This window comes from Eptesicus fuscus, chromosome 6, assembly GCF_027574615.1.
Source record: "Eptesicus fuscus isolate TK198812 chromosome 6, DD_ASM_mEF_20220401, whole genome shotgun sequence".
NCBI classification, from domain to species: Eukaryota; Metazoa; Chordata; class Mammalia; order Chiroptera; family Vespertilionidae; genus Eptesicus; species Eptesicus fuscus.
Genome location: NC_072478.1, coordinates 23160685 through 23273081, shown reverse-complemented (window position 1 = coordinate 23273081; position 112397 = coordinate 23160685). Strand labels below are relative to the sequence as shown.

The following is a 112397-nucleotide window of genomic DNA, read 5'->3' as shown; positions in this document are numbered from 1 at the left end:
AGGTTCTTCCTCTAAATATCAGGGATCACTCCTTCACTTCATTCAGGCCTCTGCCCAAATGTCTCCTCCTCTCTGATCACCCTGTTTAAAACAGCAGCTATCATCCCACACTCCCCATCGCCCTTAAATGGCTTGTTATTATTATTACTAGATGGCTGGTGCACAAAATTCATGCATGGGGAGGGTCCCAAGGATCAGGCCCTTCTGGCTGTCCTGGGGCCTTCTTTCATTCTGCACTGCCCCTGGTGGTCAGCGCACATCATAGCGAGCGATTGAACTCCCGGTCTCCTGGTCAAACTCCTGAGGGAACACTTTGCATATTAGCCTTTTATATATATATACTAGTGGCCCAGTGCACGAAATTCGTGCATGGGGGGGGAGTCCCTCAGCCCAGCCTGCACCCTCTCCCATCTGGGACCCCGCAATTTGGGACCACTGGCTCCTAACCGCTCACCTGCCTGCCTGATTGGCCCTTACCACTCTGCCTGATGGCCTGCTCACCCCCAACTGCCCCCACCCCCACCCCCACCACCAGCCTGCTTGCCCTCAACTGCCCCCCCTCCAGCCTGCTCACCCCCAACTGCCCCCCTGCCAGCTTGCTCACCCCTAACCGCCTCTACCTCGGCCCCGCCACCATGGCTTTGTCTGGAAGGACATCTGGAAGGTCTCCTGGTCTAATTAGCATATTACCCTTTTATTAGTATAGACTAGTAGCCCTGCACACGAATCCATGCACCAGTAGCTCACTGCCGCCCTCTGGTAGCTCTCCGCCCGCTGCCCTGCCCTCCTGTAGCTCTCTCTACCCCTTCCCCCCTCATAGCTTGCTGCCCTGCCCCCTCCTATAGCTCTCCGCCACCCGCTTGTAGCCAGTAGCTCGCTGCCCCACCCTCCTGCTGATCCGTGATCCGGTCATTAGGTGGTCAGTCGTTACACTTCACGGCATAATGACCATTTGCATATCACATCTTTATTATATAGGATTTTTGCATCCTCTGTGGGTAATATCACCTAATGTGTATGATGTTTTATTATTGATTCAGTAGTTTTATTATTATAGCCCTCAGTAGTCTGTTTTGTTCATTTTTGTGTTCCCAGCCCATAGAATAGAGACTGGTACACAGTCGGAGCTCAAGAAATATTTGTTGGGGGAGGGGCGGAATATTTGTGAAGTAAGGATTAGAGAAAAGCCCACTAAGAGATGTGAAGATACAGATCTTGTTAGTTACTGGGTAGAGCTGTGCCTGAGTACCCTGCACGTTTATTTATTTTTTAATATTTTTATTGATTTTAGAGAGAAAGGGCCAGAGGGAGATAGGGAGGGAGGAACATCAATGTGGTGATCAGTTGGCTCTCCTACACACCTGGACTGTGGGACCAAGCCTGCAACCTGGGCATGTGCTCTGACCTGGAATCGAACCAGCACCCTTTTGGTGCAAGGGAAGACACTCAACCAACTGAGCCACACCGGCCAGGGCTACCGGTGCACTTTCAAGAAACAAAGTGATTCAGAGAATCTCTCTCTTCCTCAGGAAATTGGATTTGGACTGTGTGTGTGAGAGAGAAAGGCAGAAACTGTAACTGTGATTCTGAGAGGCTAGCCAGCCCAGTTAAGTGCACGTGTTCTAGCACATCGCACCCCAGCCTTGACACTTACCATGTCACCTTGGATAGTTGTTTAACCCTCCCTAGTCCCAGTTTTTTGTGTATACAATGGGTAAAATAATAGTGCCTACTCCATAGTGTTATTATGAGGATTCAATGAAATAGATTATTAGAACAGAGCCTGGTACATAATAAGCACTCCGTAAGAATAACAATTACTGCCCTAACCGGTTTGGCTCAGTGGATAGAGTATTGGCCTGCGGACTGAAGGGTCCCAGGTTCGATTCCGGTCAAGGGCATGTACCTTGGTTGCGGGCACATCCCCAGTAGAGAGTGTGTAGGAGGCAGCTGAATCGATGTTTCTCTCTCATTGATGTTTCTAACTCTCTATCCCTCTCCCTCTCCATTTCTCTCTGTAAAAAAAATCAATAAAATATATATATTTTTAAAAAGAATAACAATTACTTTATTTTTATTGAGGTAAAATTGACATATTATATTATATAGCAATTATGACTTGCTTAAGCTAGTTCAAGATATTGTTATTTACATCCAATTAGTACTAAGGTCTTAATACTCATAGTAACCCTTAACTTAGGCGACCCTGCTAGCGGTTTTCAACCTGTGGGTCACGACCCACAGGTTGAGAACCGCTGCTGTAGAGCCTAAGACCATCAGAAAACACAGATATTTACATTACGATTCATTAACAGTAGCAAAATTACAGTTATGAAGTAGCAACGAAAATAATTTTATGGTTGGGGGTCACCCCAACATGAGGAACTGTATTAAAGGGTCGCGGCATTAGAAAGGTTGAGAACCACTGCTCTAAACAGTTATTGGTTCAATTGGTCCAATGGGCATCTGCTGTGGGACTTTTGCTGGATCTGATGGGAAAAAGGGGTTTGTTCTCCTTGCACGGGGGGATGGAGACGGTGGGATGTAAGCCTGGCTATGCTCCCAGGAGGTGTGAGCCTGCCTTGGAGTGGGGCTATGTTACTTAAAATGTTCTTTTGATTACTGTAATAGAAACCCAAATAATAGTGGTTCAAGTAAAATAGACATTTATTTCTCTCTTATGCAACAATCCAAGTAGCAGCAATACAATATGGCAGTTCCATGCTCCTTTCATTTTGTTGCTCAGTTATTTAGAGGGTGTGGCCCACCCGACCCCACAGGATCCACTCCACACAGCGGGAGGCAGAAGAGGAGGAAGGGAAGGACTACCCCTTTAAGGACAGGACCTAGCATTTGCCCACATCCTTTCCTTTTACATCTCATTGGCCAGGACTTAGTCACATGATCACATTTTGCTGCAAAGGAGACTGGAAATGCAGTTTTTACTCTGGGTGACCAGGTAAAAACCACTGGTTCTGTCACCATAGAAGGTGATTGGATTTGAGGGGACAATAGACAGTCTCATTCTTAGAGCAAAATTGGAGCCAAGAGACAGCAACAAAATCCCGATGACATCTTTTCAGTCCCTGGATCCAACTGTACCTGAAGTGGACCCACTGAATTTTTAAATTACACAAGCCATTAATTTCCTTTATGCATGTGCCTATTTGAATTGGATTTTTGACCACTTAAAACATAAAGAATCCTGATTAATACAGTGAAATATAAAGCCCCTAGTTATTGTCCAGCACAGAGTAGAGTTCATAAGTGGGCATATCATTGTTCTTGCTATGACTGTTGTAGATGGCCCTATAGCTCACTCCATCTCTGCCTTCTCTACCTGTTTCTTCTTCTTTAAAAAAAATTATATATATATATATATATATATATATATATATATATATATATATTTCAAAGAGGAAGGGAGAGGGAGAAATAGAAACATCAATGATGAGAACCATTGATCGCTGCCTCCTACACATCCCCTACCTGCAACCCGGGCATTTGCCCTGACTGGAAATCCAACCATGACCTCCTGGTTCATAGGTCGATGCTCAACCACTGAGCCATGGCTGGATGGGCTCTACCTGTCTCTCCTTCCTACCCCAGTACTGACAGACAACTCAGCTTCACCTTTTGTCTTCACAGCCCTATTGACTCATGGGTGATGACGTTATTTGTCTCTGATTCCAATGGAATTTCACTTCTTCATCTCCCATACACACAGCAGAAAAGCAGCATAGTACCCCAAAAATGTTGGGGGAGGGAGTCCTGAAACCAGCTACCCTCCCCCAGTGTCTGGTCATGCTTCACCCAATCCTTTCCTTAGGGCTCTTAGTTCTTTGCTTTTACATTTTTATCTTAAAGAAGAATGAACAAGAGGCACAGGTGCCAAACAAAGAAGACCGACTCCTGTTTCATATCTTTGGTCACTGTTTTCATCTACTTCTGTCAGTTGTGATGCCTCTCCAAACAGTTACAAGATTTCTCTAGGGAAGGGTCTGACCTCCAGTATGCAATAGCGCTCTCCACCAGCCACCCTGTGAGCTGAGGACTTTGGAATAGGGATCCAGTGCCAAGAGGGTCAGTGGGATGGGGCCCAGTAAAGTTGGGGGGAGGGGGTCACAGGGTATGGAGCACAATGGGCTCTACTGGGGAATGGGAGCTTTCTGGGAGAGGAGTGCCCTTGCTGCCCCCATGGGGATAGAAGCTGCCCATGGGACCTGTGTCCTGGAGGCAGGAGAGAGCCAACTCAGGTCGGGGAGACTGAGGTTGTGTGCTGGGCCTCCTCCTTCTTCCGCCGCAGCAGGAAGTCTCCAGGGGCGGCTGGACTCATGGCATAGAAGACATTGGCGTTGTCAGGAATCAGGAGCTCTGGCCAGGTGTGGACATAATAATGAAAGGCCCGCACGACCTCATACTTCCCCCACAAGGGACCTAGGTAACCGTCTGCCGTTCAACCCGAGGCCTGAACAACCTTGGGTCCCTTCAGCCAGTGCTCAGCCAATCTCGTTCTCCTCTCATTGGGAACCTGGACAACTTCCCACTCAAAGCCTGCACAACTTCATGCCTCCTCCCCACCACAAACCTGGGCAACTTCCTGCCACTTCCCTTGGAGTCTAGATAACCTACACTACGAGCTCGGGCAAACTCAGGCCACCCATCCCAAACAACTTCCTTCCCACCCCACTCTCTCCTCATAGCCAGTTCCCAGCCAAGTTCATGCTGCTATTACCAAGAACTTGGATAACTTCTGACTTCCTACTTCCAGCCCGCACGATCTATGGCCCTTGACACCTGAGCCTCATATTATCCCTTCCTAGTGTCCAGCCTATTTCATGTCGTGCTCTTTAATATAGCAACCTCTTGTCTCTCCCTTGCAAAAATTGGACAACCTACTACACTGAACAACCTCATGGTCCCCTAGCCTGAATTTCAATACCTTTTGGCCTTCTCCTGTGCCAAGTTCAGACACCTTCAGATTTCCCAGGCTGAGCCTGGACAAACTCATTTCCCCTCAAATTAAAGCCCAGAGCCCCTTCAGTCCTGCACCCCACCAAGTTAAGCCTGAACAATCTCATGATCCTATACATTTAAGCCTAGACAATCTTCTACACACAGTCCCTCTTGTCTAACCCCGGGCAATCTCATTTCCCTATAATCCCAGGTGCCCTCTTGCCTCGCACTGAGCCAGGATAACCACATGACTCATATAATTGAGGAACAAATATTTTACTGCCTCTCACCCCCACTCTGTTTCATCTTATCCCTACCCTGTGCCTGTACCATCTCCTGGCCCTGTTAGGGCCATCTCCCAGCTGCCCCCCAGCCAAGGCTCCAAGCTGTCCCTGCTCACCCTTGTCCCCAGGAAGGACTTGGAAGAGCTGGTAGTCACGGGCCCAGGACTGGGCCACATTGTGCTTCTCTAAGGCTCTCTGCACCACACTGGGGGTCTTGTCCTGACTCGTGAGCTGGGAAAAGAAAGCAGGAGGTCAGATATGACAGTCTGAGCCCCAAGGGCAGGGCTGCCCCCAGCAGGTCCCTGGCCCCCTTCCTCACCAGAATGCTCCGATACAGGTTCCCGTGGTCATTGTCGATGCTGACGCGGATGACCCGGGCCTCTGAGCCCTGCTGCCCCACGTGGGGGATTCGAGGACAGCTCATGGTCAAGGCCAAGGGCAGCTGTGAGCAGTGGGGGAGCATTAGGCCCCTTCCTTATTAATGCATTCAACACATGCCCCTACACACTCAAAGCCAGGGGACACACAATTAGGGCACATACATACAAGTCCACATCTGTGCAATCCCATCACATACAAACCTTCATTTCCTGTTATACACATTTACATGATTAATAAACATAAACCCATGTTCACACACAAAAAATCCTATGTACACAGAACAGAGAGTACATACACATGCTCACAGTTGTTGCACACATATAAGTCCATATCCATGAACAGCCCGGCACATGGGCATGTGGATATGGTGGATATTCATGCCCACATTTCCCCTTCAGGAATGCAAATTCCTGGCAACACACCAATTCTTGCAAAATGTGGGATTGCACCATGGGCGAGCAGACACACAGGTCCAGATGTGAGCACAAGCCAGATGGAGGGACAATTTCTCAATCAAGGCCATGAAAATGTACATGGTCCCTTGGACAGACACCCCAAGTACTGAGCCAAGCATGAGTACAATCTCATATGTACATGCCTGGCCTTAAAATCTCTGTCTCTCTGTCTCTCTGTCTCTCTGTCTCTCTCTCTCTCTCTCTCACACACACACACACACACACACACATACACACCGAGCCCTGGGTGCCCACAGTCCCACATGTACACACAGGCAGTCCTGGTACCTTGGTGCTGGGGCCCTGGGGCCCTGGAGAGGCTGGGGGACTTCCAGGAGGAGGGTCCCTCATTCTAGGACTGGATGGGGGAGACCCTGGGGACAGACTGGGAGAGACACAGAGCCTGAGGTGGTGCTACCCCAACCTCTGACCCTGCCACCTCCAATTCCTTCACTAAACAGGATGCTCACCTGGAAGTGGGGGATGAGGGGTCTCCAGGACTCCCACCAGGAGACGAGCCTCTCTCTCTGGACAGCTTCCTGAGGGTGGGGACAGGGGATGAGGGTAAGGCCAAACTCAGAGCCAGAAGCAGCCCCCCCATCTCTGCCCATATCACCTCACCCACATTCCCAAGACTCACGCACTGAGACGCTTGGTGAGGCTGATTCGTCGCCGCACACGTGGGGAGCTGGGACAGGAGGCAGCTGGTGGTTCAATGACACGGGAGACACGGTAGCTGAGGGATCAAGGTGCAGATGGGGGCATTGGGAGATGAGAGTTAGAATCAGTTGGGAGCTGGGTTTGGATATTGTGGGGAACAGCCAAGTATTGGGCACCAAATACCAGGGTCAGAGTAGTAAATGGGGTCATAAAGAAACTGGGTCTTATTAGGAATGAGATGGGATGGCTTGGTTGGCAGGTCACACAGGGACTCACAGGTGGGACTGAGGCATCAAATTGGGTCAAGAATAGAATTCAAGGTCAGGTAATCATTGGAGTCATGGATTCCACAGAATGAAGGAAATAATTGGGATAGTTGAGTTGGACGGTCAAATATATGTCAAAGTCATAGTCAATTACTCAAAATTGGGGGTCAGTGATTGGGCTCGGAGAGTCAGATGGGAGTCAGGAATGGGATCGCGGGTCAGATAGGGTCAGAGGTAGGAAGAAGACAGAATGGATGGTTGCGTTGAAGTCAGAAAGTCAGATAGAGTCAAATTTAAGGTGGGAGGTCATTTGGGGCCCTCAATTGGTCTGGAGATGATGCAAGGTCACAGGTTGGGGGTCAAGGCTCAGGAAGGGGGTGGTCTTAGAAGGATTTGGAGAGGTGTACAGGGTAAGCAAATCCAGGGTCAGTCGAGGTGGGGCTGGGCCAGGCCACAGGGTGGTCACCTCTGCTCCTCACTGAGCTGGCGCTGGGCACGCAGGGCAGCCAGGATGGGCGGGCAGGGGCTCAGGCAGTAGCTCCGACAGCGCTTCTGCAACTGCTGGATTCGGGCCAGGATCTCCCACTCCTGAGGGTATGGTTTCTGAGACCTCATCCCTGCCCTGATCCCACCCTGGCCCCTCCCATACTCACCCCAGCGCCCACTCACCTTCCTCCTCTTCTCAAAGTTGATGAGATCCCCCTGGGGGAAAACTTTGTCTGAATTGGAGTCTCCAGGGTTAAGGATCGATTGAGGGTCAAGGTCAGAGGTTGGGATGTCAGGAGCCCTACTGCACTAAGGGAGCTGGGGTTCGGATTGCAGGCAGGGTCAAAGGTGGGATGTCAGGAGGCCACTGTGCTGAGGGCAAGTGGTACTGGGTCAAGGGTCAGGAGTCAGACCTCTAGCATGTCCGGCAGGGCTGTGTCCAGCATAACCAGGTCCGTGAGGAAGGTGCCAAGGTAGGGAACCGGGCCTGGGGGCAGTTTCTGTGGCCCCAGAGCTCCAGTCACTCTCCACCATCACAGACCCCATCACGCCCCATCCCCTTTCATGAGGGTCCCACTTGTCCCCCACCCCAAACTACCACCACTCACTGAAGGCAGGCTTCCTGGGGGAGTATTCTCCTCTTGGGGTCCCTCAGTGGCCTCCTCCTGTGGGCAGGAGAAGAACTGAGCAGATCCGGGGTCTCTTGGACCTCTCCTTCAGGGAAGAAGCCTCAATACACACCCATTTTGCTTTTATTTTCATTTATTTATTTTAAAATATATGTGTATTGATTTCAAAGAGGATGGGAGAGAGAGAGAGAGAGAGAGATCAAGAATCATTGATTGGCTGCCTCCTGCACGCCCCACACTGGGGATCGAGCCCGCAACCCCAGCATATGCCCTGACCTGGAATCGAACCGTGACCTCCTGGCTCATAGGTAGATGCTCAACCACTGAGCCATGCAGGCCGGGCCCATTTTGCCTTTTTTGCCTTTAGCAATTACAAACCATTTGCAAAGGTCACACTCCAAGGAAAGTGAAGAGGGGAGGGAGGAAGGGAGCAGAAAAGTGGCAGGGGGTAGGCCCCGCTGAGGATGACCCTAGGTGGGGCTTGTGAGTGCCATGGCCCCCAGGGACAGCCTCAACACAGGTGAGAATCTTTGTCCCAGGTCTGATGGACCAGGCCCTCAGGCAATCCGCTGGGAATGCCCTGAACTTGCCTTCATGGCATTGCTCTGCCTGGTTAATTACATCATTGCTGGGGCAGTTATCATTGCCCGGTGTGTCTCCCCTGTCTGGGGCCTGATTCCCCCCCAGGGCAGGAACTGTGTCTCTCTGGTTTGTGGCCAAGCCTCCTGGCATAGTGCCTAGTACACAGTAGGTGCTTAACGCAGAGCTCCTTGTTCCTTGAGATCATTCTTATGTGAGATATTAATTCACTCACAGATATTAATTGAGAGCCTGCTCTGGGCCAGGCTCTGGCTCCTGGAGAAGCAGTAGTGAGTAAAACATACAAAAACACGCCTCATGGAGCAGACATCAGGGAGGAAGAGAGAGCAACAACCAAACTTAACGTAGTAATTAAGGATACTCAGAGATAAGAAAAGAACAATAGAGTCCAGAGGCATGGCTCAATTGGTTGAGCAGCGACCTGTGAACCAGGAGGTCACAGTTCGATTTCTGGTCAGGGCACATGCCTGGGTTGGGGGCTCGATCCCCAGTGAGGGGCATGCAGGAGGCAGCCAACTGATGATTCTCTCTCATCATTGATGTTTCTATCTCTCTCTCCCTCTCCCTTCCTCTCGGAAATCAACAAAAATATATTCTTTTAAAAAAAAGAATGAGATGCTGGGGGGCACAGGGAGGGCATCTCGGAGGGGACATCTGGGTAGGGACCTGCAGGAGGTGAATGTGAGGACTGTCCCATCAATTCTGGACTCACCCTAACAACCTAATTGCATTTAGAACCTCGATCTTGCCTACAGTAAGTCTGATCTGTGGGCACGCGTTTGTGAGTTTTGCTTATTAAAGTCAATTTTTTTTTTCACTCTTTGCTGTGACTCTAGCCTTCAGTGACCTTTTCCTTGTAACTTCTGGTATTTGTTGAATGAATAAATAAGGCAGTTAGCAAGTGGAACTATCAGGAGGGCAGCAGAGGCAGTAAAAACGCGGGCTGCCCACATGCAAGGACAAGGTCATTTCTGAGGTGCAGGGGAAGGACAAGGACAGCCTGAGCCTTGCCCGCCCCAGCTCCCCGGCCGGCCGGGCCTCTGTACCTGGGAAAGAATCTCTCTGCTGCTGAGATGGTTGTTCTCGTCCGAGAAAATCTGCGAAAGTTTCCTGAAAGTGGATAACGGCTCCCTGTGGGGGGACAGGAGAGGGGTCAGGGCTGGGAGGGTCGGGGCTGGGGTTGGTAGGGAGGTCTCGCCCAGCTTCTCTCCCCATTCTTACTCACCTGCTCACAGCGCCCCAGCTGCTCTTGAGCCGATATATGGGGTTAGACTGCAGGGCGGACAGGATGGCGCGCAGGGAGGAGAAGTTCCGCAGTTCCCTGCAGCGCTGGGAGGGGGCGGGGGGCGCTCAGACCCCAAGCCTGGCCAGGTGTAATCCGCCTTCGATGATCTCCTGACTTCTCACCCCAGGTCCGACCTCTACGACTGGCCCCACATCTGACAAGCTACCAGGACCGTCTCGGCTCCAGGAGTCCCGCCCTCTCCCACCTGCGGCCCGGCCCCTCCCCCAGCTGCCTCTACTTCTGACCTTGGCTTCTGTCTCCCGACTCGACCTTCTCAGTGGGCACTAGAGGCGCCCGCGGCATCTCTCCGGAACCAGACCCCTCTTCCCGGAACCCAAGTCTCAGGCCAGGTTCAACCTTTCCACTCCCCATGCCGGCCACGCGCCCTCTCTCTCTCCAGGGGCTCATTTCTGTCTCTTCCTCTCTGACCAGAGGTTCCTGCCCCGCCCCCACCCAGTCTTTTTCGGGACCCCTGCCCCCTTGTCTGGGCTTTGGTCCCCCCTCCAATCCTGTACCCGCCCGATCACACCCATCCCATCCTCTAATCCTAAGGCCTACCCAGCTCCTCGGCGTCCCCGCCCCAGCCTGGCACAGCCTTGTCCTCGGCTTTTCCTTTGGCGCCTTCCGCCCATCCCCTGCCTCTCGGGGTACCTGGGCACCGCCCCCGAACATGCACCTGGGCAATGCGGATCCACTTTTCCAGCCGCTGCGCCCTCTGCGGGGCAGCCAGGCCCGGCGCCCCCAGCACAGAGCCCAGCACGCAGCCGGTCACCAGGTTGAACTGGGTCACAGTGGCGCGCACAGTAGGGGCGATGCCGGCGGCCCCTGGCCGGTCCCGTTGGGACCACACGGAACCCAGGCACTCGCAGGGCCGCACCCGGGAGAAGAGTTCCTGAAAGGAGGTGGGGGTAGGATCTGTGCTCAGCCGGACCTGCCCCCCCCCTCCCCACCCCCACTGCGCCCCTCCTGCATCCTCACCACGTCCATCAGAGTCAACTGCTCAGCCACTTGGTCTACACTGAAGTCCAGGAGCTCAGGGCCTTCCTGCACCAGCCCTTCCTCCTCTTCCAAGCAGCCCTCGGGGGAGTCTGGGCTGGGGGTCCGGGCAGTTGCAGGAGGTCCTAAGGGAACGTTAGAGGGGGTTAAAACTCTCAAGTGTGAATTCAGGACTGGCTGTGGGACCTAGGGCACTGAGCCTCACTTTCCTCACCTGTGAAATGGAGACCTCCCTGAATGTTTGCAAGGACATAAAGCAACAGTAACGTTCACTGAGCACGCGGTGCGGTTTAACTCGGTAATTTAGCACTTAACTAGTGAGCCAGGCACTACTCATTACCCACCTCCCAGGGGCGGGAGGAGCAATTTGCCTTAAGTCAGTTCAGTAAATGACAGGGCAGGGATTTGAAGCCAGGTGCTCAAAGACTAGTGTAGAAAACAGAGCTTTATGACTTTGAGACTTTATTAAGATAAAATCTTTTGCATATATATATATATATATATATTGATTTCAGAGAGGAAGGGAGGAATCATTGACCCACTGCCTTCTGCAGGCCCCACACTGGGGATGAGCCCTCAACCTGGGCATGTGCCCTGACCAGGAATCCAACCATGACCTCCTGGTTCATAGGCTGAAGCTCACACCAGCCGGGCTTGCCCTTTTCTTTTGGTGAAAGTTGGTATAACTTTGTGGTTGGGGAAGGTTATTGTCAGAAAATGCCAAGTTCAAATTCAAACTTGCCCACTGGGCTTGCTGTGGGAACTAAAACAAGCCTTTAAACTTCTCTGCACTTTCTTTACTTCATCTGAATTTCTTTTTATTTGATCCACCCTCCCACATTTCTTTAAAAAAAAAATAAATCAAATGAGATCATGCATACCAGGCTGCTATAAAGTACTCAAATATGAATGACTTTGTGGTAGTGGGTTTCAATGTGGCACCCCCAGGGGACACCTCAGAAGCTTCACTGTGAAGAACTGTGCCACCCAGCCTCCAAACGTCCCTCCGGGCCATTGTTGTCCTTGTTTCTTTTGCTTGTTTTTCTTTTCCGTCTATTCTACTTTTTCTTTCTTTCTTTTTGTTCATGTGTGTCCTTGAAAAACCTGTTTATAGCAATCTGCACCTTGCACCCAACTATCTTGCTCAGAAACACTAATTATTTTGGCTCCAGGAATGCAAAGACTGTGAAAGCCCTAACTTTGTTTTGTTTGGAAACTGCAAGTGTTGCTCAGCATTTTGGAAGGCGATGTCACTAACATCTATGCTACTGCGTCCTTGTGGCCAGTGCACTCTCCTGCATTAGCAGGTGTTTGTGCCTCACATTCCCCATGATCTTACGACAGACAAAATTCCACCATGTCTTCCAGGGAGGCATGCCCAAGCACCAACACAGCAATGAGCCTAGTTTATTGTGTAAATTGCTTTCATTTTCTTTTTTCTTGGTGTTACAGTTACAACATCATTTTATTATTTTAAAATTATCTGAGTAAGTCTGCTTGATTATTTGTCTTTCATTTCAAATGAGGACAGGTGGCATTGCAAAACATTAGTTTAAAAAGTGGCATTGGGCCTGACTGGCATGGCTCAGTGGTTGAGCGTCGACCTATGAACCAGGAGGTCACGTTTTGATTCCTGGTCAGGGCACATGCCTGGGTTTCTGGCTCACTCTGGCCGGGCTACATTTTTTTTTTTTTTAAGTGGCATTGGGCCCTAGCTGGTTTGGCTCAGTGGATAGAGCATTGGCCTGCGGACTGAAGGGTCCCAGGTTCGATTCCAGTTAAGAGCACATGCCCCAGTTTCAGGCTCGATTCCCAGTAGGGGGCATACAGGAGGCAGCTGATCAATGATTCTCTCTGATCATTGATGTCTCTATCTCTCTCTCCCTCTCTGAAATCAATATGTGTGTGTGTGTGTGTGTGTGTGTGTGTGTATTTTTTTTTAAGTGGCATTGGAAAAAACTGCACCTATATCTAATCAAACCTTCAAATCTTATAGCAAATATGGGGGATAGAGAACATACCACATGTCACCATGAGAAACCAAACAGACAAATGCAGAAGAATGTGCGACACTGCTCAGGACAAATGACCCATTTTTTTTCCTATTGTTATTACCTGAAAGGCAAAGGGGGCCTGTCATAGACTAAAAGAGACCCAAGAAACACAACTGAATGCCTTCAATGGATCTTTGGGTTTTAAAGAAACAGCTGTAAAAAAGACAATGTAGGGACAAATAGGGGGATTTGACTACAGACTGGCCATGTTTTGATACTAAGTAATTATTGCTGATTTTGTTGGAAATGATTGTGGGCATGAAGGTTATATATTTTTTTATTTTTCTTAGTCCTCACCTGAGGATATTTTTTCCAGTGAGAATGGAAGGGAGGGAGAGAAACATCAATGTGAGAGAGACACATCAGCCGGGCAACTCTCACAGGAACCTCAACTCCTGACCCCCAACTCCCGACCTGGTTGGGGATCTAGCCTGCAACTGAGGCAATTGCCCTTGACCAGAATCAAACCCAGGACCCCTCAGTCCGAGGGCTGATACTCTATCAATTGAGCCAAACCGGCTAAGGCAGCTGGTGAAATCTTGAGAGCAGAGGAAGAAAAACACTTAGTAACCAGAAGATGGAAGGATAAGATATACAGGGTGTGGCAAAAGTAGGCTTACAGCTGTTCATATGGAAAATAATACAATAATTAATAAATAACACAAGAATAAACTCCATGTTTCCTGAACTCACCACTGTAAACGTACTTTTGCCCGACCCTGTATATGCATAACTGAATGTTTGAGGAGGGAAAAGTGGCTGCTACTTTGTAAAGAGGAGAGAAATGTGGCCATTACCTGAGGATTACAGGATGGGGATTAGGGATGCAGATGCTTTCGTGATAGGGATCAGATGGAACACAGATGGGTGGAAGATGATACTTTATAAGCAGGATATATAATTATTCAGTCAACCAATCTGCATTGTTCCTGCCCCTGGGGACAGAGGTGGGGACAAAACCAATGAGTGCTATGCAGAAAAATAAGGCAGGTTAAAAGGGCACAGAGTGAGAGAATAAATTTGTTGGGAGGGGATCAGAGAAGGCATGTCTGAAAAAGGTGACAACTGAACAAAGACTTGAATGAAGTATATGGATCTTTTTCCCTCCTGCCCCCTAAAGCTCTCTACAACAGAAGTCGGTAGGTTTTTCTATAAAAGACCAGTTTACTGACCCCTACTATACAAGAAAATATCAGTATGGCTTCTTGTACATATTTCATTATAAGTGGTACATTCTAATAAGTAAGAATCATTGATAACAACAATAATGGAAGTATTACTATTTGCCAAGCCCTCGTTGTTTGTATATTTACTTGTCTACTGATTGTCTTCCCCAGGGAACTGAGAGCTCCGGTCCACTGTTATGTGCATAGAGGCCAGTGGCTAAATATCTGCTAAATGAATGAAGAGGCGATGAGGTAAGTGCTGTTATCGCCCCCATTTCACAGGTAGGGAAACTGAGGTTCATATAAGTAAAGTGACTTATCCAAGGTCACACAGTCAGCAAATGGCAGGACTGGGATTTGAATTCAGATTTCTGTGGCTCCTAAGGTAAGTAGTAATGGAATGATTTGTAGTTAAAATGCAGGGCATTCTGAACCAATGATGGAGCATCTTTGTAGTTAGGATAGAGTGGGGAGGGAGCTGCTAGATAAATGCCAATATGTTAGACAAAGGATATTTTCCCCATTTTATAGGTTAGGAAACTGAGGCTCAGACAAGATTAAGAACCTTGTTTAGCCCAGCCAGCGTGGCTCAGTGGTTGAGCATCAACCCATGAACCAAGAGTTCACAGTTGATTCCAGGCCAGTACACGTGCCCAGGTTGTGTCCAGGTTGTGGGCTTGATCTGCAGTAGGGGGTGTGCAGGAGGCAGCCAACCAATGATTCTATCTCTCTATCCCTCTCCTTCCTCTCTCTCTAAAAATCAATAAAAACATATATTTTTAAAATAAAAAAAACTTGGCTGGTGTTGCTCAGTGGTTGAGTGTGGACCTATGAACCAGGAGGTCATGGTTTGATTCCCAGTCAGGGCACATGCCCGGGTTATGGGCTGGATCCCCAGTGGGGGGCATGCAGGAGGCAACTGATCAGTGATTCTTTCTCTCCCTCTCTCTTCCTCTTTGAAATCAATCCTATATAATAAAAGAGTAATATGCAAATCGACCAAACAGGGAATGACCCAGCAGTATGACGTGCACTGACACCAGGGGGCAGATGCTCAATGTAGGAGCTGCCCCCTGGTGGTCAGTGCGCTCCCACAGGGGGAGCGCTGCTCAGCCAGAAGCCAGGCTGATGGCTGGCGAGTGCAGCAGCCTGCCTGTCCAGCACTGCTAAGGATGTCCAAGGATGTCCGACTGTGGCTTAGGCCTGCTTCTGGGCCTAAGCAGGCAGTAAGACATCCCCTGAGGGCTCCCAGACTGCGAAAGGGAGCAGGCTGAGCTAAGGGATACCCCCCCCCCAAGTGCACGAATGTTGTGCACCGGGCCTCTATTAAAATATATATATTTTTAATTTTATTTTTTTTAAAAGAAAAAGAATCTTGCCTAAGATCTGTAGCTCTCTGAGGGGAGGAGCCCCCTGGGGGAGGTATGAATCAGGAAAGGCCTGCTCAGGGCACTGTCATTGCCCCAAACCCCTCACCTGCCGAAGCCTGGGGCTGCTCCTCCTCTTCCTGCTCTTGCTCAGCCTCCTCCAGGAAATCTCTCAGCAGCTTCTCTGCTTCCAGGGCCTCAGCCCCCAGTGGGGCAGCCCAGGCCAGAAAGGTACGGACACTGCCCAGGTCCGAGTGGGCAGGGGGGTCCCAGAAGTCCTGAGGGTGGTCCCGCAGCCAGGAGCCCAGCACAGACACCACAGCCCTGGCCAGAGGGGCAGGACCTCAGAGGCCAGTTGGGAACTCTGCAGCCCCCACACCTCAGATCTGACCTTTGACCTCTAGGACCTTCCACAGCTGCCCAAGTGGGAAACCAACCTCAGGTTCTTGTTGAAGCTCAGATCCTGTCCCTCTGTCTTCTTGATCTCTACCCTGGAAGGAGCCCTCCAGTCAGGTGAAGAAGGGTGTTGGGAAGAGGGGGGATGCGTAGGAGAGGGTTCTGAGGTTGGGGGATTTCCTGATTCTAAACCTGAGGGAGGGCCCAGGTGAGGGTCCGGGGTGGGAACATGGAGGTTTCCCGGTTGGTACTGACCAGGGCGGCAGGGGCGGCGGAGGTGGTGGCAGGAGAAGGCCCAAAACGCGAGCAGTGGGCACAAAGGCCTGGTGGGTGGCCAGGAAGGCAGGAACGAAGCCGGGGTCCTGCTCACGGTCTACAGACACCAGCTCCCGCACCAGCCGCTCCAGATGCGCCGCCCTCAACATGCGCACCTTGCTGGTGCGGTAGTGGAGGAAGGTGCCCGCACTGGGGCTCGGCGCCTGCGAGGCAGAGGGGTGACGATGCCAGAGAGGAGTGGCCCCAGGAGCGCCCCTTTTCCAACCACACCCGTTGCTAGCAGGGTTCTTGCATCTGACCCCGTCCATTCCTCGGAATCTGGCCCCTAGATTTACCCTGCACCTGGCACCAATGACCTGGACAGCGCAGCCTCCCGGGCCCTGCCCGCTGCCCCGCCCCTAGGTTGCTCTCGGCTCTCCAGCTACGCTTCACTGGCGGTCCTGGTCCCTGCCCTCCGCCCCACCCGCGTTCACCCGGCTGCTTCGAAAGACCACCCCTCCCGCTCCAGCTCCGCCCCACCAACCGGGCTTACCTGGCCCCACCTCACTCACCCACCCCACTCCCCTGGCCGCCCACCCTCCCGGGCCGCCCTAAGCCCCGCCCTCCCGTCGGGCCCAGCTCGGGCTCCACTCCACGCCGCCCGCCCGGCTCACCTGCCCGCCCCGCCCTCCAGTCCCGTCTCACCTGGCCGTCGCCGGGCCCTTCCCTCGGGCTCAGGCGCTGACTGCGCTGCCGCCGGAGGGAGACGCTGTACACCGCGCCGTCCTCGGTCTCCTCGCCCCAGTCCTGCAGCGGCGCCTGGGCGCGGGAGGGGGCTCAGGGCGCCGCGGGGGGTCGGTCCCGGGCCGGGGCTAGGCCGGGCCTCCCCGGACTTTGTTTTACTCGGGCTGGGCAAGTCCGCGGCGCCGCGAGTACCCGGCTCCGGGTCCGGGGAGGATGGGGAGGCATGTGGGAACGCCCCAGGGCCCAGCCTCACGGAGTGTCTCCGGCCTCCTCCCCTCCATCCCTCGGAGGAGCCCCTTCACTGAGCCAGGGGCCCGGGGCCCGAGGCAGGGAATCTCGGGAGAGACCGCAGGGTCCGGCTGGCCGGGAGACAGGGTCCGGGGGACCGGCACCTGGAGTCGGAATCAGGGGTCGCCAGGGATGTGGGGTCCCGGGGCCCCCGGTCCCCTTACCAGGGCAAGCTCCTTCCCCGCCGTCCGCAGCATGGCCCGCGCCCGTCCGCTCCGCAGCCCGGCTGAGTGAGGCGGAAGGGCCGCCGGCGGCGGGCAGTGGCGGGGCACTTGGGGGCCGCGGGGCGGGGCGGACGGGCCGCGCGGGGGCGGGGCGGGAAGGGGCGGGGGGACCCACGGCTCTCGGATGCCCCCTGCGGGACCCCGGCACCCATCCAGACCCGCGGGGTGAGGCCCCGGTTCTTCCTACAGGTGTGTGAGTCTGTGCCCGGAGGAAAGGCCCCCCTCTCCCAGGGAGGCGCCTCGCCGTGCCCCCGGCGTGGGGGAGCTCTGCGGACAGCCCGGGGGCGACAGGGCTGTGCGCCAGGTGGAGTCCTCGGTCCTCCCAGGTGCGGGGCAGCTCTCTGGAGGCCCCCATCTGTGTTCCCAGCTGATGGGAGGGCGCAGCCTGTGGCCCCCAGTTTGAGAGGCAGCTGTCTTTGGGGAGGTGCAGGGTCAAGGAGAGGCGAATACCCAGGAGGCTGGTCGGTGACATTTATTTTGTGATTCCGAGGCCGGCGCGGCCGCCTGGGGATATTTTTTCCGGGCGCCGATGGCCGGCTCGCTCCGGTCCGGCCGCTCAGCCCGGGAAGGGCCCCGCGGGCCGGTGGCTGGGCGCAGGGGGCCTGGGAGCTCCCCAGAGGCCGGGAGAGGCCAAGCGGGTGCGAGGGCGAGTCTAGGACCTCCGAGGGCGGTTGCGCTTCTTGCTGCGAGAATCGATTAATTTCTGGGAGCGGATCTTGAGGTCCCCGCGAGTCACCACGTCGTTGGTGTCGTCCTCGGTCTCCTCTTCGTCTGTGGGGGGTGGGTGAGGGAAAAGGGGGTCCAGGTTCCCATCCCTGCTCAGATTTCCCTACGCAGCCTTTCATACCCCCCCTCGCCTTGGCCCTTATCGGGCCCCCAGGCCCCACACCCTCCCTTTCCCCGCACCCGTACTGACCAAAGAACTTGTCCTTGGAACTGGCGAGGGGGAAGGTGATGCGGGTGTTGTGCGCCGGCAGCTTTCCCTCCAGGTTGGAGTAGAACTGGGCAGGAGGGGAGCGGAGAGAAGACTGAGTGGGGGCTACAGGGAAGTCCTGTTACCCTCCTTCCCACCCCATCCCAAGATACACCCTGCGTCCTTACAGCCCCCTGCCAACTCCAGTTTAACGTTACTCGGGCCCAGCTGTGGCCTTCGTTCTCAGCTTGCACCCTGATGCCCAGTCCCACCTCCTTGTCCTCCCGCCAGGCCCGCCCCTGGTCCCTGGGGCCCCGCCCCTTGGCGTCTTGAGGCTCCACCCCTGATACCCCACCCCACCCAACCCTGCCCTCTGACCTCCCAGTCCCATTCCTGGCCAGCGGCCTTCTCCAGGTCTCCCAGGGGTGGCCGCAGCTCCCTGAAGTCCGTTCCCCCCAACCCCTGGGTACCTCGCGATTCGCGATGTGGCGCAGCATCTCCGGAACGTCCTGGTTGTCGAATTGCGCCTGCAGCGTCATCAGCTTCTCCTCCACCAGGCCCAGCAGCTTCGGCATATAGTCACTAGCCTTGCGATCCAGCTCTTTCTCAGCGGAGCCCCCGGCCTCCTGCGGCGGGGGGTGGAGCTGTGTCAGTCCGGAGGGGTAGGGCCTCGGGCAGATTCCACCAGGAAGGGGCTTTTGCTTCCAGGGGTCAAGCCTTCGAAGGTGAGGGACCACCCACAGGGTGGTGCTATCCTCTGAAGGGCGGGGCGCTGCTGTCTAGGGCCTTGGAACTTCAGACCCTGGACAAGGGGTGGGGGAGATCTTCTTCTGAGGGGAGAGGATAACCAGAGAGAAGCCATTGCAGGGATGACCTGAAGAAATGGTACTTTGCTGCAGACAAGGGTGGGGCTTCTGTCTCGGGGTGCTCCAGTGTTGCAGCCAGGTCGCTGAGGTTTTGGGTTGGGGGACAAAGTGGGACTTTCCTCTGGGGGTGGCTCTTGAGGCAGCACAGGGACTCTGAAGTCTTGGGCCACTTAAGGAGTAAGGGAGTTACCCCAGGAACGTGGGGTAAGGACTCCCTTCCAAGTGGGCTTCCGATGTCCTGGATGGGACATGGGGGGAGGGGGGGAGGCGGGAATCCTTCCAATGGGGCTATGGGGTGGATACCCACCTGAGGGTCTTTCTCAGGGACCTGGCTGCCCATTGTGAGGTGGTCCAGCTTGCCCGCCAGTTGCTCCAGGCCCTCCCTCAGGGTTTGCATCGCCCGTGTGGCCTGCTCCAGCTGGGCCTGGGCCTCAGCCTTCCGCTGCTGCTCTGCATTGAGGCTACTCTGCAACTCGGCCTGCAGCCTCTGTTCGCTGCAGGGAGTGGAGAGAGAGCCGTGGGAGTGCAGAGGACCCCCTGCCCCCACCCTCTCCCTCCGGCGCTGGGGCCTCACCTCACTAGCATGGCCTCCCCTGAGTACTTGTGGTCTTCGAGCTCCTGCTGCAGCTGCTGCTTCTCTTGCTTCAGTCCCTGCAGCAGCTCCATGTTCTCATTCTTGAGCATCTCCAACTGCGTGAAGGTGTCGCTCTGCGCCAGGAACCGCCGCACCACCGCCTAGGGCCCACCCAACCCCAGTCAGAGCGAGGGCCTGGACAGGTCCAGCTGCCACCCTCCTCCTTAACCCTGGGGCAAGAAGAACAGGTGGCTGAGCCGACAGCTTCTGCACAGTGAAGTGTAGTGACTCTGAATAGGACTCGGGGCTGCCTCACAGGTGGGCAGCCTGGGACAAATAATATTTGCTGAGCCCTTCCCTCTCTATATCAGGAATTTGAATCAGCCAAAAAATCAGTGTGTGAGGCAGGGTAGCAGTGACCATAGCTGCTTTCCAAAATCAAGGTGCCAGCAACATTCTGAGGTGGCGGGGGGTGGGGTGGGTGGGTGGTAGATCTCACCCAATCCCATGAGGAAATACTGGCCCGCTGTGGGAGCAATCCTGCCACCAGGCCAATTTCTGAAAAGACACCTGGCCACAGTGCCTCAGATGACACCATAGAGCCAAGTCCTGGACCGCTCGGGGGTCATCCCATGGGAAGAATAGAGGGTTGGGGAGTGCCCAAACGGGGGGAAACAGACTGGGGTCCAGCAGGATCACTGTTTGCCAGCAGGGAACATAGTTGTCTTAGAAAATTTCAAGGAAGACATTGCAAAGAGGGGGGCCCAGGGCAGGGGTTTGGCTTGCCCAGGGCCTAGGGTGGCACTGGGCGGTTTGCTAGGCCCTAAACCGTGTTACAGGTGATGGAGACAGAGGAGAGACAAAACTCCCAGCTTTCACAGGGCCTCCAGGACAAAGAAGTCAGTGTAAGACTGACAGGAGGAGAGGAAATGGTGAGTACAGACAGTTTGCATGGGTTCTGCTGTAAGGGGCAGCAGAGAGAGGGAGCGGTAGCTGGAGGAAGAAGGGTTGTCTTTTAAGAGAGCACGTTTGTGTGCTGAGGTGTCGATCCAGGGCACAGGGCTGCAGGCAGCACTCACGTGCGTTTCGGCCACGCCAGTGGCGTCCTTGACCTTGCCGAAGAGCATCTCCATCTGGTACATGCTCCAGCGCAGCTGCAGCTCCTCCTCCTTGGCCTTCCGGTTGTCCTGGATCGTATCTTCGGACTGCAGCAGCACGTGCTCTCGCTGGGTCTGCTCCAGGTTGAGGTCAGGTCCAGGGTCAGGTTGTGGACAAGGGCTTAGGACAGAGGCCAAGAAAGGGTATCTGGACACGGGTCAGGGAATAGCTGGGACCCCGTCTGGGGGTCCAGGGAAAAGGCTTAGGTCAGGTAAGGACAAGCAAGCAGGGATCAGGAGTGCGGGACAGGGCCTCGGTCCTGGCACCCCCGGGGGCACCCACCTTGCGCTCCATGCGTTCGTTCTGCAGTTTCCTCTCCTCCGCGAGTTTCTTGAACTCGGTTACATAGTGCTCGCGGTTCTTGCGCTCCCGGAACACAGTCTCCTCCAGATACTGCAGCTGATTCTGGAGGGCAGGCAGGGGAACAGCAGGACCAGCTGGCATCTACCGTGGCTCAGGGGCAGAGCCACAGGCCCAACTGGGCCAGGTTGCAAGGTCTGAGAGACAAATAGGAGGGGCTCTGGGGCAGCTGGGGCTCAGATGCTGGGGCCAGGAGACCATGGTGTCTGGGTAGGATTCCCAGGGACCAGTGAGCTGGCACCTTGGCAATGTTCTGGGTGTTGAGTGCCTCCTGGTTCACCACGCGCAGCTCCTCCAGTTCATGTTTTGCCTTCACCGTGTCAGCCTCCATGGAGTCCAGACGGTTCTCGAAGTGAAGGCTCTCTCCCTGGGGTGTGAGGAGGGGGGCAGCCTGTGACCGCTGTCCCCGGCCAGGCTGGCCCTCCTCCTGCCTCCCCCTCCCCAGCCAGTCTGGTCCCTACCTGTAGGTAGGCCTTGAGCTGCAGGTACACACTGGTGATGTGTTCCGCTTCCTCCGCCTTCATCCGAGCCTTCGCCAGACGGTTCTCCAGGTTCCGCAAGGTCTAGAGGGAAACAAGGCTGGGCTGGGTCCCCTGCACCCTTAGTTCCTCCTCCCCCCTAGATCAAGAGCCCCTCTTTAGCCGTCCCCCTCCCAGCCCGCCACACCTCACCGGCCGCACCTTAGCCATCTCGGTGTTGCTATCTTGCACCTCCTCCATCTCCAGCTCCCGTAGGCTGTGCTGCAGCTGGAGCTCCTCCAGCCACTTCTGCCGCAATCCCAGCTGGTGCCGGAGAGCGTTCCGTTGCTTCACCTTCTCACTCAGCCGGTGGTCCAGGTGCTCCAGGGCCTGCTGGAGGGAGGGGAGCGAGAGCAGGGGTCTGAACCCCGCCTAGTCCCTCCTCCAGCGCTTCCTTCCATATTTTGGTTCCCATCTATCTCTCTTGTCTCTGAGCAGCGTCTGACCCTCCTCCTGCAGGTTTTCTACTTTGATGGCTTCCAGAAGCCCATTCCCTGCTTTTCCACCCACCTCCCTGTTTGCCCCTTGCTTGTCTCCTTTGCCTTTGGAGAGACAGCCCCAGGCTCTTCTCTCCTATGTCTACACCCACCCCCATCATGATCTCTTCTCCAGACTCAGGGTTTTAAAGGCCACCTGTACACTGAAGACGCCCAAATTTAGCCTTCCCCCGAAATTCAGGCTCATGTATCCATAACTACACTGCATTCCAGATGTGTCCACAGGCACCTCAAAACCATTGTGACCCCTTTGAGCACTTGATCTTTCTCCAAACCTGCCCTTCTCAGTCTTCCCCATCTCAGCTCATGGATGCTCTATCCTTCCTTCCAAGTGCTCAAGTCCAAAACTCTGTCATCCCCACTTCTTTTTCTCTCCCATCTATGTTCAGTTTGTTAGCAGTTATCTGTTCTATTTCAAAGGTTGCCCCCGAGATTCTTTCTTCCTGTTTCCAGCTTTCACCCTTTCACCCTAGTGTATCCAACACCATCTTTCACCAAAATGACTTCCTCCTGGCTTCCACTCTTGCTCTCTCTCAGTCCTTTTCCACTTACCTGAGCCTTGGCATATAAAATCCGCTCTCTTCATCATGGCCTGCTGCAAGATTCGGCTCCTGCTGACCCCGCTCCTACCATGCTCCCCTCCCTCACTCCCATCTAGCCACACTGGCCTCCCACACTTTACACTTGTTCCTACCCCAGGGACTTTGCATTTGTTGTTCCCTCTGCCTGGGGCATCCCCGCTCCCCCCCCCCCCCCCCAGATCATTTCCTGCCTGGCCCATTCTCAGGTCAAGCATCACATCAGAAAGAGAGGGGTCTTTGCTGACTCCCACCCCCCAGTCAAAAGTGCAAATCCCTGTCCCATTGGGGACTTGGTCTGTTTTTTGTGGGTTTTTTTTACTGCACGATCAACAATACCTAATACCATGCCAGGCACATGGTTGACAGGTGATAAAAATTAACTGTGTGAATAAATGAGTGGCGGATGGTAGGGAGAAAGGACTAGAGAGGGAGGGGAGGAAGAGGGAGGGAGTTCAGTGGGGAGGGGACCCAGGCTGGAAAGGAAGGAGATTGTCAGTGGAGGAGGGGTGGGGCAAACCTGGCCTGTCCTGTTCTTCAGGTATGGCTTTTCTGACTTCCATTCCCGAATCACTGCCTGGACCACTTTCTCTTCTCCCTGCAAGGAGGGGAGCCCAGTCACCACTTACCCAGGCCACCTCCACCTGAGGCAGGGCCCTGTGCTGGGAGGGCTGGTGCTGCCCCTGGAACCGCTTCTCCCACTGCTGTGCCCTCACCTGGAGCAGGTCCCTCAGCTGTAGTTGCAGCACCCTGTTCTCCTCATGTAGCTGGTTGATGGTTTCCTGATTCTTCTTGATGTTCCACTGGGTGCCCTCATGAAAGGCCTTCCGATCACTCTCTGGGGTCAAGTGATGTGGGCAGGTACAAGCAGAGCATCATGGGGGTGGGAAAGACTTCCCAGAGGGATAGCCTTTTTGTAGTCATCAATTTAATATTATAATAATATTTTGCTTAGAGCATTTATTATGTGTTGGATGCTGAACTAAGAACTTTCCAGGTATAAAATACAGTATGCCAATAGGTGCATATCCACATCATACCCATTTTATAGATGAGAAGACTGAGGCTCAGGCTTATTAGATTGTTCAAGGTCACAAACAGTCTGACTCTTGACCTTCAATCACTCTGCAAGATTCCCCCTATCCTATATAATAATCCTATATAATAATAGGGTAACATGCAAATTGACCCTAACAGGGGACTGACCAGGAATGACTGGTCGCTATGGCGTGCACTGACCACCAGGGGGCAGATGCTCAACGCAGGAGCTGCCCTCTGGTGGTCAGCGTGCTTCCACAGGGGGAACACCACTCAGCCAGAAGCCGGCCCATGGCCAGCCAGCACAGCAGTGGTGGTGGGTGCCTCTCCCACCTCCATGGCAGTGCTAAGGGTGTCTGACTAACGGCTTAGGCCTGCCGTGGGGAGTGGGCCTAAGCCATTAGTTGGACATTCCCCAAGGGGGCTCCCAGACTTCCAGAGGGATGTCTGACCAACAGCTTAGGCCTGATCCCCCGGGAAGCAGGCCTAAGCTGGCAGGTGGACATCCCCCCAGGGGTCTCGGACTGTGAGAAGGCACAGGCTGGGCTGAGGGACCCCCCCCCCCCCGCCACGAAGTGCATGAATTTTCATGCACTGGGCCTCTAGTTAATAATAAAACAATAATGGTTTACACCAGGTTTTCCCAACCTCGGCATGACTGACACTTGGGATGTGCAGTTATTTACTGTGGTGAGTTGCTCTTTGCATTTTGGTATGTTGAACAGCATTCCTGACCTCCACCCTCTAGACACCAGCAGCACCATCCCACCCCTAATTATGTGACAACCAAAAATGTCTTTAGCGCTGGCCAGTTAGCTTAGTTGGTTAGAGCATTGTCCTGATACACCAAGGTTGTGGGTTCGATCCTCAGTCAGGGCACATTCAAGAATCAACCAACGAATGCATAAGTGGCACAACAAATTGATGTGATCTCTCTCTCTCTCTAAAAATAAATAATCTATTATAAAAGCCTCTAGACTTTGCCAAATGCCCCCTGGGGAGCAAAATGGACCTCTTCCATTGAGAACCACTGGTTTGCAACTTATAGTGTGTTACCATGTGCCACTGCTCTAAGCACTTAACACATTTCAACTACCTATGGTGTTGTACTGTTATCCCCATTTTACAGATGGAGAAACTGAGAGCAATTAGGTTACTCTTAGTGCCCAAGATCAAACCATTAGTATATGCAGAGCCAGGATTTGAGCCCAGAATGTCTGTCTCTAGAATCTATGTTTTTCACCACTCCATACATGATAGTTGAATTTACACAAAAGTATGAAATACAATCCAGTTGACTCCCGAGTCCAGGAAAAGCTTTTTCTTTCGTTAATCTTCACCCAAGGAAATTTTTTCCATTGATTTTTAGAGAGAGTGAAAAGGAAGGGGGAGAGGCAGAGAGAGAGAAACATGTGAGAGACACACATCAAGTGGTTGCCTCCCCCAAATGCCCCGACCCAGGCTGGGGATCCAGCCTGCAACTGAGGTACATGCAGTACATGCTCTTGACTGGAATCAAACCCCGGACTCATCAGTCGGAGGGCCCATGCTCTATCCACTGAGCCAAACCAGCCAGGGCCAGGAAGTTTTATGAGTTTTTATGAGTTTTTGCCACCAGAACTGATCACCTGGATGAATGCTGGTGAAGCACCCTTGCCTGGTCAGCGGGTTGAGTGGACACTGTTGACTAGGGACCATTTTATGCCATTTGGAGCCATCTTACCTAATACTTGTATCTTCCTTTGTAACTCAGCCATCTGAATTTGTATAACAGCCTTCCCGGGGCTGGCATGGGTGGGTCCCTTGGAATGAACTGGAGGCCAGGCCTGTCCAGCGACCTTGCCTCTTGGGCGGCTTTTGGCCTGATCTTGATTGCCCTTGGTCTTGGAAGAAGTCGGAATCTGGTCCTGAGAAGGCACCGTGGCACTGGTGGCGGCCAGCCAGCACAGGGGAGACGTCATGATTGGGTTGGGGACAAAGGCAGGCTCCGGGGGCTAGGGGGGCGACTAGGAATCGCCTCTGTCCGGGATCCGTCAGTTCGGGTTTCTCCGGCTCTGCGAAAGCACCTTCCTACCGTTTGGCTGGGCCTAGCAGCATCTCCCAATTGCTAGGCTACCTCCTCCCCTCCTTCCTTTTGCGCTCCCATGGAAACCGTCCGCGTTCTGCACCACTGCTCTCATTGGCTGGTGCTGCGGAGGGGCGGTCCCAACAGGGGGCGGAGCAGAGTCGCGCCGCCCTATGGTGGGGGAGGGTTCTTTAGAGTCACGTGTTCGTCCTTTTTTTTTTTTTTTCCTTTTCTCTCCTCCCACCCCAAACCCACAGGATGCTCGCGGCGTTTTTCAGGAACTTTCTTTTGCGATTGCAGAACCTGCCACTCCCAAGATGGAGGCACCTTGCGCCGCCATTAAGCGCAAACCTTCAGAACTATTCCCTCTAAGGCTTCGTAGTCCTATCCAAGATGGCCGTCTGGGTTCCGGCATCTCCTGTGCCACTCCCAACATGGCGTCCCTGAGCCGCCGTCCTGGCGCTCAGCATGCTACAGGAAGTGACGCATGCCACGCATTTCCGCTTTTTTATGCAGGAGGAACTGCTGGCTGCTGGGCTAGGGGGGCGCGGTGGATATTGACCTTTGCCCTTGCTTCAAGTAAGTGATGAATTAGCGGGCAGGTGGGAACCCCAGTTTCCTATTGAGGTAGCCTGAGGGTGTGCGTCGCAAGAGGGGGAGGCTGTTTACTCCTTCGGCCTATGGGCGGGAATTGGTTAGCCCACTCTCCCCCCGCACAGGGAGCGGAGGTTTTGAGATCCCACCATTGATTCGGGCAAGGTCGGAAAGGTATCTTCCGATATCTTTTCCCATGAGCCCCCATTGCCCGGAAGCGATGGAGGAATCCAATTGGCTGGAGGAAGAGGTGCTTTCCTTTGCCTGGAGGTAGCCCTCGGCCACTGACCAGCAGCTCCTCTCTTGCAGCGCATCTCCCCGCAGCCTCCCTCCCTCCCATTGAACCCGTTTCCGGCCTCCGAGCCTCTAGCGAGATGTTGCTGTTGGTGCTGCTGCTCCCCGCGTGCTGGGCCGTGGAGGTCCGGCGGCCGCGGGGCGTCTCCCTCACCAGTGAGTCTGCCGCTGGATGGGGGGTAGGGTGTGGAAGGGGCCACTGTGGCTCCTCCGGGAGGCATTTACAGCCTTTGGCCTCAGTTTCCCTGCCTCTGGGTAGGGAAGGTGGCAGTGCTCAGCCAATGGATGGAAGCAGAGGTCCCGTTAGATTGAGAGGCCTCTTCCTGCCCTGGGCTGAGTCTCTTGCTCACCTCCCCAGACCATCACTTCTACGAGGAATCCAAGCCTTTCACTTGCCTGGATGGCTCGGTCACCATCCCTTTTGATCAGGTCAACGATGACTACTGTGACTGCAAGGATGGCTCGGATGAGCCAGGTGAGTTTTTCTCCATCCACTCATTCATTCGCTGCACATGTATTGAGCACCGGGGCAATGCCAGGTCCTGTGTGGAGACTAAGACAGTACTGCTCCCTGTTGACTTAATGGGGAAAGCAGGCACAGAAGCAAGTGGTCCTTGATGAGAGCCACAGGCACTGTGGGAGCTCAGAGAGGCCCCCACCCAATCTGAGGTCTCCGCGGCATCCTGAAGGGTGCTGCACGTGGAGAGGCCAGCACCCGGAGGTGGGAGAGAAGGCGGGGCCTATGGGCAGACAGAGACAGGTGAAGGCGAGGGAGGGAGGAGTTGGTTGGGCCTGTTCTGAGGGTCTTGGTGGAGAGAGTCAGGAGGGGGCATGAGAGAATTTAGTTTCAGGCCTTGAGTGTGCAGCTGTCTCTCCGTCCCTTACGCAGCACTGGTCTGCCTTTCTTGTGCTCTGTCGGGTGGATGTGATGGGGTAAGGCCCTGAGCACTCTGAAAACTCCCTTCCTTCTTCCTCCTTCCCCAAGGCACGGCTGCCTGTCCTAACGGCAGCTTCCACTGCACCAACACTGGCTACAAGCCCCTGTACATCTCCTCCAGATGGGTCAACGATGGAGTTTGTGGTAAATGAGATCCCACTGGGGTTGGGGAAGGAGAGGTGGGTGGAGGAGGAGGAGACGCTGCTAGGTCTGATGGTGCCCCCTCCTCTGCCCCAAGACTGCTGCGACGGGACGGACGAGTACAATAGTGGGATCGTCTGTGAGAATACTTGCAGGTACGTGGGTGCCCCCCCCCACCCCCCCCCCAGCCCCCAGGACCTTGCCTTGCCCTGCCCGGTGAATCAGGCCCCCTCTCTTTTCTGTGTTTGAGCATCGAGTGCTCAGTCTGTGCCAGGTGCCTTGTGAGGGCTCCCTCTGCCCGGGAAGGAGGTGCAGTCATTTGCATGTTCAACAGGTCGAGAAGCTCAAGTTCAGAAGGAAAATGGCTTTTTCAGGGTCACGTAGCTAGGAGATAGCAGAGCTGCTACTCGAACCCAGGACAGTCTAACTTGAGACTCCATGCTTTTAATTGCTACACTGGAGCAGGACCTGAAAGCTGACATGACAGGCAGGTCATCTAAGTGCCAGAAGCAGGCTGAGCACGAGGCTGTAGGAGTGGTGGGGGTTGTGGCATCGAAAGGGACAGCTGCCCTCGACTCCTGTCAGTTGAGGGCAGGTGAGGAGGGCCTGATTGGTTTTTCAACGAAGCCGAACATTTATGTGTGTAAACTCTTCTGATTGAAGGTCTTTTATTGAAGCAGAGGGTTGATCACGCACAACATGCTTCCCGGCCAGATTGCCCGGGAGTCTGTGATTTCTGCGCTTTTCTCTCCTTGCTCTCTGGGGAGCCAACTTCAGCCTCCCATCCCAGCACTCCCTACTCCCTGTCCTGACCCTGAGGTGGGCGAACCCTGTCCACCGTCTCTCCTCCCAAGGACAAGGATTTGGGGCTCGGAGGCCAAGAGAGTCTGGGGAGATGGAGGAGGAGGGTTCGCTCTCTTGTCTTTCCCAACATGGTGGCGGCAGGTGGGGTTGAGCCCTGTTGGAAGAGCAGATCTGATGGGTCCTAAGTGGCCCCTGGTGGTGCCCGTGTGTCCCCTCACCCCAGAGAGAAGGGCCGCAAGGAGAGAGAGACGTTGCAGCAGATGGCAGAGGTTACCCGCGAGGGCTTCCGCCTGAAGAAGATCCTCATCGAGGACTGGAAGAAGGCTCGGGAAGAGAAGCAGGTGAGGGCCCGGGGGCTGACCAGAGGCCTGGGGGACGTGGGCTGGCAAGGCGGGGCTTGACATCTCCCTGCGAGTGGTGCCGTAGGGCCAGTTACCGTCTGCGCCTTGGCTCTCTCATTGTCCGCTTGGCGTTGAGTTGTTGGTTAGGTCGATCCCAGGTCCACAGTGGTCAGCACAGGCGTGGAGCGTCAGGTGGCAGGCTGAAGGGGGCTGGCGGAGCTCCGCTGCCCCCCGGAACAGGAGGGGTGCCTCTGCACGCCGGGTCTGTGGTTCTGTCATCTGTAAGATGGGGCTGATGACTGTGTGACTAGGGAGGACTCACGACCGTGTCAGTCAGCAGCAGCTGGGTTAGTTCAGTAGGGTGTGTGCTTTGGGGGCCGGAGGAGGATGTACCCCCAAGTGTGTGTCTCCCCCTCCTGCCTTCCATTCCCTTGGCTGTTTGATGGGTCAGAGTTCTCAGCCCGGCTTCTAGGCTCCTGTTCGGCCAACTGAGCAAGGGTTGCAGCCCTGTGTCTCTGCCCAGGTCTTTCTCTCCCATCCCCAGGGCCTGGCTATGGAGGGCCCTGGGGCCGGGAGCTCCATCCTAAGCTTAGGGGTAGTGGGGGAACTCTGTGGTGAGGGTGTCTCCAAGTGACCTTTGCCCTCGTGCGGAGTTGGGAGGATCATAGCAGCAGTCCACGCTGAGGGGTCAGCCGAGGTCTTGGGAGAATAGTGGTCCTGTGGGTGCTCCGGCTAAGACTCTACAGCTGGGGACCCGTCCCGCACACTCACTCCTCTGGAGACATCCATAGGGGCCCAGGATGTGCTGTGCACTGGGCATGAGGCGGGAGCTCACCAGGAACTGCCTCAGGGCGCATTGTCCGGTGGGAGGGACAGACAGAACATGCTGCCCAGGGTTGCTGGGCAAAGAGGAGACACTCCTGCCTGGTCCCTGGTATTCGGGGCCGGAAGCAGGGAAGACTTCCTGGAGGACGAGGCCTCTAAGCTGAAATCTGTAGGGAAATTCAGAGGTGGTCGGGGAGAGTGCTCCACATGGCAGGGAGGCACGTGTGAAGAACGAGGCAGAAGCATTTGGAGGTCTGAATGTTGGTTGATAAGACAGTTGGAACCTAGAGTTTAAAATTGCCCGGCTGGTGTGGCTCAGTGGTTGAGCGTTGACCTGTGAACCTGGAGGTCATGGTTCAATTCCCGGTCAGGGCACGTACCCGAGTTGCCAGCTCAATCCCAGTGTGGGGCGTGCAGGAGGCAGCCAGTTGATGATTCTCTCTCATCAATAACCTTTTGCACTCGGATGTCGAGTGTGACTCAACACAGTTAGCATCGGTAGCAGCTCGAGAAAAAAGCAAGCGAGTGCAAAGGGTTAATATTTCTCTCTCTCTTTCCCTCTCCCTTCCTCTCTGAAGTCAATAAAATATATATATTTAGAATAGCAGTAGGGCCCTGTCCAGTGTGCTCGGTGGTTAGAGCGTTGGCCCGTGTAGCGAAGTGTTATGGGTCCGATTCCTGAGTTGTGGGTTTGATTCCCAGCTGCAGTCAGGGTGCGTGCGGGAGGCAGCCAGTCGCAGTGTCTCTCTTACTTCATGTTTCTCTCTCTTTCCTCCTTCCCTCCTTTTCACTTGCTCTAAAAATCAATGGAAAAAAATATGCTTGGGTGAGGATTAACAAAAAAGTAAAATAAAAAAGATAGCCGGGGGGCAGGTGGAGCTGGAGAGGCAGCAGGGGCCTGGTCACACGGGGCCTCGAAACTACGTTAAGGTGTTTGGGCTTCTCTTCAGTGGGCTGCAGAGGAGGTGTGAGTTTTGGAAAGATCCTGTGGTTGCCCGTGGAGTAGAGGCGGGGAGGTAGCAGTCTGAGGAAGAACGTAGAACAGAAGGAAGAGCTGGCCCCTTGCCTTCTCCCCACCCAGCAAAAGCTCACTGAGCTACAGACGGGAAAGAAGGCCCTGGAGGACCAGGTGGAGGTGCTGCGGACGGTGAAGGAGGAGGCCGAGAAGCCAGAGAAGGAGGCCAAAGACCAGCACCAGAAGCTGTGGGAAGGTATGGCACAGGGTGGCCAGGACCTGCCCTTCGCTTCTGGCCAGGAAGAGCCCAGACCCAGGAGACTTCTCACCATTTGTCTGTTTCTCCTGCTGACTTTCTTGATCACGGTGCCTCAGTTCCCCACGTGCCTAGTTATCTTCGACTGTGTGTTGGCCATCGTATTTGACAGTCATTTATAGGAGTAATTTGTAGCTTAGGATGAGGAGTCCTCCAGATAGAAGGGTCTTTCCTTCCTGCCATGTCTGGGAGGCCCAAATCCAAATTCAGGCTGGAGCTGGAGCTGAGATCTGAGCGAAGGCTGGGTGATTTCCCGTCCAGCCTCTCTCCCCCGAGGGGGTAGCCCCATGGCGGTCACAGTGGAGTGTGTGCTATTGTGCTCCCCACCTTGGACTTTGATTTCCATCTCCTTGGCCCCACAAGTTCTCATCAAGACAGACACATCCAGAATGGGCAAGTCCTTTCGGGCAAAATCAGCCTCCGCATCTCTTACCCTTCCAAGGGCTCCGTTGCCCTGGCAATTCCTGCAGCCTTGGTTGGTTTTAAGATGTTTTATGCTGTGCTCAGCACTTTCTTGCTGTTGGCCGGTCATGTCACCATCCCGGAAATTGGAGGCCTTGGACCTTGTTCTCAGTCAGCTCCGTGGGGGGGACACCGTGGAAGCAGCATAGGAGGGGGCGGTGGGACAGAAACCCTCCAGGCTAGTCAAAGGACCAGGCATTGCTGGGGGATTTGGAGGTGCGGCTCCAGCTGTTCCTACGGCTGGTAGCCAGTTCCTGGCAGCCCCCCACGCTGCCGCTGTCCTCCATCTCTGGCATCTGCTGCGTTCTTCCTCGCCCCCCTCTCTCTGCCCTGATTTATCATAATCAATAATTCAGTAGTTTATCTGACAAGTATCTGCCGAGTGCCTGCTGTGTGCCAGGCACAGCCCAGGTGCCAGCAGTGCAGCATTGAACAAGAGGAGCCGCTGCCTGCAGGGGAGCAGGTGCACAGGCCTGAGTCTCCGTCGTGTCGGTTTTTAAGGAGCAGAAGGCAGCCATGTGGCTGGAGGGAGAGACAGGGCCTGAGGGACCATGGAGAGGACTTGGCTTTCACCCCAAATCAGGGGAGCGCGCCTACAGAGGCTCCTGCCCGAATCCCAGTGGCTTGTTGGGTGGAGACACCTGCAGGGACCCCCACTTCCTTCCCTCCTCAGTGGAGGCCGTGTCCACCCCCACGCTCTGGCTTCCAGGCATCTCCTCTCTCTCCTGGGTGGCCTTTGGCCGACACCTTCCCTCTACTTAGAGATACGCTCAGACCTCTGCTGCCCAGGCCGCCTTCCCCTCGAGTGCCGGGAAGCCAGTAAGCCTCTCTCTCCTGCCCCGATGGAACCTGGCGTCCTTGACTCTGTCCTGGCTTTCCTGTTTCCTGAGTCTGTGCACTCTTCCGCCGCCGCCTCCCGGAAGCCTCTGCTCCCGATGACGGGCTTCCTGCCCTTCCTGGCGGCCCACACTCTCCTGCTCAGGGGGCCCAGGACCTGGTGCCTCTTCGGGGCTCGGACCCTGACCTCTGGCTTCTTCTGTCTGGTTCCTCACCCGCAAACCCAGCTGTCCTGGATGTAACTGCCCCTAGAGACTCACCAGGTCACCCCCCTTGCCTGGTCACACTCCCACCCCAGCCTCAATTCCCCACCCTCCTTCATGTGGAGAGAGAGCCTGGTGGGGTGCTTGGGTCTCTATCGTGGGGGCCTCCCAGACATGGCAAACCTGTGGCCTGGTCCCCAGCCGCCCCTTGCGTGGTCTCTGCAGCCCCTGCTTGTTCAGATCCACGTCCCAGGGCTGTCCTGGGCTGCCCCCCTCAGTGGCCTGGCTCAGGGCCCCAGGGCCCAGCATAGGGCCAAGCACACAGTCAGCGCATGGGGTGTTGAGGGAGGGCAGGTTTTGGGGTGGGGGAGCCAGCGGGCAGAGTGGAGGGTGACAGCTGGCCCTTCCACAGAGCAGCAGGCCGCCCTCAAGGCCCAGCGGGAGCAGGAGCTGGCGGCCAGTGCCTTCCAGGAGCTGGACGACAACATGGACGGGGTGTGAGTGTCCCCGCCCTGCCCGGGCCTGGGGTCCCTTGCTCCCACCTGCCTTAGAGACCGCCAGCCCCCACCTTCCGGCCATGGGCCTGAGCTGGTCCCAAGCTCTCTCTGAGCCTTCACTTACTCATGTGTGAGCTGGGTCTAGAACAGGCAGGTGGTTATGGAGATGAGGGAAACTGACCCCCCAAGGAGCTGAGGGAGGTGACGAGGGGTCCCACTATTTCCAGGCCTACTCAGTGGTCAAAGGCAGACCCTTTGGACCCCGACTGTGCCCCTGACCCCAGACTAATGGCTCAGTGGAGGGTGGGCTGTCGGGATCCAAGAGGCTGGGCAGACACCCCGGTGAGGACCAGGGGAGCAGAATGGGCGGGTGAGCCATCCCCTGGTTGGGAGTGGTGACAGTGCCTGGGCCCTCGTGGGTGTGGGCCCCTCTGGGTGGAGGGCACCGGGCAGAGGGCAGTTTGGAGGTGCTGAGGGTGGAGGGGATGGATGCTGCTGGTGGTGAGGAGAAGAGGGTCTCGGGAGACACTGGACCAGGTGTCTCTCAATCCCACCTCTGTCTCTGTCCCTCCTCTGAGCCTCTTCAATGTTGTAGAGACTTAAGGAAGGGATGGGAAGCAGGGGAGATCCCAGGGGTCGGGGCTGGAGGGGGCCCCAACCCTAGAGCTCACCTCCAGCTTCCTGCTGCTCACCTGGCGGTCTCTGTCTGTGCCCCTGCAGGGTCTCAGTGGCCGAGCTACAGACTCACCCAGAGCTGGACACAGATGGGGACGGGGTGCTATCTGAAGGGGAAGCCCAGGTACCCCGCCCTGCCCCGTGGCCTGGGACTCTGAGAGGGGATTGCCTCACGTGACGTGAGGGCCAGGGGCTGGGGGCCAGGCTGGCTGGGGGCTGCTCCCACGGGAAGCTCCCCACTGGCCCAGGCCTGGCCTCGTGTGAGAGCCAGGATGGCAGCCACCAGCGTCACTTCTCCCTGCCCTTTGGAGCCTGGGTCACATGGGTGCCACAGGGTGTCTGGTTAGGACAGAGCCAGCTTCCCCCTCACGTGGCCCCACTGGCTCCAAGTGTGTGTAGCCAGTTTGCATTCCTCAATACGTGCTTTTGGCTCTGCAGTGTGGACCCTGCTCTTCCGTCCCTCTGTCCATCACTGTCCCTGCTGGATCCCTTCCTGTCCCTCTGAGGCCTCGGCCTCACCCTCTGAGGCCTGGCCATCTCTGGTGCTTGTGCTCTTGCCCTCTACTCCCTCCCCGGTCTCTCCAGTAGGTACCCCCGCCCCCTCCCCTGGTGATGGGTTCCTCTTCCCGCCGGCCTGTGCTGCCCCCTTCTGGTGGCTGCACCTCACTCATCCTGGCCCAGGCATGGCCTTGGCAGTCAGCTCGCCCACTCCTGGCACTGCAGCCTGAGGTTCCCCTTTGGAAGTGGCTGGGGCACAGGAGGGGCTCTGAAGGCCCCCCGTCTTGATACCATCTCAACACACGCACACAGACCCTGCTCGGGGGAGACACGCAGATGGACCCTACCTCCTTCCACGACCGTGTCTGGGCTGCCATCAGGGACAAGTACAGTTCCGAGGTCAGTGGGGGAGGGGATGCGGTCCTGTCCTCGCCCTCCCTCCCCAGCCCCCTGATGCCTCACAAAGGAACTGCCTCCAGTTCTGGCACTGGGCCACCTTAGCCAGCTGGCCACCCAACCCCCTCCCAGCTGTCTGTCCCTCCCTCCAGGCCCCTTAGGAGGGGGGGAGGCACTGAGGCCACTCTTGGGGCAATGGTGTGAGTGTGGACCCTGCCCCCTGGGGATGGAGGGAGAACCCCAAGTCCACAGCACCAAGCACCCCGCACACCCACAGGTTCTACCCACCAACCCGCCAGCACCTTCTGTGCCTGACCTCACGGAGCCCAAGGAGGAGCAGCCCCCAGTTCCCTCACAGCCCGTGGAGGAGGAGGAGGAGGAGGAGGAGGAAGGAGAGACGGAGGAGGAGGAAGAAGAGGAGGAGGAGGATTTCCAGGTGCAGGGGGAGCAGCCCAAGGTGTGTGTGTCGGGGAGAAGGGGTGTGGGGACTAGAGGCCGGGTCACTCGCTGACCTTGCCCCTTCCCCAGGAGGCCCCGCCCCCACTCACGCCCCCCCAGCCAGCCAGCCCCACGGAGGACAAAATGCCGCCCTATGATGAGCAGACGCAGGCCTTGATTGACGGTGAGTGCTCCCTGGGCCTGCGCGGGAGCGGGCGCTGCCCATACCTGCCCCCCATTGCCTTCACCTACAGGCACCGAAGAACCAGGCCTGGAGGGGGCATCTGGGGCTGGGGATGCCAGTACCACCCCTGCCAGCCCCAGGGCCCCTCTGCCTCCTCACCGGGTGCAGCTGACTTGTGCCATCCTCATGGGTGGGGAGCCAGGGGCGCCCCAGGAGCCCTGGCCCTGATCCCTTGGGAGCCAGGAGCCTGGGCAGCGGGGTGGGGTCTGCAGCTGGCGAGACCCGCAGGGCCTTCCTGGTGCGGTCCTACCCAGAGCAGGCCTGGGGGCGGGAAGCAGGCGTGTCCAGCTCCCCCTCCCCCTCCCCCTCTTCCTGGATGTGGGTGGGGCCCTGACCTTGCCCCACTCTGCCCCCACAGCTGCCCAGGAGGCCCGCAACAGGTTTGAGGAGGCCGAGCGGTCCTTGAGGGACAGGGAGGAGGCCATCAGGTATGAGCGCGGCCGGCTCCCCAGAGGTGGTGACGACGGGGTTGCCAAGGCAACCGCTGCTCCCAGGCTGGGTGGCTCCTGAGGGGGGTCCCCAGTGGCAGGGAGCGGAGCCCAGCCCACACGGCCTCCATTAACCATGGGGATCCCCGCCTTGTCCTGAGTCAGTGTGTGGGCACTGACTGCCCCTTCACCACTTGCCTTCCCTTGCAGGAACCTGGAGCAGGAGATTTCCTTTGATTTCGGCCCCGACGGGGAGTTTGCCTACCTGTACAAACAGTGCTACGAACTCACCACCAATGAGTGCGTCTCCCCTTCCACCGCCCCAAGGATGGGCGGGCAGGCAGGCGGGCGGACTTGGAGGGTCTGACCCTGAGCAAGGTCACAGGGGGTGAAGGGGCCCGGTGCACACCCTCCGCCCACCCCGTGTGTGGGATGTCAGGAGGCTGGGTCCTGTGTGCCCCACCCACCGGTCCCGTCCTGTGACAGGTATGTCTACCGGCTCTGTCCCTTCAAGCATGTCTCACAGCAGCCCAAGCTCGGCGGCGGCTCTCCCACCAACCTCGGGTGAGTGGGCTTAGGCTGAGCCCCCCTCCCCTTGGCACCCCCAAACCCCTGCCAGCCCACCCTCAGCACCCACTCTCCCGCAGCACCTGGGGCTCGTGGGCCGGCCCTGAACACGACAAGTTCAGCTCCATGAAGTACGAACAGGGCACTGGCTGCTGGCAGGGCCCCAACCGCTCCACCACTGTGAGTGGGCGGGGGGCTCGGTGGGAGACGGGGTGGGCGGTGTGGGGGACCCAGGCCCGGCCGAGCCCACCCGAGCCCCACCTGCCCGCCCCCAGGTGCGCCTGCTGTGTGGGAAGGAGACAGTGGTGACCAGCACCACGGAGCCCAGTCGCTGTGAGTACCTCATGGAGCTGATGACGCCTGCTGCCTGCCAGGAGCCACCCCCCGACCCACCTGCCGACAGCGACCACGACGAGCTCTAGCCCCGCCTGCCGAGGTGGGCCGGGGAGTGGGGCTGCCCGCCTGGGGGTGCGCAGTGGGGTCTGAGGAAGACAGATCTGGGTTGGCACCACCTCTCCCCACTTGTGTCCCATCGTCTCTTTCTCTGGCCCCAGAACCTCAAGGCATGGAACCAGCCTCAGTGGTGCCACCTACCTGCCCGTCTGGACGAAGGCCTGCCCCTCTGAGTCTCCTTGCCCTCCCCACAGGCAGGAACTGAGGGGCCCCCCTGCCCTGCTCTTGGGGGGTCAGGCTGGGCAGAGCCATTTGCCCAGGCCTCAGTGGGCCTCCAAAATGGACTAAAGGAGTGCACCCTCCCGGGCCATAGCCTGGTGATTCACTGCCCCCCCCCTCCCCCTCCCCCCCCCCCCCCGTACTCCCACCCCTGTCCATGGTGTCCGCCTCCCCTGCTGGTGGGGACAGTTTGTAGACTGTGACCTTGAAACAATAAATGATATCCCCAACCCATTCGCGTCTCCTTTGCTTTGGGCCAAGGGTGGGCACAGGGCAGAAGACAGGGGCCACAGCTGTCTGCAGACCCATCAGGCTGGCTCCACAGGTGAGGCCTTTTCAGAGCCTGAGTGAGATGACCAAACCTGAGATGCACACAGACAGCAAAATCGGGCACCGAGGGACAGACGGACCGTGGGCCGGGTCCATCGCATTTCTCCCTGAGCTTCTCCCACCCTCCGGAGTGTCCCTGTTGTGGGTAGGCCAAGGAGCTGAGATCAGACCCAGGCCCCCGAGCTGGACAGCGGCGGCTGCATAAGGCTGTGCAACCAGGGCCAACGGTACACACCCATCGCTCCGCCCACCGGCGCAGACACCCAACCAAGGCTGTAAGATTCTGAACTTTTATTTTCTGGCATGAAAAGTACAAATAATTAAACAATTCCATGTAAAAGTCTGTTACCGCGGCCAGGCCTGTAATCCGGTAATAAATAGTCTAAATGCAACGCAAAGTGTTGTTTTTTTGTCTTTTTTTTTTTTTTTTTTTTGCAGTTCTTTATCATCTCCAACATATGGACTCTGTCATGATGCGAACCTTCCGAATAAATAACAGGATGAAGGGAGGGCTTGAGGGGCTGAGCCCCCTCCCCAAGGGCCCTGCCCCTGCCCCTGCCCCCAGGGACGTGGAAGACCCCAGGCCCCTCCCCTGGGCCGGCCTCCTGGTAGGGGCCTGGCTGGCTGGGCTGAGTTCTGTGTTTTAGAAAAAGAAGTGCACTCCCAGTCTGGGGGTAGCAGGGGCCTAGGCCTCAGTGTGGGGGGTTTGTGTGGGGAGGTGCCCTCTCCAGAACCCAGCACCCCCAGGGTGGGGGACAAACCCAGCCCTTATTGCTCACGGATGCCCCCGGCACGCTGCCCACGTGTGCACACGTGTCCCTGCGTGCAGGGAGGGCAGAGGGGAGAAAGCCCCAAGAAACAGAGGGAGAGGGAGGGACCCGCTGGGGGGCCTGCCCTGCTGGAGGGGAGCCGGGAGATCAGGACTTAAAAACCACAAGAATAAATAGGTTCATGTATCAAGAACAAGCTAAGGTTTTCACCAGCTAAATAGGACTGAAAAAATTCTCAAGACGAGCAAAAAGAATCCCATTGAGACCGGACGGCGTTGGCCAAGTGGGGGGCCGCCCCGGAGAGTGCACGCGCCCCACCGCTGCCACCGGCTACCGTTACCATTATTAATAATTATTACTTTAATGACCACTTCCCCTTTATAAATAAATTAGGCATAACCACGTCTCAGCAAAACTTAAAGAAACAAAGAGAACATCGTGGTTCCTTTAAACTTGCAAACTGGATGAAGGAACAGAAATATACACAAATGTCCTTACAGGGCAACAAGAATAAATAGTTAACATAGCAATAAGTTAAAACTACAAGAAGCTAAATTCGGCAAAAAAGTACAAGAAAGTTAACTGGTGCCAGTTTATGTCTTTTTTTTTTTTTTTTTTTTCTTTTTTAAAATCTCTTCGGTGTGTTTTTTTTCTTCCTTTTTTTTGTTGTTTTTTTTTTCTCTTCTGTTTGTATTTTTTTGTTGCTTTTTAAATTTTTTCTTTTTGTTCCTTGCAGCAGAAGCTCCACAGACGTTTAATAACAAACACCAGGGAGGGTGGGGAGAGAGAGCTGGGCAGTCAGATGGGGCCATGGCCAGACACCAAAGCAGGACACCAGAGAAAGGTCAACTGAATCTAAAATCGGGGTTTGCAATTTTCAGTTCTGACGGGGCCCACTGCGAGGGGTGGGGCTGCAAGGGCTCCCAGAGGCTCCCACCTTGGGCTTCTGTTGGAATTTTTGTTACAAAGAAAGAAAACTAGGGGGATGGAAAGTCCAGACAGAAGCCAGGGCTGGGGCTTGGGATGGGAGCTGTGTCCACTGCCCTCACACATCGGCAAGATGGAAAAACCCAACAAACTAAAAGGGGTGACGAGTGGATGGGAAGGAAAAGCGGGGCTGGGCCCCTGGGCCTGTCCACACTGGGCCTGATGGGGAGGCCCTAGGTCGGGGGAGGCTCAGGGCCTGGCCTCGCCCTTGGCCTCATGGGCCAGGGCCTGGGCTGGGGGGAGGCTCAGCCCCAGAGACGGCTCAGCCCCAGAACAAGGGGTCCTTTGGCCTCAAGTATTGGGGGGTGCTGCCTCCAGCCCACCATGATGCCAAAAGTGAACGAGGTATCGTGTGTCTGGATGCAGGACGCTGTGTGCACGCCTGTGTTCATGGGCGGCACGGACCACTGATGAGCCAGAAGAGAGCTCTGCAGAGACCCCGGGGCAGGGGCGAGGGGGGCTGGGCACCAGGAGGGGCTGGGCGCCTGGGTCCGAGGGAACTGTGGGTGTGTCTGTGTTCCTGGGTGTTGTGTCTGTTGCTGGGTGTCTAGATTTGTGTCTCCAAATGTATGTCTCCACTTTCACGTATTCACGTGAGAGCATGGAAATATTTGCAAGTCCACGGTCCACATTCACCTCTGTCCACATCTGCCTGTGATCACGTTTGTCCCCGTCTGTGTTCGACCGCTGCCACGTTTACATGGCTCCGTCCTCCAGTCTTCCGTGTGTGTCTCCGTGTCTGTGTCTGGCCGGTTCCTGTGTGTCAGGGCTGTCTTGCGTCTGTCAGTGCTGTGTGTTCCTGTGGCGTGTGTCTCTGTGCGGCCCCTGGCCCCGGCCCCAAGCCCTGCTTCCCGTCTTTGCCCCAGTTGGTAAACATAACCTGTCAAAATATTATCTTTTTTTTTTTTTTGTCTTTTTTTGTGTGTGTTTTTTTTTTCAAGTTCAAGAATCCCCAGTAAAAATTCTCCACGAGGTCTTTTTCCCCTTTTTACAAAAATAGAGTTTTTCTCCCCCTCCCTCCCACCCCCCCTTTTTTTTTTCCATTTTGTTTGTCTCCAGCCCCTCACCCTGCTCCTCACAATGCACCGAGGGGGCCAGGATGCCCACAGTCCCCTCATGTTTCGCTTTGTTGGGGATTTTTAAACCTGTCTCCTCCCCCACTCAGGCTCACCTCCGCGTGGGGAGGCCTGGAGGCCCCAGCACCCGCCCAAAACCACCCTGAGCAGCTGGTTGACGGTTGGGTGGGGGCACATCTCTGCTTTCTTTTCAGCCGAAAAAAGAAACAAAAATCATCTCCATGAACAAAACCAAGACGAGAGAGTGAACAGCCCAGCCTGGGGTAGGGGCAGGAGGACGGGTGGGGGACCCCAGGCACCCCCATTCCCCGCAGACCCTCCCAGCCCGAGTGCTCACCCTGTGGCTTCGCAGGGGTGTGGGGCCTCGTGCTGTCCGTGGTCTGCCTGCGCTGTCTCTCTCGGGCCCCTTCTCCCTCCCACTCTCTCTCTCTCTCTCTCTCTCTCTCTCTCTCTCTCTCTCTCTGCTGCCCGGGGAGGGTGGGGAGGGCGGCGGTGGCTCAGGCCTTGTGCTGTTTGCTGGTCTTGAAGGACACCTGCAGCACGCGCTCGCCCAGGCGGTAGCCATTGAGGCTGGCGATGGCCATGGCCGCCTCGTCGTAGTTGGTCATGGTGACAAAGCCGAAGCCCTTACACTTGTTGGTGGTGAAGTCGCGGATGACCTTGACGTTGGTGACCGCCCCGAAGGGCCCAAACAGCTGCCACAGCACGCTCTCGTCCGCCTCCGGAGACAGGTTGTACACGAAGATGCACCAGCCAGCGCCCGTGGCACCCCCCGACAGGCCCACGCCCGCCAGGCCGCTCATGCCGTCGATGGCGATGGGCGAGAACCTGGCGATGAGCGACAGGGGACTACTTTGGGGGTCACGCGGGCTCTGCCCTGACCCCCGGCATGCCCCCGACCTGTGACCTCTGATACTGCCATGACGTCTGATGGTGCCTTGACCCTGGGACTCTGGTGAGCCTTGCATTGTCCTGACCCTGCTGTCACCTCCATCTGTAATCCCACCTTCAACCCCATCCCCCACTCTTCACCCTGACCTGTCCCTGCTCCTAACCTCTGATCCTGCCCTGAGCCCTGAACTAATCCTGACCCCATGACCTCTGGCCCTACTTGGTCCTTGGCTCTGTTGACCCTACTTCCCCACACCCCTAGCCACATCTTCCCACCCAACTCCTGCCCTGGCTCCCTCTCTGACCCCATCCTGACCCTGCCATGTTGTCCCCTCTGTCCTGCTGGCCACCCAGAAGGGCAGCGCCGGGAGCCCAGGGGTGATGTAGCCCCTTAAGCGCCTGCCTCCTGCTATTCGGGGCTAAGCACAACCATCACCCCCTTCGGAGCCTCCTGAGCCATAAGGAGGCCCCCTCCTCCCCGTCCCTCTCTGCCTGTTTCCTAGTTAAACTGTGTATTTGCTATCGGCTCCCTCTTCCCTAAAGGGTTTTGTTTTCTGTGGGGCCCCAGCCCAGAACAGGACCTAGTACACAGCGGGCAAGTGGCTCCACGCAACTGGGCGGGGCCGGAGCCTGAGCCATCCAATCGGAGCCTTTGGAACTAACTGCTCACTCCCTCGCCCAGGCCTCGCCCAGGCCATTCCTGCTGCCAGGAACTCGGCTTCCCCGCTATTGCCTCCGATGGCTCGGGCCCCTCTGGGTCCCCATCACCCGTCTGCCCACTCCACCTCCCTGATCACTGTGCATCTGTCTCCTTTCCCACTAGACTGAGATAATCAATAACAGTAACAATAATCTTCAGAGCAGCTACCTTTATTGAGCGCTCACTACGTGCCAAGCACTGTGCTCAATACCATTCCATCTCCGTGGGGACCAGCCGCCAGCCAGGGCCAGTCCTCAGCGTGCGCTCAGGACGCTCACAGGGTCAGGGATGTGGACAATGTCATGGGGCCCTGAGGACCCTCCCCGACCACAGGGCAGAGGGGCAGATGTGACCCTCAGCAAGGACCACCGGCAGTGGCAGGTGGAACTCGGGCTGGACGGGAGCCGGGGGCGTGGCAGCACTGCCCACCTTTCCCTGGGCTGCAGAGGCCCTGGGCCCAAATGCTATAGTAGCTCTTGAGGCATTTACCAGGCTCCACAGCCCCCAAGTCTAACGGGCGTGCTACTCCCCGACAGTGCAGACACGGCTAAGCTGGCAGTCCTGGGGGTGAGGTGGAGGTTCCATCGGGGCAAGGGTCCGAGGAGGGACAGCGAGGGGCTGGGGGCAGTGGGGTGGGGGCACTGTTACCTCTTGACTCCGTAGGCCATGTTGAGTAAGTTGTCCAGCCTGTGGAGCAGAAGGGGGGGGTCACGGTGGCCTCCAGGCGCGGCCCCGGCTGTGATGCAGGCCAGGCAGCCTGCCCTCCCCGCCCCCACCGCGCAGGCCAGCAGTGCCAGCCCTGCCCCCGCCGCCTGCCCGGCTGGACGCCGCCTGGCACGGACCGTGGTCGCTCTGGCACCGCCTCTCGCCTGCCCTGCCACATCCTCTCCCTCCCTCTCCCGCGGCTGCCACACCCTGTAGGGCTCAGGTCCCCAGACACGAAGGTTTGATCCCTTCACCACGAGGCGGGGCAGGGCCAGTGACCATGCCTCTCTGAGCCTCAGGGTCCCCATCCGTCGACTGGGACAAGACAGGCTGCATTCTCACGGGGCTGCAGTGCAGGATAAAGGCGTGTGCCTGGCACGCAGTACGCGCTCAGGAAATGTGCGTGAGGAAACGGAGGCAGACAGCGGGAGTCACATGCCAGGGGGCAGTTAGAGCTGGACCTGGCAGGTGGTTCTAACCTAACGCGGATAACGCCGCTCGGAGTGCCCCGTGCTCCCTGAGGCCCCGGCACCTGGGCCTGTGCTGGTGCCCCTCGCCCTGCAGGCCCGGGGTCTGGGGTGACGGGGCGCTCACCGGAAGCGCTGTGTCTGATGGTGCAGGGGGCCTGCGTAGCGCCGGGCCGATGACTGGTAAAGGTGCGTCAGCAGGGCCTGCCCCGTCTTCTGACTTGGGTTGTTGGCAAACTTGACCGTGATGGGCTCGGCTGCACCCAGTGGCTTCTGCCCATTCAGTCCTTTGATGGCCTCCTCGGCCTCAATCCTCTTGTCAAAGCGGATGAACCCCACACCCCGAGACACACCTGCCAGGGAGCCAGGGTGTCATGAGGACCCGGCCTCCTCCCACGCGATCCCCTCCTGCTCCCCTCATTCCCGCCCTGCCATTCCCCTTCCTCCGTTGTGGCCGCGCCTCGGTGCCTCCACCCAGCGCCCTCACCAGGTGCACCCTCCCTGGCGACCTGACCTGTGACCTGGTCCACCAGGATGCGGGAAGTGATGATTCGGCCGTATTGGGAGAAGAGCTGCTCCATTTCCTTTTGGCTCATGGTCTTGGGGAGCCCGCTGACGTACAGGTTGGCATCCCGAATGGATGCAGAGCTGGGCCTGGCATAGGACACCTGGGGAGGGTCAGGCGACAGGTGTGAGGGGAAGACCCGTTTCGCAGGAAGGGAGAGAGAGGCCACGTCAGAACCACCACGGAGTCGCAGAAATGCCTCATCTGTTCACTCAACAAATACCTCGTGAGGAGTCACGGTGGTTGTGGCCACCGGGGCTTGGGGGTGGGGGGAGGCCTGGCCATGGCCCTGTCTGCATGGTGATGGGGGGACTTGACACCTGAGGTCAAAGGAGCCACACACCTGGGGTCACGTCTCCCTAAAGACCTCAGGGACTCTCGCACCCCAGTTCACGCCCTGAGGCTGGACGTCAGTCAGCATCAACGCCTCCCACTCCTTTGGAAAGTGGGCTCTTGTGACCCCTTGTTTTCCCAACTGCCCAGGGCCCCTGAGTCGCTCAGGTCTTTAGCCACCAACTCAAACCTGACGACTCGCAAATGTCCGTCCTCAGCACAATTCTGGCCCCTCATCTCCACACCTGTGACACCTGCCTCCAGGCTCCCGACTTCCCCCAACTTGCCCCGACTCTAATGGCAGCTCTGTCCCGGGTGCTCAGGACCCCGCCTCAGCTGTCCTTGACGCCTCTCTGGCTTTTACACCCACATCTGATCCCCCATCCGTCCTGTTGGCTTTACTTCTCATGACCCAGAATCTGCATACTTCCTCCTACTTTATTTTTTTTTAATCCTCACCCGAGGACATGCTTTTTAAAAATTGATTTTAGAGTCTGGTTGACGTGACTTGGTGGTTGAGCGCTGACCTAGGAACCAAGAGGTCATGGCTCGATTCCGGTCAGGACTCATCCCCAGTAGGGGACGTGCGATCAATGATTCTCTCTCATCATCGATGTTTCTATTCTCTCTCTCCCTCTCCCTTCCTCTCTGAAATCAATAAAAATAGATTTTTTAAAAAACTGATTTGAGAGAGAGAGGAAGACACATCCATACGAGAGTGAAACATCGATTAGTTGCCTTTTGCATGCACCCCAACCGGGGATCAAACCCACCACTTTTTGGTGTATGGGACGACACTCCAATCAACTGAGCCACCCAGCAGGGCCTTCCTCCCACTTTCATCTCCCCACTTTGGACCGGAACCCACCATTGCTAACCCCAACCAGTACGTAGTTGTCTGCCCTGGTCCCCACTCCCAGCCTCACCTCTCACGGCTGTTCCCCACACAGCAGCCAGAGAGCACGGAGGACATCTGAGCCAGGTCACCTCACTCCTCTGCTCAGAACCACCCATGGTCCCCACGTTCTTCAGAGTTCAAGTCCCTCCCATGGTCCACAAGGCCATATACCACCTCACCGCCAGCCCTCATCTCCACCCACTTCCCCCTTGTGTTCCAGTCACACAGGCCTCATCCTGTTCCCCAAACACCAGGCATGGTCCTGCCTCGTGGCCTTTGCCTGGAACTCTCTTCCTTTTTCTTCTTCTCTAGGTCTCAGTTGAAGTATCTTCCTCATCCTCTTCCACCTGAATTGGGTTCTACCCACGTTACTTTCTCTCAGAGCACTTCTCTTAGCATTAGACACGTTCTAGTACAAACTCCTTGTGAGTCAGACACATTGGAGCACGGTCATTAGATTCGTGTCATCAATTGGTCCGGCCCAACAATGAAACTCTCTGCAGCTGTTTAAAAAATGGGGGACGTGGATATTGATTTCCCTGAAACAGTGGTGAGTATTGTGAAGTGGAGGAGAGAAAAAGTCCATTTATAGAGCAGCGAGGATTGTGTGACCCCATCTCATTGTGTGTTTATCAATGTCCTGGGAACGTGGACCGAAGGGCCCACCCCCCGTGCTAACAGGGTGACCCATAGCTGGCGGGGGCAGGGAGTGTCATGAGCTCCTCTCCCTTCATTTCTGCCGCTATCTATGTTTCTATTCCTTCTAAAATAACCTCTGGGAAGGTAGGAATCATTGTCAAGGGTCTGGTTTTTGTTTGGGGCTGTGAATTGTGAGGGCATGCTACTTCATTAGCTAATTTAAAAACTAACAAAATGAATGAACTGGGCTGGGGTGGGGCATTCTAATGAATTGTGCACACCTGGGGTTCTCCAGAAAAAACAAACAAACAATCATCCTGGCTAGTGTGGCTCAGTTGGTTGGGTGTCATCCCATCCACCTAAAGGTTGCAGGCTCGATCCCCAGTTGGGGGCGTGCAGGAGGCAGCTGATCAATGTTCCACTCTTGCATCACCGTTTCTCTCTCTCTCCCTTCTACTCTCTCTAAAAAAAGGCAGTCAATCAATCAAAAATCTTAAAAAAAAGGAAACACATCCGCTGCTATTATTTCTGTAATGATAATTAAAAATCACGCTATGAATTTTACAATGTTTACTCCCCCCACCACAGATCTGTGAACTTTGAGGGGTGAGGACAGGTTGAGGACTTGTTGATGGGTTGAAGTTGGGGGCGACCAGAAGAGGGGTCTGAGCTCCTGGTTAGGTGTCTGTGGTTTGGCGGCATCTGAGGAACAGAGTAGGTCCTTCCATCATGTGAGCTAACCTGCGCCCCCTCCCCTCCCCTCCCCTCCCCCACTCACTAGGATGGTGCCTGGCACACAGTGGGTGGCTAGAATTATTTTGGGCAGAATCTGCTGGAACACATAGGGCTGACCATACAACACAGCCATTCTGGCAGACAGACAGACAGAAACACACCACACACGGCCAGTGTGCTAGCCAGTGCACAGGCAGGAGGGTAACACAAGGCCTCGGCCACCTCGTGGCAACGCTGGGGATCTTGGATAAGGATAGTAAGAGTTGCACACGCTGTCATACACCGCGCACGCCTACAACATCACACATGTTCCACCCCGAGTGGGGCACAGGTAGACATAACCACACTTTACTGTGACATACAAACACTCCATCACAGCCAGACACACCCAGGAGGCCCCACCAGGTCACAGCCGGAGTCACAGTGCGTGACAAAGTGCCTGTCAAATAGAAAACGTCCCACAGACGCAGTAACACACCCGAAGTCTGTAATAGCTGGGCCTCTGTGACAACAGCCACTCACATGGCCACGGTGTCCAACAAACACCGTCTCACAGAGGGTCACACACACAGGGTCTTACAGCTCATTCCTAGAGCCCCCCCTCATGCTTGGGGGCTTCGGGGTTCAGATGGCCAAGAGAGAGCCATTAGGTCACGACCTTGCCCCACCCCAGGGAGAGGAAGATTCCCACACCTCTGTTCCTATGGCGAACTGGGGGCCAGATGGGTGCCCCACGGGCCCACCTTCCCCCAGGGTTCAGGAGCAGATTTGTGGGGTGGAGCCCAGACACTCCAGGCAACGTAGAGAGAGGGGTTTCCATGGCAACCCCGCCCCCCCCAGGGAACTTGGGCTCCCAGGGTCCCAGCTGCAGCTGCTGAGAGGGGAGGTCGTGGGGGGAGGGGCATTGCACAAAGGTGGGGGAGTGGCCCACCCCTAATCCCGCCCTCCCAGACCCTAATTAGGCTCCAGATGGCAGATGGATCCCCACCCTCCCCCCATTTCCCCCGAACAAAGGCAGGGAGGGGGCTGCCCACTGGACCCCTGTCACTCTCTCCTAGTACCAGTTGGAGGGTACCTCCGTGAACCTCCACAGAATGTGGGGGCTAATATTCTCCCCATTGACACGTGCGGAAACTGAGGTTCAGAGAGGCAAAGGCATTGGCCCCCGGGCTGGCTAACCAGAGGCCTTGGGGGGAGATTTAAACCCGTGCGGGGTGAGCGGGGGAGAAGGATGGATGGCAGTGCAGGGTGCTCCTGGTGATAAGGGGACATGGGGGCAGTCGGGATGGGCACTAACGGGACAGGGAGACAGGCGGCAAGGGGAACAAGGGCACCCACCTTGATGGTCTTTGTCTGTAGTTTGAGGCCGTTGAGGGTGTTGATGGCTTTGTCTGCGTCGTTGGGGTCAGAGTAGTTCACAAACCCGTAGCCGAGGCTCTGCCCTGTGTGCAGGACCAGGTCGATGACCTACCTCCCTGGACCTGCCAGGATCCTCCCTGGCCCAGGTGTGAGAGGCTGACCACCCGCTTCTCGTCCACCTGCCCTTCTCGTCCCCAAGACACCCCACCTGAGGCCGCACCTTGCTTCTAATCACACCTCAGAAACCTCCAGAGTACCACCTGGCCCCATCACACCTGTCCTCGCGGCTACCACCTCCCCTGTCCACCTCCCCACCTGCCAGAAGCCACACCTGTGATCTTGTCCCGAACCAACTTGCAGGACTCAATGTCACCAATGCTGCCGAAGAGACTCTTGAACTCATCCTGGGTCATGTTCTGGGGCAGGTAGTTGACGATGAGGTTGGTTTTGCTGTCGTCAGTGGCTCCGTTTGTACCAAGGAGTGGCCCATTGGGCAGGGCCGGGCCGGCCGGGCCCCCTGCCACCTGAGACTCCATGGCCCCGAGTATCTGCTGGAGACAACAGGCCACACCCACTCACGGCACAGTCCCCAGGAGACCAGGGGAGTGAGGAGGGGGTCGGTGGTGACGGATCACTCATGTCTGCCATGGGCTTGAACATGGGGAGAGGACGTCACATTATTCCAATAACCCCTTCCACTCCCTGAGCACTGAGCAAAGCACTTAACATATGATTTTACTGTGAAAAAATCTCATATATAAATGCCATATATGGCTTTGTATATGTTTCCCTGTTTGTCTAAAACCAACCTGTTTTTTCATAATAATATAATGAACACTTTTTTAAAAATCCTCACCCGAGGATATTTTTCCATTGATTTTTTTTCTTTATTGATTAAGGTATTACATATGTGTCCTTATCGCCCCATTACCACCACCCCCCATCCATTGATTTTTAGAGAGAGTGGAAGAGAGAGGGAAAGACAGAGCGAAATATCAATATGAGAGAAACACATTGATTGGTTGCCTCCTGCATGCGCCCTGAGCAGGGCCTGGGCTGGGGAGGAGCCTGCAACCGAGGTACATGGCCTTGACCAGAATCAAACCCTGGACCCTTCGGTCTGCAGGCCAATGCTCTATCCACTGAGCCAAACCAGCTAGGGCTATAATGACCACATTTGTCTTCAGAATAAGAAATATAACATTTTTGTTAGCTTTGCAGCCCTTTCTCATAAGTTCCTCCCGGCCCATGTACTTTCCTTCTCCCACCAAAGGTAATTCCTATCCCAAATGTGTTGACATTTTGTGCATGAATTTCCCACTAGGCATTTACACCCACAGTTTTTCCTATTTTTTAAAAAGCTTTAAAAATATTTGTTTTATTAATTTTAAAGAGAGGATGGAAGAGGGAGAGAGGGAGAGGAATGGAGAGAGAGCATCGACGTGAGAGACAAACATTAATCCAATGCCTCCTGCGTCATGCATCCTGACCAACAATGGAACCAGGGACCCTTCGGTGCACTGGATGACACTGAGCCACACCAGCCAGGGCACCCCCAGTTTTTCCACTAAGCTTTAGATTTCAGAGAGGAAGAGAGAGGGAGAGAGAAAGATAGGAACATTAATGAGGGAATCATTGATTGGCTGTCTCCTGCAGGTCCCCCTATTGGAGATGGAGCCTGCAACCCGGACATGTGCCCTGACTGGGAATCCGTGACCTCCTAGTTCTGTGGTCTGCAAACTGCGGCTCGAGAGCCACATGCGGCTCTTTGACCCCTTGAGTGTGACTCTTCCACAAAATACCACAGCCTGGGCGAGTCTATTTTGAAGTGGCATTAGAAGAAGTTTAAGTTTAAAAAATTCGGCTCTCAAAAGAAATGTCAGTCGTTGTACTGTTGATATTTGGCTCTGACTAATGAGTTTGCCGACCACTGTCCTAGTTCATAGGTCGATGCTCAAACACTGAGCCATGCCAGCTGGGATAAACTTTTTTAAAAAAAGTATAAACATAACACCTGCAAACAATGACAGTTTATCTCCAATCTCTATCTGTTATTTATTTTTCTTGTCTTAGTGCAGGGGTTACAATGTGATATCTTCTTTGTTTCTGATTTTAAAGGAAATGTTTTAAACATTGCACAGCTAAATATGACCTTTCTGTAGGTTTTTTTGTAAATGGCCTTTATCAGGTTAAGAATGTTTAATTTAAAAAAGAAATGTTTAATTTTTTTCCTACTATCCAAACAATATATGTTTTTAAATATAATGGATGTTAAATTTTATTGAATGTTCTTTTCCTACATCTATTTTTTAAATTGAGATATAACTGACATATAACATTATATTAGTTTCAGGCATACAACATAATGACTTAATATTTGTATATATTGAAAAATGATCACCACAATAAGTCCAGTTAACATCCATCACCATCCATAGCTACAAATTTTTTTTGTGTGATGAGAACTTTTAATACCTACTCTCTTAACAACTTTAAAATATATTCTACATCTATTTTATATCTAAGGCCCACATCGAGAACTTTAAAGCCACATCTGGGCACAGAAGGAAGAGTGCTGGGTTGACTGGTATTGTCTGTGACGGGCGTGGGGAGGTAAAGCAGCCAGCATTTCCGTACGTCTTCTCTTACAGCGTGCTGGGTAAATAGGATGTCCTCCCCGGAAAACTCAGGTAGGATAGTAGGGTCTTTCTAGATGGAATTTAAAAAGATTTGAAGCCACATCCAGTTTCAGCAAGGAAGACTATTGTGATTGATTAGCAATGTCTGCTGTGGCCATAGAATTAGAAACAGTCCATAGGTACATATCATCTCAGTCATCCCTGACTCAAAATACAATACTGTAATTGTTCCCAGATGGCATTCCCTCTATGCCAGGCAAAGAGCACAGCCCTCTACAGGCAGTTTTTCTTTTCTTATTCACAAGTGCCCTAAAAAAGAGGAGGATTTCATTCCCTCTGCTTAACATGCTATGGATTAAACGCTGTGCTTCCCCCTCCCCACCCCCCCATTCATATGTTGAAACGGTAACCCCCAAGGTGATATTTAGAGGTGGGGCCTTTGAGAGGTAATTAGGTCATGAAGATGGAGCCCTCGTGAACGGGATTTGTTTGTTACACAAAGGGACAGGAGAGAGATGACTTCTCTCTACACCGTGTGAGGACACAGCAAGACAGTTGTCTGCAAACCAGCAGGCACCTTGAAACTGGACTACCCAGCCTCCAGAACTAGGAGGAATAAATGTTTGTTGTTTAAGCCACACAGTTTATGACATGTTTCTATAGCGATCTGAGCTAAGACAACAGATAAAGAAAGTGAGCGTCACTCTAGCTGGTTTGGCTCAGTGGATAGAGCGTCGGTCTGCGGACTCAAGGGTCCCGGGTCGATTCCGGTCAAGGGCATATGCCCAGGTTGCGGGCTCGATCCCCAGTAGGGTGTGTGTGTGTGTGTGTGTGTGTGTGTGTGTGTGTGTGTGTGCAGGAAGCAGCCAATCAATGATTCCCTCTCATCATTGATGTTTCTATCTCTCTCTTCCTCTCTCTTCCTCTCTGAAATCAATAAAAATATATTTTTAAAGAAAGAAAGAAAGAAAGTGAGCATCAGTGATGTTTGGGAAATGACCAAAGACCACGCAGCCTGTACGTGATGGAGCAGGGGTTTTTGCACATGAGCTTTTCTGATCCAGAGTCTGTGTTTCCAAATTCCACTGCCAGCCCAGCACTGGCTCTAACGTTTCCCAGCTGCTTCCTCAGGTATGCCACTTACTGCTTCTGGGCCTCTGCTCCACTTGGCCCAAAACTTCAAATTACCGTCCCTGGGGCTGGGGAAAGGATCTAAAGCTACTTGTGAGTGTGGCTGGAAAGCATTCTGGGGTCAGTTAGCCATGTCTGCCATCCATGCCTCACGATCCTGCTATTAATAATCGTCCTGCTCCATTGAGCATCTACCATGTGTTAAGCACTGTGTGATGTGCTTCAAGGCATTACTTCACTTATTTCTCGCAACCATTCTTTCCCTTTATTGATTTTTAGAGAGAGAGGAAGGCAGAGGGATAGAGACAGAAACATCGATCCCATGATACCGACAATTAGAAGGTGAAAGCCTGGGACAGGGTGTGGGGATGAGCTGGAAGGTGTTAATGCGGGGGGAGGGGGAGATGTATGTAATATGTTCAACAATAAAGATTTTAAAAAAAGATAAAGAAACATCGATTGGCTGCCTCCTGCACACCCCCTACTGGGGATCCGGCCTGCAACCCCCGGCATGTGCCCCTGACCTGGAATCAAACCAGTGACCTCCTGGTTAATGGGTCGACGCTCAACCGCTGAGCCAGGCTCTCTCAACAATTTTAAAAGACAGCAACACATTCTCCTTTTTACAAGCGAGGAAGCTGAGCTCAGAGGTGTTGAGTGATATAAATGGGGGACTCCATTTCAAACTTCCTTGTGTCAGACTTCAGAGAGGAATGGAGAGCAAGAGAGATAGAAACATCAATGATGAGAGAGAGTCATAGATCAGCTGCCTCCTGCACGTCCCTCACTGGGGATTGAGCCGGCAACCCAGGCACATGCCCTGACCCGGAATCAAACCGTAACCTCCTGGTTCATAGGTCGACGCTCAACCACTGGGCCACGCCAGCCAGGCTTCAGAGCTGTTTTTAATGATTGTGGCCAATCCAGTGGGGCGGCTCTGCCACCTGGGAGCTGTGTGTCCTCAGGGATCATCTTAGCTCTTCTTTGGGCCCCTCCTTCCTTTCCATGGATTCTTATGATTACTGGTAAGAGGGTGGCACAGCCAAAACCGGTTTGGCTCAGTGGATAGAGCGTCGATCTGCGGACTGAAAGGTCCCAGGTTCTATTCCGGTCAAGGGCATGTATACCCCGGTGGGGGGTGTGCAGGAGGCAGCTAGTTGATGTTTCTCTCTCATCGATGTTTCTAGCTCTCTATCCCTCTCCCTTTCTCTCTGTAAAAAACCAATAAAATATATTAAAAAAAAAAAGAGGGTGGCACAGAGGACCAAGCCCCCTGCAACTCCAGTGGGCTGAGATCGGCTGCCTGGGGCTGGCTGCTTGGAGCATTATTCTGAAGCCACATCCGGGCTGAACAGGAGCACACACTGGGGTGATTAGCAAGGTCTGCCATAGGCACCTGCAGTAAAGCAGTAACGCACACTCCATGGACCGCGTCCCATCTCCTAACATTAACACGTCACAAATAACACGCCATGTACTGAGTGCCTGTTATGTGCCAGACAAATTCTTTGTGAGAATACCCACGCCATTCTCCCAGTGCTGAATGTTAGGGGACTCTTTCTCCTTTTAACAGATGAGGAAACCGTGTCAACGAAGGGATAGGATTGGTATGAGGTTGGACAGCAGGCAAATGATGGAATTCAAATCCAGGGTTTGAACTCCAGAGCCCACTTTCCTAATGAAAAGGCCAATAATAGTAAAAATAATAACAGTAAAGTGAAGCTGAGCACCCACTCTATGCCACGCCCCGGGCATCATTACATATAAATTCACTGTGGAGGCTGAGTTTACTACTCATTCAATTCAACAAATATTTCCTGGGTGCCACCATGTGCCAGCTGCTGGCTTCCCCTCCTCACGGTGTGTCCTCTGACACTCACATTGCCTCTCTGGACCTCTGTCCCTCCACTAAAGGAACAGAAGTCCCCGTGTCTGGAGATAAGATTCTGAATTCCTGCCCAGGCTCAGTGAGGCAGGGTTCTGCAATCAGTTGGTAGTGTCTACGGGAGCCAGAGGAGCATTCGGCAGTACATGGCCCTGTTTCAGGACATCCCAGGTTCCAGCTTTGGAACCCCTACTATGCGCCTGGCACAGAACAACTGCAAAGTTTTCACTGACTTCCCAACCACACAGAACGCAGGAGATATTGTCTCTGCTTCTCCAGATGGAGAAACAAGGGACAGAGGGACCTATACTTGCCCTGGGTGACTGGGGGAGGTGGTGGTGATAGTCAGGTTTGACTCCTAATCTGATAACCCCAAAGCCTACTGGGTTACAGATTCCCCCCACCCCAAATGCTGTACTCAACGTGGAGGGGATTTAGAGGTGATTGGGGCCCTGGCCTGTGTGGCTCAGTTGGTTGGAGTGTCGTCCTGTACTCCAAAAGGAGGCGGGTTTGACGCCTGGTCAGGGAACATACCCAGGTTGCAGGTTCGATCCCCCTAGTCAGGGTGCATGCAGGAGGCAAACAATCAATGTTTCTCTCTCACATTGATATCACTCCCTCCCTCACTCACTCTAAAATCAATTTATTTATTTATATTTTTTTTCTAAAATCAATTTTAAAAATAGGTGATTGGGGGATTTCTACTCTGGATCTTGAGCCTCAGCCTGTGAATCTCACATCTCCCTCCCTCTGTGCCCGGGCTTAGTGGGATCAGTGTCACCTGCGTTTCCTCCATGGCTGAGCCGGCTAAGCCGCTAATGGGGATCAGATTGGTGGAGGTCACACCCACCCTGCTCCAGTCCGCAGCAAATGTATGGCCTGATATGACATGGGAATCACAGGGACCTCGGAGCACTGTTCCAGGTCGGGAGGCGGGAGGGGGAATTAAAAGAGGGAGGGGGGCCTTGGATGGAGAGGCAGATGCCCACTGGGAGCAATGGAACCTTCCTCTCTCCAGCTCTTCCTCTGGGGATCTCTTCCTCTTTTTCTCTCTCCTTTCCCCTCCTCTGTTCACCTCTCCTCTCTGAACCACTCTGTCTCCCCATCCCTCTCTCTCAATCTTTCTTCAACTCTTTTGCACCATTGCACATATATCTGACATACATATTATGCAGTGAACACACCTGCGGTCAATTGCTGTGTAGACTCTCCAGTGTCTGACCCCCTTGGCCCCAGCTGCACCCCTGGGCCTCAGTCACAGTAACAGATGCTTGGATACCGGTGACAATAGGGCATTGAGTGGCTATGCATGGTGAGGCTGAGCCACCACGTGGTGCTAACTGAGCCTCCCACTTCTGGGCCTTTCTCCCTCCATGCAGGGCCCTCACTGTCCTGCCAGCCTGTCCCTATGGTGGGTCTCGGTCTGAGTGCCCTCTATTGGAGTAAACAAGCCTCCAAGGCCCTCCTGTGACCTCTGACCACACCCTCTCCTCTTTGTGCATCAGTTTCCCTTTTTCAAAAGAGGGGACAGATCAGAGGAGAATGGATGGATGTAGGGGTTCTGAGGGTCCTCAGGAAGCCACATTCACTTTCCTGAACTTGGGTGAGCAGTGTGAGGCCCAGAGAGGGGAAGGACTTGGCTTGAGGTCACACAGCAGGAAAGTGTGGCCTCTCCAGCCTTATTTCTCAGAGCCAGGTGGGCGGGCCCCAGGGTCCAGGGGGGAGTGCTGAGCATCCCCCCCACCCACTGTGCTGGCCAGGACTGAAAGAGGCCCAGGCGCGCACACACACACACACACACACACACACACACACACACACACACTCCCATATACACAGCACACACACACAACCGAGAGGCTGGAAGGGCGGAAGAAGGCCAGGGCGCTGGGACCAGACAAAGGACGCGCGGCAGCACGGGGAGCTGAGTGGCTCCACGGGGCGGAGGTGGAGTCGGGGTTGGGCTAGAACTGGCCAGCCCCGCCTCCGGGAGACGCCTGGGAAGCCTACAGGAAATCCGAGGGCTCGGGCGAGGCCGGTCCCCCGGGCACTGGGGGCGGGGCATAAATGGGCGGGGCGGGGGCGTGGTCAGGTCGGGTGTGGTCGGGCGTGGTCCGCGCTGGGGAGCTGACCAGCTCCGTGGCTGCTGAAAAACACCGGGAGCCGGGCGAGTGGAGCGGGCGGGCAGGCGCGCTCAAGGTCACCCCGCGGCCCTGAGCCCTGGCGGGTTGCGGCGCCTGGCCCTAGTCTAGGGGGCCTGCCTAAGTCCCTTACCCCATTCCGCGGTATACCAGGACCCAACAGCCGGGATGGCCCCCCCCCCCCCCCGCCGTGGGCCCTGCAATCCCCTCCCCCTCCCACAGCCTGAAGCGCCCGCGCGATGCTATGGCCCGCGAAGAAACGCCGAGAAACAAAGAGACGCGGCGGCGGCGGTGGCGGGCCCGCGGGGCCTCCGGGCGCGCCCCCTCCTCTCCCCTCCCCGCTTGCCGCAAGGTCGACGGGCTCGAGGACGAGATGCCCGGATCCCGGGCGCGGCCGAGGCCTGGGGCGCGCGATCCGACGCCACCGGCTCCCGGGGCTCTCGGGGCTGCCTTGACGCCGTGTCCTGGCCCAGCACCCGTGATTGGGGCCCTGCGTTTGCCTGGGCGGCCTGCGGGGTCCAGGCCTGGATGGAGGAGGTATCCTCCACCGCGGCGGCCCCTCCCCCATTCGGCATGCTGGAGGGGGGTAATCCCGCCCCCAGGGCGTCGGAGGATGCCCCGAATCGCAGCCTGGCTCCCCGAGGCCTCTCGGGGAGCGCCTTCAGCACTCTGGGCGCGGCGCTGCCCACTCTCAGGCTCCGAGGCTCGGTCCTACCCGCCCCCCCCAACTGGGCCTAGCTGGGCCTGGTCCTACCCCCCCACACACAACCTCCATCTCCGCGGAGCCCGAGCCTAGCCCCTTCCCGATGAGGTTCCCTCTCGGCGACAGAGGATACCTACAGTGACCATTCTTGTGTGCCCGGCGGGCGCGGTCCGTGCTGGGGGCGGCTCCGGGGGGTCGCGCACTCGTTGTGGGGCGCTCGGTGCTCACGCCGGGGTTCTACCCGGGCGGCCTCAGGCGCGGCCGCTGCAGAGGTGTCGGTGAAGGCGGCGGCTCCCTCGAGGCCGGAGACGGGCCCGAGCCCGGGGGCGCGCGCGCGGATAACCGAGCCCGGAGTGGTCGGCGGGCGGCAGAGGATGAAAAGAGGGAGCGGGCGCGGGACTGAGAAGGTCCCCTGCACAGCCCCGCGGGGCCCGGGGAGTTTGCGCTTTCCAACAGAGATCGCGGCGCTCTGCCTTTCGCCGCTGCCCCTCAGCCGGGCCAGTCGGGTTCTGGATGCTCAGTCCTCTCCCCTCGCCCGCCCTCCCTCCCACCCTCCTGCCCGCGCTGCGCGCTCCGCGATCTGGGCCGCGCCGCCGCCGCCCCCAGCCCTTTATATCTGCAGCTGCCAGCGCCGGCGTCGCTCATTGGTTGCAGCAACCAAGCCCCACCTCCTCGCGGCGCCCGACGGCGCGGCAGGTGGAAGCGAGCGCGCTGGCCCGGACTCGATTTCTGGGGACTAGTATTGCCAGATTCCGGCTCTTTTGACTCAGCGGACCCTACTTCCTTCCGGGCACCCCTTTTAGGAAGGGCTTTCTAACCGGAAGACAGGGCAGGCTCTCCTCTGTCCAGCACCTGGAGCTGGAGTAGCAAAGAGGGAGAGGAGGTATCTGTGACCCATTGTACGACCTCCCTGAGGTGCTGTCCGCAAGAAGACTGGAAAGGGACAAGGATCCAAGACTTCAATAGGCAAAGGCCTGGGTCCCCAGATTTGGGGGGACCGGGTGTAGTCTCCTAATGCCAAGGGAGGAAGGTGAGGATGGCTGGAGGTCCTAGTCTTCCTGCAGAAGGAACTGGTACCCTGTGGGCTAGGTGTCTCTAGGGTTCAAAAGATGTGGACTGGCACCCCACAATGCAGGGGCACTTGGCACTACTGCAAAGTGGGGAACGAGGTTTGGGACTTAGGATTCCAGGCAAACCTTGCTGGTGCCCTGCAGCCCTGGCAAACCACTGGGCATTCTGGGACAACATAAACTTGGGGTGGGCTGATCTGCTAGCAGAATGTCCTGGCTTTCCGAGCTCACGATTGGTCCGACCGCGGAGTCATCTCCCTTTCTGCTGGGGGAACCTGGACGCTACTAAGGCGATAGAAGGTGGCACATCACCTTTGGTGCATGTTTACGTCGGACGGCCTTCAGCACCACAGACAGCGGCCCGATGGCCCCAACCCGTGCTAGACCCTCTAAACCAAAGAGTGGCAGCTCCCACCCTATCCTCGTCCCAGCACGCCCTTTCAGCCTCCAGACTGTCCGAGAGTGTCGTCAAACCCTGCGAGAGGAGCCTATTTTGACCAATCAGGGACGGCCCTCGAAAGAACGAATTGCAGGACGCCCTCGAGGTTGAGCCAATGAGAACCCGAGCAGCAGAGCGGGCGGCCACGCTGATGGAGAGAGAGGCCAATCATAGTGGCCCGCAAAGCCTGGGCGGTGGCGATGCGGGACCCCGGGTGGCCCTTCTAGGGTTTGGCAGGGCAATGTGGCGCCGGACTGTAGAGACCCGGAGCGATGGCTTGTTCCCCACCCCCTGATCCTCCCGGCTCCAATGGGATCAGAAGCTGTGCTTGGCCTGGAAGGGGCTACTCCTGGGCCCGCAGACCCGACTGCGGTTCCCATGGAAACTGCTGGCTCCCGCTGTGCGGAGACAACTAAGAAGACAGAGCCTGGGGGGAGAGGGGGCGGCTCTTGGAAGAGCGGCCCCAGCGGCCGGACTCGCTCTTCCTCGCCGACACTTCTATCCCTGGCTGGGGTAGACCCCTGATTAGAAGTGTAAAATGAGGCATTAGCTGCGGCCAAGCTCCAAGAACTGGTGAGGAGCTGGTGGGGGTAACCTGCGCGGCTCGCCGTGGGGCTCCCCAGGGCCCTTGTCCTGCTCGCGGCTGTGGTCCCCAGGGTCACGTGGCTGCGGCCATACTGGCCCATGCAGCTTGTGCGCCACCTGGCGGCTGTGTAGCCTGGTTTCACTCCCCGCCCCTCTCCCTGGCAGTCTACGGGATGAGGAGGTGGCCTCAGTATCCTCCAGGTAATGGGACCAGAGCAGCCGCTCCGCCGATGCCAACTCCCTTCCCCCGCGGCTTCCTGTTCCAGGAACACTCCAAGCCCATTCTACTTCGGGGTTTTGGCACCGGCTGTTCCTTCAGCCTGGGATTTGCCTCCCTCAGCTTTCTTCTGGGATGGAACCTTGTCATTATGATCTATGTTCAAATACTACCTGACCACTGACCTAAACAGCACCCCCAAAAACTAATACACTATTTTCTGCATGGTGCTTGTCTCAAGTCATAGATGTCTTAAGGGTTTACTTAACATCTCCCCAATTGGTCCCTGACCTCTCTAGGGTGGGGAATGAGTGACCCATGAGAAATTGGCACTGAGTCAGGATCAAGTCCTGGGAGATGTCAAGTGGCTTCCCTGGGTCCCCAAACCCCCAGCCCTGGCCTTGTGAGGAGCGAGTGTTCAGGGTTGCTCAGGCAACCGAGGCAGAGGGAAAGGTCCCTGGTCTGCCAGTATGACTTCCCCTACTTCCCACCCTCACCCCAGGCCTTGCTCAGGATGGGACCAGGTTGGAGAAGAGACCCCCTCACCCCCAAATCATCCAGGTCTAGGGGGAGGGCATCTACTTTCTCACTCTTTAATCTTGCTCTGCTCTTGACACAGTTCCGGCAGTGCAGCCCCCATCGCCAGCTCCAGAGAAGGTGGGGGGGTGGGGACCAGCCTTGGGCGGGGCAGGGGCGTCACCTTCCCGCCTGCGGGGTGGCCCCATGGCAGTCCAGGCCCAGTAGGCCCAGGAGTGGCATCAGAGTGGACAAATAAATAGGGACGGTCATTGGTAGGGTGGCTCAGGTGGGTTTGTGGTCTGGGTGACTTTTGAGAGTGTGGAACTTGATGCTGTCCAACTTCTCGAAACGCTTCCCGCAGCGCTCACACGTGAAATTGTACTGCACCTCTGCTGTGTGCTTCTTCATGTGCCAGTTGAGCGAAGCACGCTGCCGGCACTGGTAGCCGCAGATCTCGCACCTGCCAGGAGTCAGGGCACAGTCAGAGAGGGCAGGGCCGGCCCCGGAAAGGGCTGGCGCCATCTGGGACTGGAGTGCAGATGGAATTTGGTATGGCAACCCCAGGATGGAGCTCGCCTGTGGGACCTGCTCTGTGCTGGTCCAGGCCCGGATCTCCTCCCTCCTAGTACCCTCTCGGGACGCCTGTCACTCACTGCAGGGGTGTCTCGCCGGTGTGTGTGCGCCGGTGTACCTCCAGGTGGTTCTTCCTTTTGAAGGATTTGCCACAGGTCTCACAGGTGAATTCCCGGACACCTGGGGGAAACACAGGCTGAGGACTCCGCCCTTGGGGAGGGGGCTGTGGAGTGTCTCCTCTGCACTAGCGAGACCAGGTAGGGCGCAGATGAACCAAACCCCCACACCCTCCAGGTTTGAACGTCAAGTCTAATAACCAGAGAGGCTAATAAAGGGGAGGCTCATGGCCGCTGCCGAGGAATGCCCCAGGCAGAGATGGAATGTGAACTCCGGTTCCTGAGGAGCACAGGGTGCAGATGGGTTTGAATTTGACCCCGATAATAGGACTGTGGCACAATTTCACATAAAAATCCAAAGTTCTGATCTCAAAAAGTCCACATCCATGCCCTCCCGCTGGGCACAGGCACCAGCGCTGGCTGCTGTGTCGCAGCCACACTCTGGGTCAAGGAGGTGTTTGGAGCAGAAGAAACAGAGGCCCTGTTCCTAGCCTGATGCCCCTTCAGGGTGGTTCAGCCCTGGAACTGCTCCAGCCTGAGATCTGCTTGGAGGAGTCAGGAGGCCCATGGGCCTAGCTCCACGTGAGTTGTAACAGTCAGTGTCACTGTGGCTTATGCAGCTCACTCTTTAATCTCGCTCTGCTCTTTTGACACAGTTCCAGCCGTGCAGCCTCAGGGAGGTGCCCCGTGGGCTCCAGGTTAAGTGCTTCACTTCCACCATCTCAAGCTAGTCCATGTGGGGACAGGCAGAAAACTGAGAAAGGTGTCCTGTGCCCAGGCTTGACCCTGCCTGAACCCGCTCTGGCTCCAAGGCTCAGGCCCCTGTGCCCTAGGGCCTTACCTGAGTGGATGATCATGTGTCGCCTTAGGTGGTTGGATAAATAGAACTTCTTGCCACAGCCAGGGTGAGGGCACACTTTGGTCTTCCCTTTTCGATGCACAAGGTTGACATGGTTCTGGAGACAAGAGGGACAGGAGTGGTGCTGTGGGTGCTATAGGGACAGGTGAGGGCTGCTGGGAGGCAGGCTGGGGCAACTTCACTGGAGGAGGGAAGAGGGGTGCCCTTGTCCTTAGGATGGACTGCCAGCTCCGAGTTGGGGCCCAGGGATACAACTGGGATCATTTTACTGAGCATCTACTCCAGCCAGACTCTGGGTTAGGGCATCAGTGAATCTTGTCATAACCCTGTGAAGGGCCCCGCCATTAGCCGTTTATGGATGGGGAAACTGAGTCTCCAGAGGCTCAGTAGTTTGCCTGGTGTCTCACAGCTGGGCAGTGGGAGGGCTGGGACTGGATTCTAGGGCTGTCAGTCCACAGCAGGCTTTTGCCACGGTGCTATACTGCCCCCCTCTCCCCCCACCCCGGGCCTGGAGCAGAAAGCCCTCAATCACTCTTTCCTTTGTGCTGTTTTTTTAAAATATATTTTTACTGATTTCAGAGAGGAAGGGACAGAGAAAGACAGATAGAAACATCAGTGATGAGAACCATTGATCCCTGCACCCCTCACACTGGGAATTGAACCCGCAACCCGGGCATGTACCCTGACTGGGAATCTAACCGTGACCTCCTGGTTCACAGGTCGATGTTCAACCACTGAGCCACACTGGCTGGGTCTTCCTTTGTTCTTTAGCTCGCTAGTACACCTGTAGCTTCAGTGCCCAGCACCAGGCTTAGCACTCGGAGGTGCTCAATATGTGCTTAATGAAAACATGATTTGGCAAATTCAAGGGCCAACTTGTGACACCTCCTTTGCCCAGAGTGGGGATATGATAAGGTCCTGTCTCTGCCCTTGGGGTGTCCCAGGCTCAGTGGGCAACCTGCAGGTACGTCTTGTTGGTACAGTGACCTGAGGCTTGCAGGCCCTACCACCCTGGGGGACCAGGGTGGGCCTCCTGGTAGAAGGGCATCCTGAGCCAAGAGGGTGGCGTGGGCAGAGGTAGTAGGAGTTTGGGCAGCTAGAAGAGCAAGAGTGTGGGGGTGCCTCCAGGCCAGGAGCAGGCAGCCACTGGGGGTGCAGAGAGGCTGTGGCTGGTGAGGCAGGACAGGTATGCTGGAGGCGGGTGGGCATGTGGGAGGCGGGCATGTGGGAGGCAGGCCTGTGGCACCTGCTGGGGGCTGGTGGGGCTCTCCACCAGCCACAGGCTGCTGGGCACAGAAGCAGACCCTGCCCAGCCATTTGGGGGGTAGCCTCACCTGGAAACTACTGAGAGCCACATACACCTGGCTGCAGCCCTCGTAGGGACAGTGGAACATCTCGAGCAGGCCGTCGGCGTCCATCACCCGTGACCGCTTGCTCCTCCGCCTCCTGGAGAGGAAGGCCCATGGCGTTAGGGCTCCCACACCAGCCAGTCCTCACCATGCCCCGCCCGCCTGACACCCACTTCTCAGGCTCCTTGGGGATCTCATAGATGATGGCTGACATGTCACTGCTGTCCAGCTCCTCCCCGTCTGCCTCTGCCTCAGGCTCTGCACTCTCGGGCACTGTCGCTGCCAGCTCTGCCAGCTCTGGAGCCACCGGCTCCTCCTTCTCCTCCTTCTTAAGCATGTACAGGTCCTCCTTCTCTACGGGGCGACACAGGGCAGGTGTCCGTGGGGACTAAGGCTTTCGAGGAGCCCACTCTGGGGCCCCTCCTCGCCCTCCCCCTCCCAGGTTCTCCCAACACCCCCAGACTAGCATGGTCCCCCAGACCTTTCTTGGTCTCCATGCCTGCCACGGTGGTGGGGTCCATAGCGCTGGGCTGGCTGCCCTCAGGCTCCGTCTGGGTGTAGGCTGCCACACCCTCCATCATGGTGCAGGGCACCTCGTCACCCAGGCCCCCGCTGGGCGCACTGCTGCCTGCTGCCACGTTGAGGTGGATGCCCTCAGCCGTGAGAGCATCATAGCCTGGGCCTGCGATGATGATCACCTGAGAGCCAGGCACCATGCCTGGCATGGGACAGCTGGCTACCACCTCGCCCAGTGCCTCCTGGGGCATGTTCTCAAAAAGGGTGCCAGGGCCCGGGCCCACTTGCATGGGCACTGGCACACACACCACAGTCTCCAGGGCTTCCGGCCCGCTGCCTGCTGGGTTGGGGCACAGTGCGGTGCCCTGCTCAGCCAGGCTCTCCACGTGGTGGACGTCGAAAGGGATGTGCACACCCTCTTGCGTGATGAGCCCACTGCTGCCCGCTGGGCTGGTGGGGGTAACAGCAGCTGCTGCCACTGTCACCTTGGCTGGCTGGCCTTCAGGGGGCTCCTCAGAGTCAGAGCCAGAGCAGGAGCTGGACGAGTTGGAGCTGCCGGCCCCCAGGCCGTTGTCCACTGTGGTGACAGAGGAAAGAGATGGTTACAATAGTGGCGGCAGCAGCTGGTGTTTGTTGAGGACTCACAAGGGGCTGGGTGCTGCGACTCCTCACTGGCGCGAACAGTGGTCACTTCTCAGTCCCCACCCTCCTCAATCTCCCCTGCTCCTCAAAGATGCTCTCCTCCCTTTGCCTCTGGCCCGCTCCAGTTTCCTGAGTCCTCCGTGGTGGCTCCTTCGCAGCCTCTTTTGTTCTTAAAGGTCTGGAAGGTTCTAGCTGGGGCCTCTCCTGAGTGCTCCGATCAGATCACCCCAGGGTTTCAGCCGGGCTGATGGTATTAAATCCTACCCTGATTCTGACACCAGCTGGGTGTCCAGCAGTTCAATACAATTTCCACCCTACCCACTTGGAGTCAGCATCAGACCCCAGAAGAACGACCCCACTTCAGATGCCAGCTGCAAGCCCCAGGCCACCTAAGTCCCAGGCCACTTGCCCTCCTACCTATTGACCAGGAGTTCCCACGACCCCATGTTCAGGTTTGATAATTTGCTAGAATGGCTCATGGGACTCAAGAAAATGCTTCACTTCCGATGACAGTTTTATTATAAAGGACAAAACTCAGCAACCGCCGGATGGAAGAGATGCACAGGGCAAGGTACAGGGGCGGGGTCACGGAGCTGCCATGCCCTCTCCAGGTGTGCCACCCTCTCCATGCCTCCACATGTTCACCAATCCGGGAACTCTCTGAACCACACTGTTCAAGAGGCTTTAATAATCCAACCTCCAGGCCCTGTCCACAGCCCCGGGGACTGGGTGTGGGGCTGAGAGAGATTGCGCCTCTAATCATGTGTTTGGTCTTTTTGGTGACCAGCCCTCCTCCTGAAGCTGCCTAGGGGTCCCTCCCTGAGTCACCTCGTTAGCATAGAGCCCAGGTGTGTTTCAAAGGGGCTCCTTCCGAAACAGGACTCAGGGTAAGGAAAAGCATTCCTCCCTCTCAGGGAATCCCAAGCATTTTAGGAGCTCTGTGCCAGGCATTAAGAACCAAGATCAAGTATCTACTTTTATTGTGTTGCCACTACCTATACCCTGGTGCTGCCATGTGAGCAGCTCCCATCCAGACCTCCTGTGGAGCTGTAGACTATTACATCCCACCTCCTTCTCTGCTGACCCACCCCGCAAGGGGATCTCACAGGCGTCTCACACTCCTCTCAGCAACTCTGGGCTCTGAGCCTTCTCAGAAAAAGCCTGCAGCATTCATGGATGTCCCCTTCCCAGAGGGCAGCTCTGTTCTAGTTGCTCAGGCCAAGTCCTGGGGCTATCCTTGACTTCTCCCTTTCTCACACCTACTTCCAATCTGTCAGCAAAACCTATTGGTGCTGCATCCGAAATACATCCAAAGGCCAACAGCTTCTCCCACCTCCCCCGCACACACCAGGTCATGGCCCCATCATCCCCTGCCTGAACCATGCAGTCCCTTCTCCCTGGTCCCCCAGCTCCCCCCCTTACCCCCGCCCCCTCTGTCCTCCCTACAGTGGCCAGAGGGAGTTTGTGAACACCTACTCAGGTCATATCCCTCTGAGAATCTGCTCGTCACTTTCTGTGAAAGAGAGAGGCCAGCTGCTCACCAAACCAGTGTCTCTTCCTCCTGGCACCCAAATGGACTACATTTCCTAGCATTCCTTGCAGATAGCGGTCATACAGCTGAGTCCCAATGAAATGTGAGTGGTTCATGAACTTCCACCTCTGTGGAAGTTCATGAACCAGTGACTAGGTCTTCCTGGATTCTATATGTGTAAGATGGGGATGATGAGAGATGATCAGAACTCAGAAGAGGCTGGAGCCACAGGACGGAAAGAACCTGGGTCCTGGGATGGAAGGCAATTTGCAGGCGTGTGTATTTCAGCAGCCGGCCTTACTTCAGTTAATACCCTTCCCAGTCCTAGCCCAGTTTGGCTCAGTGGATAGAGCATTGGCCTACAGACTGAAGGGTCCCGGGTTCAATTCTGGTCCAGGGCACATGCGTGGGTTGTGGGCTCAATCCCCAGTAGGGGGCATGCAGGAGGCAGCCCATCAATGACTCTCTCTCATCATTAATGTTTCTATCTCTCTCTCCCTCTCTGAAATCAATTCAAATATATTATAGCCCTAACTGGTTTGGCTCAGTGGATAGAGCATTGGCCTGCGAACTGAAAGGTCCCAGGTTCGATTCCGGTCAAGGGCATGTACCTTGGTTGCGGGCACATCCCCAGTAGGAGGTGTGCAGGAGGCAGCTGATTGATGTTTCTCTCCCATCGATGTTTCTGACTGTCTATCCCTCTCCCTTCCTCTCTGTAAAAAATCAATAAAATATATTTTTTAAATATATATTTATAATATATATATATTATTTTTAAAAAAGAAAGAAAAAATGCTGTCAAACTATCATACAATGCTTATCATTAAAAAACACACACAAGCCGAAACCAGTTTGGCTCAGTGGATAGAGCGTCGGCCTGCGGACTCAAGGGTCCCAGGTTCGATTCCGGTCAAGGGCATGTACCTTGGTTGCGGGCACATCCCCAGTGGGGTGGTGTGCAGGAGGCAGCTGATCGATGTTTCTCTCTCATCGATGTTTCTAGCTTTCTATCCCTCTTCCTTCCTCTCTGTAAAAAATCAATAAAAATATACTTAAAAAAAAAAAAAACCACACACACACAAAAACCATCCTCGCCAGTTTGGCTCAGTGGACAGAGCGTTGGCCTGCGGACTGAAAGGTCCCCGATTCAATTCCGGTCAAGGGCACATGCCCGGGTTGTGGGTTTAATCCCCAGTAGGGGGCGTGTAGGAGGCAGCCAATCAATGACTCTCATCATTGATGTTTCTATCTCCCTCTCCCTCTCCATTCCTCTCTGAAATAAATAAATAAAAATATAAAAAAATACCCTTCCCAATTCACTTGGCATAGCAGCCAAAGCTCTCACTGCAGGTAACATGGCTTCCACCTCCTCTCCAGCCCCGCTGACCTCCCTCCCGAGCTCTGAGACACTCGACAGCTTTCTGCCTCAGGGCCTTTGCACTTGCCACTTCCTACCTGAACCCTTTTCTCTCAGACACCTGTATGGGCTCCCTTTCTTATCTTCATCAGACCCTTCATCAATGGTGTTTTTTTCAGGGAGTCCTCTGACCACCTTGTCTCAAATAGCACCCTTTTCTCTCCTTCACTTCCCCCCAAATACTTCCCATATTCCAGTGTACTCTGGATTTTACTTGTCTACCTTGTTTACTGTCTGCTTCCCCTCTAGACAGTAAACTCCACAAGGACAGGAGTCCCTGTGCAGTCCCCAGCGCCCAGAGGCTATATGGTACACAATGAGCAACACGTTTGCAAAAATGAACGACTCTTCGACCAAGGCTGTGATGAAGGCCAAGGGGGATAACATCTTACCCACACAGGGAGACGCTGGGCACTCGTGACAGTTGGGGCACACTGTCTGGGAACCACACATTCTATACCCCAGAGGGTCACATGGAGAGTGCAGGCACTGGAGCCAGACTGCAGCAGGGGGAGGGGGGCCTCAGTGCTTGCTCTTCCAGCTGTGTAATCAGAGGGCCTTATGTAACCCATCTGGGCCAGGAGACATCTTGGTACCTACCTCAGGGAGTACTCTGGGTATTTAATGAGTAAATACATGTAAAGAACTTAGGACAGTACCAGGCTTGGAGAAAGCACCCTACCAATGTGTTCCACCATCTTTAATACCCAATTGGCCCATCCACGAGGCAGGCCCTGGGATGGCAACAGGAACAGTATGGGGATCAGCCCATCCTTCCAACACCCTGTAACGGGATGAGCCCTGGCTGCACCCTGAAGAAAGGGCTACCACCTAATGAGTTGGGAGCAGAGCTGGGACCCTGGGTCCCTGAGTGCAGCACCGGCTGCTAAGGCTGACACTGGATCTTGCTCAAGATGATAACAACACTCACAACAGAAATGACCGTGCACCCCTGGCTTCCCACAGTCCCTCGGGGGAGGGAGGGGTCTTGTTACTGAGTGAGAGGCGGCAGGCTGCCCCAGGCGCAGAGCAGATAAGAGTGCTGCTTGAGGGAAGAGGGCAGGCCTGGGGCACAGCACTCTCTTGCCAGCCCCCAGCAGCCAGAGCAGACCTGGAATTGATCCCAGTGTTCATTCCCAAGGGCCCAGCCCCAGAAGCTGCTAGTGTAAAAGTTAGGTTGGGATGCAAGAGACCTCCTCTGGGTGTCACCCCATCCAAGCTGGATCCATCACCAGATGGGCCAGTCATGTTACTCCCAAAACCCTAGTTTCCTGGACTGCTCAGTGGGTCTAATGACAGGACTGTGGGGAGCACTCAGGGAGTTTTGGGGTGGGCCTGGAGCGGAGTACAGGACAGGATGGCTGAGGGGCAGGTTCACACTGGGAACCTGACTGACACACAATGGGATGGCTGTTGGCCAGGGTGCCCACCTGGACCACCTCTCGCCCACGGCTTCCCCTCACCAGCTGGGATGCCATCTGCTCCAAATGCCTGCCAGCTCGGACTCAGCCCTGGCGACTGACCTCACCCTCAGCCCTGCAGGGCACCTATCTGTGGGCCTCACACTTCTTCTTACAGCTCATGCCAAGCTTCTGAGGCAGGTGGGCAACCCCTCGCTACCCAGAGCATACCCTGCTCCTCCACCAGGTCTTCCTGGACCTTCGTAACTGAGTCCCTCCCAGTCCTGAGCTGGCAGCCAGCCCCTGGGTGTGACCAATGTGGAATGGCAGGAGAGGAGCAGGGACAGAGATGGGAAGGGCAGGGTGACAGAAGGTAGAAAATGAGAGATGGAAAGGGTGTGAGATGGAGGGGAGACACAGAAAGACAATGTGGGGAGGAAAGGAAAGGAAGGAGACTGAAGACAGAGCGAGAGAGAGGACAAAACAGGGACAGGATGAGAGAGACAGAGAGCAAAGAACAGGAAGTGAGGAGGAGAGGAGGATGGAGAGAGGGAAAGAGGATGAGACTGGTAGAGACAGACCTTGAACCTGAGAAAGGGCTGGAGAAAATAGAGGAGGGAGGAAGAGGCCAGGAGAGAAGAGCCACCCTGTGGAGTCTGAGGCCCAGCACCCAACCCTCCCTCCCGCTACTAAGCCAGGTTTCCTGGACCCCAAGTCCAGCCCTGCCTGAGCCTAGCCTTGGGCACAGGTGGGCAAACTGCCCTGTGCCGCAGCTGTCGCTGTAAAGCGGGAACTGTGTCTTGGGATCTGTAAGGGCTCAGAGATTGCAGGCTGCACGGAGTCTGCGCTCTGTCCCTGAAGCCAGCACCTGTGCCATCTAGTTGCTGAGAAGTTTATGATACTGGCCTAAGGCTAGCAAGACCCAGGAGGGCGGGCAGTCCAGGGTGACTCTATGCCCTCCCTCTGCAGACCCACCTTTGTCACTGTCGGGGTCTGAGTCGCTGAGCGGCTTCAGGGGCGAGTGCAGGTCTTGAAAGTAGCGGTGGCCGGCTTCACACTGCCACACGGCTGTGGTGTACAGGCCGAAGGTGGGGTCCAGCTCGGCCAGGTGCGGCTCATACGGACAGCGGTGCTTGTGGTCCTCGTACCAGATCACCACATTCTTCAGGCAGTTCACATTGCGCCGACGCCCTGTGCACACAGGGCCGGGTCAGGCATGAGGGGTATGGCTAGGCCACTCAGGGCAGTGTGGCCCCTACAACCACCCGGGCCTTCTGGCTCTTGGGGGTTGAGACAATGTCCTGAACCCTGTCCAGGCCTGTCCCGTTTATAGGTAAAGAAATTGAGGCTCAGAGAGATGAGACACCCTGGAGATAACAGAGACTGTCCTCACTGGATGAACAGTCATATAAACAGTGGGGCCTGGCCATGAAGGTGCACAGTCATTGTTAGCTGCTTCTTATTGTTACCATCAGTCCCCTGGCCTGCCCCTGCTCCCACCCTGGCCTCCTACAGTCTATTCCTTCGAGAGACACCAGTGGACGCCTGTGAACATTGAGTCAGGTCACATCCCTCCTCCGCTCAGAAGTTTCCATAGCACCCACCTCACTGGCTGGAAAAGTCACACTCCTCCCAGAGGTCTACATATTCTGCCCAGTCGCCTGCGTCCTCATCTCCTCACACCCTTCCTCTTGCTCACCTCCTCCAGCCTCAGGGCCTTCTCCCGGGTCCAGCCTCAGAGCCCTTGCAATGGCTGTGTCCTCTGTCACCAGATAACTGCCCTGCCACCTCCACCTTCACTCAGGTCATCCCATGACCAGCCATCCTCTCTTCCCTGTCCCTCTAGCTGACCTGCTTCCTTTCTCTCCAGGTAGCACCTAGATACTATCTATGCTTACTTGTTTTCATGTTTCTTGCTCATCTCCCACACTAGATGGCAGCTCCCTAAGGACAGGGCCACTTATGGTATCTGTGTGGTTCCTTCTGCACATTCAGCACCTACGTACAGTAGGTGCTAGATGAGCGCATATTGTGAGGGGGTGGGACTAGTGGAGCCTAACCACCAGGGTTCAAATCCTGTCTCTACCACTCCTAGCTGGGTGGCTCCGGGCAAGTGAGTTGGCTTCTCTGAACCTCAGTTGACCCATCTGGTCAGGGGAGAATAAGGGTCCCCGTTTTCTGAAGGCTGACAGGGAAGAGGTTAGAGAGTGAAGACATTGACAGGGCACAGAAAGGGGCTGTGAGTGCCTAAGAATTGGTACCAGTGAGATGTGTGATGATCCTGGTCCCTCAACAAAGTGGGAAGAAGGAGTGCCTCCGACCTTCCAGGCTAGATGAGGAGCGGGCCCAGGAAGGGTCCTTGGGCCTAGGAATGGTGCCCAGAGCCTCCAACACAGTGACAACCATGGGGACACCACCAGCAAGCCACCTCCCTAGCCTAGCACTTGCCTCCTTATCTTCATCCCCACCCCGTTGGGATTTGGGGTCACAGTCTTAGCTCACCTGGTCCCTGAGAACTATGACAGTGGGAGGGGCTCACTGCCACCAGAAGGCTGTCCCTGGACAGCTGGCTCTCACCCTGGTGGACGTAGATCGAGACCCACAGCCCCCGTGCTCAGGGGCAGGAGGGATGTGCTCCAGGCCTCTGCTCTGACTGCCCACGCCCAGCTCCCCTTGAGCCTGGCACACAATATGCCCTTTAGGCCCTGGCACAAGCTGTTCCCTCTGCTCTGCCCGGCTCTTCCCTGGCTGACTCCCACACACCAGCAGGAGAGCAGAGGAGCTAAGGGGACTACTTTGGAGACATGAGGACCTGAGTTTGCAGCTGGCCCTGCCACTTTCCAGCTGTGCAGCCTGGGGCAGTGACTAGGTCTTCCTGGACTCTATATGTGTAAGATGGGGATGATGAGAGATGATGAGGGCACCCCTGCTGGGCACAGCACAGGTTCCTTCCGTGGGTCCCACCCTGGGCTGGGTGGGGTCCCTCCTCTGGGCCCCAGTGCCCTAATCTACCTCCCCCTTCCGTCACAGCCCTGCTCAGCCTGTCCCTTGTCTTTCCCAGGAGACTGTGGGCTCAGTGAGGGCAGGGCTGGGTCTGCCCTGTTCCACACAGTGCCTGGCACATGCATGCTCTCCATAAATGGTCTCAGAGAATGAGGGAGCGACGGAGGCCAGGAAGGAGGGAACAACAAAGCCAGTAACTCCCAAGACCCACCCCTCCCCCCTGGCTGTAGCCCCACTTACTTTTCTTCCTCTTTGGCTTTTTGGGGACCTGCTCCCAAGGCTTCCTGTAACAGAGAGAGGCAGGGGGAGTGACGCAGAGCCTGACTGATGATGAGATAATGACAGCTACCCTGCATCCTGCTGTGGGGCAAGATGTTAGCTTCTGCTTCCTGAGTCTGTTCTCATGGCCCTTCATTGGGTTCTCTCCCACATGGACAACAGCCCTTAGAGGGGAGTCTAGTATCCTCATCCACCTCACAGCATGGGAAACTGAGGCTCAGAGAGGTGAGACCACAAGCCCAGGGTCCCGTGGCCAGGGAGTGGAGAGGTCAGAAAGGGGTATAAAGTCCGTACCTCGTTCTGACCTCTCCTGGCCCCATGATCCCACACCCTGTATAATCCTCTCCCCACCAGGGGGGCACGCCGGTGAATATGAATGGATACCATTCCCGTGGCTAGGTGACTGAATTAATCAAGAGGGAACTTACTGAGGTGGGCCTGATTTAATCAGAGAGCCCTTACAAAGATCCAGCTGATATCAGAAATCAGAGGCTGAGGATGGGAGGGGGACTATGAGGGACTATGCAGCAAGGACCTGAGAACAAATGGCCTCTGGGAGCTGAGAGCAGTCCTGCCGACAGCCAGCAAGACCGCAGGGACCCCAGTCCTACAACCACGAGCATGTGAATTCTGCCAACACCATGAGGGGGTCTGGGAGATCTTTCCGTAGTTGAACCTCTGGATCAGGAGTGGGGAACCGTTTATCTGCCAAAGGCCATTTGGATATGTATAGCATCATTCCAGGGCCATACAAAATTATCAACTTAAAATTAGCCTGCTATATTTGGCCAATTTAATTAACTGACCCCTAATGCCTTGACGGGGCCAGGCCCAAAGCCCAGGCTCTCATGGCCTCCCTCACCGGGACGGCCATCAGGTCTGCCGGATGGGCTCCTGGCTCCACTCGGGCCACGTGGCTATGGCCCAGCACCGGCTCTACACAGACTGAGGGCAGGCACATCGGAGCCATCTCTCTCAGACCTGGTAGGGGCTTCCCTCTGCCTTCCTGCCACCAGGCTTCCAGGTCTGCTCCCTTCACCCTGGCTGTTTCCTTGTTCTTCTTCTAAACTGCAGCAGAAAGCGTTGTGACCCTTGGGTGAGTGACCTTGCTGCCCTGTGCCTCAGTTTCCCCTTATGAGGTTGGTATGAGATTATATGTATTGTAAAAAGCTTGGTGCAGCTCTGGCAATTAGTAATCACTCAGCAAATGGTGACAATGATCATTATGATTATTAATATTATCACAGAGCCAGGCCCTGGAACACTGACCTCCCTGCTGTGGCCAGGGCCATGCTCTTACCACAAATATCCTGACAGCCAATCCAGGGTCTCTCCTCAGCTCCACTGCCCATCCCCTCGGTCCCCTATCCAGCTTGATAACAATTCTTAGCCGCCACACCTCACGTTTGGTCCCAGGACAGCTCCTCGGGGCTCCTTTGTCCTTCCTGCCCCAGGCTCTGACCGCTGCCCTGGGATCTGCTCCCCTCTCCCCATCCCAGGAACCTCTACCCCCTCTAAGGGGCCAGGCTGCCAGATCCTTCCCCAAACCCAAGTCCAAACAACCATGCCACCTACAATCACTCAAGGCCTTGCCATGACTGGGGTGCTGAGAAGGCAAGTGTTTGTGGTGGGAATAGGCTTGGCGTTGGTCAGATCCCATTCAAGTCTCATCTCTGTTATTGACTGGCTGTGTAATCTCAAGCAGTGTCATCCCCTCTGAGACTGTTTCTTAATCTGCGAAGTGGGACAACAGCAGTGCCTCCCACACAGAGTTGCTGTGAGGATTAAAGGAAGTCAGGTCACATTCTGACCTTAACACAGCACTTTCTCCTTCAACCCAAACTACGTTCCCCCACTGCCTGCTTCTCCAAGTTCTACCATCTTTGTGACTCCCCGCAGTGGCCACCACCTGCATCTGAGGACAACAGTGTGGAGGCTCTTCCAGGGCCTGGCTGTACTTTCCTCTCAGTGGCCAGCCCCAAGCGGTGGCCAGCAACAACAGTCCCTTGCTCTCCTCTGCCCTTCGATTTCACTTTTGACTTGATATTCCCACCAGCATCCAAACAAGCTGGTATTTCTAACATCTTGGGCTAAAATTACCTTTAGCCCCTTCACTACCAACTTTTGCCCCGTTCCTTGACCACTCTTCGACTGAGTTGTCTACACTCTTGGTTTCCATGTCTGCTCCTGCATCTCCCTTGAGCCCCTCAGGGCAGTGTTTTTCTCCACCATGCCACAAACTGCCCAGTTACAGCCACCAGGGATGGCTGCCTCATTCGGCCCCCCAGTATTTGACCCTTAGCCTCTAGGACACCACCCTCCCTGTTCCTCCACCTGCCTCCCAAGCTGCTGCTTCTTTCTCATCTCCCTGACTTCTGGAAGCACAGAGAATGGCAACGGGCTCAGACCTGTGTGCTCGGTCCATGTGCATCCATCACCATCCCATCACCACCCTGGTGATCCCACATTTGCATCTCCTATTGGCTCTCTCCCCACCACAACAGCACCTCCACCACCTCCCTGACACCCCATGTAGGAGTCTCACATGCAAGCTGTCATTTTGTCCCCCAACATAGCCCTTCTCAGTTAACAGCAACTGCAACTTTCCAGGTGCTCAGGCTCAAACCTGGGGCATCTTTCATATCCACACCCACCAGAGAACACTGCCGGTCCCAAGTTCAACCACGTCTCTCCATGTCCCTATGACCCTGCTCGGGGCCGGCCCCACCTTGGCTCACCTGAACCAGCGTAGTCACCTTCTTCCTCCTGCCCTCCCCTCCCACAGTCTCAACATAGGAGTCAGGATGATTCTTTTGATTTTCTTGTTAGGAGTTTAAGATGTGAAAAGAAAAATGCAAACACATACAAAGCTAGAGAGGAGTAGAGTGAACTTCCTTGAACCCATCACCAGCGTTAATAACTGTCAACTCTTGGCCAACCTTCTTTTAACTCATACCCCACCCATTCCTCCCACCACACACACCCAGAGGAGTGCTTCTTTAAACATCTAAGCCAGATACATGACTTCTCTGCACTTATAAAGGGAACTCAAAATTCTGCACTTAACAAAGGCAAAAAAAAAAAAAATCCCACCAGAGCTCCCACTAGATTTTTTTCACTAGAAGAAAAAGTCAGTCCTCCTTGCACCTCCCTGCCTTCATCTTCTCCCACTCCTCATTGTGCTGCAGCCACATGTCCCCCTCACTGTGCCATGTACATATCAGGGCACCAGACAGGGTCCCGTCTCCAGGCCTTTGCACTTGCTATTCCTTCTTCTTACAACACTCTTCCCCTGAATATCCGCACGGCTCGCCCTGGCTTCCTTCAGCTGTATACTTCAATGCTATTTTCTCAAGGTGGCTCCACCCTAATACCCTATTTAAACTTCCAGCTCACACTCCTGATTCCTCTTCCCTTATTTCACTGTTGTTTTTTTCCATAGCTTCCATCAATCTCTCACATGCTACATAATTTATTGTTTCTTATCTGCAGTAGACAAGCCTTTGCACACTAGAAAAGCCTCTACCCTCTGCCCTTTATGTCAACTCCATGAGGCAGTTACCTTTGTTTTGTTCATTTCTGTACCCTGGCATTTAATGAGCACCTGGCACATAGTAGGTGCTCATTAAATGTTCCTTAAACAAATGAAGAAGCACTGGAAATCCCACTATGACCATTGTTTCCCTTTTCCCACTAGAAAGCACGAAGGCAAATTCCATTCACCATTCCCACTTTACTCCTCTTGAATCCCTCTGGTCAGATGTTTACCTTATCGTGCCACAAAACTGCCCTTGTCATGTCCCCTGTGACTTAATGCTTCAATCCAACAGCACTGATCATGGCCTCACTGTGCCACTCATTTCCCTTTCTCTTTTCACCCTGATTTTAACTTCTGCTTTCGTGTTCATGTTTCACAGCCCTTGAACTGAAATCCTTCCAGGTACAAGATAGGTTATAAATAATTGAACAACTGAAATAATTTGACCTCCTACTTCTGGTCATGGCTATTCCCTATAGGATATCCCTCACCCAGGTTAATGTATTTTCCCAACTACCCATGGGCCCTGGGCCAAGTTTTTGCCACACACTGCCTGGGTTGTTTCAGCGCCCCTGCCCTAGTCCTGCACACACAGCCCCTGCTCAGCCAAACCAAGTTCCGCAAATACCACTTTCAGCTTAGGAACCTCCAGGGGCTCCCTCTGGCCAGTGGTTCTCCAGCTGCACATCAAGTCTCCTTGGAAGCTTTGCATAAAAAAATACAGGGTCTGCAGCTCCATCAGACTAACTGAATCAGAAATTCCAATAGTGGAACATTGGCTTGAGATTTTTTAAGCACCTAGCATTTCCTGCCCTGCTCTTGGGCATATAAACCAGCCTGCCACCCTGAGAAGCAGGTGGGTACAATTTCAGCAGGGGGCAGGTTGTTTCCTGATCCTCAGAACCGCCCCCCCTCCTACCCCCCAGAGAAACATGCAAGCAGAACAAGGATTTTGTCACAGAACTGCTTGTAATACAGAACAAACATCATCCTAACAGTTAATACCTGGAATGCTAAGTGGTGGCACTGTCTTAAGGCCTTTGCTGTGTAGTTTAACTCATTTAATCATCACCTCAACCTATAAGGCTGGAAGCGAAAAATTCCAACTCTGCTCATTCTCAAAATTGAGACTGCAAAGGCCTCTCTCTGCCTTGCACCTGTGTGGCTAACTCAGGGCTTCCTCTTCACCTGAGTCTCCCTGGGCTGAGGTGCTCCTTAGGAGCCAAGAGGTTTAGGGGAATGCGATCTGGATTGCGAGGTGTGGGAATGGGACCACTCTGTCCTAGCTGGGGCATCGGAACCTCAAGAGCGGCAGGGCTGGGTGGCCCAGGGTGTGCAGTCATGCAGTCCAGTCTCAGGCTACATTGTAGGGGACGAGGCCTATGAAACACCAGGGACAGTGGGGACCTCTGGCCACTGAGGCCTCAGGAGGCGGGGCCGCTCCTCTAGGGACAGCACAGTTAGAACGCTTGGAGGTGGAGCCCGTACCAGGATTGGTCAGCCAGCGCTTAGAGGGCGGGGCCAAACGCCCAGGAGGCGGGTTGAGGATGGACGCATCCTAGGATTGGGCGGTCAGAGCGACGGGAGGCGGGGCCGCGAGCGAGGCACGTCCCAGGACCGGTAGTCGGAGACCCAGGCCGGGCCGCTGGGCGGAGCTCAGAGGTGCCAGGGGCAGAGCCTGAGCGGAGGGGGCGGGACCAGGCTCAGCGGGGGATGGGGGCGTCTCCCTCCCTCCCTTCCTCTCTCCCTCGGGCTGAGGCCCCTCACCCGTGCCGACCGCTCCGCTGGCCGCGCTCCAGCGAGATGAGGTAGGCGGCGAGCTTGGCGTCGCTCCAGCCGCTGCGGCGCCGCAGGTCCACCCAGGGCCCGTGCGCCTCGCCCAGGTACACGCGCCTCACGTCGTACTTCTTCCGGGACTCGAGTCGCCGCCGGGCCCGGTCCGACTCCGTGAGTCGCGGCCGGCCCCGCGCCTTGCGGCCCGCCGCGCCCTCCTCGGCCGCTGCCTCCCCGCCTGCGCCCGCCTCAGCCTCCGCCTCTGCCTCGGGCGCCCGCTCCGCCATCCCCCCCTCCCTGGTTACCAGCCTCCCCCGTTGTTAGGAGCCCGGCCGGAAGTGGCGCGCATCTTCCGCGCCGCCGGGAAATTTCTCTTGGACTCACTGCCCCGCAGCGCCAAAAAGAGACAGAGAGGAAATTGCGCATGCGTCCAAGCTTGCGCGACAACCTAATCTCTTTTTCTGTTAAACTTCTCACTTCATAGAGATGGAGGGAGGAGCTGAAGGTTTGAGGGCAGCCCCGTAAGAAAGAGGCAGATGAACCTGTAGACCTTGGGCGGAGGGGCGGGGGGAACGACTACTTCTGCGTCTTGATCCTGAGTGCTTGATGACAAGGTGAGGGTGGGAGTTGTCAGGTGAAGACAGAGGGGAGGCCAGGGATCTGACTTTTCTGTCAGTCCTGGATGCTGGAGAGCCCTTGAAAAGCCAAGCCACCAGGCATTAAAAGGGCAGGGATGCCGAAACCGGTTTGGCTCGGTCAAGGGCATGTACCTTGGTTGCCGGCACATCCCCGGTGGGGGTTGTGCAGGAGGCAGCTGATCGATGTTTCTCTATCATCGATGTTTCTGGCTCTCTATTCCTCTCTCTTCCTCTCTGTGAAAAATCAATAAAATATATTTAAAAAAAAAAAAAAGGGCAGGGATGCCGAAACCGGTTTGGCTCAGTGGATAGAGCTTCGGCCTGAGGACTGAAAGGTCCCAGGTTCAATTCCGGTCAAGGGCATGTACCTTGGTTGCAGGCACATCCCCAGTAGGGGGTGTGCAAGAGGCAGCTGATTGATGTTTCTCTCTCATCGATGTTTCTAGCTCTCTATCCCTCTCTCTTCCTCTCTGTAGAAAGTCAATAAAATATATTTAAAAAAAAAAGGGCAGGGATGCCACACTGCCGGGTAACAGCCCTAAACCAGGAAACTTTTATTTGCTGTACAATCAAAGATCATCTCATGCTTCCACACCAGTCCAGGTCCCTGTGCCTGCTCAGGCCTCAGCTCTGGCCCTGCTGCTGTCGCTGCGTATTGTCTTCCTCTTCTTCCTCCTCTTGGGGTGGTGGTGGGCAGGGCTCCTCCAGTCCTGAGGAGGATGCCAGGAGCTCCCCAGTGGACGCTGTCAGGCGGAAGATCACGGGGATCTGGGCCAGGGCTGGGTTGGTCTCCTGCAGGCCCTGGATCCACTTGGCCAGTGTAGCCTGGTCATGGGCACCTGCCATACACATGGCGAAGACAGGGCCTTCTTCCACTGTTGGGAGAGACAGGCCCTCAGTTTGTGCAGTGGGACTGTAGCCCACTCCCCTTCCAGGCCAAGGACAGGGGCTTTAAGCTCCCTTTTGGTTTTCTTGTGTATCCAAGTCTTCCCACAGGATAGACACTCTGCCTGAACTGCCCATTCCATGCTTCACCTGTGTGATGCCTCCTGGCTCTTCAAGATTCCACTGGAAAGTCCTCCCACTTCCCACCTGCTCCTCCCCAGAATATAACTTGCCTGTTCCCCCTCTGGCCCTACCCTGGTCACATTGGGTAACCAGCACAGAGGCACTCCATGATGGAGAAATGACAGGCCTGGAGCCCCTCAGGTGTGTGTGTGTATTTGGGCACCTGCTAGGTCTGCCTCAACCCCACAGGCCACACCTCATCCCATGCTGTCTCTGGAGTCCTGCGCATCCCAGTTTTTACCTTGATCGATGTCAAACTCGTAGTCATCCCAGCCGCTTCTACCATACTTCAAGTCCAGCTGTATGGGGTAATAGAGGTTCCATTCCTCTGGAATCTCCACTTCCTACCCCAGGAAGCGGGGAAGGGGGTACAGACAGAGTCAGAGGCTCAGGATCTTGCAGCCTCCTCCCTACCATCACCAGAAACTCACCCCATCCCAATCTGTGAGCCCTCACTAGCCCTCAGGGCAGTGCCAGCCCACCCTCACGATTTGGGCCTTACCCTCTCCTCAGGGGGCTCCAAGTCTGCTCTGAGGATGTGGTAGTAGACACATTTGTCGCGAAGCCACAGGGAGAAGGGGCCCTCAACGAAGATAGGCCGGGCTGGGTTGTGGCGGGCCAGGGCAGCCTGTTGATCGGGACTCTGGATACCTGGTGGGGCCACATGCGTACCCAAGGGGCCTTGGCTGAGTCCAAAGGCCCAGGGAGTCCACCCAGCAGGCCCAGGGAGAACCCAGCTGCTCTATACGCAGGGCCTTACCTACAATATGCTGCTCGGTGGGATCTGCTGTACCTGTGGAGTCTTTGGATGAAGCCATCTGCAAAAAAGAATAGGGTGGAAGCTTTTGGCCTCCAGCCCCTACAGAGGAACTGGGGAGAAATGGGGAAGCGGGGTCCCCAGCGAATTCTAGGCTTGTCTACTGGGCCTCCTACGTGTCACTCAAGCCCAACCCTTCCTCACTTCTATCCAATTCAGCATAATAACCACCACCATTTCAGATGCTCACACAGCTGGAACCCTGGAGGCCACACACCTGCATTAAAATCTGGGCTCTGCCACGGGCTGTGTGACCATGGCCAAGCTGCTGTACCTGTGCCTTAGTTTCTCCAATTCAAATAGGGGTAATAACAGCACTTACTTCCAATGGCTCTAAAATGCCAAGAGCAGCCCTAACTGGTTTGACTCCGTGGACTGAGCATTAGCCTGCCGTCTGAAGGGTCCTGGCTCAATTCTGGTCAAGGGCACGTTGCAGGCTCCTCCCCAGCCCAGGTCCTGGTCAGGAGTGGGCAGGAGGCAGCCAATCAATGTGTGTCTCTCACATCGACGTTTCTCTGTGTCCTTCCCTCTCTCTTCCACTCTCTAAAAGATCAATGGAAAATATCCTCAGGTGAGGATAAACAAAAAAAAGTGCACATATGTTTTGACTAAAGTATCTAAGAGTAGACAATTGTTGGCACACATCATCCATCCTTTCTGGTTAAAAATTCATTGGATCCGTGGGCACAAACATAGAAGAACCACCAAGCATGTTATTAAGTGAAACCGGCAAGAGGCAAGATGCAGAAAGTGTGTGATGCTCTGCCACTGGAGAAACACTTTCTTTTTTTTATATTTATTGGGTGACCTTGATAAAACTACATAGGTTTCAAGTGTACAATTCTATGATACATCATCTGTTTCTTTCCAAAGTCCAATCTTTCATCACCATATATTTGACCCCCTTTAGGAGAAATTTTTATTTTTAAGTTTATTTAAAAATTTTTTTTTTTTTTTTTTTTTTTAGTTTTAGAGGGAGATGGGGGAGAGAGAGAAACATTGATGTGAGAGAGAAACATCAGCTGCCAGGGAATTGAGCCTGCAAACCAGATATGTGCCCTGATTGGAAATTGAACCAGCAACCTCTTGGTACATGGGTCGATGCTCAACCAACGGAGCTATATTCCTGGGCAGGAGAAATGCTTTTAAAAGTTTTTTTGGGGGTGGAAAAAGTAAATGTTTTACTCTTGGGCCCTTTTACTGGACAACATACAGTGGGACCTTGGTTCTAGAACTCAATTCATTCCAGAAGGCTGTTTGAGAAGCAGTTGTTTGAAAACGGAATTATTTTTCCCATTAGAAATAATGTAAATTGAATTCATCTGTTCCAGACCCAAGAAGCCCTCTGGTTCCCTGCCCCTTCTGGGCTACCATGGCCCCCAGGGCTTCCCTGTCTTAGAACCAGTGGCTCTGAGGGAATTGTTATCCAGGGTTGGCCTCTATGACCAGACCAATGCTGTGAGGGGCTCTCTTTGGATCCCCCGTGTGACCTAGCATGAGTGGGGTCCGCAGGACATGGGTGGGGGTATAGAATATTTCACTCAGTCATTCAACAAACAACTGCTGAGCTTTGTGACAGACCCTGTGCTGGGCCTTGGGAGACACGGGGGAAACTGAGTCACAGTGATTGAGCAACCAAACTCAGTACAGGGAAATGGTGGTCAGGAAGGGGACCCTGAGGAAGGGACAGTGCTGTTGAGACTGGAAGAATGTGAAGTCCCAGGGAAGAGTGTTCCTGACCGAGGAAACAGTGAGTGTAAAGTGTAAAGACCCAAGGAGGGAACTGGCAGATTGCTCAAGAACAGAAAGGAAGGCAGATGCCTGGATTATAGTGCACGTGGGGAGGGGGGTAGGAGCAGAGGTCAGAGGTCAAGCTGCGGTAGGAGTGAGGGACAGGAATATAGCAGAGGGTTCAGCTGAGTAAAGGGGAGCCCAGCCCAGGGTGGTACAGACAGGGTTGAATACCTGGTAGACGGTGACCCTGGCGCTGAGGTCAGGCTCTATGTGTCGCAGACCCAACGTGGCCAGGTCCACAGGGTCCTGGGGCAGGTCCCGGGGCACAGGGAAGGGGTTGATGTTCTTGAAGCGGGAGAACCACAGCTTCATGCGTATGAACTTGAGCATGGGGTAGCTTTTGCGCCCAAATATCTGAAGCAGCAGGAACTCGGTCTCCTTGTTGGGCATCACCCCTGTGCCAGGTGGATGGCAACAGAGCATCAGGGAGGGGGCAGAGAGGGGAGACATGGCAGACAGAGGCCAGTAGAGGAGCCCAGGACCAAGAGGAAATTAAGGCAAGGACCAGATGGAAAGAGCAAGGAACAGAGAGAATAGAAGTCAGGGAATTGATGCCACAGGACAGAATCCGAGAGAATTTAAAGGAAAAGTCAGAGGGAGAGAGGAAAGGGATGAGAGCCAAAAAGATTTGAAAGAGAGGGAGGAGGGGAGCAGGCAGACAGAGAGGACACACGTCAGAGCCACAGAGGGATGTAGGGGCCCAGACCCAGCAGTGGGAGGCAGCCACTCCCCCACCCTGAGCCTGCTGGCCTCACCGTGGTTCTCCATCTGCTCCAGGACAGCAAGCCCGCACTCCTGCTGCCGGGGGTAGTGGATGAAGATTTTCTGGAAGACGTTGCGAGGCTGGAAGACCTCCTTGGGGAAGACGTCAAGCAGCAGGTTGTAGACAGCCAGGTCCTTCTCAACGCCGAAGTCCCGCATCTTGCGCAGGGCTAGGTAGATGAAGTCGACGTGGCCCCGCTTGTGCACGTTGTGCTGCCCAAAGTTCTGCACAGCTTGCACAAAGCTGGCTTTGTCCCGGGCCCCATCTGGCGCCAGCCTAAACAGCTCTTCGTGGGGTGACAGGGGCTTGGCCGGCTGCCGCGGCGGCTCAGGTGGCCTCGGGACCAGAGATGAGTCAGAGCTGTGGGTGGCTACACTGCAGTGGAGGCCTCGAGGGACCTGGGAGGGTACCTGGGGACAGAGAACCACTGCTGAAATCTGCTACCTCCCTGTGCCCCTCGGGGAATGCCGGGCTTGCTCTTTCCTGGGAAAGATGCCAGTGGGTATCCCTAAAGGCTTCTGAGGAGGTAAGCTGTTACAGACTATGAGAACACAATGGTAAAACCTCTTCAGAGACAATTCGACAATATTCACGAGGACAAACACACCCCTTCTGTGGCAGCAATCCTGCACCTGATAATTAAATCTGACAGCTCTAAACACACCTGCACCAAATGACTGTGCATCCGCTATGTCGGTGGAAATGGCCCCAATGTGCATCAGCAAGGAAATGATAAAGCAAATGGCTATGGACTTGAACAAGGAACACACCTGCTGCTCTAAGACACACTGAGGAGGTCTTGTGTTACTTTGGGTGATCTTCAAGGTATTTCATTAAATTAAAAAAAGGAGGGTGTGAGACTGTTTAGAGTATTTAAAAAAAAAAAATCCCCAAACTTACATCCAGTTGATCATCATTATTTGTGGATTCCGTATTTCTGAATTTGCCTACTTGCTAACATTATGTGTAATCCCCAAGTCAGTACTCCCTCACGGCACTTTCCTGGTCTTTCGTGGACACATGTGGCTGAGGTTGTTTGGCTCTCATACTGTCAAGTGTCCTTTCAGAGGCTTACTTAGTGCATGTTTCTCACATCTTTTTGTTGGTGATTTTGCTACTGAAAATGGTCCCCAAACGTGGTACAGAAGTGCTTTTTAGCGCTCCTTACCTACAAGAAGGCTCTGCTGTTGCTTACAGAGAAAATAAATGTGGTAGATAAACTTCATTTAGGCATGAGTTATAGTGCTGTTGACTGTGAGTTCAATGTTAATTAATCAACATTAAATTGGTCCTCAGAGCAGACAGGCCAGCGGCCAGCCCAGACCCAACCCCCCCAACACACACACCCCAGAGCTGGCTTCATTGGGTGGATTCTGAAAGGCTTGGGAGCAAATTCTAGGCCTGCCTGCCAAATCCTAGGCCTGCCTGCCCCCGTCCTTTCCTTCCTCCACCCTGACGACTGCTTGGTTGGCAATTACCTGAGAGAAGGGGGCTCCCGTGAGGGCAGCGCCACTGATGCCTCTCCAGCCCCGAGAGAGGCCCCGGGCTAGCATGATGGCTTGGGCCCAGCTCATGCCTCTGCTTGTTGGACAACCACCTGGACAAGGGAGAAGAGACAGCATCAGCCTGGCACCCCACCTGCTAATGGAGAGGAGACCCCTCTCGTGGCAGAGGCCACTTTCCAGACTGCATAGCTACCTCACCAGACCCACTGTTTCCTCATCCACAGGATGGAGCTTAAATGACTGTTACAATCAAAGGTCCTTGCTTCACTATCTAGAGAAATTTACTGCAATGGTTCCCCACCCTCCCTCCCAGGTCTTTTTTTTTTTTTTTAATCCTCTACAGAGGATGTTTTTATTGATTTTAGAGAGAGAGGAGGGAGAAAAACATTGATGTGAGAGAAACATTGATCGGTTGCCTCCTATACATGTCCCAACTGGGGATCGAACCTGCAACCTAGGTATGTGTCCTGACCCGTAATCAAACCTACAACGTTTGGTGTACTGGACAATGCTCAAACCAACTGAGCCATCCGGGCAAGGCCCTACGAGGGCATTTCTTAACTTTAGTCACATACCATACAGTCCATCCTTTTAAAATATAAAGTTCAGGGGGGGAAGGGGAACATATGTAATACTTTCAACAATAAAGTTTTAGCCCTGGCCGGTTTGGCTAAGTGGATAAAGCATCGGCCTGCGAACTGAAAGGTCCCAGGTTTGGTTGCGGGCATATCCCCAGTGGGAGGTGTGCAGGAGGCAGCTGATCAATGTTTCCCTCTCATCAATGTTTCTAGCTCTCTATCCCTCTCCTTTCTTCTCTGTAAAAAATCAATAAAATATTTTTTAAAAACCAATGAAGTTTTAATTTTAAAAAGTATAAAGTTCAATCTTTTTTTTGGTATATTCAGAGTTGTGCAACCAGCACTATAATATAATTTTAGAACATTTTTGTCACCCTGAAAACAAAACCCAATGAAAACAAAAACATTAACCATCACTCTGATTTCCTTTCATCCTCAACCCTAGAAAACCAATAATCTACCATCTCTATAAATTTGCCCCTACTCTGGGCAGCTACACTTATAAAAGAGAAAGATGCAAATTGACCGTATCTTCATGACACCCATCAGCCAATCAGGAGTATGCAAATTAACCCAACAAAGATGACAGGTTAATTTGCATATGCAGGCGCCCAGCAGCCGTACTGCCCCAGCCGCTCCAGGCCTCTGGGCAGTGTGGGAAGGCAGAAAGGCGGCTCCAGGCAGAGTGAAGGCGGTGCCATTAGCCAGGGGAAGGAAGGCCCATTCTTGCACAAATCTTCGTGCATCCAGCCTCTAGTCTATATATATAAAAGGCTAGCATGCAAAGTGTCCCCTCGGGAGTTCGATCACTTGCTATGACATGCGCTGACCACCAGGGGGCAGTGCGAAACAAAGGAAAGCCCTGGCCAGCGGCTGGAAGGCCCGGATCAGTCCTAATCACCGGCCAGGCCTAGGGACCCTACCTGTGCATGAATTTTGTGCACTGGGCACCTAGTTTCATATAAATGGAATCATACGATATATGTTCTTTTTTGGCTAACACCTTTCATTTAGCATGTTTCCAAGGATTATCCATGTTGTAACATGTATCCGACTTAATTCTTTTAATTGCCAAAAAATTCCCATTTTATAGATGTTTTATTTATCCCTTCATCAACGGATGGACATTTGGGTTGTTCCCACTTTTTTACTATAACTAATGCTGCTATGAACATCCGTGTAGAAGCTTTTGTGTGAACATGTGTTTACACTTCTCTTGGGTATACACTTAGAAGTCATATTGTTGGGATATATGGTAGCTCTATTTAACTTTTTAAAAAGTATATATTTTATTGATTTTTAGAGAGGAAGGAAAGGGAGAGAGATAGAAACATCAATGATGAAAGAGAATCATTGATTGGCTGCCTCCTGCACACCCCCTACTGGGGATCAAGCCCACAACCCAGGCATGTGCCCTTGGCTGGAATCGAACCTGGGACCCTTCAGACTGCAGGCTGATGCTCTATCCATTGAGCCAAACCAGCTACGGCTCTATTTAACATTTTGAGGAGCCCCTGAAACTGTTTTCCAAAGTAGCTCCACCATTTTACATTCCCACCAGCAATGTGTAAGGATTCCAATTTCTTCACATTCTTGCCAATACTTACTGTCTTTTTTACTACAGACATCCTACTGAGTGTGAAGAGATATCACCTTGAGGTTTGGATTTGCATTTCCCTAATGATTAATGATGTTGAGCATCTTTTCATGTGCTTATTGGCCATTGTGTACCTTCGTTGGAGAAATGTCTATTTAAATGCTTTGTCCATTTTTTAAAAAATGGGTTTTCACCCTAGCCGGTTTGGCTCAATGGATAGAGCATCGGCCTGCGGACTGAAGGGTCCCAGATTTGATTCCAGCCAGGGGCATATGCCTGAATTGCAGGCTCAATTCCCAGTGAGGGGCGTGCAGGAGGCAGCTGATCAATGATTCTCACTCATCATTGATGTTTCTATCTCTCTATCCCTCTCCCTTCCTCTCTAACATCAATAAAAATATAAAAAAAAAAAAAAATAAATGGGTTTTCTTTTGAATTACTGAGTTGTAAAGAGTTCTTTATATATCCTGGATAACAGACCATTATGATTTAAAAATAATTTCTCCCATTCTTTAGGTTTTCTTTGCCCTTCCTTGTTATCATTGCAGCACAAGTTTTAAATTATGATGAAGTCCAATTAACATTTTTCTTTTATAGCTCTGCTTTTGATGTTGTATCTAAAATAAAAAATGCCGAGCCCAAGGTTATAAAGATTTACTCTCTTTCTTCTAAGTCTTTTAGCTCCTACATTTCCGTCTGTGACCCACTGGGAATCTGTGTGTATTGTGTGACAGAGGGGTTCAGTTCATGTGGATATCCGGTTGTCCGGGACCTGTTTACTGAAGAGACTATTTTTTCTTCATTTTATAGTCTCCGCACTCTTGGTGAAAATCAATTGACCATAAATGTAAGGGTTTATTTCTGGGCTCTCAATTCTATTCCATTGATCTATGTTGAACCTTATACCAGTACCACACAGTTTTGGTTATTGTAGTTTTCTAACTCAGGAACTATAAGTCCAACTTTGTCCTTCTTTTATAAGATTGTTCTGGCTATTCCTGGTCCCTTGCAATTATATATAAATTTTAGAATCAGCTGTCAATTTCTGTAAAAAGCCAGAGGGATTCTGATAGGGATTGTATTGACTCTGTAGATTGATTTGGGGACTATTGCTATCTTAATAATAATGTTAAGTCTTCTGATCCGCAAACATAGGCTATGTCTTTATTTATTTTTGTCTCCATTTATTTAGCTCTTTAATTTCTCTCAACAATGTTTTATAGTTTTCAGTCTTTTCTTTTGTTAAATTTACTTGTATTTCATTTTATTTTTAGAGAGAACCATGGATGCAATAGTGAAACATCAGCTGGCTCCTGCACGCTCCCTAATGGGAATCAAACCTGGGCATGTGCCCTGACTGGAATGGAACCAGTGACCTCTTGGTTCACGGGTCACCACTCAACCTCTAAGCCACACCAGCTGGGCTTAATTTCATTTCTGTACTGTTCATTGCTAGTATATAGAAATAGAATTTATTTTTGTTAATCCTCACCCGAGGATATTTTTTACCATTGATTTTTAGAGAGTGGAAGGGAGGGGGAGAGAGACATCTTTTAGAGACATATGGAGTGGTTGCCTCCGCACACTTCCAGACCAGAGCCAGGTATCAAGCCTGTGAATGCGGTTCACGCCCTTGATGGGGATTGAACCTGAGACTCTTCACTCCAGGGGCTGATGCTCTAACCTGGGAAAAACCAACGAGGGGGAAATAAAACTTACTTTTACTTTGATCTTATATACTGCGACTTCGCACAACTCACTTATTAGCTCTAATAGCTTTCTACTGGATTCCTTAGGATTTTCTATATACAATATCATGTCTTCTGAAAATAGAAACAGATTTTCTTTCTTCCTAATCTGGATGTCTTTTATTTCTTTTCCTGCCCAAGTGCCCTTGCTGGAACCTTCAGTACAATGTTGAATAGAAGTGGCAAGAGCCGCTTCCTTGTGCTTCTCTTGATTTTAGGGGAAAAGCATCCAGTCTCTCATCAATGTGAGCTGTGGGTTTTTCATAGACGTCCTCTATCAGGTTGAGGAAATACTGAGTGTTATTATCAGAAAGGGTATTGGATTTTGTCAAATGCTTTTTGTTGCATCTGTTAAAATAATCGTGACTTTTCTTTTATACATTAACTGATTTTCAGATTTTAAATTAACCTTGCATTTCTGGGATAAACTCCATATATAATCCTTTTTATATGTTACTAATATTTGGTTTGTTAGTCTTTTGTTGAGGATTTTTGTGTCCATATTCATAAGAAATACTGGTCTGTAGTTTCCTTTTAGTGCTTGTTTGGTTTGGTATCAGGTAATGCTGGCCCCATAAAATGAATTGGGAAGTATTTAGATCATCCTCAGCATTAAATTTGTCTAGCATCTCCCATCTTGACCTGAAGTCTCCCTCCAGCCTCTGTTTCACATCTCTGCTCCCTTTACAAAAAAGTTTTATCCTGAGAGGTGTCTACATACTATGTTCCACTTATTCCAACCTGGCTGCTGCCCCCACCACTCCACTAACACCACCCTTGATATTCTATAACTTACCAAACCAGTGATTACTTCTCAGACCTCATTTTGCTTGACTTCTCAGAAGCATGTGGCACTGGTGAGACCCTCCTCCCACCTGCTTGACACTGTTGATTTTCTTCCTAGCACCCAGGCCTGTTTCTCACTTAGTCGGCAAGACCCACTTCCTTCTCTAAAGTTTACAATGTCTGAAAACTTGAATGGGCAGACAAATCACTGGGATCTTGTTAAAAGGAAGATTCTGATTCAGCAGCTCTGGGGTGGAGCCAGACTCAGTTGCTTATTTAACAAGCTTTTGATCGCTGCTGATGCTGCCAGTCTGGAGACCACACTTTGAGTAATAAGGCTGCAGAATCCCAAATTCCGGATTTGTCTGTCTACTACCCTGAGGTACCATTCAACTTGCTCCTTTCCTCTGTCTCCTGTGGGCAGCTCTAATGGGTCTCAAACTTTGTTCACATTAGAGTCATCTAGGATGCTTTTAAAAATCCCCATGCCTAGATATATTAAATCAGAATACCTAGAGGGAGGCGTAGGCACCAGCATTTTAGCACACCCCAATGACTCTCACACGCAGCCAAGATTAAGACCCTAATTTATTTTTTTATTTTCTTTTTAAAAATATATTTTTATTGATTTCAGAGAGGAAGGGAGAGGGAGAGAGAGATAGAAACACCAATGATGAGAGAGAATCATTGATCGGTTGCCTCCTGCAAGCCCCACACTAGATATCAAGCCTGCAATCTGAGCACATGTCCTTGACCAGAATCGAACCCAGGACCCTTCAGGCCTATGCTCTATCCACTAAGCCAAACCAGCTAGAGCAAGACCCTAATTTAAATGTTGACCACTCAAAACATTTTTTTTTTTTTCCAGGAATCAGCTGCATTGGTATTATCATCCAGGAGCTTACTAAAAATGCAAAATCTTAGCCCTAACCCAGACCTACTGAATCAGAATCTGCATTTAACCAGTGTCCAGGTTTCTTCTATGTGTGTTAAAGTCTGAGAAATGATGATCTATGTGCTGATAGACCCAAATGTTTATCGCCTAAGCTCCACTTTCGCCTAAGCTCCAGGAGTGTAAGCTCCCTGCTTAAACTTGTTTGCTCCCCATCCTGGCCAATAACACCACCAATTCCTAGTCACTCAGGCCTAAAGCCTAGGAGTCATTGCTGAGTCCACTGTGTCCCTCACACCCCCATTTAATCCATTAAGTAGTTCTGGTGACTACTTCCACACCGATCCCAAGTGCACCATTTCTCTCCACCTGCAGGCCAGCGCCCCAACGGCCTCTTTCCCAGCCTCCCACTTCTTCCCTTATGCGCCTCCAGTCAGTTCTCCCCACCCTCACCATAGGGAGCTTTAAAAAATTTGAACTAGCCTGGCCAGTGTAGCTCAGTGGTTTAGTGTCAACCTGTGAACCAGGAGGTCACGGTTCAATTCCCAGTCAGGGCACATGCTCGGGTTGTGGGCTCCATCCCCAGTGTGCGGCGTGCAGGAGGCAGCCAATCAATGATTCTCTCATCATTGATGTTTCTATATCTTTCTCTTTCTCCTTTCCTCTCTGAAATCAATAAAAACTATTTAAAAAAATAAAAAGTAAATAAAATAAAACGTGAACTGAATTCAGTATTCTCTGCCTAGAATTAATGATGTATCACACGTAAGATAAAATCAGACAGGGTCTACTCCTCCAAACTCAACTCTTATAACTCCAGCTACACTGTTTCTTAAACAAGATAAATTTATTCTAGTCTCAGAACCTTTGCGCTTGCTTTTCCTTCTGTTTGGAAATTTCTTCCCCAGGATCAGACCACAGCTATCTCCAGTCACTCAGGCCCATATTCGAATGAAAGAAAGGCCTTCCCTGACAGCAGCCTCACTCCCTGTTCAAAGCCCCCCTCACCCCGAGGAATGCATTTTTAGCAACTACCAGCATCTGAAATCACCCGTTCACTTTTATTCCTGACTTGTTCAATGTCTGGCTCCTCCCCACCCTCGCCCCGCAGGAGATGGAGGATTTTTTCTGCCTTCCTCATTGCTGCCTCTCCAGCACCAGGGACAACACCTGGTATATGGCAGGCGCCTAACAAGGTCACTGGAATGGAAAGAACCAAGTTTCTACAAAACTCTATAATTTATAAATCTGAACCCCACGCGGGGTGTACCTACAGCAGCTCTGAGGCTGGCTGCCAGGATTCTGGGATCGATGGGAGAAACCGGCAGACGCGGGTTCGAATTCCGGCCTAGCTGCCCACCTGCGGCGTGCCCGCTGGAGACAGCCTGAAGCTCTCTGAGCCTCGGCTGTCTCATCTGCAAAATGGGAGGTTAAAGACGTGAGAAGGTAGGTACACGGAGAGCGGCCTTTCCCGGCACGTCTCCGCCCCGCAGCGCAAAGGTCATGGTGCCCTGGCCCAGCAGCCGGGTCCCTCTGGAGCCGCTCTCCAGCGCTGTCGGCCCAGAACGGGCCGCTGCGGGGCCCTGCAGCTCGCGCTCGCCTCCCCACGCACAACCTACCTACTAACGCGGGCGGCCGCGGACTCCGAGCCAGTTACATCTGGCTGCTGGGCGCCGCCATGTTGCCCAGAGAGCTTCCGGGTCACGGGCCGCCAGGGAGCCAGCCATTCAAGAACGCGCGTTTAAAGAGGTCCCGCCCCAAAGGGAGGAGCACCAATAGGAAGGGAGAACGACATTGACGCTGCCTAGTAATGAGCCAGCCCCTGTCCCATAAAAGGCAAACCGCATCCCTGACCTGGGAATTGAGAATGGCCCGGGAAGGAGTAACTAGATCCAGGTGGGAATGAAACAGTAAGGGTGGAAGTACTCCCAAGTGTGTGAAAATGCAGTGCCTGGGTCCCTGGATTTGTACCTTTTACTTCTGGCGGCAGGTGCATGATCCGAGCATGGCGACATCAGAGATGGTGCAGCTGGCATCCACCCCGACGGCTGCAGGAGCTGGGCAGTCAGACAGAGGAGGTACCTGGGGCGTGGACATGGCTACAGAGCAATGACTCTCCCTGCTGGTCCCTATGGTCCCCCCGCCCCCAAACCCCTGTGGTTCTGCCTCCTGACTTCGTCTTGTGCCAGCTTCTGGGCGCTCATCCAGCGCGTGCTCCACAGCCTCGGAGCGCCTTGGACTCACGCCTAGGCTTCCAGGTAGTGAGGTTCAAACCCCACCTCCCTCTCCTGGTGCCTGACCATCCTCCTCTCCCTGGCCATCAGCGCCCTCTGGCGGTACAACCTACTCTCCGTGGAGACCATCAACATCAGCCTCACTCCATGAGTCAGCTGGGCGCAGGTGGACATTCTCCACTTCACTCTCACCCCTACTCTGAGCTCCGGTGGGGGCGGGGAGCCGGTAACATGGGGAAGGGGGTGGACACTGCTGAAGGTCTTCAGGTGAGTAAGGAACCCCTCGAGGAAGATTGTCTGAGTAAGGATGGCACAGCTAAGAAGCCTCATGGGCCAGCCTACTTTCTCCCTTTACCCCAGCCCAGGTAGAAGTTTGACCCAGGGCCCTGACCCCTCCATGCCAGGCCCCCAGCTACCCTGTACAGGGCTGTCCAGAAGTGTGGGGGTGGGTCAGTGGGCTCCATGCTCCCTTTGACCCACAGACTGTGGCTGATGCCCCTGGTAACCTGCTCCATGGTAGATGGGGTTCAGCTGGGTGGGCCCTGGGTCACATTCACTCAATCCCCCGCCCACTTCCCTCCAAACCTGGTGCTGATCCACTGCAACTAGGACATCATTTGTTCCTGGGTTAACATACAGTTTCTCTTTAGCTTTCACCACCTCTCTCAGATCCCTGGGACACTACCTCTCCCCCACTCCCCACCATGTATTGAACATCTCCTGTGCGCTGTTAATATTAGCTCCATGAGGAGAGGGAGATTTTTTTTGTTGTATATATTGTCCCTAGCATTGGGGACTGGGCCTGGTAGGTGCTCGATAGATGTTAGTTACAAAATGAATGAATGAATGAATGAATGTATGAATGAATGAATGTCCTGATGCTCATCCCTATATTTAAACCCTAGAAACTGTCCCTTGTGACGATTGTCACAACTGTCCTGATGCTCACCCCAACCTTTAAACCCCAGCAACTGTCCCTTGTGACAGCCTCATGTGACTGCCTTCCACACACCTGACTAATTACCCTACCTTTGCCTCCCCCCTTCTTTCCCCAGCCCCAGGGTAGGCTGCATGACTACCTGAAGACCTCTATGCCAGTTTGTGTCTGCTCTCAGCCCTTGGTCAATTTTGGGTACTTGGGTCTGGAGACATGTGAGCCTCTTCCTGCAATTCTCCTTTTCCTCCCTCACCCTGACTTCCCACTCTCCTGTCCAAAATTGGTTGTTGAGTACAGCAAGCTGCCCCTGAAAGTTGTTAGTTTGTTAGTGGCCTTACTGAGTGGTGTGCCCATGGTTGAAGTTGTACAGCTGGCATCACTGTGACGTTGTTTTAAAGTTTGAGGGGTTTTGACTTTGGCTATGCTGGACCTGGACATCCTCAGCATTCTATAGATGTGCCGTATCACGCTGTCCAGGGCGTGAGGTGGGGGAGCCCTCATGTCCCGGAGCCGGTGGGAAGGGATTGATGTGGAAGGGATTTGGGCCTAAACCCTGCTGCAGACTTGGACTCAGGCCCAAAGTGGTGGGAGTTGTGCAGAGGAGCCTGAGGCTGTGCCCATCCACAACCAGAAGGCTCATATTCACTCAACAAGCATTTTTAAAAATATGTTTTTATTGATTCCAGAAAGGAAGGGAAAGGGAGAGAGAGATAGAAACATCAAAGATGAGAGAATCACTGATCGGCTGCCTCCTGCAGGCCCCCCGCTGGGGATCGAGCCTGCAACCCAGGCATGTGCCCTTGACCGGAATCGAACCAGAGACCCTTCAGTCCATAGGCTGACACTCTATCCACTGAGCCAAACCAGCCAAGGCTCAACAAGCATTTTTTAAAAGATTTTTTTTTATTGGTTTCAGAGAGGAAGGAAAAGGAAGAGAGAGATAGAAACATCAATAATGAGAGAGAATCATTGATTGGCTGCCTCCTGCACACCTCCTACTGGGGATTGAGCCTGCAAGCTGGGCATGTGCCCTTGACCAGAATTGAACCTGGGACCCTTCCATCCGCAGGCCGATGCTCTATCCACTGAGCCAAACCAGCTAGGGCTCAAAAAGCATTTATTGAGTGCCTCCGTTGTGCCAGTCACTGTTCTAACCCGGAGAAACAGCAGTGAGCAAAAAAAGATTCCTGATCTTGGGTAGCTGGCAGACAGAGATCCAAGTTCAATAGAAATATTTTACAACTATTTGTAGCTTATAAAAACTTAAGTGCAACAGAAGAACTATTTAGGATATGATTTTATCATCTTGTTAACCTTAATTTACTTTTGAACATTGAACATGTTACTTTCTGTAATTAATAACATTTTTAGTCCCTTTTGTGTAGAGCTTGATTCTCTGTGTTCTGTGTATTAATTTAGGTATTTTATTTATGTCTTCTATCATCCTACCTTCTCAAACAAAACATCAAAATACATTCATTAATTCAACAAATATTTATACATATTTTAAAACAAATACAGGTTTTATGCTAGTCCAAGAGGAAATATAAAATTAACTTGAAACAGGAAAATAAATTTAAGTTCTTCAAGTGCTTAGAATTTGTTTTCAAATTCATGAAGTAAACATTAAAATGTGCCCAGCTGGTGTAGCTCAGTGGTCGAGCTTTGACCTATGAACGAGGAGGTCACAGTTCAGTTCGAGGTCAGGGCACATGGTTGTGGGCTCCATCCCCTGTCAGGGCATGCAGGAAGCAGCCGATCAATGATTCTCATCAATGATGTTTCTATCTCTCTCTCTTCCTCTCCCTTCCTCTCAGTAAAAATATATTCGAAAAGAAATGTACAATGCTACATGTGATTAACAAGATGGTTGATATTAATAGACTAGGAATTTTTAAAAAGTAAATGTTTTATAGCTTGAGTTGTGTGGCAATTACATGGTGCACATGTATGTAAAAATTCGTTGAGCTATCTATTAATATTTGTGCATTTTACTTTACTATCTCAACTTAAAAGTTTTAAAAAGTGATAATTGATTCACTGATCTATAATTTGTATACTTTTCAATATGCATGATATACTTTAAAAGCCTATTTAAATACTTCACACTCATTAGGATGGTGATTATAAAAAACAAACAAAGAGAACCTAACAAGTGTTAATGAGGGTGTGAAGAAAGTGGAACTCTTGTATACTGTTTGTGAAAATGTAAAACAGTGCAGCCACCATTTAAAACAGAATAGTGGCTTCTCAAAAAATATATATATATAGAGAGAGAGCTACCATTTGATTCAGCAATTCCATTTCTGGGTATTTCCCAGAAAAACTGAAAGCAGGGACTCCACCAGATAGTTACCCACCATATTCATGGCAGCATGATTCACAATTGTGGAAGCAACTCAAGTGTCCATTGACGGATGAACTAATACACCAAATGTGGTATGTACATACAATGGAATGTTATTCAGCCTTAAAAAGGAAGGAAATGCTATCATTTTTTTTAATATATTTTATTGATTTTTTACAGAGAGGAAGAGAGAGGGATAGAGTGTTAGAAACATCGATGAGAGAGAAACATCGATCAGCTGCCTCTTGCACACCCCCTACTGGGGATGTGCCCGCAACCAAGGTACATGCCCTTGACCGGAATCGAACCTGGGACCCTTGAGTTCGCAGGCCGACGCTCTATCCACTGAGCCAAACCGGTTTCGGAAGGAAATGCTATCATTTTGTGAATAAACCAATCACAGAAGGACAAATACTGTATGATTACACTTACATGAGGACCCTAGAGTGGTCAAATTATCAGACAAACAAAATAGAATGGTGGGTGCCAGGGACTGAGGGAGAGGGGATGGGGAATTAGTGTTTACTCATAATAGGGACAGTTTCGGCCTTAAAGGATGAAAAAAGTCCTGGAGGTGGATGGTGGTATACAACAACATAATTGTACTTAATACCATAAACCTGTACACTTATTTATTTACCAGAGGCCCAGTGCACAAAATTTGTGCACTGGGGGGGGGGGGGGTTGGGGGAGGGTCCCTCAGCCTGGCCTGCACCCTCTCACAGTCCAGGACCCCTCGGGGGATGTAGCAGTGCACTAAGCAGCAAGCGGCCAGGGAGGAGCCCAAATTGGGGCCAGGCGCTGCGCCACTTACTCTCATCCTGGCCTGCTGTGCCTGCTGCCGCCACTCGGTAGGGCTGCCGCAGCTTCGGGACAGGCTCCCGATGCCATGGCAGCTGCGCTCACCAGCTGTGAGCCTGGCTTCTGGCTGAGTGGTGCTCCCCAGGTGGGAGTGCACTGACCACCAGGGGGCAGCTCCTGCGTTGAGTGTCTGCCCCCTGGTGCTTAGTGTGCATCATAGCGACCGGTCATTCCAGTTGTTCTGCTGTAAGGGTCGCTTAGGCTTTTATATAGAGAGATTTTTTAATAGTTTTTTTTTTCCTTTTTTAATTTTATTTATTTTTTATTTATTTATTTATTAAATATATTTTATTGATTTTTTTACAGAGAGGAAGGGAGAGGGAATAGAGAGCTAGAAACATCGATGAGAGAGAAACATCGACCAGCTGCCTCCTGCACACCCCCCACTGGGGACGTGCCCGCAACCAATGTACATGCCCCTGACCGGAATCGAACCTGGGACCTTTCAGTCCGCAGGCCGACGCTCTATCCACTGAGCCAAACCGGTTTCGGCTATTTTCCTTTTTAAAAAATATTTTTTTATTGATTTCAGAGAGGAAGGGGAAGGGAGCGAGAGATAGAAACATCAATGAAGAGAGAGAATCATTGATTGGCTGCCTGCTGCACACCCCACACTGGGGATTGAGCCTGCAACAGAGGCCTGTGCCCTTAACTGGAATCGAACCTAGGACCCTTCAGTCTGCAGGCTGATGCTCTATCCACTGAGCCACGCTGGTTGGGCACAAACCTGTACATTTAAAATGGTAAATTTTATGTTATATATTTTAATACAATTTCTTAAGTCTCCTAAAAAAAGATAAGTGATAAGAGATAAGGTTAGATTGGAGGGGGGCTCCTGGGCTCCCCAGATAAGCTGTTAATAACCTAAGTGGGTTATCGCATAAAATGGGGACTTGGGAATGGCAGAGGCTCCAGGCAAGGATGGCTATTTTCCCCCGTAAAGCCATTTCTGCAGTCCCTGGGCCTCCATGACGCAGGGTGCTGACAAGGAGACGCAGCCACCCTTGGGATGCTTCACAGACTCTGCAGCCACCGCAGATCGGTCTCATCAAGATTTCTGTGATTGGCTGATCTGAGGAGCACTGCAGCCAATCAGCTACTGGCCCAGGATGGCTTGCACAGCCCCTTCCCAGCACGTTGATAGCCATTTGGACAGCTGCTGGTACACTACTGCCCTCTCCTGGGCACCCCTCGCTAAGTTGCAGGCGCAGTTAGCTCTGCTCAGCTGGGAGGCGGGGGCGGGGGGTGTGAGGGCACATGTAGGCAGTGATAGGGTGGCTGATCTGAAAACCTGGCTTCAGAGCTCCCAGTGCCCATTTCCCTCTTGAGGCAATTACAGCTCTTCTTTCCTTTTCTTTTTTAAATGTGTTTTTATTGATTTCATAGAGGAAAGGAGAGGGAGAGAGAGATAGGAACATCCACAATGAGAGAGAATCACCCATCGGCCGCCTCCCGCACACCCCACATGGGAAGCCCACAACCTGGGCACATGCCCTGACCGGGAATTGAACAGTGACCTCCCAGTTCATAGGTCAACGCTCAACTTCTGCCTTATTTACTTTGCAGAAGTACAAACACAAGCATTTACATATTATTTTTTTTTGTATTTATTAACACAGACCACAATGGTATGTGTGAACTATGTAGACTCTTTAACATGCAGTCCTCAGAACAACCCGAGGGAAACCAGCAGCTTCACTGTGGAGGATCTTGGCAGACACCACCTTAATCAAAGGGACCGAGGTTAACATCACCAGCGATGAGTCATAGTAACATCATAACTCCCTCCTGCCCGCCCCCCGCCCCCCCCCCCCCCCCCCCCCCCCCGAGAACATCACCTCTCTGGTATCCTGATATCCTTCCCAGTAATACAAAAACCTGAACCTAATCAAGACAAACCAAATTGAGAGACAATGTACACCATTACTGACCAGTACTTTAGAGAAGTGTCAAGGTCACGAAAGATTGAGGGACTGTCACAGACTGGAGGAGTCTAAGGAGACATGACTAAATGCAATGAGGGAGCTTGGATTGCATCCTGAAACAGAAAGAGAACATGAGTAGGAAAACAAGGAATCTGAATCAAGTCTGTAGTTTATTTATTTATTTTATTTAGTATATTTTTATTGATTTCAGAGAGGAAGGAAGAAGAAGAGAGAGAAACATCAATGATGAGAATCGTTGATTGGCTGCCTCCTGCATGCCCCCCACTGGGGATTGAGCTCGCAATGCAGGCATGTGCCCTTGACCAGAATCGAACCTGGGACTCTTCAGTCAGCAAGCCGACGCTCTAGCCACTGGGCCAAACCAGCTAGGGCAAGGCTGTAGTTTATTAATAGTATCGTGCCAAGGTTAATTCCTTAGTTTTAATAAATTTACTATGGTTATGTAAGATGTTAACAGTAGGGGTAACTGGGTGATGGTATATTAGAACTCTTTATGCTATTTTTGCATCTTTTCTGTAAGACTTTAAAAAAAATTTTTTAATTGACTTGAGAGAGGGAGGGACAGGGAGAGACAGAAACATCAATGATGAGAGAGAATCATTGATCAGCTGCCCCCTGCACACCCTATACTGGGGATCGAGCCTGCAACCTGGGCATATGCCCTGACCGGGAATTGAGCCATGACCTCCTGTTTCATAGGTCAATGCTCAACCACTGAGGCATACTGGCTGGGTGTGTAAGTCTTATCTCAAAATAAAAAGTAATAATGTAATAAATAAATAAAGCTATGAAGCAGGTACTATTAATACGCCCATGCCCATTTTCCAGAGGAGAAAATGAGGCACAGAGAGGTTAAGCCACCTGTAAGGATCACACAGCCAGGAAGCACCAGGGTATGTCTCAAACCCATGGAATATGGATCCAGAGCCCCTACCCTTAACCACAGCACCACAGTGCCTTTATTTAAATTAAACAAAACACTGCGTATTCTGCCTACATCTTTGTCTATCTCACTTGTTCCTTGGTAGAGCTATAGGGTGACTTGTTATTAAAAAGGCCACTGAAATCAGTGTTCTTGCACATAGCTCATTCTTCATACCTACACTTGTACTTCTAAGGACTATTCTTTTTAAAAAAGCTGGTTCAGAAAGTGTACTAGATAGATAGGCTTCTCCAGAGAAATGGGACTAAATATGTATATAAATATATAACCTGGGACCCTTGGCACAATACTATTAATAAACTATAGACTTGCCCTAGCTGGTTTGGCTCAGTGTCTAGAGCATTGGCCTGCTGACTGAAGGGTCCCAGGTTCGCTATACACACACACACACACACACACACACACACACACACACACACACATATATACATATTTGACAGGGCAAAAGTAGGTTTACAGTTGTGAGTATGCGAAACAGTTTATTCTTGTATTATTATTTACTAGAGGCCCAGTGCATGAAATCGTGCATGGTTGGGTGGGGGCGGTCCCCTCAGCCCAGCCTGCACCCTCTCCAATCTGGGACCCCTCAGGGGATGTCCAACTGCCGGAATCGGGTCTAAACTGGCAGTTGGACATCCCTCTCATAATCTGGGACCGCTGGCTCCTAACTGCTCACCTGCTTGCCTGCCTGATTGCCCCTAACTGCCCCCCCTGCCAACCTGATCACCCCTAACTGCCTCTGCCTGCCGGCCTGGTTGCCCCTAACTGCCCCCCCTGCCGACCTGGTTGTTCCTAACTCCCCCCCACTTGCCAGCCTGGTCACCCCAACTGCCCCCCCTTGCCAGCCTGGTCACCCCCAACTGTCCCCCTGCCGGCCTGGTCACCCCATGCATCCTGCTGTTCAATCATTTGGTCATCCCTCACTAATCCCCCTGCCAGCCTGGTTGCCCCACACAGCCTGCTGTTTGGTCATCTGTCTGGCTGTTTCAGTCATGATGGCCTCTGGCTTTTTATATATTAGGATGAGTTATCATATTTTCCATATAAACAACTGTAAACTTACTTTTGCCCCACCTTGTATATATGATCCTATATATAGGCTAATATACAAATCAACCTAATGGCAAAATGACTGGTTGCTATGACACACACTGACCACTAGGGGCAGACGCTCAATGCAGGAGCTGCCCCCTGGTGGTCAGTGCTCTCCCACAGGGGGAGTGCCACTCAGGCAGAAGCTGGGCTCACGGCTGGCAAGCACAGCGCTAAAGGCTCCTGGACTGCGAGAGGGCGCAGGCCAGGTTGAGGGACACCCCCTTCAAGTGCCCAAATTTCATGCACTAGGCCTCTAGTTTATATAATAGAATATATATGATTTATTATATATTACTAGTGTTCCCGTTGCAGGAAAAATCCTGCAATAGGGTTTCCTGCTGCACTCTACCCCGCCCCGCCTGCTCTCCTCCCTTGTCCCCCGGCCCGCCTTCTCCACCAGCCCGCCCCGCTCTCCTTCCTTCTCCCCCGGCCCCGCCTCCGCTCCTCCCTTCTCCTCCCCCCCGGCTTGCTTGCTTCTCTGCAGTTTTGCTCCCTTCAGCATCTCTTGGCTTCTTTCTAAGCTGTCTTGATAGGCAAATTAGCCGCCATCTTTGTTGGGATAATTTGCATACTCGTCCTGATTGGTTGGTGGGCGTGGCTTGGGCGTAGCGAAGGTGTGGTAAATTTGCATATTTGTCTATTATTAGATAGGATTATAACAGAATATATATATGAGTTATTCTAAGGAATTGAGTCACATGATTATGGAGGCTGAGAAGTCCAAGATCTGTCGTTGACAAGCTGAAGACCCAGGAGAGCCAATGGTATAAGCTCTAGTCTGAAAGCTGGCACAGGCTTGAGATCCAGGTACTGATGTTTCAGTTCTGGTGTGAAGGCGGAAAAGACCAATGTCCCATCTGAAGGCACTCAGGCAGGAGACCTTCTCTTTCTCCCTGGAGGGTCAGCCGTTGTATTCTATTCAGGCCTCCAACTTGAATTGGAAGAGGCCCACCCGTGCGCATTGAGGAGGGCAGCCTGCTTTACTCAGTCTGCCAATTTGAATGTTAATCTCATCCAAAAACACCCAGAATGATGTCTGACCAAATATCTGGACACCCTGTGTGGCCAACCAAGTTGACACATAAATTAACCATCAGAAAAGATAAGGATGCTTGTCATTTTGCCCACTCTCATCCACAGCGTTCCCACAGCCTCCCAGGTACTGTGGTCAAGTATTTCGATTTTTGCCAGTCTTACCATCATCTGCTCACTGTTTTAAAAAAGTTCTCTTGATCTAGATATTCTTCCTACAAAACTTGCAAAGTTCCAGGCTGGACCAGAGAATGGGCAGCTGCAGAATGGCCTGGAATAACTGAAGCCATAGCCTGTGAACCAACCTCCTGTCCAACCTCTCAGGAGGGTTGGAACGCAAACACAAAGATGACCCCACCTCAACTCTCCTACATCCAGGAGGTACTGGGAAGTTGTGCCTGCTCTTGCCTGGCTGACGTGGCTCAGTGGTGGAGCGTTGACCTATGTGAGGTCAGGGTTCGATTCCCGGTCAGGACACATACCTGGATTGCGGGCTCCATCCCAGTGTGGGGTGTGCAGGAGGCCACCTATCAATGACTCTTATCACTGATGTGTCTATCCCTCTCTGAAATCAATAAAAAATACATAAAAATCTGTGCCAGTCCTTTGTGTGTGGTTAAGTAGCAACATCTCAGACAGACATGGGTTTGAGAGACCTGGCTCACTCACTTTAATTCTATTTACTCACAGCATTTTTTGAGCACCTGCTATGGACAGGCACTGTACCGGGCACTGGGAATAGAGCAGTGAGCAAGCAAAGCCCCGCCCTGTGGAGTTTCTTGCTGGATGAGAGATAATAAGCAAATAGGAGATGATAAGAAAAAGGAGGCAAGGAAAGGAGCTAGAGGGGGGAGGTGCTTTAAGATCACTTTGTAAAATAAAAGTTTTTATGGAGGTAGACATTTTATGCCAGGTGCAAACACTTAAGTGAACATCTCCCCTCCCCCGTGCCCACCCTCTCAGGGTTGGTCTGGTAGCAGGGGATGCTATTGTTTTAGAGCAAGTGGTCAGGGAGGGCCTCTGAAAAGGTGACAGAGCAGAGGAAGCGAGGAAAGGCCACGTAGGCGTCTTGTGGACATGTGTCCAAGTGGAAGAAACTGCCAGTGCAAAGGTCCTGAGGTGAGAGCTCGCTTGGGCACTGAAGAAATACATGTGGAATGTCTGGGAGCTGTAGGAGCTTCGTGACGGTGGGTAGTGGCCTGGCCTCTCTGAACCTCCTTTCCTTCTCTATAAACGGGGCCTAAGAGTTTCCACCCTCAGAGGGTGGTGATGAGGATTAAATGAGGTTGTGCCTGGCATGGAGTGAGCCCCCCCCAAAAAACAATAGCCATCATGGACAACAGCCTCTTCCTGTTTTCAGGAGGGAACGCTAGGTGAGGAGGGGCTGGCCAAGTGGGGCTGCCAAGATAGGCAGTTAAAGGGGGACGGGAACTTTGGGTTGCATCTGGAGACAGGCGAGTGCAGAGGGTGAGTGTGTGAGTGTGTGTGTGTGTGTGTGTGTGTGTGTGTGTGTGTGTGTGTGTGTGTGTGCTGAGAGTCGGGAAGGTTTATGGGCTGGATCCCTAAGGTTGAGAAATGCCAGGGCTTTTCTTTCATAACTGACCTGAATGAACCCTTTGGGAAACTCTGTTCTTACAAGATCGCATCTTTTCACTTAGATGGGAAACTGAGGCACTGAGGCCTGGGGCCTGGGAAAAGCTCCCTAGGAGCGGAGTGGACTGCACACAGGGCAGCCGGTGATGGGGAAGTGGCTCAGCCCCGCTGTCTCTCTCTACTCCCACCGACCGGACGGAGGCATGGAGGGAGAGGAGAAGCAAACGGGACCCAGAGACACAGAGATGGAGAGATGAGAGAGAGGAGACGTGAGGACAGAGAAAGCCAGAGGCAGGCAAACTCATAGACTCAGCTTGAGACAAAGGCTGAGACCCCGAAAAAGGCTGGGCGACGCGGAGGGGCCAGGACCGGCCTAGAGACAGAATATAAGACACAAAGACCCAGACCCAGAACCGGAGGGACAGGACAGGCCCAGAAAAGGCCACCCTCGGGGAGACCCGGGGCTGCCCCGTCGCGGCTGCGCCAAGTGCTCCCGCCCCGCCCCCGTCGTGCCTGGGCCGTGACCTCAGAGCCCGCGCGGATGCTATAAATGGCCAGGCGGCCGCCGGCCGGAGGCGGGCGGTGAGTCAGCGAGCGCGTCACCGCCGCCGGGTCCCTGCCAGGCTCGCCCCGCGCGTCCCGGCCGCCAGGGGGCGCCGGGCGCGAGCGCCGCCGGGCGCGGGTCCTCGCATGCGCAGTAGCGACCTGTGGCCGGCCGAGGGCCGCTCAGTGTTGGCAGGATCCCGGCATGGCGTGTTCGAATCCTGGCTCTGCCACCTCGTGCTGGGGGCCCCGGGCAGTCGGCTTCTCTTCTCTGTGCCTCCTGTCGACCCCGCTTCATAAGGCTGTTGTGAGGAATGAGTTAACAGATCCAGTGCACTTAGTACGTACCAGGAGTTAATGGTTAGTTCCTTTATGTATTTTAGTGCATCCTCAACGTGCCACCACTGGTCCTTAGTTGCCTTAGCCCAGTCGTTCTCAAATGGGGCAGATCTGCCCTCCTCCCTCCCCCAGGATCATGTGTCAATGTCTGGAGACATTTCTGTTTGTCAAGACTAAGGGAGTGTTGCTGGTATCTAGTAGCAGAAACCCGGGATGCTGCCCAGGACGCGCCCCGCCAGGAAGAATTATCCAGCCTGATGACAACAGCGCCTGCCGAGGTTGAGAAACCAGCCTTTGCCTCTTAGCATTAAGGGCAGGGACCTGGGTTCAAATCCTGCTCTGCCATTGGCAAGCTGTGTGCCACTGGGTAAGTGACTCCACACCCCGTACCTCAGTTTCCCCATCTTTATACTGCGTATAAAACAATGCCCACTTCTGAGGGTGTTGTGAGGACTGAGTTGACACATGTACAGTGCTTGCAACAGGACCTGACATAAGGACTGTTGTCATATTAGTATAGCACAGCTGTGCCTTTAGCATATAGCCAGCCAATGGGATGTCCTTAACATATTAGTGGACGGTACACTGCGGACATGTCATCCAGGTGTCACTAACATGGCCTTGACATATGTGGCATAATGTGAGCATGTCACCCTGTGGTCCAGGAGTGAGATCTGGCTAGCTGGGACTGCTTGCAGGTATTCCCTCCAGGTCATCTTGGCTGGGACAGGGATGTATGGGGATGTCATGGCCTGAAACCTGCTACCACATTCAACTCATAGGTAGATGGGGAGGGTGAGAGCCAGGATCTCTGGTCCCCCTAGGATCTTATGAGGGGCTGCAGGAGACAGAGGTGGGATGCCAGATTCTCAGCGGAAAGGACTGCTATTTCTTTTTCTTTTTTTAAAATATGTTTTATTGATTTTTTACAGAGAGGAGGGGAGAGGGATAGAGAGTTAGAAACATCGATAAGAGGAACATCAATCAGCTGCCTCCTGCACACCCCCTACTGGGATGTGCCCGCAACCAAGGTACATGGCCTTGACCAGAATCGAACCTGGGACCCTTCAGTCCACAGGCCGGTGCTCTATCCACTGAGCCAAACCGGTTAGGGCAGGACTGCTATTTCTTGAGTTCTCCCCTATGCCAGGCACTGCACTGGTCACGTCAGAGGCCTCACTTCTTCTGATTCTCACAAGGCAGGCATTATCATTCGCCCATTTTACAGATGTGATAACCAAGGCTCAAGGAGAAGGCAGTTGTCTAGAGTTAAGGACTGTTGGTTTCTGGAGTTAAACCGAGGGCGGTTTAACTACCATGAGTGGCAGTTCTGCCACAAGACTGGAGAGAGACACGGAGAGATGGCGTCAGAGATGCCAATAGCCTCTGAGACGGACACAGGGACTGGGAGACCCAGCCAGAGGCCCAGTGAACAGTGGGGGTTGGGGAGGAGCAGGGTAAGGTTGGCCTCTGTCTGGCTAAGCCCCCCACAAAAGAATAACCCAGGCCGCCCCCTTAGGTGGAAACAATGACACAATCAGCTCCCAATACCAAGGCCCTGACATCACGAAAGGGGGGGTGGCCAAGGTGGGGGGGCGCCCCGCCCCTTGGCAGGCCCCTGTGGCCAATGGGACGGCCTTGGAAGAGGCCCGGGCCGCCTCCGTAGCTTCAAAAACATGTGAGGAGGGAAGAGGGTGCAGACAGAGCCTCAGCTGCTGCAGCGTCCTCAGAGCCACCGTCACCACTGCCACCACTGCCACCACCGGCCAGCATGTCCTCTGCCCATTTCAACCGAGGCCCCGCCTACGGTCTGTCAGCCGAGGTCAAGAACAAGGTAGGGCTAAAGGGCCGCCCCTGGTCTGGCCGACACACCCTGCCGGGCCAGAGGCCCCGCTCTTGGGGTTCCCTGGACGCCCTCCTGCCTGTCCCATGTGACTTGGAACCTGAGAGGGAAGAGGGACAAGTATACCATAGAGGTTGCCTTCCTCCCCGTCTTGAGCATCCCAGAGCCCGCAGCTGCTGCTAGGGGGAGGGGAGGAGTGGGGGGCACGCAGAGAACCGCAGGTAAACAGAGCGGCCATTCCACTGTGAAGACCCCACTTCATCAGAATCCCCTGTGAGCCCTTTGTTTTCCTGGTGGGCTGGGGGAGGCTTGTTGATCTTCCCCACTCCCCCAGGCTGACAAAGAAGTTGGGGAGCACTTGAGAGCTGGGGTTCCTGGGAGGTGAAGCCTAGAAAGTGAAGGGAGAGGAGGCAGCTGAGGAGGGCAGAGTGGGCATTAGAAACAGGGCAGGGGTCTCCTCATTTCGGAATTAGGAAGGCATTGGGACATGACCTCCATGCTATGGATGGGTAAACTGAGGTTCCAAGTGGAGAGGCAAGTAGCCGGGTCCTATAAAAGGGAGGTGCGGAGATATGCCCTTGGCCTCACCCCCCTTCTGCCCCAGGATGGGGTCAGCTTCTCCAAGGGAGCGAACTTGAAGTCTCCAACCCACTGGAATGCCCCCATGAGGCCTGCCCAGGGAGGAGTCCCAGCCCCATTCCACAGAGGGGAACACTGAGGTGCAGGATGGCTTTTGCCAGGGAGCGAGGAAGTGGGGAGCTAGTACTGGAACCTAGTCTTGGTCAGGGATCCTCGTGGCTGGAGAAGGGAGCAGGTGGGGGGCGGGTGCTCATGCAGGAGACACATCCCAGTGCTCCCCGCCTCTGCCCCCCCTTCCAGCGCCGGCCCCAGAGCCCAGAGGAGCCGCCACGCCATATAAGGAGGCCTCGGGGAGCCCAGCCCCAGGGCCGTGCTATATAAGGGCCGGTTTGCTTTATAAAGCCAGGCTGGTGGGGAGGGGGGTGGCAGGGCCGGGGCCAGGTGAGGGGTCCACTCCCTTCCCCCGTCCCCTCCCCCAGGAGAAGGGACAGTCAGGTCCCCCAGGGGCTGGGAGCCTGTCTGGGCTGGAGGCCGAGGGTTCTAGGGAAACGGAGATTCTGGGAGCCTGAGACAGGAGAGAGACAGATGGGGGAGGGCGAGCCAGGGGTGAGATAAGACTGAGACGAGGATGGTGGGGTAGAGGGGGGAGACAGACGAGCCCCACCCCCACCAGAGGCAGGGAACCTGAAGTCCGGAATGGAGAGTGATCCACAGATGGATGATGGGCCCCACCCCCAGCCAGACGAGGAGAGATGGGGACAGGCAGACAGGGCCAAGTAAAGACAGACAGAGCTGGGGGAGAGAGACAGAGGACCCCGGGAGTGGGAGAGAGACAGAGAAACAGACACAGCGCTCGGAGCCAGAAGTAAGAGGCCCGACCCTCTGCCAGAGCTGGAGCCCCAGATGACGACCTGGAGACAGACAGAGATGCAAGACAGAGCAGTCTCCCCTGCAAGGCAGCATCCAGGGCACCTCCTCAGGGCTCCTCCCCCTTCGCCAGAGGCTCCCAGTCTTCCAGGAAAGGAGGGGGGGGGGGGGACTAAGAGGGAGGGGGTGAAGGAGAGGAGGCAGGGCCAGGGAAAGCAAAGCCCCAAGTTTGGCCTGGAGGGGAAACCAGGAGGCCAGGCACCACCCCCCAACTCAGAGTATCCCCCTCTCCACCCACCCTTGTTTGAATTCTTGGTGCCAAACCTCAGAATGCCCGGAATGGCCCCCTGGGCAGGTGCCACCTCAGCCCTGGCCCTCCGCCCCTTAAGGCACCCTCACCCCCACCCGTGGACACTGGCAGAATTGCCTTAGTTGGGAAGGGATGGGGAAGGAGATCAGGCTTAGGGAGCAAAGCCTGCCCCCCAGGTCCTCACCATCATCTTTGTGCCCCCCACCCCCAGCTGGCCCAGAAGTACGACCTCCAGCGGGAACAGGAGCTGCGCGAGTGGATTGAGGGGGTGACAGGACGCCGCATAGGCACCAACTTCATGGACGGCCTCAAAGATGGCATCATTCTCTGCGAGTGAGTGGGGCGCTGTTGGCGCAGACTCTGCCTAGGGCTCACCCCCAACCGGTATTCATCTCTCCTCCTCAACCCCTTCACCGACCATGAGCTGGGTTGAGCGCTTTATATCTTAGACCTTGAAACAGTCCTCTGAGATGGCAACTAATCATTGTGCCCATTGAACAGGAAAGAAAACTGAGACTGAGTCAAGTAAAACCTCACCCAAAGTCCCCTGCATTTCCAACAGAAATGACTCCAGATTCTAGCTTTTTTTATTTATTACTATTATTGATTTCAGAGATGAAGGGAGAGTGAGGGAGAGAGTTAGAAACAGCAATGATAAGAGAGAATTATTGGTTGGCTGCCTTCTGCACGCTCCTTACTGGGGGAAATGAGCCCAATCCTGGCACGTGCCCTTGACTGGAATCGAACCCGGGACCCCAGTCCACAGGCCGACACTCTATCCACTGAGCCAAACCAGCCAGGCAGATTCTAGCATCTTAACCACCACGCACACAGGCCCATTTATGGCCTCCAGTGTCCCAAGAAAGAGAGGTCACAGCTAAGACAACAGTGGTTGTCCATCGCTGGCGTGGTGACATAAGGATGTGCCACAGTAGTTTAAGTAGGCTCTGATTTTCTACCCTTCTCAGAACTCAAATCACTGAGAAAGATGCAAGCCTTTAAATGTGTTTTTTAAAAATATATATTTTATTGATTTTAGAGAGGAAGGGAGAGGGAGAGAGAGAGATAGAAACATTAATGATGAGAGAGAATCATCGGTCAGCTGCCTCCTGCACGCCCCCCACTGGGGATCGAGCCCGCAACCCGGACATGTGCCCTTGGCCAGAATTGAACCCGGGACCCCTCAGTCCGCAGGCTGACGCTCTATCCATTGAGCCAAACCATCTAGGGCAAGATGCAAGCCTTTAAAAAAAAAAAAAAAAGATGCAAGCCTTCACAGCTCCCAAGCCCTGATTCCAGCTTCAACAACTCCAATGCTGGGCGGGGTCCTGAGCCCAGCAGGGGTCCTGTCTGTATCTCTGAGTCTGACCAGGACAGGGTGACCGTGATGACCAGAGTGTGCCCTTGGGAATGTTCCTTACCCAGCCCTAGGTGCTGAGAAGGGGGGCAGACAGGAGCCTCTTGCTCTACAATATCCACTGGGGACAAGAAGGAGGGAGACAGCCTGGCATCCCAGCTCAGTCAGGGCTGCTGGGCCTTAGAGAGTGCAGAGCCCCCCTGGCCGGTGTGGCTATGTGGTTAGAGCATCAGCCCTTGGACCGAAGGGTTGTGGGTTCAATTCCAGGTCAAAGGCATGTAACTGGGTTGCAGGTTTGATTCCCCGGCCCCGGTTGGGGGCGCATGCAGGAGGCAAACCATCGATGTGTCTCTCTCACATTGATGTTTCTCTCTCTCTCTCCCTCCTCCCTCCCTTCCACTCTCTCTAAAAATCAATGGAAAAAAATATCATCAGGTGAGGACTAACAAACAAACAAAGAGTGCAGAGCCACTCACCCACGGTCCCCAGCTCACCAGCACTGATGGAGCTTCCGCTACTGTCAGGTGTAGGCCCTGGGGGCAGTGAACAAAGCAGCCTCCCTCGGAGCTCACAGGGAGCTTTCGTCCCAGTGGGGGAGCTGGATTCCACAATCGATGAGACAATCACATACTTGCTTATGGTGGGAAGTGATGTGAGAAGAGAGTCGTGGGGGAGGATGGGAGGCCGGGTCGGGTGAAGGCAGCTGCTTTGTACAGAATGGTCTGGGAGGTCTTTCTGAGAGGTAATCTTGCGCAGAACCTTGGGCGAAGTGAAGGAGACCAGGCGGGTGTCTGAGGGAAGAGTGGGCCAGGCAAGGGGGCAGCCAGTGCAAAGGCCCTGAGGGGAGTGGCTGGCACAGGAGGATTGGGGAAGTGGAGGGGTCGGTTGGGGGCCAGATGACATGGGGCCTGGTAGTTATGCTAAGGAGTTAGGAAACCATGGGAGCGTATTTTTATTTTTATTTTATTGATTTTTTACAGAGAGGAAGGGAGAGGAATAGTTAGAAACATCGATGAGAGAGAAACATTGATCAGCTGCCTCCTGCACACTCCCCACTGGGGATGTGCCAGCAACCAAGATATATGCCCTTGACTGGAATTGAACCCGGGACCCTTGAGTCCGCAGGCTGATGCTCTATTCACTGAGCTAAACCGGTTAGGGCAATGGGAGCATCTTGAAGTGGGGAGTAACTGGAATTGTTTTTTTAAAGGCCATTCTAGCTGCAAGATGAAGGGTCTGTAGGGGATGAGGTGGAAGCTGGGAGCCCACAGGGAGCCGCTGCAAACGCCCAGGAGAGGAGACACCGCGGGGACTCCGAATAGGGCGGTGGGAAGCTGTGGTCTTCAGAAGGCAGAGCCAGGGCCTTGCTGAGGGGCTGGGTGTGGGGTGACAGAAGGCAGAGAGTCAAGGACAAGTCTGAGGGTGTTGCCTGTGCCCCTGGGAGGGTGGGTTTCCTGAGCTGGGGAGGAGGAGAAAGTGGGGAGAGGCGGGTGTCGGGTCCGGGGTGGGTGCGTTTGATTTGACACGTCTGTGTATGGAGCTGGGCCGGAGAGGGAGAGGCCGGGGCTCCAGGGAGATACTGGGGAGTGGCTGGCATATCAGTGGCATTTGAAGTCAAGAGACTGGATGAGGTCAAGGGGGTGAGTGTGGCAGAGAAGGTGGAGGCCTGAGCTGCCGGCTCTCCTTGGTGTAGGAGTGAAGGAGACTGCGTTGGGGCTCCAGGAGGTGGGGCACACCGGGGGACTCCCACACACCTTCGACAAGGACACTGACAGGGACAGAGTCTAGCCTCCTGCACTTGGTTTCCCATCTTCTCCCCTCCCCCCAATATTGTTATTGATTTCAGAAAGGAAGGGGGAGAGAGAGACAGAAACAACAATGATGGGATTCATTATCGGCTGCCTCCTGCATGCCCCACACTGGGGCTTGAGCCCACAGCCTTGTGCCCTGACCAGGAACCAAATCAATGCTCAACCACTGAGCCACACCAGCCGGGCTGGTTTCCCATCTTGGTCCTGCCTGTGTTTTGGGGGTGGATTTTGGTGAGGGATCCCGGTGAGAGCGACTGCAGTGGGAAACAGCAATATGGATGTCGCCTACGGACTGTCATCCTGACCCCTTGTCCTGTTGGTTTGGGCAAGGGTGGGTCAGCAGGGGTCACCTCTGTCACTCCTCTCCCCTACTCCTTGTAGGTTCATCAATAAGCTCCAGCCAGGCTCCGTGAAGAAGGTCAATGAATCGACACAAAATTGGCACCAGGTGAGCCCAGACTTAACTCTTTCAACCCCTCGCCACAGCCCCTCAGCACCGCCCCCTGCCTCGCCCCTGCCTTGACTGCCCCCTGCCCCTCCAGCTGGAGAACATAGGCAACTTCATCAAAGCCATCACCAAGTACGGGGTGAGGCCCCACGACATCTTTGAGGCCAATGACCTGTTCGAGAACACCAACTACACCCAGGTGCAGTCCACCCTCCTGGCCCTGGCCAGCATGGTGAGTGTGGCTCCAAGGTGGGCCTGGGGCGGAGGGACTGTGTGCGGTCTGGGCTGGAATTCAGGTGGGGCCACTCACGTCCCTGAGCCCAGCGTGGGTGGGAGGGGACAGTGCAGCCCGAGGCTCCCTCCTCAGTCCCCGCCCCCTGGCGCTTCCCCGCAGGCCAAGACGAAAGGGAATAAGGTGAATGTGGGTGTGAAGTATGCAGAGAAGCAGGAGCGGAAATTTGAGCCTGAGAAGCTTCGAGAAGGGCGGAACATCATTGGGCTGCAGGTACTGCCCTTCCCCACCTGAGTCTCACTGCCTGGGCTGGAGGTTGAGGGGGGGAAGGCATCCTGGTCCCTGTGGGCTTTGGGGACAGCGTATTTGGCCTTGATGCTCTCTGTACCTAACCCACTCCTGCAGCAGCTCTAGAAGGTAGGCTGTTAGCGTCAGACCGTTTATATGGGAACAGGCTGGAGACGCTGGCTCAGCTGTCAGGCTCTCCCGGGTGACGAGTGGCCAAGCTGGGACTTGAACCTGGAAGTCAGGCCTGGGTGCTCTGAGCCACTCACTGAGCTGTGACCCTTTCTCTGGGCCTCGGCTTCCAGTCTGTAGCCTAAGAGTGGAAACTGCCTTGTTAGAGGGCCATGTGAGTGTCCACGGGCATCGGTACATCTGTGATCCATGGTGAGGCTCCGTAACCTTGAAATGACTCTCCTCTGGATCCTCAGATGGGCACCAACAAGTTTGCCAGCCAGCAGGGCATGACGGCCTATGGTACCCGGCGCCACCTCTACGACCCCAAGCTGGGCACGGACCAACCCCTGGACCAGGCCACCATCAGCCTGCAGATGGGCACCAACAAGGGAGCCAGCCAGGTGTGTGGGGGGCCATGGGGTGGGCTGGTGGGGCTCTTGCCCTTCGCCATGCCCACGGCCTGACTGCGCTGCCTCCGCAGGCCGGCATGACGGCTCCCGGGACCAAGCGGCAGATCTTCGAGCCGGGGCTGGGCATGGAGCACTGCGATACTCTCAACGTCAGCCTGCAGATGGGCAGCAATAAGGGGGCCTCACAGCGGGGCATGACGGTGTATGGGCTGCCGCGCCAGGTTTATGACCCCAAGTACTGCCTGACGCCCGAGTACCCGGAGCTGGGCGAGGCTGCCCACAACCACCACCCACACAACTACTACAATTCTGCCTAGGGCCCTGGGCCTCCCGCCTTCCCCCCAGGGAGGCTGGCTGCTGCTCGGCAGGGCCTAGCCCGGCCCCGCTAACCCCTGCCCCCTGCATGGCGCCCTCCAGCCCCTGGCACCTGCCTACAGGGTTAGCATTGGGGGGAGGAGCAGACTCGGGGGGTCTGTGGGGGGGGGGGAGGGGGCTCTCCTCCCTGGAGCACTGCAGGGTCCAACATCGAGCCAGGTGTTCCCAACAGCATCCAAAGGACGCACTGAGCAAAGCTACCCCAGCTGTCCCCCGCTCCCTCACAGATGGGTTCCCCCCAGGACAAGAAGCCCCCCAAGCAAAGCCCCCAGAGCCCAGGCTCAGCCTGCCTCCACCCCATTCCCACAATGGGAGCCAACTGCATGCCCAGAGACCCAGCGGACACACGCAGTTTGGTTTGCAGCGACTGGCGTATGTGGATGTGACAGCGGTGTTTGCAACGCGAGCACTTTCTTTTTCTATTTCACTGGAGCACAATAAATGCCTATGAAATCATCTGGAGACTCAGGGGGCTCTGTCCTGGAGCCTGTATGGCTCTTGCACACGCACAAACAGCCTTGCTCAGTTACACTGCATTGACCAAATACACATCTGTGCAGGCACACATACTCCCACACACTCTATACACACAGGCTCACAGCCACTCGGCTGGACCCAGGACACACGGACATGCACTCACACACACACACACCTCTTGGTGGGTATGGTGTGCTCACGCTTGCTGCAGCCTTAGAGGCACCTACAGATACACATGCAGTACACACTCCCACATAAAAAGACACATAACAACCCTCCCACATATGTACACAATACCCACCCACACATGCTCAGTACCCATGTACTTTGCCAGGGGGCCTGTGAGTTGTGAGGAAAGAACCCAAGTGCTGGGATGGGCTAGACGGGACAGGTGACCTTGGGCAAGTCACTTCCCCTCTTTAGGTCTGTTTTTCCATCAGGAAAATGGGGACAGCAAGGCTCATAGGGAAGCTTAAATGACTGCTCCAAATAGGATGTTTGACACCGACCCATGGACAAGCTGGGTCCTGGAGGCCCCTGTGGGCAGGGGACCCCTTTAGTCCTGGATTGCAATGTGTGTGGGGTGAGGGGACAGGGCAGTGGGAGAGGATGGACATTTCGGGGGCCCAGAGCAATGGCCCTTTACTGACTGGCACAGAGCAGTTGAGTAGCTGACTGCAGGGCATGGCTGTCTTATGCGCCAGGCTCACTCTGTCCTCTTCTTACAGCTGATCCCCCAGTCTCGCCTGCCATCCCAGGACCCTAGAAGTCTGTGATTAGGCCCCCATCCTCCCTGTTTCAGAGGGGACCCTGTTCTGTGACGTCAGCCCCACTCATCCCTCTTGCAAGCCACCAACTGTCAGGGTTCCAAGGAGAGGATGCAGCCATGCAGGGGTCACAGCGCAGCCTTCTCTCCTCCCCTCCCCGGGCAGGGGATGAGGCTGGAACGTGGGGGATCTGCAGACACACATCAGAAGACCTACATGCAGATGATTTAGCCCTTGGGGCCTTGTAAACTGGATTCCAGGCGCTCTTGGCCTGGCTACTGTGAGTCCTGCTCCCCTAGGGCCAGCTCTAGAAGCTACGCTGAGGGGATCCACGCTCTGGGCCCTGCCTCCTGTGGAGAACAGCACCATATTAGCACTTGGTCAGTGAGACTGGGGTGGGCGGGCCCTGGATGTCAAGAGGACTGAGCCCCGTTTTCCTAGAC

The 112397-nt window shown here is 54.1% G+C and overlaps 7 protein-coding genes across 12 annotated transcripts; 2 read left to right on the top strand and 5 right to left on the bottom strand.

The window, feature by feature from the left end:
- Positions 1-4180: 4180 nt before the first annotated feature.
- On the bottom strand, positions 4181-17465 carry RGL3 (ral guanine nucleotide dissociation stimulator like 3). The gene is made up of 19 exons (XM_028134721.2): positions 17433-17465; positions 16942-17055; positions 16237-16460; positions 16023-16076; positions 15695-15909; positions 10981-11123; positions 10679-10894; positions 9943-10046; positions 9764-9848; positions 8097-8153; positions 7902-7988; positions 7672-7704; positions 7469-7590; positions 6717-6812; positions 6547-6615; positions 6365-6461; positions 5560-5682; positions 5357-5471; positions 4181-4374 (listed from the first exon to the last, which is right to left on the bottom strand). Exons 1-19 carry the CDS (start codon positions 17463-17465, stop codon positions 4253-4255), a joined length of 2109 nt encoding a protein of 702 aa, XP_027990522.2. The 3' UTR covers positions 4181-4252.
- Positions 17466-17955: 490 nt separating this feature from the next.
- Positions 17956-26087, bottom strand: ODAD3 (outer dynein arm docking complex subunit 3). The gene is made up of 13 exons (XM_028134725.2): positions 25718-26087; positions 23673-23794; positions 23477-23554; positions 22044-22214; positions 21825-21926; positions 21605-21730; positions 21286-21408; positions 20925-21077; positions 19846-20006; positions 19579-19765; positions 18876-19031; positions 18409-18493; positions 17956-18263 (listed from the first exon to the last, which is right to left on the bottom strand). The coding sequence occupies exons 1-13, from the start codon at positions 25953-25955 to the stop codon at positions 18145-18147; spliced, it is 1821 nt and encodes a 606-aa protein (XP_027990526.1). The 5' UTR covers positions 25956-26087; the 3' UTR covers positions 17956-18144.
- A 484-nt stretch (positions 26088-26571) lies between these two features.
- PRKCSH (protein kinase C substrate 80K-H) lies at positions 26572-37305 on the top strand. Of its 3 annotated transcripts, none has more exons than XM_008158020.3 (18): positions 26572-26638; positions 26963-27103; positions 27306-27422; positions 27933-28028; positions 28123-28180; positions 29053-29170; positions 31077-31206; positions 33181-33265; positions 33986-34064; positions 34751-34837; positions 35112-35270; positions 35363-35456; positions 35875-35944; positions 36155-36244; positions 36431-36508; positions 36592-36691; positions 36787-36947; positions 37066-37305. In XM_008158020.3, exons 2-17 carry the CDS (start codon positions 27028-27030, stop codon positions 36931-36933), a joined length of 1584 nt encoding a protein of 527 aa, XP_008156242.2. In that variant the 5' UTR covers positions 26572-26638; positions 26963-27027; the 3' UTR covers positions 36934-36947; positions 37066-37305. The 3 variants fall into 3 exon arrangements, 2 of the variants coding, with proteins under 2 accessions (XP_008156242.2, XP_008156241.2); XM_008158019.3 differs by having other exon boundaries at positions 35112-35291; XR_008556305.1 differs by lacking the exon at positions 37066-37305 and having other exon boundaries at positions 35112-35291; positions 36459-36508; positions 36787-36876.
- Positions 37306-40843: 3538 nt separating this feature from the next.
- ELAVL3 (ELAV like RNA binding protein 3) lies at positions 40844-56009 on the bottom strand. Its single transcript, XM_054718349.1, has 7 exons — positions 55797-56009; positions 47970-48186; positions 47618-47721; positions 43624-43777; positions 43237-43462; positions 42586-42624; positions 40844-41174 (listed from the first exon to the last, which is right to left on the bottom strand). The coding sequence occupies exons 1-7, from the start codon at positions 56007-56009 to the stop codon at positions 40844-40846; spliced, it is 1284 nt and encodes a 427-aa protein (XP_054574324.1).
- Positions 56010-58942: 2933 nt separating this feature from the next.
- ZNF653 (zinc finger protein 653) lies at positions 58943-76273 on the bottom strand. Its single transcript, XM_008158016.3, has 9 exons — positions 75958-76273; positions 70614-70657; positions 68346-68561; positions 62346-62957; positions 62038-62218; positions 61850-61961; positions 60498-60612; positions 59621-59720; positions 58943-59427 (listed from the first exon to the last, which is right to left on the bottom strand). Exons 1-9 carry the CDS (start codon positions 76248-76250, stop codon positions 59250-59252), a joined length of 1851 nt encoding a protein of 616 aa, XP_008156238.1. The 5' UTR covers positions 76251-76273; the 3' UTR covers positions 58943-59249.
- Positions 76274-77131: 858 nt separating this feature from the next.
- On the bottom strand, positions 77132-89847 carry ECSIT (ECSIT signaling integrator). 4 transcript variants are annotated; one of them, XM_054717410.1, is made up of 9 exons: positions 89769-89847; positions 89420-89564; positions 82522-82640; positions 81036-81453; positions 80452-80675; positions 78430-78487; positions 78172-78320; positions 77911-78013; positions 77132-77476 (listed from the first exon to the last, which is right to left on the bottom strand). In XM_054717410.1, exons 2-9 carry the CDS (start codon positions 89562-89564, stop codon positions 77226-77228), a joined length of 1467 nt encoding a protein of 488 aa, XP_054573385.1. In that variant the 5' UTR covers positions 89769-89847; the 3' UTR covers positions 77132-77225. The 4 variants fall into 4 exon arrangements, with proteins under 4 accessions (XP_054573385.1, XP_054573386.1, XP_008156236.2 ...); XM_054717411.1 differs by having other exon boundaries at positions 77911-77968; XM_008158014.3 differs by lacking the exon at positions 89769-89847 and having other exon boundaries at positions 89424-89496.
- A 13874-nt stretch (positions 89848-103721) lies between these two features.
- Positions 103722-110788, top strand: CNN1 (calponin 1). The gene is made up of 7 exons (XM_008158012.3): positions 103722-103853; positions 105830-105951; positions 109168-109234; positions 109329-109466; positions 109629-109739; positions 110180-110326; positions 110407-110788. The coding sequence occupies exons 1-7, from the start codon at positions 103791-103793 to the stop codon at positions 110650-110652; spliced, it is 894 nt and encodes a 297-aa protein (XP_008156234.1). The 5' UTR covers positions 103722-103790; the 3' UTR covers positions 110653-110788.
- Positions 110789-112397: the final 1609 nt, after the last annotated feature.

Coding starts and splice junctions, on each gene's coding strand:
- RGL3 (XM_028134721.2), bottom strand. CDS start 17,465: ATGCTGCGGACGGCGGGGAAGGAGCTTGCCCTG. Junction 16,461..16,941: donor AAGGGCCCGGCGACGGCCAG/GTGAGACGGGAC, acceptor TCTGCCTCGCAG/GCGCCGAGCCCCAGTGCGGG. Junction 9,849..9,942: donor AGCTGGGGCGCTGTGAGCAG/GTGAGTAAGAAT, acceptor GTCCCCCCACAG/GGAGCCGTTATCCACTTTCA.
- ODAD3 (XM_028134725.2), bottom strand. CDS start 25,955: ATGACGTCTCCCCTGTGCTGGCTGGCCGCCACCAGTGCCACGGTGCCT. Junction 21,927..22,043: donor GCAACACCGAGATGGCTAAG/GTGCGGCCGGTG, acceptor GTTTCCCTCTAG/ACCTTGCGGAACCTGGAGAA. Junction 18,494..18,875: donor GCCACATCGCGAATCGCGAG/GTACCCAGGGGT, acceptor CCTCCTGCCCAG/TTCTACTCCAACCTGGAGGG.
- PRKCSH (XM_008158019.3), top strand. CDS start 27,028: ATGTTGCTGTTGGTGCTGCTGCTCCCCGCGTGCTGGGCCGTGGAGGTC. Junction 34,838..35,111: donor GGGACAAGTACAGTTCCGAG/GTCAGTGGGGGA, acceptor GCACACCCACAG/GTTCTACCCACCAACCCGCC. Junction 35,945..36,154: donor GACAGGGAGGAGGCCATCAG/GTATGAGCGCGG, acceptor CTTCCCTTGCAG/GAACCTGGAGCAGGAGATTT.
- ELAVL3 (XM_054718349.1), bottom strand. CDS start 56,009: ATGCCGAATGGGGGAGGGGCCGCCGCGGTGGAGGATACCTCCTCCATC. Junction 48,187..55,796: donor TCCGGGCATCTCGTCCTCGA/GCCCGTCGACCT, acceptor TGTCTCCAGCAG/ATACTCGGGGCCATGGAGTC. Junction 47,722..47,969: donor GGTTCGGGACAAGATCACAG/GTGTGGCTTCTG, acceptor TCCTGCACACAG/GGCAGAGCCTCGGCTACGGG.
- ZNF653 (XM_008158016.3), bottom strand. CDS start 76,250: ATGGCGGAGCGGGCGCCCGAGGCAGAGGCGGAGGCTGAGGCGGGCGCA. Junction 62,958..68,345: donor AGACCCCGACAGTGACAAAG/GTGGGTCTGCAG, acceptor CTGTCACCACAG/TGGACAACGGCCTGGGGGCC. Junction 59,428..59,620: donor ACCGGCGAGACACCCCTGCA/GTGAGTGACAGG, acceptor GACTCCTGGCAG/GTGCGAGATCTGCGGCTACC.
- ECSIT (XM_054717410.1), bottom strand. CDS start 89,564: ATGAGACAGCCGAGGCTCAGAGAGCTTCAGGCTGTCTCCAGCGGGCAC. Junction 81,454..82,521: donor CGGGAGCCCCCTTCTCTCAG/GTAATTGCCAAC, acceptor CTCTGTCCCCAG/GTACCCTCCCAGGTCCCTCG. Junction 78,014..78,171: donor TGGAGCCCCCTGAGGAGAGG/GTAAGGCCCAAA, acceptor TTCCTGGGGTAG/GAAGTGGAGATTCCAGAGGA.
- CNN1 (XM_008158012.3), top strand. CDS start 103,791: ATGTCCTCTGCCCATTTCAACCGAGGCCCCGCCTACGGTCTGTCAGCC. Junction 105,952..109,167: donor GATGGCATCATTCTCTGCGA/GTGAGTGGGGCG, acceptor TACTCCTTGTAG/GTTCATCAATAAGCTCCAGC. Junction 109,740..110,179: donor GGAACATCATTGGGCTGCAG/GTACTGCCCTTC, acceptor CTGGATCCTCAG/ATGGGCACCAACAAGTTTGC.